This window comes from Idiotropiscis lumnitzeri, chromosome 4, assembly GCF_059441095.1.
Source record: "Idiotropiscis lumnitzeri isolate Australia: NSW breed Sydney's pygmy pipehorse chromosome 4, RoL_Ilum_1.0, whole genome shotgun sequence".
In the NCBI taxonomy this organism is placed as follows: Eukaryota; Metazoa; Chordata; class Actinopteri; order Syngnathiformes; family Syngnathidae; genus Idiotropiscis; species Idiotropiscis lumnitzeri.
The window spans coordinates 13989770-14133948 of NC_142394.1; the positions used below are offsets into that span (position 1 = coordinate 13989770).

The window sequence follows — 144179 nt, forward strand, 5'->3', positions numbered from 1 at the left end:
TGAGCATTAAATGATTAAAAGTAAGAAATCAGACTATATTTTCAAAAACTTGCTGTGTAAAGATTTTAATACCGGGTGTTTGGGCCCTATGAGGTGTCCCTCAAATGAGTCCAACAGGTAGTCTAAAACAAAAATTAATCCTACTGTCTTAACATGGGAACAGGATGTTCATAGTCTCCTTTTAAACAACAGTAGTAATACATACTCAAGTTGGGTGTAAGGCTCCCACTTCTCAAGGTCTCATCAGCCATGAGTGTGGTGCATGCGGCATCAGCAAATGATGTACGGGCTGCAGGTTCTCTGAGGCGGGTGGCACTAGACAGAGTTGGAGGAGCACAAGACGGACTGGATGCAGACTCTCTGAGTCGGAAGGCAAGAGAAGAGCTGCCTCTTGAGGCAAATGATGTTGGAGGGGCACAAGATGTGCTGGCTGCAGGTTCTGGGAGGTGGGTGGCACTAGTAGAGCAAGCTGTAGAGCCAGACGATGTTGGAGGAGCACAAGGCGGACTGGATGCAGGTTCTGTGAGATGGGTGGCAGAAGTAGAGCAAACTGTTGAGCCAGAAGTTGTTGGAGGAGCACAGGTCATATTGGCTGCAAGTTCTCTGAGGTGGGTGGCAGGAGTGGAGCTGGCTGTTGACGCAGTAGGTATTAAAAGATGTTGATCAAGCATACTTTGAGGTACAGACAGCAGAATCTCCACCCCGTCCAGGAGTAATCTAAGCCCCGCTTTCAGTGTTTGTAACCCATCTGTCAAAGCTACCTGTGGTGGGGGCAATGCGCCTGGCTGAGGTAGTGCTGCTGCAAGTGCAGGTTGGCATAATGGCATTGCTGGTGGAGTTGGGGTCGGTGGAATTGCAGGGGCTGGAGCTTGCGCTGGTGGTGGGGTTTTGCTTAGAGAGGGGGACTTGAGACTCTCCTTTATAGCCTGTTTCTTGGCCTTGCTCATCATCTTAGAAAGATGACTTTCCTGTAGGATGAGCATTAAATGATTAAAAGTAAGAAATCAGACTATATTTTCAAAAACTTGCTGTGTAAAGAGTTTAATACCGGGTGTTTGGGCCCTATGAGGTGTCCCTCAAATGAGTCCAACAGGTAGTCTAAAACAAAAATTAATCCTACTGTCTTAACATGGGAACAGGATGTTCATAGTCTCCTTTTAAACAACAGTAGTAATACATACTCAAGTTGGGTGTAAGGCTCCCACTTCTCAAGGTCTCATCAGCCATGAGTGTGGTGCATGCGGCATCAGCAAATGATGTACGGGCTGCAGGTTCTCTGAGGCGGGTGGCACTAGACGGAGTTGGAGGAGCACAAGACGGACTGGATGCAGACTCTCTGAGTCGGAAGGCAAGAGAAGAGCTGTCTCTTGAGGCAAATGATGTTGGAGGTGCACAAGATGTGCTGGCTGCAGGTTCTGGGAGGTGGGTGGCAGAAGTAGAGCGAACTGTTGGGCCAGAAGTTGTTGGAGGAGCACAGGTCATATTGGCTGCAGGTTCTCTGAGGTGGGTGGCAGGAGTGGAGCTGGCTGTTGACGCAGTAGGTGTTAAAAGATGTTGATCAAGGATACTTTGAGGTACAGACAGAAGAATCTCCACCCCGTCCAGGAGTAACCTAAGCCCCGCTTTCAGTGTTTGTAACCCATCTGTCAAAGCTACCTGTGGTGGGGGCAATGCGCCTGGCTGAGGCAGTGCTGCTGCAAGTGCAGGTTGGCATAATGGCATTGCTGGTGGAGTTGGGGTCGGTGGAACTGCAGGGGCTGGAGCTTGCGCTGGTGGTGACATTTGGGTTTTGCTTAGAGAGAGGGACTTGAGACTCTCCTTTATTGCCTGTTTCTTGGCCTTGCTCACAATCTTGGAAAGATGACTTCCCTGTAGGATGAGCACTAAATGATTAAAAGTAAGAAAGCAGACTATATTTTCACAAACTTGCTGTAAAGAGTTTAATACCGGGTGTTTCCCATGTGCAGATAAATAATACTTAGGTGCAAGCATATGTAGTTTGAATGTTATTTGAAACTAGGGTTAGAGTTAGGGTTTGCAGCTTGGGATAGGATTGGTAGCTAGGTATAGGGTTTGCATCAAGGGTTAGGGGTTGCGCCCAGGGTCAGGGTTCGCAGCTCGGGTTAGGGTCGCCTGCACACCAAGTAGTGTCATTATCTGTTCGACCATCCCAGCTGGCTAGCACACTAGGGTTTAGTGTTAGGGTTAGGGTAGGTTTTGGGGTTAGGTTAGTGTTAGGCGTTTGTGGTTAGGGTTTAGGTTAGGAGGGCTATATAAACACCAAGAGATTAAAATTCGAACCGGGGTCACCTGCACACCACGTAGTGTCATTAACCGTTCAACTATCACAGCTGGCTAACACACTAGGGTTACTACAGTTATGGTTCAGGGTATGTTTTAGGGTTAGGTTTGACATTAGGGTTAGAGTTAGGCTTTGGGTTATGGGTTAGGTTAGGAGGGCCATAAAAACACCAACAGAGTAAGATTCAAACTGGGGTCAGGTCGGCTGCACACCAAGCAGTGTCATTAACAGTTCGGCCATCACAGCTGGCTATCAGCCTCCGGTTTAGATTTTAGGTTTAGGTTTAAGGTTAGTGTAGGTTTTAGGGTTGAATTTAGGGTTAAGGTTACGGTTAGGTTTTAGGGTTAGGAGTTCGGGTTGGGGTTAGGGGTTACGGTTGGGGTTAGGGTTTAGGAGTTAGGTTTTAATGGTTAAAGTTTGGGTTAAGGGTTAGGTTAGGAGGGCTGTAACCGTTTGACTATCACAGCGCAGTTTAGAGTAAGGGTTTAGTTTTAAGGTTTGTGTTAATGTAGGTTTTAGGGTTCGGGTTAAAATTAGGGTTAGGTTTAGAATTCAGTGGTTAGGGTTTGGGTTAGGGCTGTCATGACCCGTGTCGGTCATGTCAGGGTTTTTTTTTTTGTTCTTCAGCTGAGTAGGGGCGTTTCCCCTCAGCACTCTGTCCCCACCAGCCACGCACCTGTTCCCCGTTAGACTCGCACACCTGACTCCCATCTGCGCCCTAATCACTGGACTATTTGAACACCTCATCCCGACAGCTCAGCGTCGGAAAATTGCTCCATTTGGACTGTCACGACCGCTCCCTGATCTCGTTCACGCTCATGTTCTCGCTCTCGCTTCGCTCCCGCTCTTGCTCCCGCTCTTGTCCCTAGTTTTTGTCACTGTCTTCGTTCCTCGGTTTTTGTTCTGTTTAGTCACGTTTAGTTCGACTTTGTTATTTTGCACCCTGCCACGTTTGTTTGTCCTAGTACCTTGTTTGCCTTTTGGTTTTGTTTTGTAAATAAATTCCCTTTAAGTTACCCTTATCCCTGCTTCCTCGCATTTTGGGTCCACCCCCCTCCTCGCCGACCGGCGACCCTGACAAGGGCAGTGATTCTCAAATAGTGCGGCGATGCTCAGGGGGGCACGTAGGACCCTGGGGAACATGTTTTTTTGCATAGCTTTGGGACTGAAAAAGGCGATCTCAGACAACGCGAGTTTGAGCTCGTTTTGAGCTCGTTTTGAGCTGTTTGTGCCCCAAGTTCAGGCGGGAATGGTTTAGAAAAAAAGTGTCGCCCTGTCACGCAGTACTAATAAAAAAAAAAAAAGCGTCGCCCTGTCGCCGCGACTTTAATGCACCGCCCCAAGCTATCTTGCGCCGCAGCAGAACAGACTTTATTTGAACTACCGTATTTTTACGGCCAAAAGAAGCGCCGTATCAAAGGGCGCAGTACCAGTTGAGGGTGCTATTTCTTCTTTAATACATATATAGAACGCACCGTATCATTGGGCGCAAATAGAACCGAGCAAACAAGCAGTCGCGCTAGCTGCTCAGTCGCGCTAGCTGCTCAGTCGCGCTACGTGTTTTTAAAATGGCAGCGGGAATTCGGTGGCACTTTATTTTAGCTTTTAACAACGTGCTGAAGTTGTCCTCATCCCAAAATGCACAGAGTCCTTGTCTTCTGTATCCAAGATAAACAGCTGGATACTTTCTCCACCAAACACGAGAGTCATTATCAGTCTGTCTCGCCGTTGCGCTGCCCCTCAGATGGGATGCCGACACAATGCCGGTGTGAGCAAGTCACTAATCAACAAACATGTGCGGTCACGGTGAATCATCAAAACTAAAACTATCACCCCAAATCAACTGAATTGCATAATAGTGTAGGCACAGCAAAATTCCGCCTTCCATACAATACCTTAGTTAACATGCATGCACACTAAAACATAAGATAGCATGGCTAGCGTGGCTTGCTGTTTATAAAAAGGCAACAGGAGCAAAACTCAGTTTGGTTGTATTTTATTGAACTATTTAACAATGTACTCACATTATTATTGATCAGTCATCATCCACAAATTCATCAAAATCATCGTCTTTTGTATCAGAAATAAACAGCTGGGCAAATTCTGCCACAAACATGCCAGGTTCCTTCTCGTCATTGTCAGATTCTGTGTCGCTGCTGCTGCGCACGGCTCCTCGGATATGATGCCGGCTTTGGAGAAAGCTCTAACAACAGAGCTAGCAGACACGTTTGCCCATATAGGGGCACTGGGGCCTGCTTTGCACTGGGGGCTTGCCTTTGCGTTGATGTTCACGCCCATCGTTCCCCTCCCATGTTCGCCTGCTGTCGTTAGCCACGCCCACCTTCTCTCTATATAAGCAGTGTACAGGCAGGTAATGTTCCAGTCAGCCCAGCGGTGCACTTGGTCCACATAATGCTCCGCATCAAAAGGCGCCCCGGCTTTTTTGGACGAGTTTTGGGACTTTAAAGTGCGCCTTATGGCTGCGAAAATACGGTATATATAAGCCCGCGCACAGCACGCTAATCGCTAAAATGAATTGCTTCAATGTATGCTCGACTTTTAACAGAAGTCTGACTCGAACCGGGCGGAGAGCCAGCAGCTATGAACAGAAATGTTGTATTGCAACCATTACGTATCAAAACATAAAATAAGACTATGGCTACGTGAGCAATTTAGCAGACGCTCTCAGGCAGGAACTCGGAAATGGTTGACGTCATCACAACAAAGAGGTTCGATGTCAAGCGTATTGTAAACATAAAAAAATGTATGGTAAACATATTAAAACTGTTGCTTTATGTTATTTATATAGAATTTTTGTTTAAAATCCCCCTGGCTCTTTTTGTCTTTTCTATATTATGTACGTTTTAATAACTGTTTGGTTTGTTCATGTTAATAAAGTTAAAAAAACAAAAAAACGTATAGTAAATATTTATCATCTCATCAATATTTGCACAACAGTACAGACGCTCCCCTACTTAACGAACATTCGAGTTACAAACAACGGTACATACGAACATATCTGCGCGTATGTCAAAAAATGTTCGGAAAGAGATGCTGTAAATTAGATTTTGTATTGCGCGCCTTTTTCAGAGTAGTGCTTCTTTCCGCCGCTAATACCGACGCTTGGCGCTGTGAGAGCTCACTCAGCATCGACCTACCTGATGTAAAAAAAAGAAGGAAGCTGTGCAATCGTCGTTAGATCGCTTCTTTCGGCCAGTTTCTAGTAAACCCTCCAAGGAAGATACTCATCAACCCTCATCTTCTTCTCCTCGACCCTCAACTTCTTCCTACATTGAAGTTACGGAGGAGGAAGTAACTTTTGAAGCCCATTCTTGCAACGACGAAGACCCTTTCATGATATAAAATCCTGCTCTTCCTCCATTATCTCCTTAAGCATCAAGTACATCTTCCAAAAGTAAGTTAAACTTCATTTTATTTATCTTATTACGTCCATGTACATACTCTGTGTGTGTGTGTATCTCTCTCTAACATACGTAGTACAGTACTGTACGTATTCTCTCCATTTTATTAAATGTTTTCTTCAGTACAAACCAATACAGGTTACTTATACAAGCCTTAAACATACTTATATAAACCTTCAATATACTTATATAGGCGTTAAACATAAATTATAATACAAAATAAAGTGCTGAAGCAACTTACGAACGAATTCACCTTACGAACGATCGTTCAGAACGTAACTCGTTCGTAAGTTGGTCTGTACTGAGTTTCGAGATCCTCACAATAGTCGTTCTCAAAATTATATATTTTTTTTCAATTTATCTTTGTTAAGGTTTATTTTATTGACAATCTAACATTAATATACAAAGAACATGTACATTTGTACGAAATGTAAAAGAATGGTGGTGGCGGCACGAATTGTTTTCTTCTTGGTAAGGGGTGTGTGACAGGAAATAATTGAGAACCACTGGGTTAGGGTTAGGAGTTAAGGGTTCGGGTTAGGGGTTAGGTTCAGGGTTAAGGGTTAGGGTTTGGGTTAGGATTCGGGTAGGGTTAGGGTTTGGGTTTTGACCGACATTAGAATTTTTGGCTTCACAAATCGCAGGAAAGACTCTATGTGTATGATCACATGTTTCTGGGTCGTGGGCTTCAGAGTGCTATTGAGGTGAGTGAGGAACCTGATGACCAAAAAAAAAAAGGAAAGAATATGCACTGTAAATATGGTAATGAATGCAATGACATGGATTTGGAGAGAATAAAGCAGCAGTACCTACCCTATTAAGATTGACCATGTCATTTAAAACAGGAGGTTCTTATTGATGTCAGTGGGTTCCCCTGACATAAGGAGGAGGAACTTTTTTACGCAAGCTGTACTCTGCTTAAGGCTCCGTGAATTTTTTGCGGAATATTTGGGCCATAGTCTCCTTTTAAACAACAGTAGTAATACATAGCTAAGTTGGGTGTAAGGCTCTCCCACTTCTCAAGGTCTCATGAGCCATGGGTGTGGTGCATGCGGCAGCAGCAAATGATGTACGGGCTGCAGGTTCTCTGAGGCGGGTGGCACTAGTAGAGCAAGCTGTAGAGCCAGACGATGTTGGAGGAGCACAAGGCGGACTAGATGCAGGTTCTGTGAGATGGGTGGCAGAAGTAGAGCAAACTGTTGAGCCAGAAGTTGTTGGAGGAGCACAGGTCATATTGGCTGCAAGTTCTCTGAGGTGGGTGGCAGGAGTGGAGCTGGCTGTTGACGCAGTAGGTATTAAAAGATGTTGATCAAGCATACTTTGAGGTACAGACAGCAGAATCTCCACCCCGTCCAGGAGTAATCTAAGCCCCGCTTTCAGTGTTTGTAACCCATCTGTCAAAGCTACCTGTGGTGGGGCAATGCGCCTGGCTGAGGCAGTGCTGCTGCAAGTGCAGGTTGGCATAATGGCATTGCTGGTGGAGTTGGGGTCGGTGGAATTGCAGGGGCTGGAGCTTGCGCTGGTGGTGGGGTTTTGCTTAGAGAGGGGGACTTGAGACTCTCCTTTATAGCCTGTTTCTTGGCCTTGCTCATCATCTTAGAAAGATGACTTTCCTGTAGGGTGAGCATTAAATGATTAAAAGTAAGAAATCAGACTATATTTTCACAAACTTGCTGTGTAAAGAGTTTAATACCGGGTGTTTGGGCCCTATGAGGTGTCCCTCAAATGAGTCCAACAGGTAGTCTAAAACAAAAATTAATCCTACTGTCTTAACATGGGAACAGGATGTTCATAGTCTCCTTTTAAACAACAGTAGTAATACATACTCAAGTTGGGTGTAAGGCTCCCACTTCTCAAGGTCTCATGAGCCATGAGTGTGGTGCATGCGGCATCAGCAAATGATGTACGGGCTGCAGGTTCTCTGAGGCGGGTGGCACTAGACGGAGTTGGAGGAGCACAAGGCGGACTGGATGCAGACTCTCTGAGTCGGAAGGCAAGAGAAGAGCTGCCTCTTGAGGCAAATGATGTTGGAGGTGCACAAGATGTGCTGGCTGCAGGTTCTGGGAGGTGGGTGGCAGAAGTAGAGCGAACTGTTGGGCCAGAAATTGTTGGAGGAGCACAGGTCATATTGGCTGCAGGTTCTCTGAGGTGGGTGGCAGGAGTGGAGCTGGCTGTTGACGCAGTAGGTGTTAAAAGATGTTGATCAAGCATACTTTGAGGTACAGACAGCAGAATCTCCACCCCGTCCAGGAGTAATCTAAGCCCCGCTTTCAGTGTTTGTAACCCATCTGTCAAAGCTACCTGTGGTGGGGGCAATGCGCCTGGCTGAGGCAGTGCTGCTGCAAGTGCAGGTTGGCATAATGGCATTGCTGGTGGAGTTGGGGTCGGTGGAACTGCAGGGGCTGGAGCTTGCGCTGGTGGTGGGGTTTTGCTTAGAGAGGGGGACTTGAGACTCTCCTTTATAGCCTGTTTCTTGGCCTTGCTCATCATCTTAGAAAGATGACTTTCCTGTAGGATGAGCATTAAATGATTAAAAGTAAGAAATCAGACTATATTTTCACAAACTTGCTGTGTAAAGAGTTTAATACCGGGTGTTTGGGCCCTATGAGGTGTCCCTCAAATGAGTCCAACAGGTAGTCTAAAACAAAAATTAATCCTACTGTCTTAACATGGGAACAGGATGTTCATAGTCTCCTTTTAAACAACAGTAGTAATACATACTCAAGTTGGGTGTAAGGCTCCCACTTCTCAAGGTCTCATGAGCCATGAGTGTGGTGCATGCGGCATCAGCAAATGATGTACGGGCTGCAGGTTCTCTGAGGCGGGTGGCACTAGACGGAGTTGGAGGAGCACAAGGCGGACTGGATGCAGACTCTCTGAGTCGGAAGGCAAGAGAAGAGCTGCCTCTTGAGGCAAATGATGTTGGAGGTGCACAAGATGTGCTGGCTGCAGGTTCTGGGAGGTGGGTGGCAGAAGTAGAGCGAACTGTTGGGCCAGAAGTTGTTGGAGGAGCACAGGTCATATTGGCTGCAGGTTCTCTGAGGTGGGTGGCAGGAGTGGAGCTGGCTGTTGACGCAGTAGGTGTTAAAAGATGTTGATCAAGCATACTTTGAGGTACAGACAGCAGAATCTCCACCCCGTCCAGGAGTAATCTAAGCCCCGCTTTCAGTGTTTGTAACCCATCTGTCAAAGCTACCTGTGGTGGGGGCAATGCGCCTGGCTGAGGCAGTGCTGCTGCAAGTGCAGGTTGGCATAATGGCATTGCTGGTGGAGTTGGGGTCGGTGGAACTGCAGGGGCTGGAGCTTGCGCTGGTGGTGGGGTTTTGCTAAGAGAGGGGGACTTGAGACTCTCCTTTATAGCCTGTTTCTTGGCCTTGCTCATCATCTTAGAAAGATGACTTTCCTGTAGGATGAGCATTAAATGATTAAAAGTAAGAAATCAGACTATATTTTCACAAACTTGCTGTGTAAAGAGTTTAATACCGGGTGTTTGGGCCCTATGAGGTGTCCCTCAAATGAGTCCAACAGGTAGTCTAAAACAAAAATTAATCCTACTGTCTTAACATGGGAACAGGATGTTCATAGTCTCCTTTTAAACAACAGTAGTAATACATACTCAAGTTGGGTGTAAGGCTCCCACTTCTCAAGGTCTCATGAGCCATGAGTGTGGTGCATGCGGCATCAGCAAATGATGTACGGGCTGCAGGTTCTCTGAGGCGGGTGGCACTAGACGGAGTTGGAGGAGCACAAGGCGGACTGGATGCAGACTCTCTGAGTCGGAAGGCAAGAGAAGAGCTGCCTCTTGAGGCAAATGATGTTGGAGGTGCACAAGATGTGCTGGCTGCAGGTTCTGGGAGGTGGGTGGCAGAAGTAGAGCGAACTGTTGGGCCAGAAGTTGTTGGAGGAGCACAGGTCATATTGGCTGCAGGTTCTCTGAGGTGGGTGGCAGGAGTGGAGCTGGCTGTTGACGCAGTAGGTGTTAAAAGATGTTGATCAAGCATACTTTGAGGTACAGACAGCAGAATCTCCACCCCGTCCAGGAGTAATCTAAGCCCCGCTTTCAGTGTTTGTAACCCATCTGTCAAAGCTACCTGTGGTGGGGGCAATGCGCCTGGCTGAGGCAGTGCTGCTGCAAGTGCAGGTTGGCATAATGGCATTGCTGGTGGAGTTGGGGTCGGTGGAACTGCAGGGGCTGGAGCTTGCGCTGGTGGTGGGGTTTTGCTAAGAGAGGGGGACTTGAGACTCTCCTTTATAGCCTGTTTCTTGGCCTTGCTCATCATCTTAGAAAGATGACTTTCCTGTAGGATGAGCATTAAATGATTAAAAGTAAGAAATCAGACTATATTTTCACAAACTTGCTGTGTAAAGAGTTTAATACCGGGTGTTTGGGCCCTATGAGGTGTCCCTCAAATGAGTCCAACAGGTAGTCTAAAACAAAAATTAATCCTACTGTCTTAACATGGGAACAGGATGTTCATAGTCTCCTTTTAAACAACAGTAGTAATACATACTCAAGTTGGGTGTAAGGCTCCCACTTCTCAAGGTCTCATGAGCCATGAGTGTGGTGCATGCGGCATCAGCAAATGATGTACGGGCTGCAGGTTCTCTGAGGCGGGTGGCACTAGACGGAGTTGGAGGAGCACAAGGCGGACTGGATGCAGACTCTCTGAGTCGGAAGGCAAGAGAAGAGCTGCCTCTTGAGGCAAATGATGTTGGAGGTGCACAAGATGTGCTGGCTGCAGGTTCTGGGAGGTGGGTGGCAGAAGTAGAGCGAACTGTTGGGCCAGAAGTTGTTGGAGGAGCACAGGTCATATTGGCTGCAGGTTCTCTGAGGTGGGTGGCAGGAGTGGAGCTGGCTGTTGACGCAGTAGGTGTTAAAAGATGTTGATCAAGCATACTTTGAGGTACAGACAGCAGAATCTCCACCCCGTCCAGGAGTAATCTAAGCCCCGCTTTCAGTGTTTGTAACCCATCTGTCAAAGCTACCTGTGGTGGGGGCAATGCGCCTGGCTGAGGCAGTGCTGCTGCAAGTGCAGGTTGGCATAATGGCATTGCTGGTGGAGTTGGGGTCGGTGGAACTGCAGGGGCTGGAGCTTGCGCTGGTGGTGGGGTTTTGCTAAGAGAGGGGGACTTGAGACTCTCCTTTATAGCCTGTTTCTTGGCCTTGCTCATCATCTTAGAAAGATGACTTTCCTGTAGGATGAGCATTAAATGATTAAAAGTAAGAAATCAGACTATATTTTCACAAACTTGCTGTGTAAAGAGTTTAATACCGGGTGTTTGGGCCCTATGAGGTGTCCCTCAAATGAGTCCAACAGGTAGTCTAAAACAAAAATTAATCCTACTGTCTTAACATGGGAACAGGATGTTCATAGTCTCCTTTTAAACAACAGTAGTAATACATACTCAAGTTGGGTGTAAGGCTCCCACTTCTCAAGGTCTCATGAGCCATGAGTGTGGTGCATGCGGCATCAGCAAATGATGTACGGGCTGCAGGTTCTCTGAGGCGGGTGGCACTAGACGGAGTTGGAGGAGCACAAGGCGGACTGGATGCAGACTCTCTGAGTCGGAAGGCAAGAGAAGAGCTGCCTCTTGAGGCAAATGATGTTGGAGGTGCACAAGATGTGCTGGCTGCAGGTTCTGGGAGGTGGGTGGCAGAAGTAGAGCGAACTGTTGGGCCAGAAGTTGTTGGAGGAGCACAGGTCATATTGGCTGCAGGTTCTCTGAGGTGGGTGGCAGGAGTGGAGCTGGCTGTTGACGCAGTAGGTGTTAAAAGATGTTGATCAAGCATACTTTGAGGTACAGACAGCAGAATCTCAACCCCGTCCAGGAGTAATCTAAGCCCCGCTTTCAGTGGTAACCCATCTGTCAAAGCTGCCTGTGGTGGGGGCAATGCGCCAGTCTGAGGCAGTGCTGCTGCAAGTGCAGGTTGGCATAATGGCATTGCTGGTGGAGGTGGGGTTGGTGGAACTGCTGGGGCTGGAGCTTGCGCTGGTGATGACATTTGGGTTTTGATTAGAGAGAGGGACTTGAGACTCTCCTTTATTGCCTGTTTCTTGGCCTTGCTCACAATCTTGGAAAGATGACTTCCCTGTAGGATGAGCACTAAATGATTAAAAGTAAGAAAGCAGACTATATTTTCACAAACTTGCTGTGTAAAGAGTTTAATACTGGGTGTTTCCCATGTGCAGATAAATAATACTTAGGTGCAAGCATATGTAGTTTGAATGTTATTTGAAACTAGGGTTAGAGTTAGGGTTTTGGGTTAGAGTTTTGGGTCAGGTTTTATGGTTAGGTTTAGGGTTTTCAGGTAGTGTTGGGGTTTGCAGCTTGGGTTAGGTTTTGCAGCTCAGATTAGGGTTCGGGTTAGCAGCTAGTATTAAGGTTTGGGTTAGGAACTAGAGTTAAGAGCAAGGGTTAAGGTTTGCACTATACAGCCTTCATATGTTACATTGTTATATTACTTGGAATGCAAAAATAGTGTCGAGCCATCAAAGGTTTTTAATACTCTCGATTTGGCCAAATGCATATGATCTAATTACGCGCCAATTTGACAGACTTTCTTTGTCGTATTCATGAGCTTGTATACAGGAGTCATTTCAGTTGTTTTAAATGCTGCGATAAGTCGTGCTCGTTTAAGATCTGGCGGGTATATGCACATTTTCATGTCACTGTCAAGTGCTTTAAAACTCCCACAATGACACAACAGGGGTTCTTTAAATTTTCAATTTTTGCACCTTCAGTTCTGTTAAAACTGCGACAATGGCAACATTCATGTCATTTCCATTTTCTGTCAACTTTTTTTTTTCAACTGCGTACAAGATCGCAGCGTACCCCTTGAGAGCTTAATACTGTGAGATGAAAGGACCAAAGCTCGGTTTTGCTTTTCCCCTTTTCCCCTAAACACATTTGAAAAAAATAGACTGTCACACTTATTCCCTAAAAAGGGGGCAGCCATTAATTAGTTGTCAGTTGTTCAGTGAATTTTATGTAACTATTGACAGTGGTTAACTTTACTCAGGTTTTATGCTTTTACAGTTGCATAATTGCATAAGTCGTAAAAAATACATTTTTTTTAGATTAATTAGTTAAAATTATGTAATCGCTCTCTCTCTCTCTCTATATATATATTTTATATATGCATGCATGCAGACTTGTTGAATGGTGCTACTTTAAAATCTCTCTGCAGTTAACAAAGCTGTTACGATGGGCACAGTTTGACCCTGGACCCTGAATTATTGCCATTACCTATGGTGAAAATAGTCTAAAATGACAATCAAATCGGATTGAGTTCGATTCAGTGCTTCTTAAAACTCCAATTTTGTGGTTAATATTGAACGTGGTGTCCCAACAGGCATGATGATTTCTCGGTGAGCTGCATTCAATATGCGTATGTACCAGTTTTCAGCATTCAAAGGGACTCTCAGGGTTTCCGTGACAATTGACACTCTCAACAACACAAAAGAGTCCTGAGAGACTTTTTGTGAGACACACAAACAAACAGCAACGGCTTCTTGTTGAAGAAGGAAAAAAAAAACACCTTTTCCTTCACATTGTAAGTGTAGCCACATACAGACAAGCAATATAAAGCATGTGACGAGGTGGAAAAGAGAGAAATGAACGACTTGTGTGAAATTTCCTGAAGTGCATCCATTTTTTTGCCCAGAGCAATACTCGTGTCAGTATAATGACATATGATTGCAATTATTGCATTTGTTAAATTGCGGCACTATTCTTTTTACTCGACACGTTGCTCTGGGCCATCGACGTTATTGATTTAAAAATAACAATATGTGGACACCTTTGCCTGTGCTCAATCCATACATATATATATATAAACAGCATTTTAAACAGAGGAAATGTAGCCAAATATTTATAGCAGAATACAATTTATTTTTTTTATGCTGTGATCTATGGAAATAGCTGTTTATTACGGTACTTTACAAACCCAATGAATGATATGATAAAAACATTTTTTTTGTACTGGAATGTTTGACAGAAGCATACAATGTGCAGGATTGAAAGGACACTAAATGTGTAAAGAAAAATTCAAAAGTTTATTCATAGTAATTTGTTCAAAAACTGATATTAAAAAGTCTTCTAAAAACTGTAACATAAATTACTGTTGTACTGTATGTTACCTTTTTATACATTACAGCAATTAAACACTTTTTTCTGAAATATTCAATATGGTCCAAACATGCTAACATGCATTATACAGGACGGGCAAAACTAATGCAAAGGAAATGATAAAAGATGGTTGCCGTTTAAGAAAGCCTTCAAAATGCTCCAGGGACCATTTAGTGTGACAAGCAAGCCTCCGACCAAAATTCAGCTCAGGAAAAAATTAACGGCGGTCGGTCCACTTTCTTCTCACAAGTGGTGTGAAAGATGCATCAAATCCACGATTCAAGGCGGTCAATAACGCCCCTCTCAGACTCTCCCCAGCATGCGGGCGATCCACCAGTTGCACGGCATCACCACCTGGCAGACGACGTGGCCTCCCCGGTAATAGTAAGGCCATGGGTTGAAGCCGCCAAGGGGCACGTGGTAACGGCGGCAGAAGCGGTAGCCGTGGTGACAGTACTGGCAGCAGTAACCACGCTCGTCCAGACGGTTGTCCAGCTCTAGGCCCACAGCTCTCTGTTGGCGAGATGCACATGATTTTGAGTCATTACCACCAACACAACAGTAACCAGTGCTCAATTTTAAAAAGTTTTAATGCTGACTCCTCACAGGTTTTTGTCATCTCACCTCTCCTGGTCCGTGTCAGTCATCATATTGTTCACATTTAGATGATTATTTACATTCAGACAGAGGCAGCTTGATTTGACACTCAAAAGATTTCTCGAACCATGGTTGTTCCACGCAGTTCGGGAAGTAATACATGGGGCCTCTTCGGAAAGTCCGATCTACTAACCTTTATGTCACCGTTCCGTCACCTTTCTTGGATTACATAATCAGGTCAAGGCGAGGTGAATTTGTTCCTCCTTTCCAACATAGGAAACGATATCACTGTTTTAAAAGGATTCGACTAAACTTTTCCTAACTGACGTCATCATGCAATGGTGAATTTTGCTGATGTTAAAGTCTCGAGCTTGCTGCCTTCACCAGCAAAATTCAGGATTGACGATGAAATAAATCCTCCAAGTACTTCCAGGTCATTTTACTCGGATAGGATCGGGAAGGCTATTTCCAAGGCAAGAACAAGAATCCAAAGAGGCACATGACATATACAACAAATTTACGGTGCAAAATTAAATCTAACCGATAATGGAAAACAAAAAAAATAATGCGGTGGGTGAAATTGTGGGAGCTTGTGAGTCGACATTTACATTTTGCCAACACACAAAAATAAAAAAAAAAAACTGTGATTCTGTTATTCTCAGCTATTCATTAAGATAATTGATTGGCGGTCTCAAAAAGCTCCACAGAGGACCATGACGCCCTTAGTCGCAGGCAGTCGTTGGGTCGAGACAAGATCGGCGCTACTTAGGCCACAGCAGCTAGCTAGCAAACAAGCTTTTGCTGGCGACTACTGCGGCTAAACACTTTGGGGTTTTGCTCCTAAATCAGTAATCACAGCCTGCATGACGGCAAATAAGATGACTTCTTCCGCGTATCGTTCTCACGAAGGGATTATGAGGAGTAATTAAAAGACGGAAAGATGGAGACACCATGCTAATTGCTAAGATAACCTAATGCTATTTTGAAAGACAGAATTAAACTCTTTGGTGATAGAGTACAATTTTCTGGAAACAAGGGGAAAGTATCCAACTTTTGAGAAGCAAAATAGCAGGCAATTTAATGTGTCTAGAGAGAAAACTGTTTAATACCAAATACTGCTACAGACATAAATAAACAGGACTGTAAATGTTAGGATTATGTTACAGCGTACTGTACGTCAGACGGGCAGTGGCCTATAAATATGGTATATAGATTGACTATCATGAGGGAGACAGGGTGGCTGACTGGCTAGCATGTCCGCAGACGGGTTAGCACGTCTTTCCTTGCAGTACAGAGGTCCAGGGTTTATATCTCTATATCTCAAATTTTGACTTTGACGTACAAATTTTACTTTTAGCTTGTAACTCAATCTACTACACAAGATCTAATCAATAATTGAATCAGAAATTGAAATATCATGAATCTGCTCCAGCAAAACCAAAAAACACAATTTTTGTTTGTTTTAATAAAGACAAATAACACGATAAGGTGTATAAGTATGATAAAATATACTAAATGAGAATGTAAATACATAACTTGGTTTTACAAAGTATAACTACTGTAAATTAATTAATTAGTAAAGCTGGCAAACAACAAAGACATCTTATATGTGCTTTATAAGAGGAATAATCCTCTGTCTTTATTTAATGGTTGACTTTTTACTAAACAGTGCACTTTTTCTTTTTGAAAATCCACGTCAAACATTTTGGGGGTGGTGGGACTGGAACACATTAATGGCATTTCCACTGATTTCGCAATGCAAACATGGTCATGGAATTAAACCCGTACGTAAGGGTACCATGTATGGCCACAGTTCATTGTCTGTCTGTTCTTTCACACATTATATAACAATGTTCATTTGACCGATACCTCGGGGACCTCACAGCGAGCTCAGGATATGATAGCGGAGTGTGTGAATGCTCAAAGGAGAGGCGTATTTGGTGAACTTGGGCCTGTCGTATGTCAGCAGAATACATGTAAAGATCAATGAAAACAATCAATACCCATGACGTCGCGAGACAGCGACATGTACAAAGAGATAGCGTTAGATTAAATCTCGTGGAAACAAAACATGATCCGATACCCTTGACCTTTTCAGCACGGTCAGAGACGGCGGTGCTGCGCACACACAAAAAAGTGTCATCTCTGACTTGTCGATCTTCAATCAAAATGCTCTAACGTGCCTTTAAGCAGCAGAATTACACTATTTCATTCATCTCTGACCTCATAACTCTGCCGCAACGTCAGCCTTGCCTCCCTGTACAGCATCTAAATGAGCACCCTCCCCCTGACCTTGACTTTAAGTAAGTGTCACATTCCTAAAGCAATTAGCAGGCTAATGATGGCCTAACAAGGATTCTTTCATTTGCTCTTGCTGGCTGCCTCTAAATTTATAGAGGGGCCAATAGGAGCCCAAACGAAAGGTAAATTAGGAAGATTTAATGACCCCTGGCGTTGGCCATTGTGCTAGCTGCTTCACGCCCTGGAAGACTCGCGGGGCCCGCGCCTTTGATCAAGAGCAACGCCTAATGGGCTTCGGAGAAGTGCCACTTAACTCGACCGCCCTCGGTCCACGTTGCGCCACATTTCAATCTCTTTTAGTAAATGGCTCTTCGGAGACAATCAGGCCGTGTCGCTCCGGGCCCGCGCCGACTTCACTTTCGGAAAAAGCTGCCAGAGATTTTTGGGGACAAGTCGGCTTCAGTCAAGTGGCAGCACCACAACGCATTCATTGCTGGGGGAAGAGACTCAGAGGAGCACACAAGTGAGTCTCATGCTGGTAAACCTTGCTTGAGTTATTGGATTGTCACGCCAAGAAAAGCATTCCCCCAAAAATAACTAAATAAATAAATAAACAAATCACTGTGATGAACTGTGAGGCTTAACTAGTCATCCACCATGCTGTCATATAAAAACATAAAAAAGAGAGTATGTAAAGATATTAACTGGTTTTATGATGTTCAACTACTGGAGCATTTGTGTATTTAATCTTTACCTTTAAGGGGCGTGGCCGGCTGAGGGACATAAGGATGTCGTCTGTGCGAGACCACAATTCCGTTTATAAAAGGGGGCAGTTAGGGAAGGATATGAACCTGCTCAGCTGTAAATGTCAAGCTTGGAACAACTTTACTGTCACATAAAAACCAGTAGATGGCAGTGATGCACCGTTTTAGATATGAGATCATCCCAGTTTGAGGGTCCACTCGAGAAAAGAACAGAAAAAGGCAGAATCAAACTTTTTTTCATGATGCAAGGAAAGAGTCTGTTCGTTCATTCATTTGGTCGTTTCGGTGTACCCGGTGTATATAAATATCATCGAACACAATATTTGTAGGTCTAGAACAAGTGAAAATGCTCTAAAAAAATCTTGCAAACAGAAACAGAATGCATAGAAAATACAAAATAAAAATGTAATGAAAATACAAACATTTCTTTCAAAGCACAAACCCGCCGCCCGCTGTAATCACGTCAAGCATTCAAAAAGTAGTTTTAAATAATAAGATAATTCCTATTAATATATTATACAGCATATATAGCGGTTAGCATGTCTCAAGAGTCAAGAGGTCGAATTTGCCATACAGGCTACTTGACAGCCTGAAGATGACATAAGCATGTTTAATATGACTTGCTAAGACTAAGACTGATCGTGGTTGTTTTTGACAAGGGCTGATGTTGGTCTGTCACACTAAATCAAGTAAACCTACAAACTTACGAGGCACATAGAAATGCTGCGACGAATGATATCTTGTTTAAGCGCGTTTGATTTATCACCACGACACACAGAGGTAGGCTTCTAATGATTTATTGTTTCAGTCAAGTTTCAGGGTCATCAGCTGGATGTCAACAATCTGTTATGGAAACAACAGCAAACCTCTCAATGGACCAATGATTATCTTATCTGCTTCGCACACAACGAAATGGGACACTGCTTGGGAAAAATAGAGAAAATGTTTTATTCAAATGACGGCGCAGCAGAAAACAAATCAAACAAACAGCCAAAAGGCAGCATTGTACCTTAAAGACAATTAATCAGAGCTAGCCTCTTAAAACGGGGGGCACATATTAATCACTGCGGCTTTGAGTCGCCTCCTCTAGTGAGAATGCTGCGGTGATAAGAATGGCTCACCTTGGGAAATCTCAGGCAGTCGCTCCCAAACAAGCAGTGTTAATGAAGAGTAAGAACCATTAGCTTCCTTTGCTACTTGTGATTTGAGTGCACAAGCAAATCATATACTTCCAAAAACTGTCAGTCATTCAATGAGGGAAAAGTTCTGTCCTGTGCCTTTTTTTGAAAAGTTCTATGGAGATACCCATTGTAAACTGAATGGAACACTGTCAAGTCAATTTTATTTATATAAAGCTAATTCACACCATAAGTTATCTCTCGGCACTTTAGGTCAAGAACCTCACTTTTCATGATTAAAAAAAAAATACTGAACCCTACATGGGCAAGAAAAGAAACAGAACCCAGACTCTGTCTTTACTGGTTGTGGCAAGACGGAGACGCAAGGTCGAGCGATACAGGGTTGACAGAAATCAAGGGGATGGATGAAAAAACAATAGGCACACCAACAGCTGTATCAACAACCGCAAGTCAGAAACCAGTCATTTTCCCACAATATGTCCCTTTAAACCCATTTTTGACTGGCTAAGGAACAAGGATCATACATTTGAAAACTAGAAGGTACAGTGCCGTATGCTGACATTATCTGGCAGACACACGTAATGGAAACAGAATAAAATGACCGTTATATCTGTGTTCCACGTCGATGTAGTAGGCTGGGAAAGTGTGAAAATCAAGTTTCTTTGAACATATTTGACAGAAGAAGAGGAGCTAACAAATGACTATAATGGAGAAGAGCGAGGGTCTGCATTACAGGTGTGAAGCTCAAAACTCTGCCCACCACATCTTTTTATGGGGCTTGCGAAAGCTTGTTATGATCTCCTTGACATGTAATCTAAATTAGCCATAAAATGGGGCATAATGTGATGGGGTGATTATTAGGGTTTGAATAAACAACACATCAAGTAAGGGACAAGAAATGAAACTGCCTTGCATTCATTCTCACATCAAGAGCAAGCGCGATAACGTTCATGCTCATTGTCCTGCTTTGTGAAGCATCACGCCACAGAGCCTGATCTGAGATCAGCGTCTCGCCAAGGTGGATGTAATTGACTAAGGCGAAAGCTTTTTATTCGGCTAAACTCCCCAGCGATAAGAAGCTTTGGCGCTAACTGTAAAGAAACCTACAAGGGCGGGCATCCTGCATCCTGATGGGGTTGAATTGCTACGACTTAATTTCAGTGTTAGGCTTGAACGCAGTTTATTTTTTTTTGTTTTTGGTGAATAAAAGTCCAATTTTATTGTAAATATTGTCTATTGTGGTGTAATTATATTCTTGACCACAAGATGATGGAACATACCTTAATTTGAAACTGTGTAAATTTGAAAGAAGAAGAAAAACAAATATAACCTGTTAATCATCCGCACGCTGGGGTAGTTTTACAATTTAATGTCACTTTATTTCATAATGTACATCTTTTCGGAAAGATGACTGATGTTTGTTGTAGCTGATACATTTTGTCAATTTGGAAAAAAAATATTTACAGAACTGTAATCAGAGTGGTACTATACAATATATTTGTGTTATCCATTGCTCTTGCTCTCTCTCAATAAAAACAATCCAAACGAAGCTAAATGTGTTGTTTGTATCATTTGTGTATAAAGACTTGAAAAAAATAACTGCCATTAAAAATGCTGCAAAAACATGCCAACTCTGAAGTATTTCACAATGTTATTTAGATATTGCAGGTTTCAGTAAATGCGGGCGTGGTCTGGAACGTGAACCGGATTACTAAAATGCCTTTGCATGCTGGCAAGGCGTTTGCTGACATTTATTGAACGGGACAAATAATCAAATGCACAAAAACAAAATGAAAACACTTGCAAGGCCACAACTGTGGAAGACCAACCCGGCCAATTCGATTGAGGTCACTCCCTAGGGCACACCCCTTAAAGGCACACATCCAACACATGAATACTACAATACATACGTGTTTTTAAACAACACCATGATTTTCTTTTATTTCTGGGGGTGCCACATTTTGAGTGCTTGTTGCCCATTTTATGAGCCCATCCTTGCTAAACAGGTCAAGGACAGTGGCGCCATCCCCTCAGCCTTGCGTTGTGGCAGTTATTCTGTTTGGGCCACAGGGTGTTTGATGCACGTGCTTCTGTGTTAAAGGTCATCCCCATATATCTGACAGCCTGTCGCAGGGACCCAAACGGGTATCATGCCTTACAAATGTGCTCTGGGAGGAGAAGCTGCACTCAAATGTTGACTTATTTTGCCCATTGGAGTCATGCACTGAGAAATCATACCGGCAGCAAATTGCATGTGGGGTGAGGGGTTTCCCTGCTTGATAATATGGACATTATTAAAGTTATTGTTTTAAAAATACTTTCGTATGATGTAGCTGGCAAAGGAAGGTACATAGCATTTGTATTGTTTTTTAAAAAAAATTTCTAATGCTTACATCGCCGCCATAGGAAGGGAACTGAGGACCCCCGTCTACTAGTACTAACACAGTACTTAATAGTAATTACCACTATGACTACTCATACAATACGTAATTAACAGACATACTTTTATATGTGTGTGTGTGTGTGTGTTTGTGTTAATCTTTTGATCTTGAGTTTGTGTTCTTGTGTGTGAAAGCGCTGGAGTCCAACCCATGCTGTAAATGAATCGACTTACTGCCGTCAATGCACTCAGACATGTTTATGACAATGTGGCATCTGTCATGCTGAAGTTTAAAAGTTGTATTTCAAATGATTGCTGGATGAAATGTGGAACATTCCAGAGCAAAATCTATTAAATATTTAAAGAAAAACAGCCTGGAAAGAACTCGAGAGAGTGATTTGATATCCTCTGACAAGAAGTGATGCAGAAGAAAGTTTGTGTCGAGATTTAGTTACATTTTAATAACATTTTTAGATTGAACTTCACCCATTGGTGAGTGTTGCAGGCCATTATACCCTCCCAAAAAACTGTATATATTTGGTCCTTAAACTTGTTATATACTGTAAATTATTTGTAAATAATTATCATTATCTATTTGTGAAAACATTAATATTATTACAAAATGAAATGTTCAACTACATTCCTCCCCCATAGACACCTAGTACTTGCTACAGGTGAGTTAATAAAGAGCCCTTGGCACTATTTGACAAAATACGGTAGTCCTTAACTGTACCTATTAAATTCTTGAAGGCACATATTGTTCTCACAAATAAGAGTTAAGAAGAATTGAGAAGTGTTTCTGGGACAGTCCTGAAAAATGTGACCATTATAAGAAGTCTCATTTCTGCCCATGTGTCGCACTGCTCTGAGAAGACACAGCCTCTGCTTTAGTGGCCATTCGCGTACGAGTGATAAATGTGGTGTGTCGCGCGTGTGTAGTTATGGTTTGTAGTGTGCTTTCCTTTATGCCGGTGCCTAAAATATTTTTGTCACACAGTCATGGATAATTAATCCTGCACTGCTGAGTGGTTTAGATGCGACGCAGCAAAATATTCCGTCTGTCTCTCCCCCTTCATGTCATACACTTTTATAATTAAAGTGTTGTTAATAAATGCAAGTTATCTGTGCGGTAGCGAGTGACCTTGAGCGTGCTCCTTGTGTGGCGCGTTGCTCTGAAAAGTGAGAGAAGGTACTCAGAGGCGCTTTAGGCACAATCTTCTGCCTTGGACAGGCTGGATGTTTCTCTCAATTAATGGAGGGACATTAAGGGAGTCTTCAATGAACTGGCCTTACTTAAACAGATATATAGACCAATTTATGTGCCCTCTGGTGCACAAAGTCAGTTTTAACATCAATTAGTGAGCAATTTATATGTGGACAAAATGGAGGCAGTTCCGCAGCGAATTGAAGTGGCTCTACTGTAACTGGTGGTGGGTTCCTCGGATGTCGCTGCACACTTACGTAGTCATTGACGGGAGGGTGGTACTCCACCTCACGGGTGGAACGATGACTTTTCACCCCCGTATCTGGGGCGTCCACGTGCTCTACCTCCTCTTCCGCCAGCTCCGAATCTGAAGAGGAAAACACAAGTAAGATGCCCACGCAGTCACACAACTGTTTTGAATACTCCAATGTTTAAAAAAAAAACAAAAAAAAAAACGTAATGACAAGCAATCAGCATAAATCGACATGAGATTTATGTCTCAAACAATAAAAGTGCTGTTATGATGCTGACGTAAAAAAAAAATTAAAAATAAATAATACAATACCCACATGAGTGTCTGTAGTGATGGAACGGAACCAAAAAATTAACTTAATTCCCTTTTCATTCTACAGTAATGCTGTTCAAAAAACAAAAAGTTAGGTTTGGTAGAGCTCATTTTATAATATTGTACGTAAAATTCATCATAACATTTAAACTGAGAATTTTACACTGAATATTTTTTTCAAATTTTACTGTTTACTGTGACCAATTTTACCATGTCGGGAAAAAAATACAGGAAATATCAATGAAAACAACTACTAGATTAGGAATTTAGCAGTTGCGATTATGTAATTGGGACACGGTATCCCAGAGGGATGGCTTACTAGTTGAGGAAATATCTCATGCTTGTTGTCACCTCTTCACTATCACAATGTTGAATATTGTAATATAGAACATTATAATCAGGGGTAAACAGAAGCGATGCGCCGTTGCACATGAGGACTGGAAATCAAATATTGGACTCCAGTTCAAGTCTGTCACCTGTGCTTTTGCTCACTAAGGATAGGTCAGACCAGCCTCAATTTCAAGTCAATGGTTTCTTCCGAGTACTAAACTTCAAAATAAAGTACAGTAATACTTGTTTGGATTCTATTTTGAAGTTGACCCTTGCAGCGCCTTGCACCGTAGCCTATGAACAACCGTTGTGGCGGCTGGCTTGACTAAGCTGGTTGCCCACGAACAGCTACATTCGTATGGATTTGCGTTTGTCGGAGGGCCACTGGCAAGACCGTAATTTCCATTTTGTTGTAACTTTGACTGTGAGACAAAGTATGTCCCATGACTGTAGTCCTGGAGAACGGTGCTAAGCTAGCTAATTGATTATAGGGTCCCATACTGCAAGTCAGAGGTGGGCAATTTATTTTTCCAATGGACCATGTCACGCAATTGTGTTAAATATTGATTTCATGTCTTTTTATGAAACAGTAAATTGTATGGTTTTAATAAGATGTCATGGCGTAGCAGATATAGTATATATTGTAAAAAAAAAAAAAAAAACCTGAAAGAATTGTATTCAGTTACATTCAAATTACATATCTACACATTCAACGACAAAACTTGCCAGATGTAAGTCTTTAAAAAAATGAGGACCGGACAACAGCCTCTGGTGCTCCTTTGAGAACCACACCAAAATCTTTATGTGCATCCCTAATTATAATAATATATAAGATGCATATTCTTCTTGTGTAAACTGTGGATTTCAAAAATTCCTCTTGAATTCAACACATACTGCAATGTTCGAAAAGTTTGATGTTTTTGCTGATTGATGAAAAATAAAAAACGTTAATACACATTGACCCGCTTTGCTTTGACACTTAGGTTACCAGTGCGTGTGGGAACGTAATTTGAGCCAGAGGAATTATCTTCTCTCAACACATCACAAGAGCAATTTGTTGTTATTGTTGAACTGATTTAAAATGTGAAATGACGCAACGTAGAGGGGCTTTTGTCATGTTAAAATGAGATTGTCAATCAAAATAGTTGAATGAGTTCAATTCTGCACTGAATGCGGCCTCTCCAAACTATCCACATGGCTTGTGTTACTACACACCCTCCAGTCCACGTGTTAATAGTGTGCAGTTAAGCTTTGAAGGGCTCCCCCCCTCCCCACCACCACCACAATCCCCCCCGATGCCCCACCGCTCAGTTGGAAGGGATGGATCCAGTGAATGGGCAGCTCCTGGCAGATTTCCCAGATCTTGGACTGGAAAAGGAACGCCGGGTCAACGATGGGCTCCTCGGCGGGAACCCACACTTGGGACTCCTCCATTTTGGTATCCATGGCATTCACCTGCTCGCACACAGACACCCACAACCATAGTGAACCAAACAGCAGCATCAGCCTCCTTGTTTTAATCTATCATCTCTATGACACCAGGGTACAGACTCCCTGACTCCTCTTGCCTAACCTCCTCCTCCTCCTCTTTCTCCTCCTCCCTCCATCAAGCCTGCAGCATGCTCTTACACATCATTGAAATTCACAGACAGTGATGATTTGACTTTCAAATGACTTTGCAAGTGATCTTCATTACTGCGCGTGTGGCGGCAGTATCGTTTAATGTGACAGACACAATAAAGCCTTGCATTCTCCTCCTCCTCATCTTCTCCTCCCCGCTCCAAAGCGATGCATCGCTTGGCATCCAAGCGCTATCACTAAGCTTAATTTGTTGATACTGTAGTTCATGAGCTGTAAAGTAAACTATTATTGCTTAATGATCGCGACTACATGTCAGCGTTGTCTAATAGAGACATATGACAGGCACTGGGTAATAATACTCTCTGCTAATACAGCACACATATTTATTTTCATGTTTATGTAAATAAACACACAGACTACCAAGTCCCTCTTTAATTAGCCCGCCAGAAGAACAGTTCAACTTGACAAATGTTTTTACAAGGTGATTTTCCCTCAGTTTAAAACTTAATTGCACATTAGTTAGACTTGGATCCTGGGGCTATCGTTGGAGCAGGACTCATTAATATTGGGCTGCGCGCCTTGTATCCACTTTTGCCCCTGTCACTCCTTGTTAAAAATAGACCAGTTTGAGACTTTCTGGTACCAAAAAGCTCAGAACTTCACATATTAGGGAATTACCACATTTTGTTTTCACAACCTAAATTAGTAGGTGGCAGTGCGGATGGTATTGGTGCGCAGAGAATAATTTTGAAGAGAGAGGGGAAAAAAAGTCAACATTTGTCATAACGTCTCTTACTCTCTTCGCATTGTGCCCCCTCCTCTACCCGTGAGTGATGTTCTCATTTACAGTGATGTGCAATGTGGCCCACAAACGTGACGTTGCTGATACACTAGATGCAGACTACCATAGACGCAAACATAAAAGCAGTCTTTTCCACCTTTTTACTGCCTCTTTGTCTTGTAAGGTACCAATATCTGTAAATATGTCACCTTCTGAGGTAGTGTCACAGCCATTATACAGATGGAATGCTGCAAATGTGTATGACGGTGGGAATTTTAACACCCTTTCTCATTTTCTAAATCTATATAAAGAGTTTGCAATAGGATTCATGTTCACATTGCATGATGAGTTACTTTGTGATTCAGTCCTATGGTCAGTAATAACTAACATCCATCAATTTTCTATACTGTAAACTTGAGTGTATCCCAGCTCACTTTGAGTGGGAGGCGGGGCATAAACTGGACTGGTTGCCAGTCAATTGCAATCGCACACTTACATTTGTGCCTACGGCCAATTGAGGGGCTCTATTTAATTTTTTAGGGTGCCATAAATTCAGTAGAGCATGTTGAATTTCTTTGCGTGGAGGTTTAGACCCAAAGTTGTGCAGACGGGTGTAGGCTGGTGCACCTGCGAGAGGAAGGGCTGTGCCACTGTGAGAGTGGTCACCACTATCTTGGCCATTCAAAGCAGCCCAAAGTCTTAAATGAACCGAAAGTGTAAGTTTGGGGCATGTGGGGAAAAATTGGCGTAGCAGGAGACACAAGTTTGAGGTGAATATGCAAAGGAAAGGAAGGAAGTCCTGCAACGCAGACGTGCTAGCCACTAGATCACTAGGCTGACCCTGTAATACCTAGATTTTGCACTCGGGATACGAACTACACATATCGTGCTGGGTAAGTTGTGCGGGGCAGAACTCATTTGACTCACACGCATGCTTGCAACCCACCATACGCAACTGGCTCTGGCGTTAGGTCGGTCAACTCTCTGAAATTATAGTCAAAGCTGAGGAGCATTTGCAGCCCACTCTAATTGGACCTATTAACCGCTCAAGCTGAGTATGAAGTTAAGGGAGGTCATGACACGTGCCTCGCAACATGACTTGGTTTTCACAGCTGAGAAACGACTGCAATAACATGTAAGGGAGAGGTGAGGGTCGGGCTACACCCGGGAGGGAGGCGTACGAAAAGGTCAGCCTTTTAGCATGAGGCAGAGATTTCTAAATGCCAGTTGACATGAACAAAGACAACATGATTACAGGCTTTGGTTTATACACACTTTCTCAAGGCCCTTCCATTTGAATATTGATTAATCAGGTGTTGTTGGGACACAAGCTACTGTTTTTTTAATCAATTGTTGGACCTTGAAAATAATGATGATTTGTTTTGTTACGTATACACCCTGTGTATGTACGACATTCCGCCTACAGTGCTGTTGACTTAATTACGCGCCGCATGTACTGTAGTTAATGAATTTACCCTCGCCTTCTACCAAGAGCCAACTGGGGAAACATTGGCCATGACACATTGTTTAAAGTGTTGCTACGTTTGCCAGAGATCAACAAATGTTTTATCATGGCACCCAAGAGCTTTACTGCACATATCTGTTTTTATCCGCCGCGCCAAGCCATGAATTTGAGTTGACATGTTTATATTGTCAACTTTTGCCATTTTAGCTCTATGACGATAATAGTGGCATTTCAACTATGCAATATCATAGCCATAAAGGTACCACCGTACATTCATGAATCATGCTTCGGACATGCTTTTCTGATCCCACCACGTTAGCGACCATATTACCAACAAGTCAATGGAAAGTTAATCATGTCCTGTAACATCCACTATGGCTATAGTATATGTCAAGAGCACTTGAATGAACTTTAATATCTTTCAAGGATCTGGCCAGCCAAAATGGTCCATTTTTCGTTAACAAGCTCACTTTATATATTTTTGGATCAGGAAACTGAAACGATGATCAATTGGCACCAAAATTCATGTGGACATTCCTACCTATGACCACTTCAACACATCAAAAGGGTCGACCTCTCGGTGGCTGATTTATATGAGAATGAAGAACTGTGGAAGTGAGCAGAGCTACATATATGTTTGCTGGAAGGACACTCGCATACTATTTCTTTGCTGATCACGATAAGGATGCATGGCATTAAGGGACCAGTCGGGATATTAGCAGAGACTGAAGTGTGAATGAGTAGAGGTTCACATTTATTTGGATGAAGAAGGGCCCCAGTTTTTTGACCTACAACATGTCGTCCAATTTGGAACGTAACAGCCGAAATGAAACGTTCCAATGCGGCCACACGCGGCTGTGGTGTTGGCCTCCATGGTGGAACTTTTCGTTCACTGAACATTGATGCTCCCACAGCGGCCCCGACTACAAGCACCTGCCGCTCCGCAATACGCATCGTTCAAGACAGCCCGAGTGTTTGATGAGGACTTTATCTTAAATTGAAATGTTTGTATTGATGTCATTTTTACATGCAAACCTACTATATAAGTGCCAATGTTAATGTCAATCAAGTGTCCCTTTAAATGTGTAAATGATATAAAACACCCCTCCCTTTTTTATCTCTCTGGAGTTAAACTGAGCTAACTTTGGGTAAAAGGCAGTTTACATACAGTAATAGAATCAAATTCCTTAACTATTGCAGTTTAAAATATATCGCGATTACTTAAAATATACATCTGCATGTTTATTTAAAAAAAAAAATACCCCAAAAAATAATGAAAGTTTAAACCTCTAATTGAAGAGTGCTTTTGGGTGTTTTTAGTTTACCAACTCTCCTAAATGTGTACTGCTACCATCTTTCATCGTAAAATTATGCATCCTAAAAAACATACTCCAGGCTCTAAATTGAGTTATTAATAAAAAGAAAGCACCTATTTTTCATTATACAATATTAATGTGAGAAGGTTTTAGCTATTTTCTGATCACCAGAACAACAAGGAAGATAAATGAGCTGCTTAAAGTGCTGCTAGGCTAGCTCATGTAGCAGCTGCCATACCACAAACCATAACAGAACAATCTGCCCAAAGAAGTGGACCCAGCGGAACCAGAGTTGTTGCACCATGTTATTTCCTTTCAAGAGATTGTGGCCACTCTTCAGAGCCTTTTCTTTGAGCTTGGACATCCTGGGGACTTTGGCTCCCAGATACACTCAATAACTGGATCTGAGATCACTGCTGCCAGGAAAGTTTAATATAACAACTTTTTTGTTGGGGGATAACGAGTAATCTAATGTAAGTATTTCCAGACCCATAATCAAATTAAAGTTCTTTCACCAAGTCTCCACGTGCGCTACTATTTATCTCATGATGTGTTTTTTTGTCGTTGTTTAGCTTACGTTTAGTTTTTCATGCTATGTCTTGTTTCTTTGAGTGTCTTTTGCATGTCTTTGCTTGTTAAGTTTTATTTGCACTTGTTCCTGTCAGCCTGGTACCTTGTGTAAACCAATCAGCTCCCTGCAACCAATCGTGTTTTGTTCAAGTGTTTCTCTTTGTCTCGTCTGCCATCTGTTTGTTGTTATTTAGTTCTTTGATTTCATTCGGTCCTTGCCGGTTCATTGTTTGTTGTTCCTTTCAGTTGTCATGTCGCCATTTCATGGTGGCTTTCGTCTGATTGTTTGTTTTTAAACTTCTCTCAATTTAGTTTTTTTTTTATTATTCCAAAGTGGCTTTTTTCCCTTTCTAAAAACACATATCGTAGTTTGTTTTTTATTCTGACTTGTGTAGGCGGGTAAAGTTGGAATGGTGTATCAGTTAATTGCAATGAGTTGTGACTAGATTCTAGGAAGAGTAATGAGAGACAGGAGAGTGAAAGAAAGCTAAAAGTAGGCGGACAATTAGTAATTATTTTTTTGAATGATTAATGAAATACCATGTTTTTAAGATTCAGATCTCTCAAGTTTCATGAACATTTGTCATAGAGAGTGTTTATGTGCCTTGGTACGTGTTGCTGTTGGTTAGCAACAGAGTTTGAATGGGCTCAGCAGTTCACTGAGTTGATGAACTGAGCTACAGTTACAGTAATTTGTTGCATATTCTTGCTTCCATATTCACAAACTTACATCATATTTTTGGGGGGACCAATCCTCAACTGTTGATGAAATACCTATTCACATATTTGTTCTCTTTCTGTTATGCCCTAGGATGCTAAGAATATGGCATTAAAGCACCTGCTAATAGGAACGTATGTTAAAGTGACACAACCAAATTGTATGAAGTCTTTGAGAGGCGCTAAGTTTAGCCTGGGTTGCTAGTGAAAGTTAGAGAGTCTTTGCTACAGTGTATGTTTTTGCAGATGCATTTTTTTCCCAATCATATAATCTGTAAACCATTGACTTTAAAGGGTAATTCTGCAAGATGAGTTTGAAATATTAAAGTTACCAACCATAGCTTGGGGAATAAATTCATTTTAAATGATAAATATAGGCATTTGTAAATTTGTTCTTTTTTTTTTTATGACAACTCACATTTTTTTTAATCAAAAATACAGCACTGCCTGTTTGTTTGTTTTTTATGCTGGGGGAGGGTGGTGTGTTGGTGGGCAGGGTGACAGACACAATGAGCGTATGAGAGTGATAATGAAGCGCAGTTCTACCTTACTGCTAAATTCAAGCACAATAGTAAAAACGAAATAATGTTAAACTAGATTTTTTTTAAACTCTTGTAATGGACTGTACTTGTGTTGTGGTGTGTACAGTATATCTCACCACTGTGAATGGAGTGTGATCCTTCCCATTTAAATTCAGACTATTTCAACCATGTAGCTCTTGCAATGGATTACTTCTACTTCGTCCAATACTTTGTCATCACCCACTTGTCTCTGATGTTGTGCTCCACTCTGATTTCTCGACACATTCCAAGTAAGGGGCAGCCGCTATTCTTTCACGACTTTGGTGTATTGGCTTGCTCTTCACTCATGTTCGCAACTGTCTGAGTGAGAGGCTCTCAAATGTCGGTTGAGCGTTGGTCATCCATATCAAGTGACTGTTAAATGGAGCAAGCAGCATTCGTTGACAATAAAAGCAGCGAGGGAGGCAGAAGGCGACTTGTGTGTCAGTCTGGGGGAAGTGAAATGAAGCTCAGGGATTACTCTCTCAGAAGCGGCATGGCAGAGGCAAATTGAAAAGGGAGGGGTGGGGAAAGTCTGGCAAACAATTCATGTTTGTCACCTGGTGGTGCCCTCGTATAGGCGGGATTTTGTTATCAGTCGCCTGCAGTTTTCTCCACCATTTTTCCATTGTTTTTCGGCGTGCCTCTGAAGCCCACCGTGGTTGCTCTGAGCGCTAAAAGCCTGCGGCTGGGTTGAGCGAGGAGCCACTAGTGCTCAGCTTTAACCCCTGTGAGCTTCATGTGTTCCACCACTTGAGAAGGAACTTGTGCTAAGCTTGGGCAGGTCAAACGTGGGAGGATTCGCACAGAGGACGGTTCAGGGGCTTCTGTCTATTGTTGGTGAGGTCAGGCCAAGGTCACTGTATATTTTCTAAACACAGCCCCCTTGGTAATATTTACTGCATCTCTCCTGTGCCGTTAAGGGTTAAGATGGGAAAAAATCCTTAGCATCAGCACACAGTGGCATGGAAGTTGAGTGATCACGAAAAACTTTCTCTAAAAGGGTTTCAACTTGCCATATACGCGGAAAAATTAATCTTTTGAATTTACTTAATTCAAACATGTACAGTACTATTTGCTCATGATTAAAATGTGGTATATTATTTCATTATTTGTTGTAGGGGGTATGACACTCCCTATCTGCCACAGTTAATCGCCTCTAACCTTATATATTCATAAAACCCGTATCCCCCTGAGCGGCAAAGGTTTGCAAGAGTGTGTGCACATCGCGCATTTTTTTGTTTTTTGGTCAGTGTTCGTTCAATGTTGCAAAGATGTACAATACGCTAGACATTCCCAAACTGTTTTAATGGTTGTATACAGATTTTCTTGTCGCCATATAATTTTAAACAATTTTTGGGGACAAGAGAAACTCTATGAGATCATTAAAATTGAAAGGCTTTATGACTTTTTGCGACCTTGAATGAATCCTGATGAAGAAACAACATTCGCTAGGTGCACACACACTTGCAAACCTTCGTCCCTCAGTGAGTACAGCCTTTAATCGTTTTCTTAGCCCCAATATATATTGATAAAGTCCTCCTTCAGCCCCGAGAGAGTTGGTGAAGTAATAAGGTTAAATCTGTACATTCATAACATTGGTGTCAAACTCATTTTATCTATGGGCCACATTCTAGTTACACAGTACACAAAAAATGCGTAACGCTAATGTGGCCGTCATGCGCTGAAACCTACTTGTTAACATCGGAGTGGCGGATGGCTGCTGGAGAACGCGCTAGCCAGAAACCCCCCGGAAATACTTTGACCGTTCGGGAAAATTCACATATTTTACCGGAAATCCCGAAGGCCACCCCGCCCCTGATTGTCCTCCACTTTAAAGATGCACGACTCAGCAAATTGTTTTGGTGAGACTTTCTGGCATGCCAGGCTTAAGTGGCAATGGTAAAGCACCCCAGATGCCAAGTGACCAATGTTTGCCTAGTGTTTTTGACAATGTAGTTGTCTCGCAAACAAATGTTTTTCCGTGGGTTTTCAGTTTCAAATGCTCTTTTGTACACTCAACAATCCTTGGAGATATGAATATTAAACACAATCAATCAAGACAGCACAGTCGCTAAAACTACAGTTGCTTCCCACATGCATTGCATATAATAGCTAATACGACATGCTGTAAAGAGGTCTTAAAAACAACATCTGAAATGTGGATTCCACTGAACATCGAGCAGAATCATCCTCATGGCAGTCACTCTAACAACTACCAATATCTTACCCCAATCATTTTGTTGGCTTTCGATGATTAACTTTGGGGCTCCCGTTTCTGTCAATTACACTTAAATGTGCTTAAAAGAGACATAAATGGTGTGGACATATGGTGATGGCCCAGCAATTAATATCTGTAAACTTGGATCTTGTGCGAAGATGAGAGGAAAACAAAAGTGTGTTTGGTTATTTGGTTGCAGCTTGTGTTCTTTTAGTTTAAAAACCTGAGATTTAAGTTTTGCTTGTACTGACATTTGGCTGTGTTTTTGAAAGGAGAGACTTTTTTGTGAATTTGCCAGCTTCTTCTTCTCAGCTACAAGGTAAAATGGAAATGAGCGCATATGAGTGTGGATTTTCTCTTTGAACGCACTGCCCACTCAATGAATTGCACTGTGACACAGGAAAAAAAATGGGGATTTTGATTGATTGAATTCCGTCCATTTCTTTTGCAGAGTTCAACATACAGCTTTCTAACACCCAGAAAAGTCAAATGAATCCCTATAAAGTTTGTGAGGAGTCTTTCAAAAAGAAAACGTCTTTTACAAAGAAAAAAAAAACTAGAATATTACAGTCATCCCTCTCAGTCAGACTACCCACCCTTAAGCTATCTGAGTGGAGCCTTTGGAGGACGGGATTAAAAATTAATATTGGCTCAGGATTGACAGCAAACACTATTTGATGTGAGCCACAAAGAGGCTGTGGGGTTGTGGGCAGCTGACAGTTCCACAGGCACCACAAAGCCCAGTTAGAGGGACAGGATGGGATGGACAGGTTGAGGATCTGTGAGGCGCTCACAGTGTTCCACTCTGTTTATCTCCCTTCAGTATGCACGGCAACTTTCTGCAGGGCTACGCGGGGCGCATACCTCTAAGTCGCCATCCTCAGCCTCCACCTCTGCCGCTGTGGGCAGTGTCCTGGTTTGGCTCCTGATGTAGCACCTCTGATGTTCGGCAAAGCGTATCCCAGTGAGTCCCTTTGAAAATAGGGGGAAAAAAGCTTGATCAGAAATTCGGATACATCTTTCATTCATTAACTCCCTGTGATGCGCATCTCCCATCAGCACCCAGGCAGTTGTCCTGTATTGTAAGGTGTCAATTTGAAAGGATAATCAAAGCCGCAGGAGTTAATACACAAATATATATGTATATATTTTTTAAGCGCGTTACACAACTGATAAAGTATTTACCAGTCTAACAGTGTGCTGTAAATTGCAATAGATGGAAAAAGACATGAGTGTGACCGTTGACACAACATGGATATATCATGTAAAAATGACACTAGTCAACACATTTTTACAATTTACTTAAGTCAGAAATGCAAGTAAACCTAGATTTTTCTTTTTAGCTTTTATTCTGAATATGCCATGTTTGAATATGTTTTTTCTGTAGCACATTTTTTTTCACAATAATAATAATATTCTAACAATATTAGAAATAGTCTTTACAATATTGTTAAAATATTATTATTATTATTGTGAAAAGAAATGTGCTACAGAAAAAAAATATATATATACATACATATATATATATATATTCATATTTATCAATTGTTAAATTGTGTTATACAGACTCCTTTGCACAATGTTGCATGCACAATGATGGTTGATTTGAAATCAATCAATCAAATACTGATGCACGTTGTCATTATTTACACACCTTTCCTGCAAACGAGCCAGAAAACACCAATGCTGTTTCACAAGCTGTCTTCAGGAGTCTTCAGGAACAAAACACACCTCAAGTCTAAATCTCTTATCCCACTGAGGGGCAAACATTACAGACTGTTGGAGAAGGTAGAAAATGTGTGTTCGTGTCAGGGTTCATTCAAGGTCGCAAATGTTCACCAAGCGTTTGGCAGCCATACGCACATACTTTTGTTCTTGCAAGAGAACACGGTCAAAATTCCCGCGCGACAAGAACAATGTCTTTGGCAAATGTCTGCGAACATTTGCGACATTGAACAAACCCTGACGAACTCCGATGTGAATGCAACATGGGCTGCCTTCGAAAACACTCACCATTGTTCACCGCTCAGTGAGATAGGGGCTAACAGAGCAAATGACTTGGAGTCATTCAAAGTGACAAGCTGGGCCTATACCTATGCTCTTGTTTTGGGAGTGCCCATGCAAAATCTTTGGAGAGCTGAAGCAACCTAGCTTGATGCTAACTGCTAACCGGCAGCCTACCGATGTTTTAATTTAATGAAGGCTTCTGAACATTGTACTTAATGTTTTTTAATACCATTTAAGGCCTTCATTTTCACAAAATACATTTTATAATGTTTTTTAATGACCTTGTATACTACAGTAGGCCCTTGCCACGTTTTTTTCCAAGTATGTTATGTAATCGCAGACCAGTGACCAATCCAGCATGGCTCCTGCTTTTAAGCGAAACACAAGACAAATGGAACGGGTGCTCTGCTGTGGCTGTACTACACTTCATAGCATATACGCCAGAGAGTTGAGTGACATGCTTGGAGAATGAAGTGTTTTCTGCAGAGTGCCCCTATTGAATTAGCCAGTCACAGGTTGCTCTCGCCTTCTTAATCTGTGCAGTCAAGTGTGGAAGTCACTGTCTTCAACCGCAGCGGTGATTCTCCACCGGGCACTCTGTTCAGTCTGACACGCCGAGCCTCAACGGGCACGAGCGTGAGAGAGAGCTTTTAACTCGCTCCACACTATTGTATGTTAATCTAACATATTCAGCCGAGACAGCGTCTGAAACATGCGCAACAAGATCAGATTTTATCCAATTTATTTCCTGCAGAGAGCTTGCGCATTCATCACACTGTATTAGAACAGACAGCAGGATCTACGTCTGCCACAGAATGGCATCGGCTGAAAATTGCATGAGTGGTGCCATGAAAATGAATTGATTCTCTCTAAATTTAATTGTGGCAACCCGCCGATTGCTGTGACATCTCCTTTTCAATCAGTTAACTTGACCGTGTGGCCGCTGGGTCCGCATTGTGGATTTATTTTGCGAGGTGCCGTCACTTAGAAAACAGACAGCAGTCGCACATGACATGATACAATGTGAAGCCTGTTGTAATCTACTGGCTGTAATTTCATCTGCGTCGAGACAATAATAGTCTCAAGCACAGAAGCATGATGTTTATGCCTGGCTTTATTGTGATGAGTCTCTGTTTAATTTGGCTACGCCGTATCAGGGAGTAGCGGGCGGGAATGCAAAGGGCAATGTTGTGATGAGATACAATGATTACTGGGCTTGGTCAACCAGAAAATGAAGAAAGACACATTAACACACGAATGAGGAATGGAATAGCGATGTCATTTTGAGAGATGACTCTAGGAAAGGGGGGAAAGCAGTCCACTGGCTGTATTCATTTGAGAGATGCTCATCTGCGTCTATTCAACAGGACAAAACAACATGCATGATTCAGCTTCTATGAAGAAAGATCGAAAGCAATGTCAGCAAGTCTTACATAGCCTCATTCTAAAAAGTTACACTGCTGATCATTTGCATAATTATTTTCAACCTATATTCAGTTCACTATTTGGGATGAAAAAAAAAACAAGGCCGTGCATCACACTACTTCATCTCATTATTGAATTGCTTTTGTATCCTTGAGCAGTTCATGTACAGTCACCACTAAAAAAATTATATTTAAAACAAGAACAAAATATTGTTCAATTAATATCTCCACATTGTCAATAAAAATGTAGCATTATTATGCAGTGAAAACTCTGTAGAGTTTTGCGAAGGCTTGTTCATTGATGAATGCTGCGGTTGAATTCTGGTCACATTGTGAAATCTATCCATCCATCCATTTTCTAAGTCGCGTCTCCTCACTGGGGTCGTGACGTTGTGAAATGCGAGATATAAATAAAGTTGTATTGTATTGTATTGTAATGTACTATTATTACAGGAATTAATTATAGTGGTAGTATCTTTTAAAAATGTGCATTTAAACACATTCTTCCCGGTCACTTTTTTCATAATCATTTCATCTGTAAAACTTTAAAATTTAGTAAAAAAGAAAAAAAAAGTTTGAAATTATATTAAACAGTATTTGGATTATATTTGGTGGTATATTTATGGTGCTTGCAACAAGAGTCCAAGGCAACATATAAACATTTTTATAGGTGGCGTCAATAGCCGTTTTTTAGTATTCACGGCAGGGCTCACTCCCGATCCCGTGGTACATTAAAACTCCATCATGCTCAATTATCTACGTGTGTGCCGAGAGTCAACTGGCTAAATGCCACATCTTATTTGCCTGGTGCTGCACTGGTAACACCGGTAACGCTCCATTAGGACAGGCTGGAGTCACTCAGTCTGTCGTTTCATGGGCGGTAAGCATGTTCCCGCCAGTATTAATGGTGCCGTCACAGATGCGTGAGTCAGCGCATCGATGCCGCGGGCGCCGATGCAAAACCTCGTAGCGACGCAGATGCTGACTTGTCAACCAAGTGGAGGGAGCAATCTGGATGTGGCTTTTCCTACTTGGCCCAGAGGACATGCCATCCATGATGCGGGGAAACAATCTGAGACCATCGGAGCGCAGAACACATCAGAACTCAACTGCACTTCTAATGTTACTTCTTGTGTGCTTCTCCGCACAGTATATGTGAAGGTCACATGGCTTAAAGTTCACCCATGCTCAATGTTGTTTTTTTACTGGGGAGGTATTTTTCCCTCTTATTCTACATTTGATGTTGTAGTTGGACAGTTTTTCCCAAAATGGTGAATCTCTTAATAATGCCCTATAATAATTGTATCCTGGATTTGGGTTACATGTGAGATGTTGACAGTCATTGGAGGTCCTTTATTTAGCGTCAGAATTGATTATTTTATGGGGGAAAAAAGTCTTATAAGAAGAAGTACTCATGTCAAAACAGCACTACTGTCATGATGTGAGTGGGGTCACACAATTATAGTGCTTTTTAGCACTATTGGATAAAACATATTGTCAACAAAGATGGAGCTTCACCTGATGCTACTGTCCTGTGAATATTTTAAGGCAAGCGGTGATTGAAATAGCCAGTGCTAGCGAGGCTAGCCATTATTCTCATCCACAATCATCTTATGTTCACACGCTCAGCTAACGACCAAGCGACAAAATGGCCGCCGCGAGATGGCTAAAAATGGGTGGATTTTGCTGCTTAACTAATCCCACCCACAAATGCAATGCAGAATGCCATGTTAAGACTAGTGAAGGCACATGGAATATTTTATTCCAAATAATTTTTGGGGGTAGACTTCCTACTTAAGCTTTAAAAGTACAAGCAGGTTGGAAAAGTTGACTAATCGGTTCAAGAGTAGTAAAATTTGAAGTAGTAATTAAAAAAAAAAAAAAAAGTCTGAAATTTGACCTTAATGTATTCGCAAACCGTATCAGGTCTAATTTAACCTTTTGGGTTCTATTTTGGTAGACAGCGAATGCAGAAATGCGGGCAATTGGAAATGTTCTGGCCTAGTGAGGTGTTTCCGTTGGCATGCGCCTTGCACATCAGATAATTGGTAAATGGGCCTTAACTTGTATAGCGGTACACTAAGTGCTTTATGCTGTTTCCTCATACACCTACTGATGACGCAGCATCAGGAGCAACTGGGGGTTCATTATCTTGCTCAAGGACACTCCAACATGCTCACAATGGCCCGAGAAACGAACCCGCTTGTGTTGTCTTTTGTCACACCGACCAAGTGCAGTGGCAACCACGCATGAATCGCTGCATTCCTTTCTGCAAAGCGATGTCTCCTTTCAAGGTGCGAGTACCTGCACATTTAAAGAGAATGAGAGGAGACGCTTTGCTCGTCGGCGGCGTTCATGCCCGTAGTAGCACAAACCGCCAATTTTTAAAACGAGCTGGCTTGCGCTTGTCTGCAAAATTGCCAACATCCACTCCGACCAAATCCACACAGATTTAGACCTTCCCCGTTTTTAAACTCGCAGCGGTCACGAAAATTGAGCCCTACGTGTTCGCATAACTCGACTGAGCCCCCAATGCCACTTTAGTCTACTCTGCAAGGAAATTGACAGTTATACTCTTCTCTTGTGTTATGTGATGTGCGCCTTTCAGTCACATTTTTCTTTCCTCACAGTGATAGTCTTATATGTGCGTACGGGCTACAAATTAAAATTGCAGCAGTCTTTTATTTCCCGTCATTGTAACGAATTAAAGTTTCAGCTTTCATGTTTGCAATGAATTTCAATAATTATGATGCTGCTTCTTTGCTCTCAGGATGTATTTTTCCTCTCTTCTATTTATGAGTCATGAATTGCTGTGGAAGATAAGCAGCTGAAAATCATCTGGAGCTCGGAGTTCTGGTGGCATAAAGCCCAAAATGCCCTCGGGCTTGATGGGGACCATGTCTGGACTGGCCAAGCGCGGTCATTTTCAATAACAAGCAACAGTCCCCTTTTTCTTTTTGTTAGAAATCAATTTTACCGTCTGCACACAGCTGCCTTTCAGTGTGTTTTATTCCACCTCGGTCCCATTCTTCTTTCTTCCACTCAGAATACGGTTTGAATTACTGTGCTTACTAGCTTGTTACTTAGTCTTTCATGGAAGAGCAGTGAGTCTCCTCAGGGGATTTGCTTCACCAGCGCGAAGTGGAACAAGCAACAGGCTTGTGTGTGTGCGTGTGTCTGTGTGTGTGCGTATCAGCGTGGTGAGAAAACATAGAAAGAGGAAAGATAACGAAAATGAATGTGGTTGGGTTGGGGTGGAGGGTGTGGTGTGTAGATGTTAACATTCTGCTGGCCCTTGTAACCAAAACAATAACAAGTGAATACGTTTGTTCAGATTTAAATTGCAGGTTTATCTATTGACATTTCATAGTAAATAAATAATGTAAGAATAATGGCTCTCACCCGCAAGATGAGCATGAGACTTCCTTGTCTGAGGTGCTGCTTGTGCAACCTCCCGCACAATCAGGCAGGATTTAGAAATGAAAGGTAAACTAATGAGTTTTGCTGGAGACAAAATTACGACTGCAAAAGCTGCTGTGTGGAACAAATGGAGACGGGCTTCTTAATGGTGTTTGTACCACAAACAACTTGCTACTATAGAATTAGTCTTTTAGGAAAGAACAAACCCTCTCCTGGGGCTGTTGTGAGTGCCTTTAAACAGTAAATCCGCTCTTCTAATGACTGTGTGTTTAAGCGGTTATTACGGGAATTTGTGGTCATTCTCTCATTCATTATCTGTGCCAATTATCCTGTTTGTGGAGAGTTGAAGCATTTCCTGGCGGAGAGAAGGGGCACGCCCTGGCTGGGCCAGACAGCAAATTACATATTAACATTCTCACTTGCACTCACACCTGACCTGCATCATGCTGGTGGTGGTGTTGCAAAGTGCATAATGTGGCCTAAGACTGCAGTTTACAGCTTACTTTTATTTCTAGTGCACTACATTTGCTGTAATAGTATTTTAACTCATTCACGACCAGCCTAGTAAAAAAAAAAAAAATGGATTTTGACGTATTTATCCGTCAATGGTATTGAATGAGTTAAGAAGTAGTTGGCCCGCTAAGTCCCCGTCTGTACGGTTTCCCCCTTTATCGTTACCGTCAAGCTTTTCTTCTTTATTTATTTTATATGGTCAATAAATCAATCAAGATAGCTAGGTTAGCTCGACAGTTTAGCTCACCAATCACTGTTTAATCAGTTCATGTAGGTAGGTTCTGCATTTAAATAAGAAGGCAATAAAGTGATCGATTAGACGGACATCTTGGAAATACGTACACCATTTAAAACAGTGATTGTTAATTAAGCTGAGACTGGAGGGTGACAAGGGAGCGGATTTTCGCTCCCACGGGAAAAAAAATCCCATTTCGTTCGAGTCCCGTAGCATAGTGTTTAAAAAAAAAGTATAGGGAAAAACAGGGAAAAAACAACTAATCAATTTTAACAGCAATTAAAATGATATACAAAGTCCCCTCCTTCTAAAAACAAACAAAATCACAGTAAAAATCCATATAGTTATTTTGAAGAGTTTGTTGCTCCCTTTCTCCTCATGGGCGTTCCCTACTTCGTGCAACACTCTCATCTGCTCCCGTAAACCTTTTATCCTGTAGTGTCCCGTGATTAAAAGTAAAGTTGACCCCCATCCCATGAGTTATTTTCTGTCGTATAGACTATATATGGAGTACTTTTTCGCCATATTTGATGTGGCAGCACCCACGTAAATGAATGCACGTCAACTTCACACAACTTCAAAAACTGGCAACCACAAAGTGGTTAAAGTGAATTCCTTTCATTCAACCATTTACACACACTAATTTGATTTGGCCCCAGAAACAACATGTGATGTTTTTAAACCTGATTATTACTCATGTTTGCTCGCAGATTTAGCACAATTACCACATTTATTACCACATTACACATTTATTACCACATTAAAATAGCATGAATTCTTTGACATAATTTAAGTGTAGACTTACATTTGTAAGTTGTTTTTCATTTAATTTTTATAGATGTAAATGTAAATGTAATTTTGTAAGAAAATGTACTTTTTGTAGTATGATCAGCAAAAAAATATTTTACTATCACTCCAACTGAGCAAGATTTTGTGACTTGACTCAATGACTTTACTTCACCTGCTTGAAATTTGGTGGCAATTTTACTTAACTTGCTTTTCCTATAGTGACTTGTGACTTGCTTGAGTCCTGTAGGATGTGACTTGACATTTATTTTTGGCTTGCACATATCTGACTTATTCCCACTTCTGTTGCATTGTAATTACTGATCGAGATGATGCTCGATACAAACAACAACAAACTATTATCATTTTTCGTAATTATTTCATTTCCCATTTGCCATAAACTCTTTCACAAGGCCAACATGTAAACGTAGCAATTTCCAACATTTCTGCGCAATGGTTGGGCGTATCCCTTCACTCACATGTTTAAAGTCGTGCACCTCAAGAACCTCCTGACTCCCATTTCCAATTCGGAAGATTTCAATCTGACGAATCGGGTCAATTTCCATCAGGCTTTGTGTCTCGACGCCATCCAGCACCGCTTTGTACTCGTGGTCGTAGACCTAAAAGGATGGAAGCATAATCATCACAACATTGCCCACCGATACCAAGAGGGTGCAATACATTTAAGGACAAACTAAATGCTCAAGGAATAGGGCAATGTAAAATACATCTTAAGAAAGATGAATGAGATTATTGATCAGAGTTTTCCTCAAGTATCTAAAATAAATAGAAAAAAATCTATTTTCACTGTGGCCCTAAAGTGGTGCAGACACGCTTGGATGGCAGTTAAAATTCCCGGTTTGAAAAACGACTCATGCCCACCAGCCGAAAATATGCTATTAATATTTATGTGAGGGTTGTGTTTGCGAGGGGAAATATATCGGTGAGTCCATCTTCATCTTTGTCCGCCAATGAGACACATTATTAATGAATACATTCAAATGGGACTCCGTCAGGATTTATGTACATCAGACACATCTGTCCTCCAATGCTCAAAGACAAAATTAGCTTTCATTTGACGTTCTCCCACACGTTCATTGTTTTGTGTCTGCCTGCTTACATGCTGTAATCAGAAGCCTTTTTTGTCTAGTTAGAGAACAGTAGGGTGATAATAGGATATAATTCTTAATAGCAGATCACTGTAAGAGTCGCATTGGCCTATAAATCTCCATTAACATGGGTCACAGCAGCATCAACAAAGGGAAGTAGAACGTAAAACTGCCAGCAGAAGCCAAATGAAGATGGCTTTGAAATGTAAGTGTCAATTGGACCGCTGTGGATAAAGTCGGGGGATATTAAATAGCCCGCAAGTCTGAGTGGGGAATTAAACTTCTATTTTAGCATTCTTTTATATTAGCGTAAATGTGCGATTGGGGGCATGGATTCGGGAGGCTTATTGATTAAGCCCTTAAAACATTGCATCATATTTTCAGCAGGCTCTCGCTTCTGATGAAAATCCAACAGTGAAAGTATGCCCACCTCTCTTGGCTGAAAATAGACGAGAACAAATTAATCAATTAATTAATTTATTACCGTGTGGCTTCAAGTGGTTGACAAACCAAAGCTGCTGCTGTGCAACATAAATTTGAAAGAAAAAAACAGAGAGAGCGAGAGGATGAGCTTAGCTGCAACAAGTGGAAGTTCCAAAACGATGCAGTACCTTGTCTCGTTAAAGACGGTATCAGATAATATTAGCTGAAGTGCTAGTTCTCATTATTTCCATTGTGGGACTGAAACTTTACACTAAAGTTCCAAATATCAAATGTCACAGGGCTGCAAGACATTTAAAAAGCACTGTGAAAATTAATTAGTTTCACAGAGCAGGCAGATGAAAGCACATGGAAAAACTCGCAATTTATGTTACAGTATACTTTCAGTACAAGGACCTTAAATGACCACCATGTCGCTTCTTTCTTAAACAAAGACTATATAATCCATTTAAAATCCTCAGTGATCCTACAATGACATTAAAACTCGTCATGCCGGTACTCCAAAATGTTTTCCAGTAACGATTAGTCTACCGCTCTACTTTTCAGAGTCAAGCAATCAAACGAGAGTTACTCATCAAACTCACATAGCGGCATTATGTCATATTTATTTCCTTTTATAACATGGTGATGACAGAATTTCAGATAGGAAACACCTTTCAAGTTACTTTTTAAAGCAAGTAATCTATAAAGTAACTAAATTACTTTTAAAACTCAACTGTAGCAACATCGATTACAACTGCATTTTAGCCCACCACAGTATGCAGAATCCACTTGTAGCTGCATATTTTAAAGAATAAAAATGTATAGCATAAACTGGCAAAAAGTAAACTTTTAATAATGAAACATAATGCTGACAAATATGGCCACAAACCACACAATGATTAGTAGAAAATTGAGTATTTTGTTCAAGCCTGTCCTGGTGAATTGTTTATTTGAAATAATAAATTCCTCACCCTAAAGTGAAAACTGGTTGATGCGACGAGGAAAATATGGAGAATGTATGCGATACATTATTCCCCCAAAATATTACATTTAAAGGCTAAAAACACTATTTATAGAAGTTTGTTATGATTGTTGGGTGCAAAAAGAGGCTAAAACCAGCAAGAGGAGTAGGCCATAATTAACAGTGGGTTAATTTCTTTACATGTGACCCTTTTCCCATTACTTGAGCCCTTTTGACCCTTTGTTAATGAAAAAAATTCATCAGTGTATTAATTAGGTTCTGTACAGTAATGTGTGAATGATGTGGTTCCAGACATCCCATGCACATTTCGCAGTATCTACTTATAATAGAATAAACTGTTTCCAAGGAAACCATTTTGAAAAACACCACTGAGGGTTCAATGGACGGCGCAGCTCTCTGAAAATCTCATTTCATCATTTTGGGGGACTCTGACAGTCTCCCAAGTTAATTCGCTGCCACTTTTTCATAAGAGAGTCTAATCTGAGGTTCGGTGCAGAATCCCTTTTGTCAAGTGTCAAGTGAAGAAAAGCAACTGGCAGGAATGAGTTCCTTTTTATAGAGACAAAACAAATCTCAAAATCATGTTGATGCCCAAAGTAAATGTCCATGTTTTTTTGTTTTTTTTTTAAGGACAAAAAATGTTCATTTTGTTGGTTATTCTCTTTTACAACCCGATCCCTACTCTCATCACATGTTGACATCAAGGAAAATATATCAGGCGATCCATGTCAACCCCCACACACACTATCCTGTTTATTCACTCAAGGTTTCCGTCTGACGTGCTTCTTAACAACGGCGGCAAGATGCTTTCCGCCGTGGTCTCACATTGAAAGCAGTGAATGAAAAGCGGCAGGTGCTGCCAAACCTGCGGGTTGTTTGTGCGAATGGGTTGTGGTGGTGCTGAGCCCGGGGACATTAGGAAAAGGTCGTGTAGATGTTGTTACAGGTGACTGGATAGCTGGGTGCATAAATGCGTGTGTGGCGAGAGACAGCCTGCATATGTTCAGCGATGGGGAAGGCGGCGGCCGTGGGAGTGAGAGAGATGAGTTGATGACAATATGTCCTCTTCGTTGTCCTTGAGGGGAAGGAGATAGAGGCTGCAGTCAGGCGGAACTAGATGCCTGTCACTCACCGCAGGCGTGTGGCGGCGGAGGTAGCGGTGGTGGGTGTAAGGCGGGCAGCCGTGGGAGGGAAAGGTGGCGCGGGGGCAGCGCGGTCTATCGGGCCTCCGGGGAGCCATAGGCAGCCTTGTGATGGATTGAGGTGGGCAGCAGCTTAGACAGCTACACCGGTGAACACTGTGTCCTTTTGGGTTCAGTCCTTATAAGGTCCTCTCCACTTTTTCACACAACTCACTTGCTGTTCTCATGCTGCCCGACAATTTGTGGAAAAACGAGCCATTGTCGTTTTTCTATACGATGAACCTCCGTTTCCTTGGGTAGGATGAAGTGCAGATTGACCCGATACAGGTGGAAAGCTTCTATAGTAATGTTTTTCTTTTTTTTTTTGTCTTACCCCTCTCACATCTGAAAATAAGCATTTTAATCACATAGCAAACTTATTTGAACATGCACAAAAAAATTGAAAATACTGTAGCTATGGTAGTGGTTGTGCATTAGATGTGCGGGGCTTGGTGGGTTGATGTGTGAGTGAGTCTGGGTGTGAGCTGTGGTCCACAGCAGCTTCTGCGCGAGTGTGCTCATTTTGTTTGTGTTCGACTGCTCTCCCGGAACAAAACAACTTTAAAACTCTGATCGGTATGCAATGTTAGTTTTAAAATATGTTAAACAAAATTTTAGTCAGAGAAAATATTTTCTTAATTTCTAATCTTGAAATGAAAGAAATCAACACCACGTTGAGGATTTTTTTTCTTCTTAAAAAGAAATAAAAAACATTTTAAGTGTGTTTTGAAGTCAAAATAGCTGAGCATGAAAAATCAGAGCGAGGCCACTTTCTGGCTCCTTCACTTCTACTTGTGTTGTCAAGTCGCCTGCAGCACACTTATTTAGATCTCACGTCTCTTCACATGTGCACCCACAGGAGAACTACACTCGTCTTGCCCGAGTACCTCCCTCTAAGATGTTTCTTCAAGTATCACAGTCTGAAAAATGGAACATTGCTGCTACATCCTTTCTAAATTACGACTGCCGCTTGCACCTTTACAAATACAAGCAAGCCGACTGTTGTTTTTGCCAGAATAATGAAGGCAGGCCCTTGTATAATGATGATTAAAGAGACTTGCACACACTGAGGTTTTATCAGCAAAGCAACACAGGATAATTACAGTATAGGTAATGAAAACAAACCTGGGAGGAGAGATCTAGAAAGCAACACACATTAAACTCAAACAAGAATAGCAACAGATTCATCCAAAGATAAGAATGGAAAATGAGGATCTGCAAGGGAAATAATTCGCAGCCCATATAGATTTTGCACCCAGGAACGTAGCTGCACATAGCCTTCACACGTTTACGCACTTGCCTTTTGTTGCTGTCAGCCAGTGTGCGATGAACATTTGCAGATCTGCTTTCTTTCATGAGGTGATTTGGATCTGATAGTGTGGGGTCTCGAGACCATGGGGATTATGCTTGTGGACACTAATTACCAAGCCTGTCAACTCCCAAGGCCTGCAGGATTCAGATAAATGAAGAAGGAATACTCTGCGACTAACTAACACGTGCTGCCTGCCGTTTGGTGATGCCGGATGAATACAAGCAGCTAGTTCTGGATGGATGCCAGTTTAGAATTCAATTTGGAGAGTGCTGGTCAATCACTGTGTTATCAACTCAGATGCTACATGGTAAAATGAGGCTTTTTGGATCGTGCAACACTAATCTCTGTAAAGACGATGACAGTGAGTGCAGCGCCCCACGGTACGAGGTTCAGTTTGCGGCCGTTCAATGTGATGTCCACACTTGTGTTTCACTGGACTTCTGGAACGTTTCCATTGAACGCTTGTTTAGTATAGCTTGTCATGTTGTGGTTAACCGCTTCATGATTGATGAAGGCTTTTGGCAAGAGCTATGTTTCTGTTTCTACCAGAGAATAACCGTTTCGTGCCACATGACATACAGTATGGTACAAAGCACTTGGGAAACCTAATAATGTGGAATCGTACCTTAAGATTAAAGCAAGAGATTCCATGCTTTAGGAACGTTGTTTTGTTCCCAAGAAGAGGACACCTTATGTGATATGGTATGGTCCAGTCATTCTCGAACCTTTACAGCTTTTATACACGGTAAAGTTCGAAAGGAAAGTCAGGAAAACCCTCGTTAAGATTAATGTCCCGATTTATGTCTTAACTGTGCGCATGGGTGAAGTTTTGCACTGTGGATGACCCCAAAATTGACTCTGCGCCTGCTTTCATGCCAAGCACAATCTACTTTCTGTCACCAAATTACCAGGTGCGTCGGGGGCAATGCTGCTTCGTGCGCTGGCACACCGAGATCAGTGCAACACCCCTCCAAACGCACTAGACTAGGCACCAAAATTAAGTTATGCCCGTTTTTATGCCGAGGGCACAGGCAGCGTCCTCTCGAAACAGGGTCCGAAGGCTGGATATCGACAGTGAGTGTATGGGCAGGTTGGTACGAGCTGCCTTAGTGTCACATTATACTGTAGGAGCATGACAATGTGTAAACTAACAATTAACCGGTTTGAATTCACCATCCATCAGAATTTGCAGTATTTTCAGCATTGAATTAACTGATTGAAAGTTGGGCAATTCTCAAAAACTATCTCTGAAGAAGCGTGTTAAATATTTTGTGACCCAGTGGAAGTTCATTCTGCATCTAACTGAAACTTACGGCTCGGTGGAAATACTTTGGTAACTTTCAAAAGCATAATTTAAAAAATATATTTAAATTTAAATCAACTAGACAGTTTTTACATGTTTATAAGAAAAAACACTGGCACTGTATTGCGACAGCAAAGTCATTGAAGTAGTTCCAGGTCAAAAGTCCATAGAATATGCTACAAATTTACAACAGGCATGGTGTATCTGTAAGATGATGACTTTGTATGCTGCCAAGCACCACATTAACATTTGCCAAAAAGAATAAGAGACGCTGCACTGGCTGCCAATTTGTATTTTGTTGTTTGTTGCAGTGCATCAGAGCCAGTAAACTCACTCGCACTCACAACCAAACTTCTTTCAACGGGATGGAAGGACTACTGGTGCATAGCAGCTGTACAGTTTTTGTGGAATTTATTTTTTTTTTTTTTTTGAAGTGCGGAATAGTGCTTAGACTTAGTCCACAGCCGCAGTATATCCTACAGAGCTTAAACAGTTGCTGTCGATACGCCATGTCTAGAGATTTGAAGGATCCTGTGGTGTTCCGCTCGCTCACAGAGCTTAGTCCAGTAGCAGCTTTGCATTGAGAGTCAGACACAACTTTTCAACTCTGGTGGATAACAGTCTTATAGTTCTCATACTATCCTATATTTTGTTATGTTGCAAGATCAATGAACAACATTTCTGACATCCGTTTGAAATAACATGGGAACATTTAGAACTTCTAATCCCTGACATCCATTCACCTATAATATACAAATTTCATATATAAAAAGAAAAGCAATTTAATTTTGGGGGGGGGGGGGGGGGTAGAATTTTCCTTAATTCATGTCATTAAGATTACATTTATTGTTTCAGTAAAAGTTAAATTTTTATTTGAATTTGCACATTGGCATTTTATGTATATGTCTAGTTAACTAACGTTCATGCTTTGATGAAAAAAAAAAGAGAAGTTAAGTCACCAGTTACTCAGTACTTGATTAGTTTTTATACTGAAAAATGACTTACTCTACTAATTATTTAGAAGACTGCTTTTTACTATTAATTGAGTCCTACCATTCTCAAGTTACAGTTGAGTAGAATTCGCGGTTACTCTACCCAACTGCATATGATCCAAATGAGGATAAGTCATGTAGAAATTGTTCAGGAGTCAATATCCTATTTAAAAAATAAAAAAACACGAAAAACATGCCAAATGCATGTGTTGCGTGGTATTTAAAGGATATGAAGAAAGCAACTCTAAATATAAACACGAAGTGTTCCTGAGAGTGCTACATTATAATTAGTGCCACACTCTTCCGCATTTAGGTTTTCATAAAGGGTAAACAGATAATCAAACTATTGAGTTTTTGAAAGGAAATACAGGAAAAGTTGAAATATTTACAGAAGCGGTTGTAACAGCATAAGCCTCTGCAATTACTTAGCTATTCGAGGCACCAACAGAAATCACATTCTGAGTATGCTGTAACATTAAAGGCAAAGGTGGCAGGGGGTTCGAGTGCATTTGGGAATCCACCCAAGCAATTACTTTAAGCATCTCTTAGATGCCAAAGACCAGTTGAAGAAAAGGCTACAATTAGCCTCTCAACGAATGAACTACAACATGCCAAGATGTCAGGCCTAATGGAAACATCTTACAAAACAAACTGTTATTGGCAGCTTACCTCAAATGCAGCTTCATTCTGACTATAATTTTATTGTGTGATGCTTTTGAAAGCTAGATTGGATGGAATAATAAATCCGCTCCATCAGTGATGCGGACAGGATAGCAACCTTCAGATATTTCTGGGGAAGTTTAATCACAGACACATGTAGAACCCTTGAAGGTATTTCTCACATAAAGGTCAGATTTCCAAAGTCAGTCTCGCAGGAGCAAGAGGGCAAAATCTTTTTCCGTGTCTCACCTTTTTTCTGCGATGTTCAATAATCACATGAAACAAGACAAGCAAGAAAAAAGGTGAAATTCCCCTGACACAAATCTCACAACACAGAAAACAAACAGTGACATAAAGGGAATATGGTCTTAGGAAAAAGTGGATTCTTGATATTTCATCACAAATGTGAACTTGCTACAATAATGAGTGTTGACTGAGTGGAAAAACTTTGGTCTTTGTGCTGCGTAGCCTTCAGATTTTCTGCCCTTGATAAAATTGCAATCAGATTGTTGTCGGATCGCACAACTGGTCAATGTTGAAAGATCAGGTTGCGATATATGAACTGGGTGCCTCTTGATTTCTTGAAAGGAGGACAAGATCCAATTGGCCCATTTTTCACTGACAATCTCAGTTGAAACTGAAATTAGTTATTATTTTCTTTTCATGTTGGAGAAATTAGGAAACAAGTGACAACTTGGGAAAAACTGCTACTTTTAATGAGGAATATGGCTATGCCCTCCTCTGCTCTCCCCATCCTCCAGCAGAGTCACTGAAGGGACCGACTACAAACTCTCCATTGGAAATCATTGTACTTCCATTGCTTATAACGTCCAAAAACGATGATCAATTGGCACCAAAATTCATGTGGACATCCCTTCCTATCACCAATTCAACACATCAAAAGGAGTAACCTCTCCGTGGCTGATTTGTATGAGAATGAGTAACTGTGGAAGTGAGCATGTAAAGATCCATGAATGCCTGCTGGCTGCTGTCAGCACCCTTCTGCCTCCTGAGAGTTGACATGATTTTAGCGTAGCTAATTGTCCGAAATATAACCAGTCGGGGTTCATGTGCACATTCTTGTTCTTGTCTACTTCAACCTGTGTAAGTGGAGAATCAATCTGCACGGTATTTGATTTTGTGGAGGTGATCACATGAGCCCACGTTTGATGTCAATAAATCCAAACTATTGTGCAAAACGCTTTTGATACATCACAGGTTGAAGTGGACAAGTGTAGTAATGCACATTTGCATTTTGGTGACGATTGGTCGCCATTTTAGACAACAGAACTGACAATCCGAGCAATATTACCTTGCTTGCCTCCCTGCTGTGACGTAGACGTTGAAACCGGAAAAATTAAAAACAACGGCAATTTGTCGTGAAGCTCATCACAAAGCCCGTAAATAACCACAATCTTTTGGGGTCGGGGGGCATTTTAGTACTGATGTCATTTTTACATGTAAACCTATTATATAAGCGCCAATGTTAACGTCAATGAAACGTCGCTTCAAGATTTTTGATGATTTGTCAGTAAATTAGTTGAAATGTCTTCATCTCTATTTTTGTGCCCACCATTTCTTTTGGCATTTTCATAGACGGGTGCAGTTCGAAATGGGCGTTTGCGCCGTTGTGGGAAAAAACACAGCCATCTTGGTTCCTGGCCAATCAAAATGACTCTACTCATTCCCTTTAAATTCAGCGCAGGTGAGGCGTGCGGTCTACTTGGTGGAAGTACAACAGACTCCACATTGACAACAATAAAAAAATTTGTCATAATGCTTCATCAATCATGCGAAATGACAATTTAATTCGCTTCAACATATTGTTGTATGTGTGATTGGGGGCTGCAAATCTTTGTCCACCTCTGTCACCTTTGACATCTTCTTTTGTATACTTAGCGCAAACAAAAAAGCAGGATTTAGATATCATCAATGGCTGCTTTTACCTGACAATTATAACAGCAACATTGTTTAATCATGCTGTGTGTACATACTGTATGTTAATCTTCAGTGACAATCTAATTACACGTTCCACTTTCCCACATTATGATTTCCGCCAGTATTATCCACATAATGCGTTATAAAGGCAAAGTGGTTTTTTTTTTATATGCAAATGAATTGTTACCGAAGATAAAGATTTATTCCTTTGGTGGACAAATGTTTTAAGTGATCTTACGGTTATTTTACATTGTATATCGCATATTCCCCTTTAAAAAAAAAAAAAACAACTCTTACTCTTTCCCCTGTGAACCAAATATTTTAGTTCGTAAATGCAGTATACTTGTAATAAAACAATTTTTTACAAGACCAACTTGTGCACCAGACACCGATTCACTACATCTCTGAGTGATGACCATTCCAACCTGTGAGATTGAGCACAAACGTTTGCTGCACATGGTGTTCTCGCTCATAGATGCTGCCAAGTTTTCTTTAAAAGTGTCATTGCTCATCAGAGAAACCACAGTTGTGTCAGCAGGCGCCCGTTTGATATATTCCATTCAAGCAGTCCTAAGCATTAAAGCACTATTGTGTCAGTTGGAAGAAGTGGCACTCAAGTACTACTCTTAAGCCAAATGAAATTGGATTTCTCTTTCGTGGTTTTTGCATTAAAAGTTGTATCACCCGCCCCCAAGTTGTTTTCAAAGCTCCAGTTTACTTTTATTTCACATCATTTTGTGTACTTGTGAATAAATGCACCAACAGCTGTCGCTTGTCAGTTCAATGTACAAAAAAACAGAAGGTCGCTTTAAATGTTTTCTGCAGTGCACAGAAAATCTAATTGGAAGTAGCTGCTTAAATGAAGTCAATTATTCCTAATCTCTGTTCTATATTTGTGTCTTCCAAGTTCGCACGACTTTTTTGCTGATTGATCTTGCAGACATTAACCACATATAGTGTTGCTATAATTAGCTTAGTAGGCTCAGGTTGACCATTTAACGATCCTGTATGCTAACTTTTGTAACTTATTCACAAATTAACTTATTTGCCATTTTTTGGGCGGGGGGAGAACCAAACCTCAGCTATTTTCTGAAAAGCTCACCTTTTTGTGTTTTGGTGTTCTATATATTAGAATGTCATCTTGCTGCTGGTTTATCTAATTTATTTATTTTATTTAATTATTATTTTTTTTTTTTAACCAATGACTTTAACCATTAGAATAAATGGGCAGGTCTGGGAGTCGTAAAGTGCCGTCATACAGGCAGAAGACCAACACCCACACATGTGTTTTTGATATTATTTCATTCGGCAAGAGTGAGAGCAAATAGTGATTTTTGAGATTATTGTTATGAGTGACCCTCAAAACAAATAAATTACCGGTACAACCATGTCAGGGAAGTTTCTATTAAACAAGCCTGGACAAATGAGTCAACCAGCCAAGATTGTCTTTGTGTCTCGCGCGGAGCAACCCCCTGAAGTCAGAGGTGAAGCTTCTGCTTCCTGTTCCTGCAAGGCTTTTATTGTATCGCAGCAAAGCAATTTGAATATGCAACTCATACAGAAAAGAAACACCCCTTGCATAACGGTCAGTGTGACTTCAGTTTGCGTCCTTGGATCTCAGACACTTTTACTTCGTATCAGTCTGGAATGAGCGCCTGGCTTGTCTCTTTCTATCAGTACAGGCACTTCTGTCAACACTGGATAACAAGGGTACACTGTTCACTTGAAAATCAAATGACCTGAAAGCATAGTTTGAAACTTGATATGACAACCTAATTTCTTTGACAAACCACTTTACAAATAATCCTAATTGAACTGCACTTTCATAGTGCTCATCCGAGAAATTGGCTCCTGTATGGAAGGGACCGATTCGGTTGTGTATGCCGGTCGTAAATGTCCAAAATACCTTATCTACTCTGACCATTATTTTTAATCTTTCTTAAAATGACTTGAAGAAATGAAGAAATTTGCCAGAAAAACTGGACTCTCCAGCTTTGTCTACTCAATCTGAACATTGAGCCTTTAGGAATCACAACACACCTTTAATGAAATGGATGAAATAATAGTCACTTCCTTGATAGCGGGACTAACTCCTGCAAGGTATCACACGAGGGGGTTATGCAGTGCTTAGGATAATCGAACAAAATATGTGGTGGCTCAACTAACTCCTATGCCTTATCTATTGACTTTTATTCAGTCTTTCTAATTTATATCAAAGAGAATAAAGGTGACTAAATTCAAATCCCAAGGCCTACAGCCACACGTGCCCATTTTTTGTAGCATTTGCTTGAAAAAGTGATGAAAATTTCACAAAAAGAAACTGAATTCCGCAACAGCAAGCAATGAGCAGCAAGATGGCGCCTGAAAAACAATCATGTGACCAGTTCCAGCCAATCATCATCCAGGGCAGTGAGAAGCAACAAAATCTTAAATTGGCCAGAAAAAAAAGAGAAGGCCTGATTTCATTCATTGTTTATATTACATGAAGGTGAAGAAAGGATCTCATTAGTAATAATTAAGTAGGTTAAAGAGGTTAAGCTGATTTGGCAACCTAAAAGGAAAAACATCCAACTTTTGAAAACAAAAACAACTTGTGAATCAAAAGGCTCTTCAACAAGCGCATTTTTGTCTGGAGTAATGAACCATGGATTTATCTGGGTGGGTGTACGGCCCGGTGGAATATATGGAGCATATGTGCAGCTACTCAAGTCGGATTTTGGCAGAGACTACAGGCTATCATTCTTCTGCTGTTTTATTTCCACTGTGGAAAAATCAATTAATCCCGCAACCTCTGAATCTCGAACCAGCCTCGCTCTCTTTCCTGTCAACCCACTCCCACCTGAAAGGAGTGTAATGACCCACTTTCTCCTTGTCCCCCGGCAACTCTGTTGCTCAACACATTTGACCACCTCGCCGTGGTCGACTACAGTGTGCAGCTGTTGTTAATTTACAAGAGCTCCGTTGCCTTTCTCCTCCCGCTCTGAAGCATATATGACTAATCACGGCAGTCACTTCAAACAACTCGAGCTCTTGGTGGCAATAAATCACCTTGATACGTGCTACTGTACCGATAATAGAGTCACGCTCATGGGGGAGACTAGAACAGGTAACTTTTGAGAGCTGTTGGGTAGCACGGCATTGTGACAGTAACTCTAGGATTGGGACACATTGTTGCTCAGTGTGTAGTTCGTTGTTGCGATCCAACCAAAATCAAAGTGAAAACAACAAAGACTTGTATTGTCTTTGAGCAACAGCCAAGGGGATTATGATGCTTCTTCCTTGCTTTTTAAAAACACACATTTTACTTTCTTCTTTTTAAACCATTTTGCAGTGGTAACTTTTTACAAAATCCACATGTTCTCCATAAAGGCATCTTGTAAATATGCTGTGGGGGATACACATTTTTTGAAAGTAACAAATTATGTATTTCTGCTTAATTTGAAATATTTCCCAGGTGTCTTAATAGCATACTTTTCACAAAATACCGCAAGAATAAAAAAAATGATAGCTTCTCCCATCATTTTATAGTATAACTTAGATGAGCCTGTTTTGAGACAGTGGTCCTGTTTTATACCACAGTACACCCTACTCGCTGTACCGTGGGGCCAAGGCCGAGTGCGGATTTTGTTACCATGACGACCAGACAGAATTAGGGAGTTGCGTTGAGGCGGTCAGCTGATGCTTGCAGGAGCCTACAATCTGAAGAGAAATGCGAGCGTTCGTCAAGGCATTAAATGCATCAATTGTATTTCCCCCCGTGGAGGCAGCATTTCAACACCAAGATGCTGCGTTATACATCACAAAAATTTGGTATATATTTTAAAAAAGCAGCTCATAAAAGAGTAAGTTTCATACTCGATGGATGGGCAGAAATTCCTGAAATCAAAACGTGACATGTACTATTGCATACGGAATACACAATTTAGAAGTCAATTTCCCTAAATAGAGTCATGGATAGGATTTGTCCTTAGACTTCTGTTATGTTTACACGCGTGTAAAGCATTCATTAGTCGAGTGGTATAGGTATGTTATATTTAACGGCTTGATAGATTTTAGCACAACGGCGCTCCTGAGAGAGGGCCAAGACTCTTTAGGCTTCCTTTGCCTTGCCACTGGGCCTTTATCAAGGCCCATGAAGTGTACTCCTTCCTGCAACTCATCCCAACAATGAGATTTCCCATCCACGGTGGACATGAACCCATTAAAAGTCATCTGATCATCTGGTCTGGTCTGAAAGCAAATTCTTAAATGTCAAGCTGCGGAATGTTTTTCCGATACATTTTCAAGTCAAGTAATATAATTTCTAAACTCCCACTCCAAGTCAACACTGGATAAATCCTGTTCGCAAATGTCAACTAACAGGGAAAATTACAGTGTAAACTAAGATTGATAAGGGACCTTTGATTTGTTGCTGTATTCCAGAAAATGCACAGTGTGTAAAATGTAATCAAGTCAAGCAACAACCCGTCCTCAGCAATGACTGGGATCTGCCAAATTCTCCTCCCCCTTGCTTGCAATTTCTCCATTGTTTTATGTTGTGCTTAATGCCTTTCGCAGCCAAGTGAGAATGGTGCCCCTCTGAAGACCAATCTGCTCTTTGTCAGCTGTGTTGAATGGACTTACTTATTTTTGCCATGAAGATGCCGATTTGAATGCCACTCGAAACTGTAATGAAAGTCGGACGCATTGAAAGGCAAAGCAGAGGACCTGCGGCCGACCTCGCCAAAGATGACTGTAAATTTCGATAACAGTCAGGCTTTTGATGCTTTGAAGTGACCGCCATTATACATATTCCGTTTTTCCTCAGGTTCATCTCCAAATAAATCAAACAAGAGCACTCTTTGCGATTCAGGAGACAAGTGGCATTTAAGAAAAAACTTGTGAGAGCGGGAAGGCTGCAATTTGGAACGTTTAGACGCTAGGCCATAATTTGTCCACATGAAAAGCATTAATTGCAATCAGCATTTCGTTAGCCTGACAGTAATTGAACTTCCTGAGGTTCAGAAGGGCAAAAAAAAAATAGCTTCACCGAAATCCACAGAATTTACAGAAATCCTTCCAAATGTGCTCACGTCCTTGTCTTTGTCTTGTATTTGACAGCATCAGTATTGATGGACTTATGTTGGCGGGTCCATACTTTTAAAAAGAGGTTCCAAACTCAAGATCCTTCCCGCTACATTATTTTGAGTGGCCAACTAAAGCAAAGTGAGTCTACTTCATTATGTTTGCAAAATGGAATAGGTCTTTTTGTTTTATTTTATTTGGGTAGGAAATTTAGAGTGTCCAATCAACCTGCCATGCATGTTTTTGGAATGTGGGAGGAAACCAGAGTACCCGAAGGAAACCCACGCAGACACGGAGAGAGCATGCAAACTCCACACAGAAAGGCCGGAGACTGAATCGTTCCCACGACATCTGCACTGTGAGGCCATCATGCTAACCAGTTGACCACCGTGCCGCCCCAATATGAATACTATTTTCCATCAAATCGACGTGATCTGAAAAATATAAACAATATAAAGAACAACAATAAATGTAGGGAAACCATAACTACAATGTGGCCTGCCATAAAGATGAATTTGACACTACCACATTACAGTGCGATGTGATAGTAATATAAATGTAGCATTTTTGAAGAAATATCTCACTAAGACTTCAGCTCCCATGTCAGCAAAATTAGAGTACAACTCTTATCATTGTATCATACATAAAGGATTCCTACATCAGAACATCCAAGTTCAATATAGAATGACAATGTTAATCAGTAAATAATGGTTTAGTGATGGATACAATTTTTCCCTAGAATTATTTCATTCAATGTCCATAATATCATGTGAGGAAAGATATTGGCCAACCTTCTGGATTGTGTTTAAATAGAGATACTCCAATCTATTAAACGTCAGAGTATATTTAAGATGACAGATGTTCGACATATAACAAAAACATAACAGTGGTCAAGATGATCAAAGTTGGAGCTGCCACTACGGCAGAGCGGCCGTTTTCATTTATGATGATGGCACAGATTTTCCAGAACACCAAGTCCAATCCCCAGTGCTTCATCAGCTCTTACCACTTATACCCAAGACAAGGTAGATAACTCGTAACAGCATTGCGAGGACATCCATTGGCCCATAATAGTTCAAACATGCTGTATGTGCCTTGAAGACACAATAAAAAGGGGGAGGGGGTGATGGTTGGATGCAGAGACATTGGAACACTGGGTACTGATGAAAAGCTTGTTGTTTTTCCATTGCTCCTGAGTGGGCTGCAAGTCACCACAGCAGCCCTTTTCTCCCTGATAATGCCTGGAATTTGCTTTGGGGGAACATCTTACATTGTGCCTCTAATGATCTTGGTCTGGGATTTTACAGATTAGGAATGTCTCGGGCTATTACATCAAAAGCACAGCAAATTATCGTTAAATAGTTGCGCACCACATCACTGGACACCCAGTCAATCAATAGCACAGCTGAAAAAAAACATTCAAATTCCAAATGCATCTGAAAAGCCTGTATATTTGTCACTTTGGATTGCTTCACATTTAGTGCGCCTCATCGACTGCAATCCCCGAGAATTTCTCCGGATCAACTATTTAAGTTAAAGTGTGGGAACCTAAGAACACTTGATGGCAATTTGCTAAATGCCTGATGTACACGAGAGAAAATTTAGATCGCAGCTTTGATAGACATGGGTTACTCAAAGACATAACGACAAATTTAGTCTTTCAATCCAGAGAATGCACACATGAGACGATTTGCACTAGACTGAGGACACTCGGCAATACTGAACAAGTGATTTCATGGACCAAAGAAGGTGCACAAACGTGTTATTAAATGTTGTGCAGTGTAGTCACTTGTAGAAGCTAAAACATGCCGCAATGCTGCTTTCATCACACTCTCAATGGCTTCTTCACATGTTCTGTATGATGGTGTTTCTTTCACACTACTGAGATTTTGATTTGAAATCCGATTCAGTCTGTGGCATTAAGTTACATTCAGTAAAGGCTTCACAGTACAGCAGCTCGGACTCTCGTCGAATTGGCCCTCCCGCCCATTCACGCTTGTCAGAAGAGGGTGTACGATTTTAAATGTTTTTTATAAGTTGTCACATAAAACTGGCTAAATGTAAATTATTGTAATATAATTTATTCTGAGCAACATGATACCAAATGTTTAAATGATTTATAGAATTTCAAGAACAAGGATCTCTTGTACTTAACATAACGACAACAAATCGCTCCGGAGTATAAATCGAACCAGCCCAAAATGCATAATGAGGTACAAAAACAAAAAAACATACATATGTCACACTGGAGTATAAAATGCATTTTTGTGGGTAATTTATTTTACAAAATACTAGCTAAAAAATAAAAAGACATTTCATCTTGGAAGTCAAGTTCCAACCTTATTAAAAGAATAGCAAACAGGCTGAATAGGTGTAAGATATGCTAACACAATGATTTAGCCAGACGAAAAATAAACATGAACAGAAAAGGCGTCCAGAGTTAATGTTAAGGTTTTTGGGACGCTGCTGTCAGTTGATCTGATAGAGAGACAGTTACATTTCATGAAGCGGAAGCACCAAGAGGGTCCTCCTGCAAAATCTTTTATATTCATACCTAAGCACGCACTGTTAACAAAAATCACCCGCAGCACGGTGTTTATGCAGCCACCAGCGAACTCGTTCCTCTAGCTGTGGTTTGAGCTTGCAGTTTTTTTTTCTCCATGTTTTCTTCATCGCAGTAAAAGTAGCTTTTTCGCCAGTCACTTACTAGTTACTCATTTATTCCAAACTTTCTCTCTGCTGCTCGGTTATACTTTTGAGCTATAAATTTCACTACTTGCAGCTTCGTGGTCTGCAGAATACGATTCTCTTGAGGGGCATTGGTGTCCAGTCGTTCTCAGTTGTATTTGTATGGAGTCAGAGCCATTGGTGCGTTAATCCAGAGCACCCTCTGGCCTCGTGGCTGTCTGTGAAATTACTTTTTTTTTTTTTTAATGTAAAAGTCGCTTCAGAGTATAAGTCACAGGACCAGCCAACCTATGAAAAAATGTGGCGACTGGACAATAGGGTACTTTTTGGAAAAACACAAGCGTAATTAAGGAAATCATTTTTGGACCAATGAAAGTGGGAGAATTTCCAACGCACGATAATTATCTGTGGCACAGCGGTTGGGAGTCTTTGAGCTGACATTAGCGTGCATGCTTATTTACTAGCTGTGCTTCTTCAAACGATTTGCTAGACCGATGAGTGACGATCAATCGTTTACATAACCCATATGGCATCGACTCGGCCTCGTGGTCCAGGCTTTTGCCAATGGGAAAGCATAAAAGCAGAGCACGGCACCTTGGAGTGCAAAAGAGAGACGCCTCTCTTTTGCGGAAAAGTGGAAAGACATATAGAAGCCACCACAAGGTGCAGCAGATAAATTACAGCCGTTAGATTCAATTTACTGAAGTACAATTCACTCCAGGAGGTTACAGAAGATAAGAGGATCACTAAGGGGAAAGGTTGTTGAATACACCCTGGGGAAAGGTCAGGCATGACTATAGTGCTGTAAAGACATGGTCAGGATACTTTTCTCAATTACCTCCAAGTACAGAACAAGAGTTACAGTTACCCAACAAATATCAGAGACTATATTCTCCTTTAACCTTTGTGAATAAAGGTTCAGTAGCAACCGGTGATTAAGCTGATGATAATTTGGAGGTACAAACGCTCGAAGTCATTGAGTCTCCAGAAGTTTCAACTCTTAATCCTGCTTGACAGTGGGTGCTCGATATTAATGTCGACTTTATTACAGTGTTGTTGTTAATTAAACCCTGCAACATTTCACCTATGCTATTGTTTGTTCCTGTCAGGCAGCTAATGAGACCCAAATTATCTCAGCGAGAGACAAAAGCCCAGAGGATGCTCTATGCTCAGAGGAGTCACAGACCCCTGGTGCAACTGAGGAGGAGTACTGCGCACTTCGTCTTTCACAACAACAAAAAAAAAAACAGCCAACTTAATTGTTCAACATTCAACAGAATTAACAACATATGAGTTATTTTTGTTTTAATTGAAGCTGCAGTAGCTCATCTTTGGCCAGTTGAGGGCAGTGGCAACATTAGCATTGAAAATATCAGCATTGGAGAACATGTGTAACAATAAAAGAAGCTCATTTACACACAAACACTAGCATTTCTATCTGTCGCCTTTTGGTGAGGTAAAGTCCAGTATTCATTCGTTTTTAAGGACATATTGGGAATCATCAAGTTTATGATGTGCTCAATGTGTCTAATCTAAATCTACATAAATCTGTAGGGACTGTGTTTGAATTTCTCATTTTCATCTCATTTTCACAGTTGTTGTAAAAGTGTAAGTGATGGGATTTTCCCCCCCTCTCTTTAAGCATTGTAAACATGCAATCCTCTGGAGTGGCACCAAAGCATGCTTAGAATAGATATTTGTTCCAATATCATGTTCTGTATGTCCGCTTTACTTATTCCTGTAGGTTCTTTGGTTTCAAGATATTTTTTTTTTTAAAGAAGTTTGATTTTCTTTATGTTTCAGCCTGGTAGGTTAAGAAGTAATATTTATACATGTCATTAAAATTCTAGTCTTTGGAGCTGGAACAATTTTTCTCACATTAACAGGCTAATGAGCTGTGGTTATTTTTCATGAGGTGTCAGATTGAGTACCAGACAGAGACCTGCGGTGATGATTTAGATGCCGCTTCTCTCCTTGCATATTGAGTGAGGTGACTAATTGGCCCATTTTCAGGATAGAGATTTAATCATCCATTAAGACTCAGAGCAACATGAAAAACGCCTGCATTGCCGTGCTACGTTCCCGGAGAAGGAGGTGCTCAATGGTGCATTTCCAGTCTGCCGATTTCTTGTGCGCAGCCTGTTCGGGAATGTGTTGGTGTTGTGCCCACAGAGGCAAGCGCCGCTGACTTACCGGGCGAGTGAAAGTGAATGTGAAAGCTCAATCACATTGTAAATTGTACAACAGAGCAGTGGAGTCTTGCCTGGCCGTGAAAGTGGTAAGATGAGGAGGAGAGAGAAAAGCCATCTTTTGTGTGTTTTTTTTCTACCACACAGCACAGCCAACATGCTGTACATACCACATGTAACAATCTGAGCTGCCGGCAAAATGACGGGTTACTAATTAAGATGCATAATCTTTAAAACGTAAATGACGCTTTATGGGAAGGCAGACGGAAAAAAATCATCCCAGCTGTGTGGCACAACAAATATCTGACGGTGGGCTTTGCAGTTCTGTCACGCTCTGCCGTTGCAGCCACCAACAATCAAGCATTCCCACCTCAGGCACTCCACTGGCAAAAATTTAAAACAAACTGGCTTTGTTTTTCCCTGCTTGCACTCCCCTTCTCGCCAACTCATCCTGACATCCCGGTGTAAAAGACCAAATGCATCATCAAGGAAGGATGTCTGGTGTTTAGTGTGAAATATTGAAGACATTCGCCTGCCAATGAACAACTTAGCTTTATGTGTTAAAGCTGACGAGTTAGTAGACAGAGGAGTAATTCTCTTTAAAATGCTTTATCCCACCATTTGTTCCTCTCAAGGTGTCTTCATTTTAGTTTGAATGCTGCAAAATCTGTAGTATCGTAACGAATATGACTTGTTCCGTGTCAATTCATAAACGCACAGCCGTGAACATACTGTATTATGTCTCTTGCTAATATTCACTCAAGTGAAGTTCATATTAGCGTCTCTTTTTTTTTTAAATTAATACCTTGATTTTGATTCAAGAATTACAATGTATATTCGTGCTTGAAATCGCCTCACAAAAAATATTTCTTGACAAGAAATTAGTTTGCTGCTATGCACAATGACCATTTAAGAACTAGGAATTGTTTGATCATATAAAAACAAGGATACTAATTGCCCATTCGTTATAAAGTAGAATGTTTTATTTCCTCTTTTGTGTTCATCATTGCAAAAATATATTTTATCCGAATATTTGATCATTTGATAGATAGTAACGGTCAGGATAAGCGAGACAACCGATGATTAATCAAGCTCACAATAGGCCAGATGAATATTAGGTGTGTACTGATGAGTGAGTTGTCGCACTTTCAAGAAGGCAGCCATTCATTGTTACTGTGTACAAACAATCTTGGACAATAAACTGAATGTTTCCCATTGATAAACTGCTATAAAGGTGTACATTATCTGCTTTCGATCAAACTCATGTGGGTACATATGTCTTTAGAGGTTTAATTAAAATGAAATGAATGTAAAAAGTCAATACATTGATAAAACAATGTCATTTAGAATAAGAATACAAACATGATTTACCTGTGAGTTCCCCTTTGAACATGAAAATCAGCTTGGGCGTTTTAAAACAAACATATTCAACATACAATTCTCAGGCAAGAGGAGGGATTATAAAATTAAGATTGGGATAAGAAAATTGAAGTCAAATCACTTTTTGTTCGGTCATCAATTGTTGATGATAACACTTTGGTCAATACTTTGTGAATATAATACCAGCCACACATCTGGACTGATTACTATTATACATTTGTGAAAACTTATGAAATTGACCAAATTTTGACATTCTAATGCGGCCTTCCAATGAGGGTTTCTTTCGGGTACTTCGGTTTCCTCCCCATTCCAAAAACATGCATGGTAGGTTGAATGAACACTCTAAAATATCCCTAGGTGTGCTTGTGAGCACAGATGGTTGTTCGTCTTTGTGTGCCCTGCGATTGGCTGGCAACCAGTTCAGGGTGTACCCCGCCTCCTGCCCGAAGACAGCTGGGATAGGCTTCGGCACACCCGCGACCCTTGTGAGGAGAAGCGGATCAGATAATGGATGGAAGGATGATTTTATTTGCAAGATATCAGATTGATATGGTATTAAAAGTTAATCAGCAATTGCAAACATTAACCAAACATAGATATCGGGTTTGTGTGCAAAAACAGCAATACCCAGAGAGAACACGCCATTTCCACAGTATCCCCTCATGAATTTGAATGAATTCTGTCACACCGGGTAAACAAACCCGGCAAAATAGGCACGGACAGAATCACTCCAAATAATGTCCCTCAACACCAGTTTCATGTTGACATTCGGACATTAAGCGGTCTGAAAAGGGACACAACTTACAATAAATAAATAAAGCCTAGAAAGACTATATACCTGAATGTGTGACGTGTGGAGAAGCAATAATCATTGCAGCAGGCGATCCCGATAGTGAGGCCTTTAAGAGGCCATCAAGGACAACCTAGCAGATACCTTGGGACAGGATGAGTCATGCAATTTTCATTTGAATAATAGTGCGGTTGCTCCACATCCGAGTATTCCTGAGGTTTTTTTGGGGGGGGGTTTGGTTGAGGGGGAGGGGGGTCAAACAACCCAGCAGCACCTGTGAACCATTCAAGGTTCATCTTCAGGTCCGCAATTACTCCGAGCCCGGCTGTCCGTTGGCAGATAATCCCTTTCAAAGTGGTTCATGAATTAAAAATAGCCCAGGATCATATCTGATATGATGAAAATGTTGATTTGCAATGCTTGGACTCACACACTACGTGCTTTAAAATGTATTTTTAATATATTTTTTTCCCCTTACTTACACCACCTGAAATGAAAATGAGAAGAGACGATCCAGCACCACAAAGTGCTTAAATGTGAACTATTTTAATATAAGTGAGTTTATCGCATTTTACCATTTTGAGCGGTAATAAGGATTTGAAAACTGAATCCACCTTTTTGCAACCAATTTAGAGGCGGCTCACTGAGCTTATAGCAGTCGGAAATAAATAAAGCATAGCATTCAGCCCATCCATTCCTTTCATATTGTCCTCATTACCGTTACAGGTGTGCTGGCGAGTATTCACCGCAGACATTGGGCGAGAGGCAGGGTATAGCCTGTCGCACGGCATACGTAGAAAAACAGCCATTCATGCCAACATTCACAGCTATGGACAATTTAGGTTCTTCATTGAACTCAACATGATGTTTTGGAATATGTGTTCATTAAAAAAAAAAAAAAAATATCCGAGTACGTTTTTAAATTATTGGATAACAACTATTGAATACAATTTCAATCAAATACCTTATAGAATTCATCAAGAGCAGTTGCGACATTATCCTTTCACTGCCTCGTGGTCTATTGCATTTTTTAAATGTACACACACTCATCATCATTTTGATTTTCCTTTTGCCCGGATGGATTTTTGAAGACATTTCTCACTTAATTCTCATCTTTCTCAGTCTCTTTTTTTCAAATGGTGCTGATGTAAACCACTAATAACAGAGGATGAATTTACAAGGAGGCGAAATCCCCCAGCGAGACTTAAGGCCCAGAACAATAATGAGCACATAGCAAACACAAAAGTAGCCGGAAGCCAAAAGCTAATGCACACTGATGCAACGCAGAGTGCACATGCGTACACGCGACACGCAAACACACAAATGCACACTGGCACAGGGAAGATGGCGGAATCTTCCCAAAGCTTGTGTAACAACATATGTTTGCAGGTAATTAAAAACAGATCCCAGGCGGTTCTCCTGTCATATTGAGATATAACGCACCAAGCAAATTACCAGCCTGGGTTTTACACATACAATGCTGAGGGTACATAGCAACGCGTTGTCTCGGTAAGTTGCTGCTAATGTTGTGATCTGGATCTCCATTGTGGCAAATTACATTTACTCTATGTAATATTTACCCTTATTCATCCATCTATTGACTTCTTGTGTCAACATTGTGGTAAGACTTTTGTTGATCATGTGGATTTGTTGTCTCCATGTGACCTATGATTGACTGGCAATCAGTACAGGGTGCACCTCGACTCTCACACAAAGTCGGCCAACTCATTTGTGATCCTAATGAGGACAAGCACTATAGAAAATAATGATTATTTTTATAATGTGTGTTTTGTATCAGATCACTGTGTCCAACTCAGTCATTTCATTGTGTTTTTTGTAATTAGCCATACTCAAAATGAATACAAAACTGTTTATATAGTTGTGTTACTTAAAAAATGTTCAATTTTCATTTGAAAGAGTTGAACACATAGCAAGAAACAGCAAGAACAAGAAAACAATAAGTCCTCATGTCATATGGCGGTAATTGATTTTCCTGGATTATGCACACAATAATTCTGACCCTCTCATGAACTTTTGTGACCTTGTCTTAATAGCAAGTTCTGTCCTTTTATGTCGTGCTGTTATCTACTGTACTTTGCCTCGACTTTTGACTGACAGGCTCTTTGTAATAGACTTCTGTGTCTAGTTTAGACTGGCTTGCGTATATGTGCGATTACCTACAGGTTTATCCGCTTGCAGTCATTGAATCATTCAGAGTACAATGATGTATCCACATGAATTTTGCCCATTCAGGTTTGCGTGTGTGTGTGTCCGTGCGCATTTCTGAGACTGCTTTCAGCCGTTGGTGTGTTTCATCTCGCCATCGTTCGCTTGGTTAGTGGAAGGATATTGTGGTTAGGATTTTGTTTTAACAAAAAGACATTTGCCCCATGGTTGGACACTCTAAAGTGGCCGTGCAGCTCATTGTAAGGAAATGTTTGCTCAGAGTGTCCTGACATCAGTTGTCTGAACTGATTTATGCTCTCCTTTGTCTCATGCAAAGACAGACATATTTCTTTCTGAGTCAAAAGAAATGCTCGAAAGTAACATCCATCCATTATCCAATCCGCTTCTCCTCACAAGTGTCCCAAGCGTGCTGGAGCCTATCCGAGCTGTCTGTGGGCAGTAGGCGGGGCACACCCTGGACTGGTTGCCAGCCAATTGCAGGGCGCACAAGGACAAACAACCATCTGCGCTCGCAAATACACTTAGGGACAATTTAGAGTGATTAATCAATCAATGATCATCATTTTTGGAACATGGGAGAAAACCGGAGTACCCGATCGCACGGGAAAAACAAGTAAACTCCACTCAGGAAGGCAGAAGCCGGAATCGAACCCTGCACCTCTGAAATGTGAGGCCATCGTGCTAACCACCCAAAAGTAACAGAGATATTATATGAACATGGCATATTTATAGTATATGGTTTATTGTTTTGAGCACTACATAAAATGCACTAGCTGCATAGTCAAGAATCCTTCAACAATTTGGGCTGGGAAAGCTAGATGGAAAGTTGTTTTTTTCTGGAATGTTTTTATTTATACAGATGTGAGTCTCTAAAAGAGCAGATTCAAGGCAAGAAATGTTACACAGAAAAAAGGAGCACACTCTATTCAATTTGAAGAAGAAAAAAAAGCTAATAGACTTCTATTACTTCAGGTAAACCGTGGCTATTCAGAAAATGGTTTCTGAATAGCCACGGATTACAGATTTGCCAGTACCTTTTTTAACAAGTATGAGTTTGTAGGCGATGAGTTGGGTTATGTAGAGTTGAAGTTGTATCGCAATGAGGAAGTGTGTGTGTGTAAAGGTTTGTTTCAAGTTTTAAAAACCATATTCACTGTATGTGAGATGATCAAAAAATACCGACTACCAATAAATTGTTAACATCCACACAAGTCACACAAAGACAGCTCCAAATGTTAGCCATTCATTTTTTGGTTCTGTTTATGGTGTGTTCAGTTACCTTTAGTTTATACTGTGTTCATCTATCAGATGAACAGACCTGAAACAAACCAGGGTTTACCCCTTAAAGGAGTCTCGGTTCACTTGCTTGTCTCTACAAAATTCAAGTGTGAACATACTTATTAGTTACTTTTGAGTTACTTTGGCTCTCATGACCCCCTAGAAAAGAACTTAGAAAAGCATAATGTATTTTTGTCTGAGGACATGACCATGAACTCTTGAGTTTACATCCCCCAAAGTCACTGTGACAACACATAATATTAGCCATTAGCTGTCAAATAAATGCTTGTCTGGCTTTTGGTGCCTCCCCCTTGCCCAACAAACAAGGTGCTGACTACGACAGTCTTGCACTCAAACTTGTCCACCAGCCAGAATCTTTCTGTCCATCCATCTGTCTGTCTAGTTGGTTGTATTTTTGTAAAACCATCGCTTCAACTTTGGAATGGCCTCCGTTGTGGTTTGCAGGTGGGATTGCGCTGTCACCGAACGTGAGAAGCACCTGTCCATCAGATGGAACAGACTGCTGCGTCTCCTTAAATTGGCTCCATGTTGCTCGATTGATGAGGAGGCCAGAGAATGATCCCTCCCCCCAAAGACCCCATTAAAGCGAAACCTGGGGTTCTCTGCCATCAACACATTTGGTGTCTTGTGAGAATGATCACAGCTTATTAAAGTGGAAATAATGACCGCTCTACCTGCAGCATGAAAAATTTAACAAGGACAAAGGAAATTGCTCAAAGGTGCTTCATATGTTGGGAGCAGGCAACGTAGACAAAGCTGTCGACACTGGAAGTGAAAAAAAAATTGAACCTGATTTAATTTGAGCTTTGAGGTGACTTTTACATCTTTATTTGAATGTCAAAAGTGTCTTTGAAGTAATGATACTGTACACAGTGATGGGCATTCATTTTTATGTGGACGTCCTCAATAATGACTCTTAAAATACGTTAAACATGTATGAGCTACCGTTTAACCATTGTTAAGTTTCAATTATTTTCCCTCCAAGTGTGCTTACAATGTATCACGCATTTTTGGATGTCAGATTATTGATTTGTTTTCCTTTTAGTTTGGGAAAATAAGCTTTTTCTGGCACCTTGGGAATATTGTGGGGAAAGCAGCCGAGTGAAAATGTTCTCCATCAAGTGTGATCGGATTGGATTTTAGAAGATAAATTGCCAGGACAAGAGTTTATCCCGATTACATTGCCAAGGGGTCCGCGTCTTGCTGCAGGCATTCTGGTCAGCTTGTTCCATTAAGAAGACGTTGACAGTGTGATCAAAAAGTAGATAAATGCAACAGGCTGACATTTTCACAGGCGAAACTTCCACAAGATTGCATGAATGCAGTGCACGCAGTACTTATGTAATTTTGCTTTTTTAATGGAAACGGGATTTTTTTTCATCTTACTTTCATCTCGACACTATTCACCAAATGTAGTGAAAATGACATCCTTGTCACGCATGCACTGCAAACATGAACTTAGCTCGTTGTTCGCTACATACGCAGGCATACTGTGCATAGGACTCAGCTAAAGAGGACATTAAATAAACTGAGACCTAAAATTAAACAATGACCTCCTGACAAACCTTCATTACGTCTATGGTGTTTGATTCTGTTTTGCATTCAACGACAGAATTGGATGAAATAAAGTAAAATCCGCCTTACCTTTCCGAGAGTGGGGCTCCACAGATATGCCAAGCTGAAAACGCAGAGGCCCAACAGGAGGAAGACAAATGCCAGAATCAGCGCCATGCGTTGGTATATGCGGTACTTGGCCCCTTTCTGTTTCGCCCCCTCAACCTGCAATTGGTGAGATTTACATGAGTAGTTTTTTTTTTACTAATTTTTTTGGAGTGCAGAAGAGATAATGAAGTGAAAAAATTGTACTAAGGCAAAATTGATTGATTTTAGGTCACTGTCACACGATATGTGAGAAGGCAAAACTCTAAAAGTCAGGTCGTAAAAGGTCATGTGAGAGACACACAAAAAGTAGCTTCAGTTAAGCCGATTTTGGTTAGTATTCAAATAATAAATGAGGTTAAAAATGCCTGACATTTAGCCATAAATTGGATAAATATACAATTTAAAATCCGTACGCTGTCAAAGCTTACGAAGTGGTCCTTTTGACCTGTAGGATTTTAAGTTACTGGTTGACACCTGCAGACCAATAGCAATGCAGCAATGGCAGTTGCTGAGTTGTTGCTGAACACTGGCATGGGAGAAGTTTGATGAGTCTTTAGAGAACGACTTCTGAGCAGCTTCGAGGAAATTCTGGTCCACTATTCAGCATGAGAAGACCATCTCAATCCCCTTGAAGAAGAAGAGTGTGGGGACTCAGAGGTGGTCTTTTACATCTCTGGGTTTGAGGTTGCTGAGGTGGTTAACAAGCTCTTTTAGGACCCGGGGACCAGAGGGTGCGTTCCACAAGGGGATCACACTTATGAGCCTCCCTGGTGAGGTCTATTTAGTGGATTTCGAGAAGAGGGTCCGTCAGAATGTCTCAGATTTATGAGGAGCAGTGTGGTTTTCTTTTGAGCACTTTCCCAACCAGGCTGCACGTACAAGTACTTTGTGGACTTGGAGAAGGCATTTAAATGAGTCCCTGAGGATGACTTACTGGCCCCCCTGATAAAAGCTGCTTGGTCCCTGTTGGACCGGTGTCCTTGTTTGGTCCGAATTGTTGCCATTAAGTATGATACAATTTCTTGGCACAGCTCAGGAGTTGAGGGGCTCTGTTTATGGCGACTGCATTTTCCAGATGTTTTTTTTTTTCATTTTTTTATTTCATGATGTTGCGATTGTCAACTCTTCCTGAATTTTGAATGTTGTGTTGAGTTGTTGCCACAAGTGGAGGAGGTGGATCAGTGCAGTATCCGCATCGGTCTGTTGTCGTCAAGAAGTAGCTGAGCCACCAGGTAAAATTCTACTTTTACTAGTTGATCTATGCTCCCACCAAGACCTATGGTCACAAACTGTGAGTTGACAAAAAAGAAAATACATTATCGATATAAGTGGCCGAAAAGAGTTTCCTCCTCGGGGTGTCAGTGTCTCTTCCTTAAACCTGCCTCACATTGCAGCTATATCCTGAGGAAAGTGTCATTCATGACAGTTTGCCCGGCAGATAGTTCTCCGTTTGTGTGTGTTGACAGAGGGCGATCAAAATGCATCCTTCATTTACATTTGATTTCAAGATGGTGGGCCCCAGCAAAGTCGTTAGCAGCTCAATATTAGATGATGTATTAGTTGATATATGGCCAAATCATAGCCGCTTAATGCTGACATGACAAAATAGCTTCTGATTAAAAAAAAACATTGATCATCTTTCCAAGAAAAGGCAACCATTTTGGCCCTTAGCCCCTTAAATCACATAAAGGGACAATGTGTTTTGATTGACCACTTGAGTTTTTCACCTTGCAAGCAAAAAATATCAAACATGTTAAATGTTCTCACTGAAAATATGCTGTGGAAAATTGGAGAACGTTAGCACTTGTGCATGACAACCTGTAAGGATTACATGAGAAGCTTGGTTACTGTAAATTGAATTCTAAAAGCAAACATTACAGTTTGCGGTTGAAAAGCGTGATCTGATGACTTGTATGACGAAAACCATAAATTGAAGATAACCAGCAACAGTTTGGCGCTTTAACTTCACTGCTCAGCATTAAAGTCACTGTGTATCGTCTCTTCTTCTGGCTTCTTTCATTTCTCACGTTGAGATTAAAACAAGAAATGACCTTTTTGACTGTGGCATTCTACAGGACTTATCCACCATTAAAAACTCCTGACGACTAAACTACCGCCACCTTGCCTGAGCAGAGCATAGGGACGAGGAGACTGCAACAAGTTCCACGGAAAGGTTACAATTATTAATTTCTTTCATTTTTTTTCCCCCTCTCAAATTTAATTTTATTCTGCCCGCTGTCAGCAATTCCCTGAGCTTGACAGCACAAATTAATAAAGGCAGGCTTTTGTTCCAGCAGACTTTCTGTAGGGAGTAAATGAAAGTTTCTCATTTGTACTTTGTATGGTGACTGTTCAGCCGTAGAAGACTGGACAACCTGCTGACTTCTTTTGATTGCAAAAAGATACATGCTTTAGTATTGAATAGTTGAATATTTCTGAAGGTCTACAGTTCTTAATATGCTCAATATTTTCTGAAAAAAAAAAAAAATACATTGCACGAATGTCACAAAAGACTCCCAGAATACAGTTTGGAGCATAGTCTCCCATTCTTGCTCAAGTCAATACCTTACACACATTTCTTGTGCCACTCTCCCATCAAAAAAACAAAAACAAAAAAAAAACATCTGACACACCCACCATGCGCAACCTGAAAATATGTACACAATCACCAAAGAGTGGTGAAAATAATATTGCTCTCACTACATAACACTTCACTACATAAATGTCACCTGAATCAGTTCAAAACCTTGCCAAAGCTACAACCGGAACCAACACAAGATGCCAACACTTATTTTTTTAATTCTCAATACGAGTACTACACAAGTTCGTCAAAGAAAGCTGTTCCCCCCCCCCCCACATCATTAAAATCTGTTGTTGAATTGACTGTAAAAAAAATTACTTCCATTTGCACTTAAGGACATTTAAAGGTCTGTGCTTTTGCTTTGCATCAGTGATCAGTACTTCAACATCACTTTTTTTCTTACAAGAATATTTGTATTTCAGTGAGTACTTTTGCCCATTCTGTCCAGATCCAAATTAAATGGATTGTGTTGAACGTAAGTTGCTTCACTGTGCTGTACTCATGTTAAAATGTATTGCTTAATTTGCTGTGCTATCATTTTTACTGATTCAGTGAGCAGAAGCAAGGTGAGCAGCATTGAATATGACTAAAATATTCTATTTCTACACGTCCGCCGCGTGACTTTGGTAGGAGCATTAATGTATTTACCATTAATGCATTCCACGGATATGATACGTCAGTGACAGTGACCATAAAACGTGAAGCACTTGAAAGTGTCCTGCGGGCCCGCTGGCGAACGTACGACTCCCCTGGGGCACCTTGCATAAGCTCTGGCAACTTGAGCTGAGTGGAAACTTAACTGTCTGCTGTTTTAGAATCAAGAAGAATAGTGGGGCATGAGAGATGCAGAAAAGGCAGCGATGGCGACCGACTGAGCCGTGTGAGAGTGCGCAGCCCCCCCGCCAGCTACTGTTTTAAAGGTTTTGGAGTTCAGAATAAGCCGGCAGCTTTGAGAATAGCGCCTGCGGCCCCCCACTGTTGGTGTGCAAAGAGCAAGCGCTTGCTCTGGGAAACAGCAGAAGCAGCAAGCAGAGATTGCAATTTATCACACCAAGACACACTCAAACCCTAATATATACATTTGGGATGATAATCAGCCACCCCCCATTACTTATTCATCATATTTATGATTTGAATCTGATGTGAGTCACGTCTTTGATATATGCATAAATATTAATAAGACTTCAAGGTTACTCTATTGTGCGGAAAGTCTGCAACAGGTGAAAAGAGCAGGTATTTGACAGCCAAAAATCCCATCTTCCCTCATTCTCAATAATAAAGCGAAGGGAAAGGCACAAGGATATCGGAGATATAAAGCAAAGAGAAAAGTTTCAAGTAAAAGCAAGCCATAAAAAAAGTGAATTAAGATGGCCAAATTTCAATTCTGACAAAACTCAGCAAGAGACAGAGGCACACTTCTTTTTCAGACATGCAGCCTTCACTTTATTCAAAGAGCACACATTCTTTCTCCTTTTCTCTTTTTAATGAACTTCTACTGGCATCAACATTTTAATTTGTTTTGCTGGAATATTTCACAGGTGCTCACCTTTTCTTCAATTTGAATATTAAACAACATTTTCTAAAAACACAAGCACAGTGTATACCCAACGCAATAAATTTCCCCTACACTATCCAAATATAAATAACTGAAAAATACTTACATCATTATAGAGAACCTGCTGGCTGCTGGACTGGCTGCTTGCCTCCATGATGCAAGCCCACAGAAGGAATGTGTTCCGATCCTCTTGACTTGGGGGGGAAAAAAAACCCGACTTACTTCTCTGCAAAGCAAAACAGTCACAGCCTCATTCCATTGCTGCAATTTGGGAGGGGAGGGAAGTTTCTTCGATGGAGTGGAATTACTGCAACATTTGTGATAGCCATTAAAATCCAAGGAAGACGTCTCCCACATGCCTGCACTCCTTTGAAAGGTGAAACACTACCAATGGCTTTCTGGTTTAAAAAAAAAAAAAAATCACAATAATAGCATGATAGTAAAGCTCTATCTTATGGCAAGCCCTTTGAGCATTTATTCAATATTCTTGATGTGCATTTTAAGGCCCATGTACTATTCCGATTCAAGGGGGCACGACTGGAATGTCTCTCAAACAGTGTGCCATGGCACATTACTGTGAGAGATCATCAGGTGTCCTGCAGGAAATAATCCAAACTCACTAAACGGAGCTGAACATTAATACTTCTTACAAATAATATATCTTTGTCTATATAGCGATGCCGGTGACAGTCATGATTCCAAAGAAGACTCCAGTGTGCAAGTACTTTTGTCCAGCATATCTTGTGAGACTTGACATCAAGCTTTAAAATGTCTTGTTTCTTGGCTTTTTTTTAATTTATTTATTTTTTGTAAGGCTCCCAAGAAAAGCACAACCACCATCACCAAGGTTCCACGGTATCTTTTTTTCTTTTAACAAAGTAGTGACTTCAGCGCAGTAATGATTTTTTTTGTTCTCAATGCAATAAGTATTGAACCGGTTTTAAAGGCCTTCAGGGGATGACTGAATAAGCGATTCAAGCTCTTCAAATAATGCCACCCTAAAACTTTATTCATCTCTTGGCGAGCTTTATAATGTCAGCCGCTGATAGACAGTTATTTGTCTCATCTGTACTATGCGCGGTTGAAAATGCCAACAAGACTCAACAAAAGGGGTGGTCGCACCATTATTCCTTTCTTTGGCCAAATTTTTTACACGATTACTTGAGCCACACAAACTTTGAGGCCTTGTGACATTGATGACATATGAAGATCATGCATGGACAAGACCCAACGCCTTCATTTAGTCTTATGACAAAATAGTTAACGTCGGCATCTGCTTGTATCCCATTCTGAACAACTAAATGTTTTTGATGCATCAACCTTAAAATCTACCATTGTTGAATTTGTCTCTGTGTCAGTTTCATCTCCACAGGGTTTTGTAAGGAGGAGGACCCAAACGCAGGGAAGCGAGGTAGGGCAAATTTAAATGGTATTTTCGTTGTAAAAACAAAAATGCAGGAAAGGGAATCAAACATACTTAAGTTCAAACTAACAGGGTCAAAGTAACAAACAAACACTAGGACAACTTAACTTGGCTCAAGCAGACTTATTAAAAAAACAAAACAAGCAAGCAAAAAAAAAAAAAAAGGTACAAGACATGGCAAGAGTAGACGGACAACTGACATAGACAACGGACAATGAAAAAATCAGACAGGGACAATGAACCGACCAGAATAGAGAGCAAACAGGAAACTAAATACAAACAAATTAATGAGACAACGAGGAACACCTGGACAAGACACAAAGGGTTGGAGGGAGCTGATTGGTTAACACTGAGGCTTGGGTAAACGAACACAGGTGGACACAATGAGCATTACGAGACTGAAGACACAGGTACAAGGCCAAACAAAACTAAAGTAAAAAACCTAAACCTCCAAAGCAGCTTGTGACACCACTTGAACGTCATTTTCAAACATCATCATTGCAGTGTCTCCGCAATAGGATACCTGCTAAAATTTGAGATGTTTTACTCTATTATGTACTTATTTGAGAATAATTGAATTAACTGACATATTTTGTAACTAGACTGGTGTTTGTATCACAAAGAAAATGGACTAGGTAAAATAATCCCTAAAATACAACACCCACCACCTGTAATGATGTGTTTTCAAGGTGAGTGATTCCTGTCTGTTGTGCATGACATTCTATTATAAAAAGTCATGAAGGAATGCTTGGTCAATTCTCCCTGAGGATGACCATCCTTAAGAGAAGTGGTCAAGCTGCAAAACGTTTAGCAGGACTTATTTGAGCCCATATCGAAGTTGTCAAGATCTGATAGTGACGGGACCTCGTCAGCGCTTTCCCACTGATATAAATCTTCCCAATTACTGTGACATTTTGCTTTGGTAAATCTAGTCACTTCTCTTTCAAGATTTTTGTCGTGTCAGCAGCAATGTTGAGCATTCTGGGACGTCGTCTAAACTGGTACTGTCGTAAAACATTTATTAACACCACAGGACATATTTTAACTATTATTTTAATGATCAATTGTAATGTATTTGTACTAATAGAACCCTAACCCCCAAAACAACTACAAAATAAAACAAGCAACTAAAAAAATCACATAAAATATTCTCCTTGTTGAGTTTAATATGGCCTAAAAGTTTAGTAACAAGCATTAGTTTGGATGTTTGAACTGCCACAATCAGTCCAGATCACAAGCTAGATCCAAATGATCAATCAGGCACAGTGCTGTAGAACATGAATTATTTTGCATCATATGGAATAAAATATATTTTTCTTTAGGACTCTGTGCAACAATTGCTTAAACAATCCTACTATTAATCTGTCAGATCACATTGTTTTAAGTCTTTCCTGCCCAAACAAAACACTACAAGTGGACTAGTGTTCCCCAACCAGACCGGCGCAAACAAGTCCATAACTTTTGCGGGGCCGGTGGCGTAGGAGGTCATTGGTGTCAGCAGACTAATAAAATCCGACAACAACAAACGCAAATCCACTGTATATTTTTATGTACCTTAATAAGGTCACTCTTGTAGCACGACAGACACCACAGAACAACTATAATGTGCATGAACGAGAAACACAAAAACTGGGGTATTTTGTAGATATTACAGTAAAGGTGAAGCCACATTTTTATGGAACTATATTAATATAGTTACGTGAACTAAACCATAATGCTTTTTCAAGAACAGCTCGCCGCATCCTATGCAGAGCGGGCTTCGTACGTGATCCTTTTTTTTTTTTTTAAATCATTTTAATGGCTTGTGTATTTAATATTAGCAGAGCTGGGCACTTGACCCGTTTTTGCCGGTCAGTCCCCCGCCCTCCGGCCGCGATCTGGCTCACCTTCCGGCCTCGACCCTCCGACCTTATTCATAAAATTTGTCATAAAATACCACAATCCCTAGATTCATTAGGTGGCTCATTTACAATTCAAATTACCTTATTATGGTGAGAAGTGTTTTGTCAAACCGAAGTGGGTTAACATTTTAACCCCTAATATTATGTCCCCTCTATTCTCTCTTTCTGTGCTATTCATTTTTCCAAATCAAATATTTTTCAGCCTCAAATAATAAGTAAACTGGAAGTACTGCAGGGTTTTTTTTTTCTTTCATCTGTGCTGCACGCCGTGGCCAGTCCAAAGTGGCCCACGGACCATAACAGTGCAAATAGACAGATGGAAAATATTCAGAAACTGTTTCAGAGTTTGACTGCAGCACAAGCATATCTTCTGACTCAGTCGTCTTGCATGAAGCTTATTACAATAATGGTTTGGATGTAAAATTAGATTAAAAAAAAAAAAACACAAAGCAAAATAAACATTTGCCGCTTTGATGTTTGATTGCCAATTGGTAATGTAAAGAACAAATGATTCAGTTGAGTGTCTTATTAAGCCAACAGCAATTAAACAAAACAGGAAGCAGAAATATACATAAAAGAGGAACATTCTGGTCAAACTCCAAATGTTCCACTTTCTTGGCTGTATACTCCTCATGATTGCTTTGATTGTAATTTTTGCCGGCAGCATTTGCTAAAAACTGATTGCATCACCTTTAGAGAAGTAGGGAGTTGCTTTTTCTCTCCAAAAAGACTCCAGAAATTCTGCTCAAAGTAGTATCAGTAGTTGCTCAAGCAGATGCTGATTCCTCAAACAAAGGTATGTATTTTTCAGTCTTAATGTAACCATCTGGGAAAAAAAAGAAGTTCCTTTTCAGGCAGCTACACTTTCTGTCACTCAGAAAGAAAGAGGCCCACATATCCACATTCATTAAGAGGCCTTTACAACACGAAGGAAAACTGATGCTACTCAGAAAAAAAAAATGACAAGATGATTTGCGTCAACAAAAGGTACGTATAAATTTAGAAAACAGACACAACTCGAGCGGTCTGAGAATGTTTGATGTGTTTCCCACCTGCGCCCTATCTCCTCTGGGTCCATTCAGGTCAAATATGACAAGTAATCCTGTGTGATTTAATCATCCGCTTCCTGCCTCGACACCGCTACACCTCCTCAGGATTTCATTAAAGAGCAAGCAGAGGTGGAGTGGAATGGGCGCGACCTGAAAAGCCAGTCACCTTTCCCATCTCGGTCTAGACAAAGAAGATTTGAGACTATCCAACTGTCATTGCTCAGGTTTCTTTTCCCTTCCGAAGCGCTTTGTGCTGCAAGTTTACACTGTGTTCTTTTTCCCAATTGACATTTGACTCTTCAAGTGAAATTTTGACACCTTGTGATGAAATACCACTTAGAAAGTGCAAAATACTCACCGAGGTTCCGCAGGTAATACCTGAACTTGTCAAAACCGTTGATAAGATTCAGTGTATAAACTGAATGCTCGCCACATTGTTATTGCCTTCGCCATGTTGTTATATTGGAATTTATAGTTTGTGGATGCTTTTGACCTCAATTTGTTAAATCAGTGGCAGGGTCAACTATCATCATCAAAGCACCTGACGATGGGCGAGGTTTACGTAATTGCAGGTAACTCACACTTAATTTCAATCATTTCATAAGAAAGGAAATCCCAACACTCTTCCTTAACTTTTACAGCAAATATACTTCTTAGTATCTTAACATATTACCCATATTGCGACCGTTTCTTCTTCTTTGGAATAAGTGTCGCTATAAAATAAAATAAAACAAAAGTAAAACCCAAAATGAAAAAAGGAAAATTAAGAGTTCTCGTTTTAAGCTATGGTTTTAATTCTCCTCTTACTTTGAAAATTATATATTTTATATTTTACTAACATTTTTTTAAGACCCTATTGTCCAATCTAAATAGTTGAAAATGGCTTTCTCTCTTTCATGATACAATGCTAATGGTTGAACACACTTTGAATTTTTGGTGTCTCCTAAAAAGTGACTATTTTGGAGGTACAAGGTTTTGGCCCGATTCCGCAACATCTAGAATATTCGTAACTCTCACTGGCGATCACCAAAAATTGTCATCGATTGACATGAAATTGAAAAGCCTTGTGTTTTTTTAACAATAGATAATAAAATCCAGAATAAAAAAAAAAACTGTTACCATTAACATAACGCGACATTTTTAAGTTAAGGACCACGAGGCTGGGCTGCAGTTGGTCGAGCAGTAGGCTGATGTGCTCCTAGTTAGCAATTTGTTGGCTTGAGTGGGGCTGATTTGCAGCATATTGGCCTTGAAATGGATGCTGCTTGAAGCCAAGTCTTAAAAGAAAACAGGCTTATTATAAAAACGTGTGATAAAGAGAAAATAAACCTGGAAATCATCCTGGCTATCCCTGACAGCACTTTGTTGCTGAAGCGGCCTTCCACTCTGGGCTGACTTTGCTGATATTGTTTAGTTAAGAGTGTAACAATACGTAGCTCTCCAGGACAAATTAAATGATAATGGCGGTGACAGAATGAAAGAATCATGTGTTGATTGAAAGATTGCTCATACATTTTTAATAAACTCCCGCATCGATTCCCATTGATGTTCAAGGCAAAGACCAAACAAGTGATAGAGAAAAATCACAAAGGCCAATCTCAGAGGAGCTCATCTCTGACACGCCGAAGAAGTGGATGACTAGAAACGTGGATGATGCCGCTGCGCATCGCCCCACACCTCACACTTAAACAGCCATTTCCTCACATCTCACCCTGCCACTTGGCGGGGGGGGTTTTCTCAATTTTGTGCTTGGCGAGTCAGATGTATTTACGTATATCATTGTATCCCCCACCTAATGTGTAATGCGATTAAAAATGAATACAATTTGGGAGTCGAAGAGGGGCATTCCGGTGAAAATGATCTCGACTGAAAGGGCAGAAAATTGTTCTTCTTGCTTTGCAGCTTTTTTTCATTATACAAAACTGGAGCCGAAGCAATGAGAGAGAACGCATTCTCCTTCTTTAGAATACCCTCTAATCATATTACCACAAATATGTTCCTACAGGTAGGAGATGGAAATATTTCTGTGATATTATTTTCTCTGTTACGCAATCTTCACTTTGGGGTGGTTTAGTCAAAGTGGAGCTCGACTGAATGAGCACCGAGCTTCACGTCCCTGACATCCCATCACCGAGTGCCACGGAATCTACAATCGAGCCAAACGTTAGTCATAGCCAGATTGTAATTACCTCTGCACCCTGCAGAAGCAGACCAATTGACTCCTCAAGATGAACGACGACAGGTAAAGGCCAGTCATTAGCCACAGGCATCACCAGCCGTAATGGTGCAAAGGGAGGGAGAATATTTCATTTCGGCCTGAATTTATGACTCACTTGTAACATTTCTTTTTGTTTGGGATTATCATAGAAAGTCGTAAATTGACACCTCGCTTGTCTTGAAAAGACTCTCACCAACAGTCTAGCGCATCATCAATCCGTCAGCGTTGTTGCATCATGACTAACTTCAAATGAATGTGCACAGTATTAGCTCATCTACTTGAAAGTAGTCCCATTTTCTGACTTTATTTTTTCTGCAAACACTAACATGTGTCGTGCTTTCGGAATAATTTTGAAAAAGTACTGCTTGCTCATTCAAGAAGGAAATTAATCCTAAAAAATCTTAGGTTGGAACTAAACATTAGGTGAAAAAATACACAGAATGATCAAATTGTGCAGAAAGGTTCTACATGTGAGTAATTCAATATGACCTACCTGTCGTACTGTAAATCAATCGAAATTGTGGCTTGTTTTCCCTCCCTTATTGCATCGCAAAACAATTTTATTTATCAGTCATTAAATATTAATAAATTAAAGTCTGCGAATAGATGCAATTACTCATCCATTGAAAGGATCAATAATTATAGATTATGCTGATTTAACTGTAGCTGTTTGGCCCAACTGGAATGCAAAGCATAATAATTTGCTCCTTTTTCAAAGACACATTGTTTCCAATGTCATGCTTGTTTCGCAGTTTAATTACAGTAACAGCAGCGTCATGGAGTAGTTTTACTCGAGTATTGTAAGATTGCAATGAAAAAACATACAACAGCATTTGGGAGGGATTATAAGTGATCTAATCGAAACTGGAACAAACAAGATTAAAATGTTGCAGGATGGTCTAATTGTGTTTGTACGATTAGTGCAAAAAAGGGAAGCATATTATTATCGACCGTGATATCTAATGGCAAATTAATGAATTATAATCCTCTCAAATATGTATTAAACATTGAAAAATGACTGCAAATTGATGTATTTATCTTTTGCTCAACTGCTTCATATGAAATCGATTAACATGCCCATCCTTTGTGACCATGTATACGTACATTTCGTTTAGGGTTTTTTTTTTGCTGTTTTACCGCGATTTCCTCATTTGACTGCTTTTTGAATTTGAGAAAATGTTATGAGCAAATTTGAGATGAGTGATATTTGGACAAATTGATCCGTTTGAAGCTTCCACCAGTGTATGTAAACAGATGGCTGCACGTGTGAAAGTGACTGACGGGAACACTGGATGAATGATGAAACGATCTGCGAAATTATCCCATGCTGAACCATCACCCCGTACACCTGTTGGCTTGGAACAACAGGCAGCAAACTGTCACCATCCATTTCAGGCAGCGCGCAAATAACTGGATGATGAAATTTTTATCCAGAGTATCAAGCTGATTACACAGACAATGGACCTGCTAACTACTGCCAGTCTGTTATCATTCAGTTTAAACAAAACACTCCATGAGAGCGTGGATTCCAACATGCTTTAATTGGATTAGGCTGTGTAGTTTACCTTAATCCCTGGCAGAGGGCGGCTCTCCGGTGATGGTGAAGGTGTACAATTGGCAGCTAAACGGCGTTGATAATCTCCTGGATGCACAAGTTTAATAATTTCGAGAGGGCAAAGTATATCTTGCATAAACTCCTCAGGGATTTGGCAAGGTGGAATAAATAGGTGAGTAGAAAAAGAGGCTCTTTGGGAAGCGGTTTCTAAGCAACTAGGATTTGTGAATTGACTCCAGGGACTTGCAAAAATGAAGGGCCTCCATCACCAAACGCGGTTGCCTTCACGCACAGTAATAATGAATAAAGAAACACTTGATTGAATTTTTTGAATGCTCAAATTAAGCAGGTTTGGCGACTGAAGGCTGGTATATGTTTTTTTTTTGTTTTTTTTAAAGCAGGCGATCAAATTGACTGAAGTAGAACAGGACCGTGGTGTTTTCTTTTAATGTGACAGGCGGTTTTGCCTTGAACGGGTAACGCTGGAGCAGGAGTATTGAATCAGGCAATATGATGTAATGGAGGAAAAGCAGGGCAGTAAACAAAAAGTCAGAGAGATGGATTAAGAATGTTGGCTCTGTTGATGAAGCTGCGCAGTGCTGAAGGTTAAAACCGGCGCAGGAACAAACAACTGTGCAAAAAAATAAAATAAAAATACTTAGACTGGGTAGCTCTTCAGGTGGTTTGGAAAATGACTCAAAAGTGGCTTTTCTTACTTGTTGAGGAGTGGGAAAGCACACAGCGGCCCTGCCATCAAGTTGTGCCACACCAATCATAAATATGGGGAAACTAAATTGGTGCAATTTTTAATTCAACCAATAGTTCTATTCAAAACGGAAACAAAAATTGATATTCAAATTAGCATCATGCATCTTCCATATATACATAGAACGATAGTGAGGACCTCGTGTATACAGTTAAATTTAGACAGAGCATACATTATTTACAGTGATTACAATGAATTATGATACCTTGTTCACCACATATTTGTGATTTCTTAGGCACAGTCACATTTGCGTGTGCATTTTTAAAAAAAAAAAAATATATATATATTAGGCAACAAGGCATTTGTATTTGCATTTCAGTTTTCACAAGAAATTAAATCTACAATTTCACATTGTAATGTTTTATTTTTGTTTTGTTTTTTGCAACAATCACTTTCAGCCACAGATTGTTCTCTGCAAAGTCAGCCAAAGCATCAGCTTTAATATCCGACAGAAGCCATAATCATTAGCTACTTAAGTCTTTCACACAGCCACACAAAAGTGAATTTAATAGCCTGGCTTTAACACATTCTCACACCAATTTAAGTGTTACCTTTATTCAGTGTTACCTCATGAATATTTGATCACGATTTGCAACTGTTGTAAGAAAGAGAGACAGTGTAGTGCATCGGCAACAGTGCAGCAATAGTAGGCCCCGGTGACGCAATACACAAATTCAACCTTTAATTACTTATGCTCCCTTTTGATTGAAACCGCTGAGAGGTAGTCATTTAGCAATATGTTGATGTTGCAGTTTGGGTGGTGTTGGACTGCACTGCATTATAATGAGAGAAGATATTAGCAACATAAGGGGGGCAACTCAAAATGCCTGTTGTGAAGATATGAGTAAAATGGATTACAATACAGTACAGCAAAAAGTTGCAAATAGGTTCCACAGAAAAATTGTTCGTGTTTGTGAATAGATCTTATGTTCACTTGACGTATTATTTGCAAAGTTGCAACATGTGCTCTTCTATTAAAGTAATGCAGATTAAATAAATACTGGTATGCAAGTTCATGATATAATAACTTTTACAACCTGCCAATTTCATTCAAGGTTTATATACCACCTCAAAGTGTAGGAGTACAATTAAAGAGATCATAAAGTCTTATTAGTTTTAATTCAGTGATTCATGAGTCATTAATGACAACAACCAGAAAATGTTGAACATAAAAACAGCATCCTTATTTACCCTCAGCCAGGAAGTTCATTGTTAGTTTCTCCCTCTTGCTCTTCAGTCACACTGATGAAGGCCTTATGTCTCGAGGCGGCGGCACCTCACAACCAGGAAGCAGAAGGCCGAAACAGCATCGCTAATGTTTGCTACCTTCGGTGCGCCGGTGTTAAATTGTTTCTTGGCATTCTCCATCAATGGTAGACGCTGTCCCTGATAGCTGCCTGCAGCTGGCTGCATAGAGACAAGAACATCGTGGGACTCACTAAACAGCCAATTTTAAGCACAGATGTTTATTCTTGCAGGCACTAGATGATGATGAAGGAGCAGGAGCCGGTAATAAGTATTACTCGTCTTATGAAGTAACGTCATGCTAATTTATTCGCGAATGAAATCACATGGAACTAAAGTGAACCGGCTACATTTCATGTAATGTAAACAAAGCCATTTACTTTATGACTTCATTTCCTCACTGAATGACCTCATAGATTATTTTGCAAAATAATCTTGTATTTTGGAGTGTATCTACTCTTAAAAATACTGAGTTAAGTATTTAATTATATCTCCTATTACATTCGGGTGGCTGCCAACCCGATAGGAGATATAATTGCCGTGTCATTTGTGATGTAATTATATCATGATTAGACCAACATTGGATTCACTTTTACGGCTCTTATTACCATGCTGTTATTTTCAACAAACTTGCTTAGATACTGATTCTGTATTACTAACAACGCTTAACATTCATTTATCACTTTGAGCTATAACAGGTGCCTTATGCTTTCAAAAGTGTAATCAATAATGCCAACTCTTTAACATCTATGACAGTTAATGTATTAGAAATACTATACTACAATTGCTGATCACCATAGCATTGTTTTTATTATTAAACACACTGCTACCTTATTGATGCTGCAGCCCGTTGTCTGCTCTAAAAAAAAGCTCACCAGTCATGAGTTTTTGTTATTTTTAGAAATGTTCATCATGATCAGTGTCTTCTCCAAAACGAATATAATTAATTGTTAATAACAACTGACAATAATATTATGAAAGATAATTTGAGCAAATTTGTTATTTCATAAGTTTGTATCATACTGGTAGCCCTTCGCCTTAACCGATACCCAAGCAGTAGCTCTCAGTTTGAAAAAGGTCGGTGACCCCTTGCCCTAACATATTTCTCTGCTCTCTCTGCTTGTCTACCATCACTCTCCTCTATCACGCCATCTCAACCTAAATGGTTGAGGCAGACACCCACACCAATTTGAGTTTTCATCCATCAGTGTAATCGTCACTCACCGGGGAAAGTACAGACTGACGGTCGCCTTTTTTTCTAACGACTGACAGAAACACGCCTGTCTGTTTTGTGTGTGTGTTTGTCCGCAGGGTTTCTTAGAGGACCGCATTGACTATATACATGTGGGAGTGAGTGCTCCTGTTTTGGTTAGCCACAGGGCCTACGAGTCGCTAAATGTTGCTCTGATTTTGTTCTGTTCAGTCGACTCAGTGCACTGCTCGCCTTGTTGATCACGACCGCGTTTACCCTTCCTGTACAGAATGTAATGTTCTGTAATGTTAGTCGAGCAGCATCCTTGTATTGCTCTGCACTGCAGTTCCCAAAGAGCATTATTGGAGCCACTCAGGTATACAAAAGATGAAAACGATGTTTGGTAACAAACAAAAAAGTCACAGATATACAAAGGGACCATGTTACACATAATACAAAATGCTCAATCAGGTGGAACATTTTCAATGGTGTATTTCAACACATGACAAGTTTGTCCTTTTTTTTTTTTTTAATATAGAAGACACCTTAATTACACCATTGAATTGTAGTATATTACAGCAGCCTCAGCCTCATTATCGTCTTCATCATGATTTGTCGTGAGTACACAGTGTTGCGTTGTTTGTTCAATAATTTGGTGTTATTCATACATCTTTCTCTCTGTTGAAATTATATATTGATGTTTAAATTTGTTTGTACTGTTTACAAATGTGTTGAAAGACCATAAAAAATTAAGAGCTGTAAATGGAATAATAACATTCCTACGGTGCATTTGGTTTCACTTCACTGTCACAGTAAGCAGCAGCAAAATTGGCTCATTCCCCTGATGATTTGCCCCAAATTTCATATATTTCTGTCCATGGGAGGACATTCCCATGAAATATTTTGGTTCCCATAGTTCATCTCGCCTGAGCTATCCATGTTGTATGACTAGAACTGAAACGAGTGTAGCAATAATAATAAAGTCGTAGCCCGTAGAAGTGAGGGAATGATCGGTTATACTAGTTGCTCAATGCTGACTTTTTTTGCATACAGCTGGAACCAATTACCCTGATTAACTGGACGCACACGAACAAGATCAAATGCTGAACTCTTTGTTACGCTCTCCTTCTACAGTCTTTCTGGACTTGGAACCTCATACATTCAGCGAGTCGTTCCAGACGTATGACCATTGTCTGGAGGTCATCGCGGCGGTCACCCGTCATGCAGAGGTACACTCGTCATCATGCCGAGCGCCGCACGCTTCAGGGAGTAATCTGGTGCCTCCAGCTCCCTCCCCCCACATTCTTCGCTGCCCTGAGGCCAACAAACCAGATTTTTCATGTCAGTTGGCATGCACCTTCAACTTCTAAGTAGCGGTTTGACTTTCACAAGTCTCCCATCATCGCAGCATACACACTCCCAGGCAAGGTTGCCACATCCTTGCTCTGTAATTATATGCCAGTTATAAGTGTCCACTTGCGCATGCAGATGGAACCTGTCTCCTTAAAAAAGAAATCCAGGTAGCAGGTCAAACTTATCTACACTGGCTATTTATTATTCCCCGAGGGGGGATTTAAACTATTTCTCATTACTTTTTGCTCAACCTCTTCAAAGGAAGAAAAAGAAAGAGATCATTTATGACTGAGATAATCTTTAATGATAAGAGCCTTTAAACCTGAGAGTCCCGTGCACTATTTGGCATTATGGTCAAATGTCAAATATAGAATGGATGTACAAGAGGTTATCAACAAATCAGACACCATCTATAAAAAGTAAAATATTGGGCCCGATTTTGATAGACTGCTGCCGGTGCGCTCGGCATATAAACAGGCGTGACTTCATTTCGGTGCCAGCGCATGTCGACCGGACAATGTGCAAAATCTACTGGACATGTTGCACACGGAGTTGTCTCAAAATTTGAGCGCTCCGGCTAAGCCCCTCTGCAAATTTGGTAACAAAAAGTAGACTAGATTTTATACTCTGTAAAAACAGGTCTCAAAGGTAGCGCGGGTGGTGTAACACGATTTTGGTGTATTTGATCGAGGTGCAGGCAGACAAAAATTGTATGGCGGAGGACACTGGATTTAATTTATATAAATGACACCAGGGTGGGACAGTCACTTGGAATAGTGTAGAAGTAAGTACTTGTAGAAGTAAATGTATTGACCGAATTATAATCATCCTTCCATTATCTTATCTTATCAGGCAGGCGATCTGGAACCTCGCCCAGCTGTCTTTTGGCAGTTTGCGGGGTACACACTGAACTGCTTGCCAGCCAATTGGAGGGCTCACACAGACAAACAACCATACATACTCACAAGTTGGACAATCTTCTATTAACCCATCATGCATGCTTTTGGAATGTGAGAGAAAACCGGAGAACCCGGTGAAAATCCACGCAGGAACGGTGAGACCATGCAAATTCCACACCGGAAGGCCCTGAGCATCCGACAGTTCCTGGTTCAGAAGAACAATCCCGTACTGGAGCAATAGTCCCTGTTCATCTGACCTGGCTCCGTGTGATCTTTTTCCCTCTTTCCCAAGAGAGTCATCAAGGACACTTGCTTTAAAAATGTGGGCAATATCAAGATGGCACTGATATTCTTCCAGGATTAAATGAAACCATGGCAGAAAAAGTCAGACAAGTGCAAAAGACTCATGGGGTTGGATTCTTTAAGGGTTTAAATTTGAACTCTATAGTGTATGCAGTCCTGGAACTTTTCTGACACACCTCACGTGTTGACTCCTTTTCACAGTTCCACTTGCAGTGTGAAGAGATAAAAACATCTGGAATACAGATAGCAGGTTGAGAGTGAGAGTTGTTTTCACTGACTTTTTCACCAATCCTCTAAACTCCAATATGCGAACATAAAAAAAAGATGGATAATGCTTTCTACCGCATGTGCAATCTGAATTTGAAAGGATATTTGATAGAAAGGCAAATATGATAAAATTTACAGTGCAATGTTGGAGGAATACTAGCGGAGTGTCGAAATTCACTTGATTTGTTGTTTCTTCTTTGGGTTGGATTGGAAAAGGGTTGGATTTTGGATGTCTGAAAAGTTCCAAACTATATTTAGGAGTTTTTTAAGTTGGCTACACTGGTTCCCATTCCCTCTCCAGCCTGTCTGTGCCCAATACTAAATGGTAACACATTCAGAAGTCTTGAAATGGTAACCAAATGTACTTAATCTGAGTCTTTTTTTATGTTTACTTTACTGGGATAACACAAACAATTCATCTGCAATTAGTTCAGCAATGGTGTTCATTATCCAGGAGTTAATGTTAAAAATAGGTACAACTGTCTTTATTGTCAAAATGGTTTGACATCTGAAAGTTTAAAGATGGAGTGTTCGCCGAACACCAGGGGAAAGTCGGCCTCATTAAAACTGTCATTGAGAATGAACTGAATGATGGTAAAACTAGCAGCATGGTGTGCATTTCCGTATCAAGCAAGCAGGCTTTGGGTCAAAGAGGCAATTTCTGTGCAGGGGATCCAATCAGTAACTTTGTCCCGTGAGGCGAGCCCAGCATACATCCTTTACATTCCAAAGCCTGGCAAAATAGTCATTATAAAGTTAAGCGCTGTCAGCAGATTTGAGGAGCGCTTCCATGTAGCAGCGAGGGCAGCCAAAAACAGCCTTTCCACAAGATAAAACGTATATCAAGCTGGATTTTAATTAAAGTAAATTTATTACACTACCGCAGTCATTTATATTAATTTTTTCTCCTTTTTCTCCGTGTTTTTATTTTCATTAATGTGAGTCTCATCACACTGTAATGAGATGGAAGCTGATTAGTAGAGCACATGCACTCACTAAATACACTGTTGAGTATTTGGACACTTGTCCATGACACCTAAAAGAAGTGAATATTGAACTCCCAATTGATTAAATTAATTGATTAAAAGGAAGCGAATGTAGATATATTTGAAGACAGCATTTCATTCTAGGACATCTTGATTTTCATGCAGGTGCAGGCCTCCTTTAACGTTTTGGAGAATTTTACAGACTGCGCTATGCCATGCTGGGCATTCCGGCGGACCAAGGATGTTTACTTTTACACAATCCCAGTGCGCCGGACAATTTGGTGGATGAATGAAAGTTAAACATTAGACCACCTGAATGCAGGTCTAAGTAGTGGCACAGTGGTGAAGCACTCAAACATGGAGTGTATGATGGAGAAGCCTCGGTGAAGTGCTTCAACTTCTTCACCCTTTATGAAAGAACGTGCCATAAAAGCAGCACACTCAAATTACTACACAGGATTTTGACCAAGTACACCGAAGTTGGAAAAAGGTATCAGCTATATACTAGACTAATAGGTGGGTGCACCTTAGACTGGTTGCCAGTCAACCACAAGGTACATAGTAGTCACACAGTCATTCACACCAATGGACTCTTTGGAGTCTTCATCCATCCATCCATCCATCATCTGTATCGCTTCTCCTCAATAGGGTCGCGGGGGTGCTGGAGCCTATCCCAGCTATCTTCGGGCAGTAGGCGGGGGACACCCTGAACTGGTTGCCAGCCAATTGCAGGGCACACAGAGACAAACAACCATCCGCACTCACACTCATACCTAGGGGCAATTTTACAGTGTTCAATCAGCCTGCCATGCATGTTTTTGGAATGTGGGAGGAAACCGGAGTACCCGGAGGAAACCCACGCAGGCACGGGGAGAACATGCAAACTCCACACAGGATGGCCGGAGCTGGGATTGAAGCCACGCCCGATGCTGTCTCTCACTGTGAGGCCATCGTGCCGCCCTGGAGTCTTCAATAAACCTAACAAATGTGTTTTTTAAATTTAGGAGGAAGTCAGACCACCCAGGGAAAATCCATGAATGGAACTGTGAGAAAGACATGCTAATAACTTGAATATCAGGCTGACGTTAGATCATCATACTTCCCCAAAATAATGTGAAAAAAATTAAATAATCCAAATCTTAAACCAATTATCAGGTTCGCTTCAAAATGTCCGATAGCAGCCGCCACCACTTGTTACTTTTATGTTTCAAGTAAACTTGGTTCAAATGATGGTGTTAGCATTGAAAGAACAAAAGGTATACATCAGAGTTTGACTATACATACTTGAAAGCAAAAAAAAAAGAAAAAAAGGCTATGACCTACAATTGCTAGGCGATGCAAAAGTTTGCTTGGGACTATTTTGCATTTTAATAGTATTTTAATGAACAAGCGGGATATATCAAGAGTTGGCTCTGCTTGTATGGGCCATATTACCATACTTACCATGTAGCAACTTGAATATCTTTACATCTGAAGAAGTCAATTTGTTACTGTTAATGTGACAAATGGTAATCAGTATGTATTATCCTGGAGATCCACTCGGAACATGTAAAAGTCTCTAAGAACAACAAACTCTTCCTAGTGTTAGCAATTATGTGAGTGTCGTCATAAGCCTGTTGAATGGGGAACAGGTGCACATGAAAATCAATCATGACCATCCATCTGCTTCCGTTTCTGGGTCATGCTAGGTGTGTCTCGCAAAAGGTAATATTTTCCTCTGAGTGCAGCCAATTTTTATGGGGAACAGAAGCTTTTATAAAGAGAATGGGAGCAGTCACACACTTGTCCTTTTATAAGGTTGTCGCATCAACATCGCTGCGATCCTTCATGTAATATTAACTACCTGAAGAGCAGTTTGGAGGTGGTTACTTGTTATCCCGAGATGTTTCTTTGGCGTTGCGTCATTCCAGCTCTCTCCGTTGGAGCACACCCTTGGGGCTATATACTATATATTTTTGCTACTTGCAGCCCACCCTTATGATTAGGGCAGACCAAAGCCGGATGTCATTTTGACTGAGATGTTCAGAATTTGTACTCTAAACGTAATTAAGAGGTGATGCCTAGAAAGAAATCATAAAAGGTCTGTTGGTGAAGTGGATGTAACCGCCGAAACCATGTGGTCATTCTCTCTCAAGGGGAAAACGGCTTTAATAATTGGCAAACGAAGAAAGGGGGCTTCAATAGTACACGCACAAATTGCTCTCTGGGCTCTGAAGGCACAGTAATAATAATAATAAATGTGCTGAAAAAACACACCCTAGAATTTAAAAAGTAATACATTTGAAGTAATACATTAGAAAGCGCTAAACACAAACGCACAAATTCTTTGACAGATGGACGGACGGGCTGCCAGACACATAGATAGATAGCAATAAAATGTTTAAAAGCAACAGATTCCAGATATCCTCAACACAAACCGTTTATTTTATGTGTATATTTAATGTCTTGGTATGTTGAAGTGGACAAAATGACAACTTCTGTGTCAACGTAAAAAATGGCTTTCAATGACAAACAAGCTTTTCTAAGTCATTTATGTTCCTCTACCTTTCCTCAGCTTGTAATGTATAAAAGGTAAAACAAGACTTGATTCATCAAAACAAAGAGAGGGCAATCGCATTGTGCATCACATTCAGTCCAAATGAAATGGAGGTCTAAAGCAGAAATACATTATCCAAATTCCCCTAAAAATGTATTATAATAGTTGTTGTGGTTCTCACAAATTCCTATTAGTTACTCTCAGTGTCAAAATAAAACCTGATCAAAACTAAGCCAGTAGTAGTTGGTAATGACTTTTGCACAGTAATATGTACTGTAGATACCCACAATTAAAAGCCTAAATTCAAATATTTTTATCAGTTGAAACTATAATTTACTGATTTGCAGTATCCGGTGGACACTATCTGCCTGCACAAAGGAAAATGTCCTCACTAGACTTCTTTTCCAGTGTAAGGAACCAAGTACATTGTTTTTATCAGCTTTGTTGAAAATTAAAAGAAGAAATCAAAACATTACTCTGGGCTCTTTTAAAGTTTCTGAACTCAATGCATAAGCAATTGGTGTGCTTGAAATTGCACCACCGAGGTGGCACCATGCGCAGAAGTTATATCGGACTAAGGGCTTGTATATGAAAACGGTTTTGGTTCACGGACAAACAATGTTACCAAGACCCCCTAATATGCAGCGCAGAAGGCCGTTGGTGGCCGTGATGGCCAGGACCGGCCGGGAAATACAAATATAATTAAAAAAAAAAAGTAAAATAATCAACAAATAAAATCCCCGGGGTTTTGGGAATTTTAGTTAATTTTTATATCATTTTGACTTTTTTTTTTTTTATTTAGTTAGTTTTAATAAGTTTTCAGGGGGCTTTGTTAGTTTTTATTAGTCTAACTTTTTGTTTTTAATATTAGTTTTCATTTTCTTCAAGTGTTTTACTTCTGTACAACATTTGAAAAAAGGCCATGGTACGTATTTTGAAGTAAAAAAACATTTTAAAGCATTTTGATAATACAGGGTACAGTTTGCAGTTTTAACAGTCCACAGACATTGAATTGCAATAAGCGTGGTGCATGATACTGCTTTTAAAGTTAGATGTAGGCATGCATGCATGCATACGCCCTAATTATAATAAAGCTAGGATGCCTTGTTAGCCAAGTGAACAATTTCTAAATTGGGTTTGTGGCTTGAATTAATGCTGAGAATTATTAAACCAGGTTGTGCAGTGGACTATATATCTATCTATCTGGCATTTTGGCTATTAGTTAATTTTAGTTTTTTTTCTAGGTTTTGTAAATGTAAAATGTAGTTTCAGTGAGTTTTGTGTTTTATTTTTTTTTAATTTAATTTACGTAACTGTTTTTGTTATTTTTTTCATTTTAGTTTGAGTTATTTTTTTAATTATCATCTACTAAAAAAAAATGATACTAGCTTAACCCTTAGTTGCAAATCTTAGTGTCACAATAAAAGAGCACACTTTCTGAATATTGGATATGCTCTATTATTCCTATTGTAAAATTTTGTGTCTGGACTAAAAGGTTTTTTGTTGAGAACCATTTCTGAAATGAGAAGTAGATGTTGATCATGACTCCAATGGTGAAGGACAGAGTGGAAGTGATTATGCCAAATACGGAAGGGGGGGGGAGCAGTTTTACATGCAGCTCGAATCAATGTAATGAAGGGATGACGAGTGCTACATTTGCGCTGTCCTTGATGTATATAATTTGCGGAGGAGCTACTTTTCATCTGTACACACGTGCTTTCTTTGCCAAGTTGCTAAGTAATGCTTTACCCTTCACAAATACTTTGCTTGGAAGACGATGTAGTGCCTTAAGGAGTGTTCACCTCTGATGAAAATCTGGAAAAAATAGCTCCCACAATGTTTTTAGCCTTGGCCCAGGCCATAGTCCCGCTGCATTTTGACAAAGGGAAAAAAAGAAAAAAATGTTGTACACAACACAGAAATACAGGTTCACATCTTCTAGCTAAAGATATTTGTGCCAATTATGTGATCCCAAAATCTTGCAAGGAAACTGTATTGATCACCACATGGATACATTATTTCATAAATTTGACTTTTCCCTGTTAAAGGGCATGGATTAGAAAAGTGGGAAAGCTTGTGAACAGAGGTAAACCTTATGGAAATTTTGCCATATGTGTTTTATCTGAACTGGAAATCCACAATGTTTATCATCGGACCAACTGCTGCTTCTGTTCAAGTTTGTTCTTTTTTAGACTGGGTAAAACACAGGTTATTAATTAATCGGTAATAATAGCATACTTTAATTTTTTTCGAAAGCTAGTGTTTGCCCTCTCATTGGGTTCAAATAAATAATAATAATCATAATTATTATTATTATTATTAATAATAATAATAATAATAATAAAAAAGTCCACAGATGGTAAGACAACGCATTGTGTTTTTCTTTCCTGGTGTGAAGGTAGAACTTCATCACCAAAGCACTGAATTAATCTATTAACTAGCATGCAGACTTGCGCATGTGGTGCATGCAACAAAAATCTAATATGACAAGCTTAAAAAAATGCATTATATGCAATGTGCTAGGTATCGCTGAGGATGTCAGATTGTGTGTTGATCCTTTTAGGATTCTTCATCCTTGGCAGAGGTCTGCGCTCAGTCATTCTGATTTGGAATGTATACCACAAGCTTAATTGGTCTTCAAATCCCTCAGACAAAATCCAGTTGTGTTAGCAGTTGCTTGAATTATTTCTTTGGGGAAAAAATCCCGAAAACAGTTACAAGGTGTCACACAAACTGATCATATATTGTAAAAGAGATTCCCAGAAAGCGCTTAAATGTATTTAAACAGCCATGGTCACAAAGTTTTTTTCTTTTTTGAACAACAGTCTCATGCAGGATGCCAACTTTGGCATTTAACTATATGGACATAAAGGCTCAGCTCTCAAGCCAGACCCATCTCTCCCTGACTGGTGCTTGTGATCTTATTAATCTACTGTAGAGCAGGGTCCTCAAACCACAGTGTGAGACAACCACAGAACAGACTTTGAGTTGATCAAAGAGGCACTGTGAGTCGGCGATAACAGCGTTTCAGTTGTGATATTAGCGGAGAATATTGGCGCAAGTGTATCTTTTTTCACTGTTTGTTTACCTTGCTCACCTACAACTGTGAAGAGCTTCAAACATATTCCTGGCCAGCATTAAAAGAAAAGCCCATTTTTATTTAGCTGGACCGGCTCGTTGACGAGAACAGGTGGAAAGCATCCACTAATTACAACAAGTAGATTTGTTGAAATGCTGTATTTTTATTATTTCCTTCTATGCCAGCCTGTCAAAATATGTTAAAGTGAAACAGATCCAGATGGCACGGTAAACGACAGGGAGCCCCCGTGGCCCCTGTGAGGAGAAGCGGCTCAGTTCATGGTTGGACCGAAACAGATAAATGCCACAAAATGTTTAGAGCCTGACAATTAAGCAAGAGCACAGAAATAAACTCACCCCTTGTTTATTGGTGGACATTTATCAAACTTTAAGTTCATACCTTGTTTACACATGGTGTGTGCAGCGTGTCGATGAAAAGTGATTATGCCCAAAATTTGGATTTTGTGCAATTTATTTTAGACGGAGGGTCCGTCATATGATGATATTAATTTGATTCCATCCTCCCTAGATCCTCTTCCACTTAAAAAATAAAATGACCCAATGAGGCATCCTCAAATAAATGTATTACATTTTTAAATTAATTATTAATCTCAAGGTCCAGCTGCCGATGGACTATCACATTTCCGCACTCAGTATTTAAGACGTGCCAAAACACCGCAAAGACTACTGTCACTTATGATTTTACTCGACATCCATGAAGTCAGATGTACACAGCATTACTATATTTCTGCATGGGAGCATTTTATACTCAACAGCAGATGGGGAAAGTGTCAATTGGGTTGAGGTCTTTATTTGTAGACGTTTTGGCCTTCCATCTGTGCAATATTTTATAAATAATTTATTAATGAAAAAGTGATTGAAAAACAATTAATTGGTTTATGAAAAATAGAATGTGCAAATATTTTGACTTGCTGTATATTATACTTATTAATAATGAAATGCACATTTATGCAGGCTGATCTGTTAATGTTAAAAAATGAACGAATGTGGTGTTCAAGACCACACCCAGGTGTGAAGAGCAGAATGCATAATTCAGGCAGCCCCTTTGTTTCAATTTATTCACAAATGTACTGACCCTGTGAGAAATCTGTGAATATTTATTTGAACACACAGCTGCAATATATTCTGTTGTATGGTGTTGATATGACAGGTTAATGGTGGATAGACAGATTAATTGCACCTTCGACTATGTAGTGGAAGAACTTTGAATTGTTTTGTCTGTCTATATGTCATTGGCATAGATAAACAAAGATGACCAAAGGATATGCTATTTGATTTTCTTTTTCTTAAAGCTTTTGGACCAATTCTGTGAAAATGGATCATTCTCATGGCACGGCAAGTGGTTAGGACCCATTGCCTTAAATGACGATGTTCTGTGTGAGCAGTTTCCTTGCTCCTTTCATGCTAAAATGTGATGAGTGTGTTGGGAGAGTGGAGAGTCCTGATAAAAGTGGCTTAGCACTATATTGAAAGTAGTAGGCTGTGGCGCCACTGATCGACTCTGTCCACTGTTGGTGTTTACAGCAGGCTTAAAGCCTTAACATATGTTTCGGAACTGAACATCTGCTGAGTCTAGCGATAATACTATGAACAGCCCATTAAACACCCCAGGTTCACAGATAAGATGAGTACTCTGTGCTTATATTCCCCCCCACGTGGCTATCATCTTGAAACTGATTTTCAATAACACGCATTAGTCTGACCTCTTAAGCTGTCCAAGGCTAATGCTATTTATCGCAGCTAAAACATTAAGCAGGGTCCTTATGGAGGTTAACGCAACCGACAGAAGCCTCAATCACGTCACTGAAGAGCCGCCAGAAATGATTTTGGAAAGAGTTATCTTCCAAACCACGTGATGCTGAATATATTCACTGATATTTGATGTTGCAATCATTTAATCTGTGCAGCCTGGCACCGATGACCTCACATCATTTACAGTGTTCAATGTGTTATTGTGATGGAATCTGCTCCAAAATATGCCTGAACTCTTATGTAAAATGCTCTCCATACTGTCGGTTGCTTTTCACATTACGGACCCACGAACCATTATGTTAATCCACATACTTTAAAGGGCAATATTTATTTTCCTTTTGTGACTACTGTAAGGGGGCGGGCTTCATTGCTCTGACATTTCAATTCAAACATGAGAAATGGTTGAAAGCAAAAGGGGTCACTCTTGATGGAGAAGATTGAATGTTGTTGGTCATCGAACACATATCACTGTTGCGGTAATACTATTTTTATGCAAAATATTGCCATTTAAAATAATAGAACTAGCCTTTGCAAATAAATATATAGTAACCAGTTCTCAGCACAATGCTTCTTGTTTATATGTCAAATGCTTGTACAAGTATTTATTGATTGTCTCTTGTTTGCAGCAAAATATACCCCCCAAAATTACCCCCAATCCATTAGACTATTATATTTCTCCTATGAAATTGAGTACTGTATTTTCACAACCATAAGGTGCACCGCATTATAAGGCGTTGTCTCTGTTACGGGTGCTATTTCTTTATTTAACACAAACACAGGGTTCACCGTAGCGGCTAACGTGGCTAATGGTTAGCCCAGGGGTGCTTCCCAGTCTTAGTAAGGCAGTGTTCGAAAACAAATACTCCAAAATTGAGTTTTGAGCATATTTTAAACAATTTTCAATGAAGGTCAACAATGAAATACAGGAAAATCTTTTAGTATTTTTTTTCTCCTGAAGAGCCAGTGCCCTGCCATTCGTGAACCTCACCGCACCTCAGTGAACTGTAAAGGGCATCTTCTTAACAGACTTTATTGTACTATTTAATTAAGAGATAATGTAAAAATACTAATCCATCAAGCTGGATGCTGTAGCTTTTTCAGCTTTCTGATTGGCTCAAAATACTTGACAGTTGGCATACATATCTTCATTTGGACTTGATCAATCCAAAGCCTGTGTGCGTGTGCGTGTCTTTGTATTTTTGTGTTTGTGAACTTAGAACTTTCAGACTCAGGGAAGTCAAGCCATTAGGAATTTGGTTTTAATCAGTCTCTTTGCATTATTATTATTATTATTTTTGCAGCCTTTGCCTCTGATCTCCATATTTTGTTTATTTTTTTTTTAGAAAACTAAAAAGTGATTTTCTTCACACCACATTAATAATCCACAACAGCGTATTTATATGCAATAGAAGTTACGAGGTCAGTAAGCTGCTCTTGTTAAGTACTATATTTTGTCCAAGTCTTGATTCATATTGTCCACATTTTTCTTTGTGATTTTGAATGTTTAAATATTATATGAATTATATTCACACCCAGCTCCCTTATCTACTTTTTATAATTTGGAACCGAGTTGAGTAAGAGTCAAGTTGAATTTTTCAGTATTCATGACACACACACACACAAAAAAGTAAGTGAGCCTGTGGGTGCAGGTGGGAACGAAAAACATAACAAATCCAGACACACTGTGAGAGAGAAACATAACTTCCAATCAGTATCCAGAGATGAGTATCAGTCTGGTCAAAGAGCTTTCCTGTGTGCCACTGTCGTCCTTGGAACTATTTAATCACAACACGGACCACTGTGGCCAATTGCGGCCTCCTGATTGGTTGATGCTTGACAGCCATGACCATCTGGTGGGAAGTGATATACCTAGCTGCTATCTTCCTGTGACTGATGTCTCCAGTAAAAATGATTACTTCATTTAAACGCGCATTATTCGGCGGGCTCGAGGTTGGCGCAAAATAATAAAAAATAAAAAAAACAACAACAAAAAATTGTATATTGCGTTAAGCCGCTGCAGCAGCTGGAGTGTTCATGAATGTGTCTGTTTCGTTCAAATAAACCCAACGGACATTCTTGAACTAACTAAATATGGATGCATCCAATTATAGCCTTTCAGCTTTACTTATTCTCTTTTTTTGGACGATAAGAGTAAAACAAAAATGTTCCTCTTGAAAAAAGACCCACAATGAACAGTACAGCATGGAGTGAAAATGTTCAGTGTACTGTAGATACTGATGCCATGTTGTTCCCCCACCAATATAAATATAAATAAATTATTTCTTGATGTAGTATCGTGATATTATTATCATCATTGGTAAACACTGTATTTTGATTGTCTCTGTGATTCCCGCCTCTAACATTTCCAATTTCATGCAAAATGTGGCATTTCGTTAAATGTCAAAGAAACGGGTGAGTCCCATTCTACATCCATTCTCCGATTATCATGACATATGCTGCAGTTAAATATAATAGATGTATTGTGACATTACACATCCACCAATAAATACCGATAAATTATATTTGGTGATGGTAATCTTGAGGTAAGTGATGGCAATCTGGCTACAAATGAGCAATTACCATTATCGGTTCCACGTGCCGATTAGAAGATACTACATGTGATTGCCTAGTTCGGTCATTAAATCAACCGATTTAATAATGTGCACATTATGTATGCACTCGTGGGAGCAGTGTGCTTTTAAAGTTGGAAAAAAAATATTTTATGACACCCTGTTGTGCAAGAGCACAGAGACATTATTGCATTACAAAATTGAGTTATCGTTTCAATTAAGCTATTCCCAAGGACTCTTATTACATTACCTATTGGCATGCAGACGTATACGGCAGTAAACTGCATATTAAGCAGAGCATATGATTCAATATAGGCTACTATCAATCTGATATGGTAATGAGAGAGAAATTTGCAGGGCTCTAGTCATATCATGTGTGAACATTTGCACGGCTCTTATGGCACAATAAACTCGGGCCGAGTATATTAAAATTTAAAATTCAATACTGAGGCTTTTCTCTGTGAGTCACAAAGATTTTTCATAATTAATCAATATTACCCTGCTCTTGAAACGCTTTGACATTGCCCAAATTACAGATTGCTAGAAAGTGCAAAATGTCGTTGATGCAACCTTCCATCCTCTGCCGAGAGCTTCATTCCACTAATAACTACTAATTCACTGTCAAGGTGCTCTGATAATCGCTGAGAACAATTGTGACATGTCTGACAATAAAGTGGAAAAACACAGCGTGCTCTGCGCTACTCTCTGATGAGCCACTCTTGAACTATAAATTAGTCATAAAGGACTTGTGGAGTGCTGACAGACAATGTTGTTCTTGGCCATCTTCATTACTGTGTGTTGTTTACACCTGACATTTACTCTTGCCGTTTTATTTTCGATGCATCTCTCTCACAGTCCTCACAGGAACAGTATCATAAGTGAAGAGATGGAGTTTTGTTGACATCCACAATTGGCCGAGGCTTCAAGACACTGCTTTTATTCGTTTTGTTTTTATTGACTGTCATGATGTTTCCACTTGACTATGACAGAGTATACTATAGCCAGTCTTAACAAATGGAATCTCAAGGAGAGATGTCTGCGATAACAGTCAGTAGCCAAAGCATGCAGTAAAGTGTAAGGAATTCTTAGACGAGGCTCTGAGGCTTTGCAGCATCGTCAGGGAAAGAAAAGTATCCAGGATGGTATTTAATCTCCCACGGTCTTGGAATGCTTATAACTGATGCTATATCCACATGAAATTATAATATACGAAAATTGTCTTTGAGTTTTTGATAAAACAAATAGGCAGATCGAAACGATAGTTGGGTAGAAACAACAGCGCTGTACCGCCGTCTGCCGTGGGATCAGGAAGTCAGGCAACTGCCCCTCATGAGATAAGTTATTAATCAGAGCCAGCCCTTCCTTCCCCTATTCTAAAACCTGCATGTCCCTTTGTGATTGCAGTATTATTTTGTGTCATTAGCATTATCTAAACAGCTAATGAGTTTGTGTGCCCTAATGTGAAGCGAAAGCTGCAGCCAAAGAATATACCTTATAACTCACAGTAATAGATTTGGGAAACAGATTGGCACCAAAAACAGCCTATGTAGATTATAAAGATGACAATTACACATGTTCACGCCCACCTATACCTACAACATATTTAAATTTTCATCAGTGTTGGATGCATTAGTAGCAGTAAACACGTATGCAAAGTTTACGCTCAAAGCCTGTGGCAAAAAAAACTTGAAGATGCAAACAAAAACTTAAGGCCAATTGAATGATTTATTCTAAAGGATAAATAAATGTAAGCAATAAAACGGTGTATGGGCATGTGAGCGTGTAAATAACTAAAGTGCAAGGATGAATTAAGTGTACGTGCATTGATGTGTGAATGCAACAAGCAAACAAAACGAGGAACAAACAATTCAAGGAGTGTTATCTGAGGGCAGAGAGCCAGAGTGATTAATGAGCACACATGTATATTGGGTGAGCCAGGTGGCTCCAATCAAGATGACCCTCCCCTTCCTGCTTGAAAAAGTGACCCAGGACAAAGGAAGTGTTGTGCGATAATAACTAGAATTTTTTTTTTTTTAATTATTTCACACTCTAAAGTTGTAGTTCATTTGAATTTTTTGAGGCAAGTGACAAAGACTTGAACTTGAACCAAGTAATGACTCAACTTGTTAGAAATTTGGTGGTGACATTTGTCATAAAATCCATGTAAGGGAATTCTGACAAATGGCGTATTTTTTGTTAAAGTCACCCCTGAAAGACTACACGTCAGGGACATCTTGATTGTTTTATTTTAAAAATGTTATATCCACAATGAGACCAGCCTCACACCAACCACAAACCATATCCAGGCAAACTATCATAACAGATCATCTTTTGCCAGCTATACGACGAATTGTCCACTAGTGCAGCGTCTCTCGGGGCCGTCTGCTGCTGGAGGGAAGGCACTTCAACAAACAGACATGCCATGAATTGTGAGGAGAAAAGGTCTGACGGGTGAACAGATGGGTTTGCTCTATTACTCTCTCGCTCTCTTCCTGCCAGCAGAGAACAGAGGAAAGACGTGTAGAGTGCAATGCATTAGGCAAAACTGATCTTTCCCCTGAACACACAAATGAGGCTCAATGGTGTGAGGAATTTCAGAGCAATTAAGATGTGTTTTGGGGTTATATTTGCTACTGCCTCTGCTGGTACAGACAAGCAGAGACTGACTGGGCTTTATTTAGATTTGAATGGGTGCGAGTCAATCGTTTCAGCAAAGGCTGGGTAGGAGTGGAGACAAAACCCTAATTAACATTGTAACAAATATTGATTTACAGATGCATTTAGTCATCCCCAATGGTGACAGTTGTCTGTTCAACCCAACTGCTTCATTACTGTGCAATGTTTAAAATTCCTGCCTGGTCGTTGGCGGGTTCTGGCTAGAGCACAGAGTACATGTTTTTTAATTGCCTTGCTCAGGGGCACTCTGACAAGCGGTGGTGGAAGAGATGCATGTAGCTTGTTCTCTTCCGCCTTGGAGGGAGGTACTGCAGTGTCAGTGGTTAAAACCAATAACCTTCCAATCATGTGCCGAACTCTATATGCTGGAGGCTACCGTTGGCACACCAATCTCAGTGCAATTATTGGCACATAAAGATGTGTCAAGCACAATTTGGAACCCGGCGAGGAATATATGCTTAATTTCACTTTTTGACAGATTATTTCCAGGGAAACATCACGCAGACAATTTAATCAGTTTGTCAGATGTGGCCGTTTTTGCGACTTTGTTTAAACAACTGGCTGAAAGAGTTTTTGAGTGCTTTCCCCCTCCTTGCACAAAGAGCCTATTGTGTGTTACAAAAGGAGTTGTGTACCTACAAAATAGACCCAACGTGCTTTCTTTGCGTTTTCTACACAGTCGAATGCACACGCAGTTAAGAAAGTGCAAGGCTTTATTGAAGGCATTGTTTCTACCTTGAGCATTCCTCGTCCACAGATGTCAGCAATGCCTTCTTGTTCTTAATTTGTTTTGACAGTCAGAGACCATTTTAAAGCACACTACCGACACCCAAAATATTTTGGTGGAATAACAACTACAGTTTTTGAGGATTGTAATTAAAAAACAAAACAAAACATTGCGTCAGATATTTGTATTATAAATGTGTTATTACTTAACACTGATTGCGATCATAAAGTAAGTAAATATTTTCCCCAAAATTATAAAAGTTACCACCTTTGACTTCAGAGTTTCGCCCGATGCGTTTTTCAAGATGTGAACGTGGCCCTGATGACGAAACTGTGGAGGAGTTTTTCTTGGACCTACGTCTATTGCTTCTGACACACCTCCTCTATGTTGGGCTACCTGACTTAGTTGGGTGAACCTCCCAGGAGAAGAATCACTGAGCATTAGCTCAGGCAATATTAAGATCAGCAGGAGACGGAATGAGCGTTCCCCCCTTGAAGCAGCTGCTTCCTCTGATCTACAAGCTAGGTTCACTCGGTTTGGATGATAACGCCATCTTTATATGCACACTCACATATTTTATCCAGCAGGAAGCCAGAATATGTGCCATCTGACACCACCTCTAAAAGAACTGCAGATTAACAACAGAAGGCCAATCAAATTCCCTCAGCGAGCAGGTTCAAGAATCACCAATTCTCTTATGGTGGCACATATGGTCAGTTTTTACATGCTGCATAAATTATTGTCTCACATGCTTCTATTTGTCGTGGAGGTCTTCTGTCACTGATGTAATGGTGTGTTACATTTCCTTTTAAAAACATCTAAAATGTTGGTGCTTACAGGAGGATGGAACGAATTAATGGATTCAATTTCATTTCAATGGAAAATATTGATTTGATATACGAGTCAATTGAGTTACGGGTTTAGAGGAGGTAGAAATTTTTTGGGGTGATTAGACAATGGCTCCTCAATGTCATTTGATGGAGACGTCTGCTAAAGATGACGCATGTCACAACTTGTCTGATTTTTTTTCCTATCACCACAAATGTCCACTTAATGCTTTATGTTTCAAATGGGATTAAATTAAAGACAAATATCAACACTTATACGCTTCAAAACTGCCGCTAGTATTACTTTATGAAATCTGCCATCTTTATTTGTGTCTAATATATTATGTACGTGTATTTATTTATCTACAAACCTTTCATCTTGGTGAAATGATTTATTTTGAGAATATTTTGGAAACATTTCCTTCTGGTTCGGGTCACGCATGGCGGCTGGAGAGTAAGACCGAGGATTCACTGCTTGTGCTGTGAATACGTGTGCAATAGTAAGCAGTACAAAGAAGAAGAAGAATATATGTCCGTCCTAAAATAGTGGAGTTGAAATGTAATTTTGTAGTGATGGACGTGTGGTTAAAATAACGATGACGGAATGAGCGTGACAAATTTGATGATGACGATGATGATGTACAGGTGGTCCGGCCGCTGACAAATGATAGAGTAGCCAAATTTACTGATGTTCCCACCTCTGGTAATTGCAATGTGATGGTGTCGTATTAAGAAGTGGATAGAACAGACAATTTTGTTTTCTTTTGCATAGAGAATATATATTGAAAAATATTAACAAATCAACAAGTAATTTCACCGTGCAGGTAAAATTCACCCCTGACATTGTCCAACACTCTCTCAACGTTTCCTTCATAATATCTATCAGTGGCCTCATTCCAAATCAGTCCAATTCTATCAGAACTTCGCCGCAGAGTGCCACTCCACAGGAAGTCACACTGTCTGAGAAGCTATAAATAAACAAACACATTTTAGGCAGCACGCAGAGTCTCTGTCGCCTCACAGCAACCGAAGTAGACACTGCAGTCTGAATTCATTCACACTGTGTTATCTTAATCTGAATTCAAGCATGTCGCCGTTCACGAATGGACTCAACCCTCTGTTGTGGAAATATGTTTTTCCCCAGGCTGTTACAGAACTATGATGCCAGCTTTTAAAGGTGTGTCACCATTTTAAGTTAGTAATTCCGCTTTTAGGAAGTTGATCTAAAAATGGACAGTCACTTTCATTTCTCTGACAGTCTCCTGAGATTTTTGTCCAGTGTCGTGATCTTTGCCTTTTTCTCTCCATCACCTATGTCCTCTATCTGTCTCATATCCTTTTGTCTGTTTGCATTCAGCCTTATATCCTGTCTGCTCCTTTCTTTATTCACGCTTTCCTCTGAGTTTGCCCTCTTAAGGAAACTGCATATATTCTACTGTAGCATGGACCATGAAACGTTAAATGAAGTGGAAAGTTAGGTCACTATCAGAAACCACACCATAATTAAAAGGGTTTTTCTTTGGCAGAGATGGGCATTCCGTCCCAGGAACGGTCCCGGACCTAGGCCCATTTTGGGGATGGAGGTCGAAGAAACCTTTCACAATTGTGGCACTCCCAAGGCAGTGAGGGACAATTTTACTTTACTTTTAGTAAGCAGAAAAACAGAGTCACTTACTTTCACACAATGACCGGTATAGGCAAGTCATCAGTCAACAACGTCATGTACGATCACCGTGTCAAAAATTAAATGATCTCATGACAGCGAATAATGAAACAACTAAAACAAGGACAGAGATAAGTTTTACACAAAACCTGCCTTTTAAATGCTAATTCCAGCCTTGGTGCCGCAATGCATGCTGGGAGCGCGTCATCCACCCCAGACAGATGTCTATATTTTGATTTCAGCTCATGAGAAAGTAATCATCTTCTGAGGCTTGTTTTAACTCCATGTGGGAAACAGGCATTGAGGTGACTAAAGCTGTAAGACAAAAGCTCAAAGAAAAAAAATATCATTTGATGAAGGATGGTGTACTAAAAAAACAGCAAATTTTTTTTTTTTTTAAATAATGCATTATATTATCACATGAGCGCATCAAGTACTAGTGAAGCTAGTCAGGCAATTAAAAAGAAAACGGTGCTCTTTAAGTTTGTGTCTCAATCATGTTGATGACGCATCCACTCAGTAAGAAAACAGCTTTTTTTTTTTTTAAAGTGAACAAAATAACTTCCACTGTGCCTGTGGAGTTGACATTATTGGATGTGTGGCTGCAGGAGGAGCGGCAATTTCTTTCCTGACAGGGGTCACTTGTAGCCTATATTTAATTATTCATCTAGCATATGTTCAGACATCAATTGTTGCACTTTGATCAAAACGTAAAAAAGAACAACAAAAACTGTCAGCCTTCTTCTGGGCAATTTCCAATGAACGCATTCGGACTACATCAAGGTGCTGCAGAAGCAGAGCCAGTGCTCAACTGAGATTTTCACATATTTACAATGAGAACAAATGAATAGTACCCATGGCAAAAATGTAGAATAACAAAAAAAAAAAAAGAAATATCTCAAATCAAAACAAAATGTGCTTATTTTTCATCAGCCAAGATGTTCCTTCTTTCCAGACATTTGTTGTGTACGAGCCGGTACACAATGTTTTTTAAACCCAGTTTTTGCAATTTAGTGGGTTGTAACGATATTGGAGGAGGCTTTACAAAGTTGAGCGTTGAAAGAGAGTACAGCTGAGAATGGTTGGCTTGGAAAACTTCCTGCAAGTGTTGCCTTCTGCTGCCCTCTTGGGATGTCCATACCGCTGGCAGTCCTGTCTTGGAGTCTTTTCACTGTCGAAGTCTTGATGCAGAAGTATTCTTGAAGCTGTTGCGAGGTCAACTTAGGTCCATCACTCTCCCTCCTCCATGCTTCTGTTTTTGACGGCATCATTCGAGTGTTTGTGTTTCAACTGTGATGCATCCTTAGAGACCAGAGTTACGTACACGTAGCTGCCTGTGGATGGGGATGATCGATCCGACACGTCAACTGACCCACTTGAACAATGCATTATTGTGCATTTTTAATATTGTTTAAAATTGGTGATGATAAACAGTTGTGTTGGTGCAAAAACTAAACCCAATATGGAAATTCAGTCTCTGGATCACCCATGCACCCAAGACAAACCAATGTTTAAGGAACCGGAATTTTGACCTCAACTTGCATGTTAAACTAGTCAGTGTTGGAGTTCTTGGGCCAATGGATTTGGCCTGCAGCAGAATTTCTTTCCCGTGTTTAGAGCAGTCCAACTGACTGGCACCAAGGGGGGAAACCAACTACAGTTAAAAGTGATTGACTAAAGGGACATTGTGTGAAAGCACCTTTGGTTTAATTTGCCTTCAGGGGATTTATTTGCCCTGCAGCGTTGGCTTTTACAACTTCCACGTGCCAACACCTCAGGCGAAGCGACCATTGTTTCACGACTTAGCTAAGGGCGCGTTCTGTGGCGCAGTCAGAGGTCATCATTTATCATTTTGATCGGTCGTCAAATCGTAATAGGGCTAAGTGAGCTTGCTGTGAGACTATGTAAAGCACAAAGATAAGAATGTGGTAGGCAAAGCTGTACAGTTTAACCTGAGTAATGTGGTTAATTGTCTGCCTCATAGTTTGAGGTTCTGAGTTTTCTGCTCTTGGCTATGTCTTTTCAACGTGGTGTGTTCATGTGCCCCCTGTGATGGCCTAGGTATTCTCTGGGAAAAACATGAACTTATTGTTACAGCATTTATAGGTAATTGTGCTATGATATTGCTACGGCTTGCTTGGCATCCTCCGTACTTTCCGGACTCAAAGCTGCTATGTTTATGCCCACTCTTTGAACCTTGTGGCTTTAAACCTGACCTGGTTTATTTATGACTTTTTACATAGCTTCAAGCTGTCATCGGGCATTTGGAGCGAGAGTCCACAGGCATGATGGCAAGACGGGCGGCTATTTAAGGAGAAGGTAAGAGAGAAAAGAAGCATCTTGAGTTGAGATTAATGAGCATAGGGAACGAGTGCCATAAATACAGCCATCTCAGCAGTGCGAGATGTTTGTTGGTCGACCGACCCCAACACGTAACAAACAGGTTTCCTAAGATGCATTTCTGTATGGTGAAGCTCATTGGCGGGTTTACCTTGTGTGAGAACAACAGCTACTGAGAAAGATTCTGGGAAGCCACAGTGTTAATTAGCTGCGTTCAACGTTCGGGGAAATATAGCAGCTAGCAGCAAGACTACATTTAGCGGCTGCTGTACAGTTTAACCTGAGTAATCACACCCTTGCTTTAAAATCTGTAAATGTGAGAGTGAATGCTTTCTTTGTCTTTATGTACACTGTGATTGACTCACAACCAGTCCAGGGTGTACCCAATCTCTTGCCCAAAGTGGGATGGACTCTTGCTAAAGTGTGGCTCTAAACAAGCCATTTCAGACACTTGTGCTTCCAACGTTTTAGGAACTTTAAGGCAACCATTTTTTGATGGCCACCTGCATATTTCCCTCCCATTTAGACTTCATTTGGTTGCAATGGCCAAGTGTCCCAATACTTCTGAAAGTATGAAGATTCCAAAATGAGTGCCCTTTGGCCATTAGAGGAGATTAAAACTATTTGTCTGTATTGGGGGCAAAACAAGGACTAAACATTCCAAGATTAGAACATCTGGTAAATGGTGATACCGTTTCAATTTAAATGTTGATGAGTCTGCTTCTAATTTATGCTTAACATAACCATTTTTACATTTTGGGATGTAATGGCATAAAAATGGTACAAACAATTCTGCCAAGACAAGAAAATGTATTTGATCAAATACTCGACATGAACTGACAAACCGTTTTTACTTTGTCAACTAGAAGTCCAACCGCCTACTGTTTATTCTATTTTTTTCATTGTTGTACAAAGTGTCCTTTTCACCTCTGTATGGCGCATGGTTGAGTATTGCACATTCACGGCTGAGAACATAGAAGAGTTGCAATATAACCTCGAGCTGAGACAACGAGACGATGAGTTTTTCTTCTCCTTTTTGTCAACTCTCTTTAAATGTCAGAAGCATTCACTCGCTCACTGTGTAATAAGCCTCAATGTCCTCAAGAAGGTATTGAATTTTTTGACCACAGTGGAGAAGGGCAACTTTTTCCACAGACAATGCAATTTCAAAATATGTTTCGCTATTGACCTAAACTTGCTGGTTTAAGGCTTGTGGAGCCTTTTTAAAAGAAGCTTTCATGTTATATTTTTTCTTTATTTTCATTCACAATATGCATTCTACTATCTCATGTTTATTGAACTGAAATATTGGATTTTGGACATTTGGAGAAGAATAATACCTTCAATGCCAATAGTGTGGAAAAAAAGACACTTTTGAGTCAGCGCGAAAGAGTCTCTTATTTTCAGCGTCAATCATGGTTTTCATAGTAAACAAAAACGAACGAAATAATGAAAACCAAAAACATTTTAGAAATAAAATAAAAACGACAATCTTTATGGAAAAATGATAACGAGCGTGAACGACATTGTCTGCTCACAAAATTAACTAAAACGGACGATAAACGGTAAGACAATTTTCAACAGTTATCTTTTTTGGAGTTTTTAATGAGCAATACTAGTTACCTTTAAAATAAAATCACACCTGACAAATACACTGCGCCACTAAAAACGAAAACTGCCGTAGAAACTCTTTTTCGGAAAACAAAAAAAAACTAAACGATATACAAGCCGCACCAGGCTATAAGCCGCAGTTTTCTATGTTGAAAAAAATTAGTGGTTTACTGCATGTACAGAATGATTTTGTACTGTGAATGCATCGGGGTTGGAATGCAGTCTCCATGTGTCCATCCACAGTGGCCAACTTTACATTATCCGCAAGTGGTGATATTCTTGCAGCTCATTTTAAATGTACGTCACACGCGCTGCATGCGTCTCTCTCTGAATTTAAATGGAATGAGTAGAGCCGCTTTCATTGACCAAGAACTAACAGCATTTCCTTCCACAATGGCAAAAAGAAATACCAAAAGAAAGATAACAGCAACCATGCACACAGTTTTGCTTTGTACTAGACTTGTACTCTGTATGAAAATAGGGCCTAGGTTGTGAAAATATAAAGAAATCAGCAATTGAATACAAGACGATACAACTTTATTTATATAGCGCATTTCACAATACCATCGCTTCTGGTCTTTGCTCTCTTACCTTTTATTTGCGTTTGAGATGCCCAAAAATTACAAAACACAATAACGAAACACGAATAGTCACTCAAACGTATGTAACCCGAATAGTTTCCTTTCCCAAGTTTTAATTTAAAATGTTTGGGTGATGGTCTCAAGACCACAGCAGTTTCACCATTCACCATTTTCTTGTTTGTTTTTCTATTTGTTTCGCTCCGGCTGCGTGACTCGGGCGCTGGTTCAGTCAGTTGACGTAGTGTGACTCTGCTGAATGTTTAAACCGGCTGACTCACCCCAACAAATTGGCTCCACGCTGCCATCTGCTGGAAGAAAATGGAAGCTTTAGCTTTGCTTTTGGAAAAATCATGAAAATCAATTCTGGACTTTGACATTGATTTATTGAATCGTAGCATGTAAACCTCGATTGTTGAGTGAATTGATTTTTTTGCGCCAGAATTAGATTCGCTATTTTACTTACTACTTTTGATCCACTTGTAGTGTAGTATATCACCGATTTTATACATTCAGCTCTTTTGGTTGAATGATGTTATCATAGGCTTGTGTCACAAGAGTTGGATTTTCTGTTGCCGCTCTCAGAATGGGTGTCACCAATCTACTTTTATCTGTTTATCAATATAGCAGTGGTTAAAAATATTAATTTTATTTTCATTATTTTCCAAGAATGGTAAATTAAATTTACTTTAATTTTAGTACACAACAAAACTGTTAAACTGGTGAACAGCGTCAGCCCGCCCAAATCCAATCTTTAACCAATCTGCTTTGTCAAAAATAATTAATGCTTCAGGTGTCAAACTTTGCAGGGCGGCTTTCCTGCATGTTTCCATCTCTCTGTGCCGCAACACACCCGATTCAAACAATCAGGATCGTTATCAGGATGATCATTTGAATCGGGTGGGTTACACCAGGGAGAGATGGAAAACTAGCAGGAAAGCGGCCCTCCAGCACTCAAGTTTGACACCTATGTCTTCTGCAATAGATAATATGAAAAGAATGCTAATATATGCATCCACCAAGGGACTTGATGATAAGCCAGTGAGCGCTTAGCTAAAAACAGGGAATTAAAGTAACAGGGATTGGATTAGTTAAATATTTACCCTTTGAGTTTGTAATGCATCTAGCTCATCCTCACTTCTGTTTGTGTATTGTTTGTGTTCAGCCAATAAAGTTAAGAGCAAACTTTCTCCATTTTGCAATTTAACCAGATTAGCGTTTTTCACAGGGCTGCAGATGACACAAGCACTGTTCCGGGCGATACTCTTCACACTTGACAATCCACCCCCACCACAACCCGTTTCATAAATTTATTAGGGGATTTGTATATGCGCTGACACCTGCGCCCTGCCACCAGAGCAATGTAAATAATCCCATCACACAGCAGCAACTCATCAGCGACAGGATAATCCCTTGTTTAAGGCAGTTACAGAGACCCCACCCATTAACAGTGCCCTCATAAAGCAAGAGCTTAGCATACATTAAAGAGTTTTAATGTGGCGTTCCCTCACAGCCAACTTGGGCAGATCTGCAGCGAGAACATGTCACTTCTGCCGGCTTCATCAAGTGTGCTGCCATCCCGTATCACGGTTCGCCTCCTCAAACCAAGCGAATGGTTCTCTATAGGAAAAAACAAGCCTCCCTGTGTAATAAATTGGACCGAGCCAAAGCAAAGTAGTCTTTGGTGAGAGATGTTCAGAGAAGTGGGGGAGTCAGCTGCGAGAACTAAGCTTGTGTGACGACCTCTCTCCTCGCCCCGGGTTTTTATTTATTAATTTTTGTATGCTGAAGTTTGAAACTCATGCTGCTTCATGCTACGTGACTCAGTACAGCTGCACAGAAGCAAAGGCAGCCAGCTCATTCTCTGTGCTTAAATCATACATATTTCACATGCCGATTCATAAATTAGGAGATTTGCAAAAGCTTCCCCACACAATTATACTCAGAAAAAAAAGTCATATTGTTTAGCATATCTTCTTTTCAATTTATGGAACAAAAAAAAATGCAAAACAGTAATGTATGTCCCACTAAAAGAATCAAAACATTTGTAGCGACTTTATTTAAAATTGAATTTATTGTGTTTTATATTAAATATTCTAGCACTTAGAGAAAATGTGAACCACACTCGTTGTTGGATAGTAACAATATTTTTTGTGTCAGGAAAATAATTATAGTAATAATAACAAAAGCAAAATAAATTCAATGACTTGTTAGAAAAGCAATTTGCTTTCTATATTTTGATCAACTTACCCTTCTGATGGTAACGATTGATGGTTGGATAAATAGCGAGTGTATGTTATTGAAAATTGTATGTTTTGACCACGGAACACGAGTCGCCCCTCAGCCTTGAGTTTGACACCTGTGCTGCTACACTTAAAAATAAAGCATTCTATCAGGAAATACCCAGCATAGTGGAGAACATGAAGATAATGATTAATATTGACGTATTCTGGCAATTTTTGGCACTTAAAAAAAAATGAAACATTCTCTTCCCTGTAGTACGAGTGTGCTTTACTTCTTTTGTGTATTCAAATTTTGACCAATCACTTTTATTCGACTATTCTGTGGTCTAGTTCATGTTTCTTCGGGTCACTGAATGAAAGTTTGTCCTTGATGCGGCCGCCAACCGCTTATGTCTTCGTTTGGTAAAACTACTGCATAAACGTTTCCGCGCTATTGCGAGACTGAATCTTAATCAAATCTTACATTCACTGACTCTGTCTGGTTTCTTTTTTTTTCTGTATTTTTCTAAACATGTGCTTGTGACAGTTTTGCAGGGAAGAGGAGAAAAGAGCTCTTCATGTGCCCAGAGGCATGAGGCTCTAAACATAAACTTTCTCTTTCAAATTTCAAGTTTTACCTCTCTTAAAACACGTTTGCTTACTGTTGCCTGATAAGTTTTTTTTTTTTTTTTATACACAGCCAGCATCCTCTAATTCTTCATACCGGCGCCAGTAGCAGTGTTAAATAAGCCTCTGGTTTACTTGGGTTGTTGTTTTTGTGTTTGTTTGTTTTTTTGGGTTCTAATAGCTTTTTGCCTTTATCTTGTGTGTGAAGAGCATCGGCGCGTCTATATGCTGAAATGAACTAAGTTGCATTGGGGAAAAGCGCCGTATGAAAGCTGCACAGATCTACAAGTATCCTTGAATAGCATAAAGACAAAGGGGTTCGTCTTTGTCATTCCACTTATTATTTCTCAGCATTTGTACAATAACTTCAGGGTTTTCCTGGAACCTTGAACTGTAAAACATTTCCGTTTGAGTACACAGCATTATTACTTCACTATGTGTGCTGCACACGGCTGAATGCACATTTAGTTAATTTAACTTGATACTCTTATATTCACCTTACCCCCAGTGTTGTGGGTACCACATTCAGGAATATATTACATTTTGTCAGTAACCAAGTAATTTAACGAGTTACTCTGAATTTTTTTTGTAATTTTATACGGTTACTTAGTCTGGTAACGCATTACAAATTTCGTTACCTTAACACAAATGTAATCAAATATTTTGAAAGGGAAGCTATGAAGTGAAACAATTGTCACAATCAGAGTCATTGTTTTAGAAAATATAATGTAGAACATACCCTCAAAATACAAGGAGGAATAAACCAAAGCAAAAAGTACTGAATAAATTGTGAAGACTTGAGTGAATGTGCTTTTTAGATGTGAGTTTAGCGAATTTTGTTCCATCAATTGCATGATGTAAAACAGTGGTCATTCTGATTGGCTGTTCGCAATCAAAATGTAAATCGTCTGCCTCGAAGCCGAAGACGTTCGGTGGCTGAAGTCCCGCTACAGCACCTCCAATTGAACTACTATTTATTTTAATTTTTTTATGACAATGAAAAGAAAACTGTTGTCAGATCAGTTTTGACTTCATCAATACATACAGTTTTTTGCTTTTATGAGAGACGCCCTTTGTATTGTTAAAATTATTCGTTAAAGGCCAGTGTGTAAATTAATGTGTGTATGTTGGTTATTTCAATTATGGGTTACAGTCTATGATTATTTACTGCACAAAATATCAGTTACAGTATTTATAATAAAAAATATTGATTATTGATACAAATATTGATCAAAGGTAGCGATCTGCCACTATAGAGTTGAACCATTTAATATTATAGCCCACACGATCTAAAAAAAAATATCTTCATAATAAGTTAACTTTACCAGCTTCAGTATGGTGGAAAATTTAGCATTTCCTCTTATTAAATAAATTAATTCCAGATTTAACAAAAAAAAAAAAAATGAAAAAACTCAATTAAAAGTAACTCATTACTCTACAAAGACAACAATATTGTAAAGGAACTTATTACTTTCACATGCAAGTAACATGTAGTATATTACATTTTGAAAGTAACTTGTCCAACACTGCTCACCAGAATCTATTAATGCTTTCATACACAATGCAAAGAAATCGGTCAAATAATTGCAAGGGCTTTCATCACTGAGAGTAATAGCTTTCTTATGTAAAGCTTATTGCATATTTTATTGATTGATTGAATATTTTAAGTAAATAATTCATCTATTTAGAGTTCACATTAGAGGCAGTCTCTGTCAAGAAAGTCCACACAGCGATGAGGTCAATGCCCCACAGCGACCGCAGTTTAATCCCACGTTTTGTAGGCGGCTTGTTTCCCTTTACAAACGCTGAGACTCTGGTCACTTCCGCTTCTGCCGTATAATCAACCACCATGACCGTATTCAGCGGGTATACTCCAGCAACATTCAATCTCAAGTCATTATCTTTTATTTTTGTACTTAATTCCCCAGAACATCCTTGCTCATGTCACAGCTAATACAAGTAAACATACATTTGAATGGTTGTCAAGGACCACGAGGATAGACTGGATGTACAGAGAATATAAAAAAAGTCTACACATCTCTGTTCAGTTTGTTTGTGATTTAAAAAATAGGAGCCCAAGATCAATCATTTCCAAACTTTTTTTCACCATTTGTCTGACCTTTTATTTCACCCAAATATGCATACATCACATCCTGTGTTGTGGTATCCAAAATTATTTATTCAAATTATTTTATCTTTTGGTCAAACGAAATGTAACAGTCAAGGTGGCAGTCACCCCCCCCCCCCCCAAATTGTGGAATGGATTTCAGTGGACATTCTTAAAAGCTGTTAAAATGGAAGCAGTCCAGTTAAGTGTTTTTCCTGTATTAACTGTAAATATGAGACCTGTTTCGGCATTTCAAGTCTAATCTATTACAACATTATATGAAGCACCTTGTTGGTACTTTGATGTCAAAAGTGTGATTCTGTTCCAAAAATGTATATTCAATTACCTAGTTAGGACCCATTCTTAAACCAATTACCATAGTTAGCTAATAAATTACAATATATTTATTACAATCGTTATAATATATTTATTACAATACAATACAACACAGAGGTTTTACTGTAAGTAAAATTTTATTCCACTTTCGGATTGCAGATAGAGAGAAAGTGTAGCTCTGCATGAGGCAGAAGCACGGCCCCCACAGCAAGCCAGCTGCCTTCCTTTCAGCTCAAGAAACCTTCCATCTCAGCCTCTGCTCCCCAAATGGCAAGACTTGCTCGTGGGAGTGTGACAATCACGTTGCAGTTTCTTGCCCTCGATGCTGGGTGGCAATCAGGCTCTACCTCAAAATTTGGTGGCTGCCGTCATGGATCGTGGGGGTCGAGTGCAAGAGCGAGTTGTGGAGTCTCACATATGTCTCGCCCGCGTTCTAAAGGGGACGCTGTAAGAGAGGCTTCTGTAGCATTTGAATCGACGCCAAGTTGGGAGCGCTCTTAGCGCTTTTCTTTGTTCCCTTATGAACCCAAGGAGATTCAGTCAGAGCGGCTGTATGCCAGAGGCTTTTCTTCAAGCCCAGCAAAGAATGTGGGTAAGCGGGCCAAGTATCCATGTGCAGGAACTCCCCCAACCCTCACCATCTAAAAGACTGTTGCCCATGCCATGCCAACCAGGCCAGTGAGCTGGCAGCATATGACCCTGCTCGCCAACATTGTGAGCTGAGTATCAAGGGAAGGCCTGGCTTTGTCAGTTGAAGAAGAGTATTTGCTCCTGTAAATGTTACTTTGCAGCTGAAGGGTGGACAGTCTGCTGAGGCTCTTAGTGTCGTCCATCCATTTTCTATTTTCCTGTTTGATATCAGAGAAATCAAGCTTTTCTCTGCTGATTATGGTGCAGCATTAGCAGAGCATTAACTATAAATGCGGTGATGCTGTGCATTAGAGATTGTTTTTACATTTGTCTTAGTTGGAGCATTTGTCCCTATTCAAACACAATGAGATGAAATGGTGAAAAGTGGACCCTGGTTACCTGATTTCTTTAAGTTATTTTGATTTTTGTATGTCTTTACATCTTCAATAAATCAATCAAATCAACATTCCCCATTGAAGTGAATTAAAATACCATTAAATACTGTAAAAAATGAAGGCGTCATCTGTTTGTCTCAAATCGCTCCTTCGTCAAAATTGTAGCCAAAGTGTTTTCTAATGAAATCAGCTTGATCAGGTTTCCAAAATCATCACAGTACAGCATCATCTCTTAAAAATGCTTAATGATATAAGATTGAACACTGACTTGGAGGAGTTAAAAGTTCTTGGATGTCACTGACGCATTTGAGACAGTCGATCGTAATACACAGTTGAACAGGTTGCAAACTTGGGTAGCATCTTAATGGAAAGTCCAAAAATGGTTCAGACCCTTTTTGGGGAAAGGAGTTATTTTGTGACCATTGGAAGTTTAGAATCTGATGAAATGGCCAAAACATGTGAGATCTCTTAACCGTCAGTTCTTGGAATTTGTTCAGCCTGTATGATTCAGTTCAGTTAATATGCTGTGTCACTGTCAAAGACAAACAAATAACTGGATAAACCAAAATTTCTTTCAACTAAACCAAAACGGAATTAAATGTTTTCAGCAATAAAGGAAAGACAATTGCTGTTCTAAAACACCTGCATCTACTGTCTTTGGAAACAAAAGACCAATTCCGAAATCTTAGGGTGCTAATTGAAGAAGGTTTAATTAATTGTGTGCTGGTAGGAGTATCCAAATCACAGTCGCAAGTCCATTTCGAACTACAATAACAAGTCAATGAAGTCACAGTTCTTGAAACTTCAAATCAAAGTGTGGTTCTACAAAACAAATAATAGGGTTGTGTGGTCAATTAGTGGAGCCCAGAGTTCAAAGCAAACATGATGATGATTAGTAAACACTTTTCTGTATTAGTTTTTTCAATATCTATCGTTCTTTTGTTCATAAAAGCTTCATTGTATTTTTACTCTGTGTATGAAATGCATAATATACGTGAAGTTGCCTTGCCTTCCCTCGCCTATCTGGGGATTGCTTTCTGATCTTGGTATTTATCTACCAGCAATAGAGTCCAACATGTATTTATTTCTTTGACATTTCAGAGCGACAACACCATTCACATTTTCAAGGTAATTGCTAGTTGCTTTAGTCTTAACATGAACACATTTATGATGTGCTCGAAACACACAATCCACATTTCATACAAGGTCAGCAAATTGAATCAAGGACAATGGTAGAAGATCAACTGATGGAGACTGCTACAGCTCGTGAGTTCATATGGAAAAAGAAAATGCGTTTTTGTTTTGTAATTTTACATGATGTAAAATTATAATGGCAGGAGTACAAAGAAGCTGATGTTGGCATGACTGGCATATCCATTCAGCCATTGTCTCCTTGACTTTTTGTTATTCATTCATAATGATGCAAGTTGGTTGATTGCCATCAAAGTAGTCATAAAGGCATCACTTTTGAAGCGCACGAGAACATACACCACCAACAGGTGTGATATTTGATGCCCTTGAACAGTAAACGGAGGAATGTGTAAACAATAAACACAATGTAAGCATAAAGGGGACCCGGCATTTGGTTGTCTATCTGGCGACAAACAAATGTATTTATTGTTGTCATGTTAAACCCATCGACATTTAAATATAAATGAATACTAATGGAGTTGTAGTGAGTGATGATTTATTGTACTTTTTATATCTTTTGCTTTTCCAATCTATAAAGAACTGTTTCAGTCTATAATATACTGTGTACCTTACATGTCCAACTGCATGGATTTTTGTCTTAATTTGATATAAGGAGCAATAAAGGGTGATAAACAACGATGAAGTGATGCTTACAAGAGTGCAAGAACAATAATTGTAAATAAACTTTGTCTGAAAAGTCTGATTGATTTAAAGTGGAGGGGATATTTTGCATTTTTATTGCAGTTTTTGGGAAGTTGACAATTTAAAAGCCCCAACGATTCTGATACAACTTGATACATATTCATTAAAAGAAACGCTTCCACTTGAATGCTGCTTCCATGTGAATTACGGTGCACGGAAGTTGGTAATTAATTAGAAAATAAATCCCCGAGATGAATATTGTGCGCTGTAAAGTCCCGAGTAATTAGACACTTCTGTGATAAAGTTCTTCGGTTGTGTTGTGAATCAGAGGATATCATAGCACTGATTGGGCTCTGAGTGGAAGGGTGGCGGAACGTCATTCCCCCCCCCAAAAAAAAAAAAAAATCACAGTAAATAGAAAGATAAAAAGAGCTGTTGATTGTGCGAGTGGCTGTTGCATGCATAATGAAATCATGGGTGGCTGTACGGCTCAATTGCCGACAAACTCTCTCTTTAGATAGCGAGGATTTGAGTGAGCACCCCCCCAAAAAAAATCCTGTCCATTTTCTGTTGTAATTGGTGTTTTTGGCACTGTGGAGAGTCCGTCTTAAGAGGCTACTAAACACAGACATTTGTACTTCTGAATAACCAAGGCCTCTGCTTTATTGTTTTTGGTAGCTATTGGAAAATATTTAGACGTTGTTTGGCAAAATCTCAGTAAGTGTGGCGCCTTAAATTTTCAAGCAGACAAGCTGAGGTGATACCAGGGAGATTGGCTAAAGTTTTCTTCACGTAAATTCCTCAAGGCACATTTTTAGTCGGGCTCATTTGTATGAGAATGCCTTTCACTGACACGATGTTGAACTCCTACCCGACGTTGAATACTCTCAATCGTAGCTCCTCTTAGTTTGTTGTTTAATGTTGTGTGAAAAACCTGTTTGACTCTGTACGAATATTTGTCTTCAAGGGCAAAAGCAAGCCACACTGCATTGCAATAGACGATGTAGTCCATTCATTTATAGAACATGCAGAGAAAACCTAAAGTACGCTGAATTGTGAATATGATAGGCTGAATATTTTGCTTTAAAACGTGGCAACCTCAGGTTGTTGTCATGGTGACAGGGAGCTGAAATTGAGCTTTGCAGAATGGTGTTTACAGAGGTGAGTCACAAGTTTAGATCCGCTCATAGTACAACTTAACTTGTATAAAATTGAAATTGCTGACAATTTTTGCGCATGTATTTTGTACAGTTGCACATTTTGTCCTTGCCATATTATGAATATTCTACTATCTTTTCCTGTAAAATTATGATTTTGATAAAAAAAAGCCTCAATATATGACAACTTTATTCTCAACATATTGCAATATCATAGCGATTTTCTTTCAGTATGACTATTTAAAGCTTGTACCACTATGTTTTCATGAAATAAAATTTGTTTTCACATTCTCATACAAATGTCTTATGTTTCATGGAAAATAATTTTTTTGGTAAATTTTTTTTATTCTTGAAAAATCATGCCTACATCGCGTCATTATAGCTTTATTTATAGTTTTCTTTGATGATTATTTTCATAGAACAAAAATGTTAAAATTAACATAAATTAACTAGCATTAACAACATTAACATAACTTTGGGCGCTCATAAAATTACACCTTACTCCTAAAATTTACTTTGTCCTTATTTTTGGGGAAATTTACAACATTGTTCTCGTACTGCACATCACAATTTAATTCTCGTAAAATGATTTGAGTATGTTATTAACTTGGCGGATTTTCTTTGGGTACATCATCTTGCAGTCAAAAAACATCCATCCATTATCAGAGCTATCTATAATAATATGTCATCATCTGAAACTGTAAAGCTGTATCCCTCTTCATGTGTCCTTGAAACTGCAGCCTACAAACCTTCCTCCTCCCAATATCCCAACCTTCTTTCTGAACGTTCTTTCCGATTGCCGTAAAGTACTTATACTAGTTTGTTTCGTCCTTCAAAAAAAATTTGCCGAAAGAGAGTGTCATTACTTTGCAATAGCTCCCAAAATATTCAAACAGAGGCTGTGGTTATTGTGCTTAGAACCTTCACCTTGCACATTACTGTTCACCAAAACATGCTTTTTATCCAAGGCTAAACTCATAATTTTCTTTTCGTATGTTTTGGTACCAAAAGGTTGCATGAGGGTAAAAATAAAATCTATCAAAAAACAACTAGTAATGTCTTATAATAATAACCATATATATATATATATATATATATATATATATATATATATATATATATATATATATATGTATATATATATATATATATATATATATATATATGTATATATATATATATATATATATATATATCATTGAATACAGATTTATGAAAGGAATAAAATTATCCCCCGTTTTTTTCTTGTGAATAGGACCTAATTGTTTTGTACAGAAACCAATGTAAAAAAAAAAACAAAAAAAAACAAAGTTTGTAAAATGACGGACCAAGTATAGACGGAAATTGATTTTTGTCCGTCAGAGGAATCATCACTAAGCGGGTAGCAACAGACCTCTCAGTCCATAACTGACATACATCCATTAAATTGACAACTGACTGCTTAGTATTCATTCTTCATTTTACATTTTTAAAGTTACATTTGTTGTGTAACAAGAACTGTCGGGGGAGACGGGTAATTGGGGTTGCAGCGGCGTAATATAGGAAAATTGTAAAATAATAATAAAGTCAACCTTTTTCACTTTTTGGGGGGTGTTCCGGTGCCCATTAACCGCAAAAAACGAGGGATTAATGCATTGCCAATATTCAAGTTTTAAAAGTGTTATTGACTGCAGGTAAATGTGGTCACTGTGTGCCAACAAGCACAGCAAATGGATGACACACCGCTCGTTCAGGATTTTTGTCTCCAGTCTTTGATAGGCTACTTCGTCTCACACCAAATTGGTTTTAAAACAATTATTAAACATAAAATTAGAGGTATATGGTGGACCCAGAGAGGGATGAATTTTCAAACGAGAATTTTAACAATAATCCACTGTCAGGTCATACTGACAGTTTTAATATATATATGATAAAAACTGTTTTTTTTTTTTAACTTTTAAACTATCCAACCTTAACTTTAAAGTGTTGCGTTACTACCCATCTCCGGCGTGCACGTCATGAGCTCATAGATAGAAACGTGCACTACATCCTAATGTGCGTCAGTCAGCAGATCAGAATCAGAAGCATCGGGCAATCAGATATATGCAATCTCACACAGCTAAGTGTTTTGAAGCAGTGTTGTTTCATGCAACATTAAATGAAACATTCATCACAAGGACATCCAAGGGGTGGAGGGATGGGAAAAACACTACACCACAACATAACATTCGGATGCATTAAGATGATCACATATTCACAGTCATGCATTTGTTGGCACATGCATGCATAAACAAATCGTCTGCTTGCTTTTCAAGTTGTGCTAAGACAACCAACAAAATTCTCGTTTTGAATTTACTTATTCCACCCCTTCATGTGTGATGTCACCAAAGCTGAAAGAACACAAGTGGCGGACATGTAGAACATGAAAGTTTCTCCACCTCCACACTAAATGCGCTAGATCTTTGTACAAAGTCACATTCACACACACAACGGCAGAGGCCAAACCGCGACGCTCTCGCCTGCTAATGTGGTCTTTCTGCAGTGGGCGAGGCCAGAGGGTTGACCTATAATTCATCACCTTGCACCTGGGACATCTGGCACAGAGTACAAGAAGAGTGAGGGAGGACGTCTCAGGGTTAGCATCACACCAGCCACGGTGTCTGTCTCTCCAGGCACGCCAAGCAATTGACTCATTAGCTCTCTGTCAGCTGGGACTGAATACATTATTCATTTAGTCACAGTTGGGGGCGAGAGGCAGGTCTCCTGAGAGGTCGACCGACATGCGAGCCACTGAGACATCGGGCAGATGTTTATGTATAAAAGCATATGCATGGAGATTTCATTTCTGAATGGATAAACACAAGTGCAATGACCCCAAGCTTTTATATTTTGGAATTCATCAACCAAAGTCTTTAAAAATGACATAAATACTTTATTAACGGATTTGTATTTTTTTTGTTGGCTCTAATTTATTTTCTTTTTTCAGGGGTGGGTATGTTATTAGTTTGACAGGTTTTTTTTGTATTCAAAAAGATGGACTAGCCTGAACAAAGAAAGTTCAAGGAGACATATTCTTCTTTTGGGCACAGTTTGAAATAGTTCCCAGGAGTCCTAATAAAAGTTGTATGATATTTGTGGGTCAAAATATCCATCCGTCCATTATCTGATTCGCTTATCATCAATATAACTAAAATGTAGAATAACGCTTGAAATTGATTTTGAAGACTGGTTGAAACAATTATGTTTTTTAGTGTTAGTTTTTTACACAGGGCCAGAGAGATTTGTGTTGTGCCCCCCCCCCCCCTTCGTAAATGAAATCATTTCGATACTGCATTTTATATATTCTTGGGTTGTCTCAGAGTGATACTAAAATTGGTTTGAAGAAACCATTAGGAATCATAAATATGCAAAAAAAAAAAATAAAAAATAAGCAAGGGGCAAATACTTTTCACTGCACTGTGTGTGTGTGTGTGTGTAAATATATATATTGATAGGTAGAAAAATAGATAGATATTTTAATATTAATCTACAATGTGCATATTTACAGTATGCAGCATTTATGTATATTTTTAATATTTTGGAAAAACCCATAAAAAAAGTGCACATTAAATTACAATGATAGAACATTTTATATTGTGCTTATATTTGTCTTCATCAGTCTTATCCATGTCACCCCTTTTCAAAAAATAAATAGCATTATTGTGTGGCTATAATGAAAACAAATGTTAAAATCCATGGAACCACAATTACTTTGAGGTCAGATGAGTTGGTCAATTGTTGTGTGAATAAGTCACTGAACATTTGTTAGGGCACTTGGTGGACAGAGCAGAAGAAAAGGTGATTATTTTATTGAACCAACACTGCAGCAAGTGTAAGCAGTCCAATGAGAGCAGTTCCAGGTCAAGGAAAGGAGTACAATTGGTTGCACGGTACAGGAATGGCAAGCGAGGACCAGAGTACAAACATTCTGAGAAAAGCAGGGAACTAGGCAGAGTCATGATTCTAAACAAGACTTGGCAGGCATACAAGGAAAACTGGCTGGGTGTACGAACTCGTAATGGAGAGTGTTGATCTGGTGACGAGGTGGAGCCCGGTACCAGCTTAAGTACTGCTGATGAAAATTGATTGCACCTGGTCCCAGCAGCACTGTCTCTTCAGCCCTGAAAGAAGACCCACACCCACGTACACACACAAAGGGAGGGGCAAAAAGTGTAGGACCAGGAGACCCGACAACCTTACTGCGACATGGCATGACTGTGTAAATGCTAAAAGCATTCACACAATAACAATTTTCTATGATGCGCTATGATTCGCATGGTCAGTTCAGGTCATTAAATATTTTATGCCTACGCCTGCTGCCTTTTCTTAATTGCTAATCAATGTATTGACTGGTTGAATTTATTTAATGTCATTACATGATGTTGACGACTTCAGTCGTATCCACTCAGCGTCTTGTGGCCAATTGTATTATTACTGCGGGAATAAAAGCTGCTGTGATATACTGAGAACTACGTCACAACAGTGTCAGCTCAGGAGTCAATACACACACACATTGCGTTAGAGATTCACTCTCCTTATGAGGCCAATTAAGGCAACCTCGTCCATGTGTTGTAGTTTACTGTGCATCTGTACGATAATGGTACCCTTGAGGGAGTGGAGCTGGGGTGGAGCCAAATTTAATGACGTGACAATGCAATCTTTATTGGAGACGGCAGCTGCATTACAATGCCGCTAACGGTGCAACGTAAACAAATCAATATGACGGCGGTGGACAGCGGCAAACGTGATTATCGGTGAAATGAAAGCGATAACATTCCATCGTGTAATTACAACCACTGAAACTGTAAATCTGATCACTCGTTGACCCGACACCTTCTCTTATCAAACCTGCAATGCACACACACACACACACGCCCATACTCACACACACAGCTTTTGCATACTACTTTGTCCCAACACCATCGGGACCATTATTATTGAGTGGATAAGAAGACTACATAAGACTGTCTTTATTCACATTGCGTGCGATAATTATATGATCAAGCACTGATAGTCAAAGGTGGCAGTAAGTCATATCAAATATGGCTGATACGCTCAGGACCTCAACAGTACTCTGCATAGAATCTATTTAACAACTTAGTGCTCTATTTTAGACTATCAATTTATCGATGTCTATGCTTAAGTAAAGACTGCTGTTTTAAATGGTCTCGTTTCAAGATTATCGTTCTATTGACTACTCAATGAAATGCAGAAACGTCAGGTATTGATCAACGATAGGTGAGCTAAAATGTCAAACCTATTTTAGATGCGGCAGACAGATTTAACAAAATTCATAGATGTTGTTTTTCGGGTCTCAAACTAGGGTTGATTTAGAAGTAGGGTTTCAAATTAGGGTCAGGGTAAAGAAGTGGGATTTCAAACCAGGGTAAGTGGTTCAATCAAGGTTTCAGGTTTAAATGTAGGGTTTCTAATTAGGGTTAGGGGTTCAATCTAGGGTTCTGGATTAGAAGTAGGGTTTCATTCTACGGTTTGGATTTAGAAGTAGGGTTTCAAACTAGGGTCAGGGTTTAGCTGTAAAGTGTCAAATTAGTGTTACGGTTTAAAAGTAAGGTTTCAAATTAGGGTTAAGGGTTCAAACTAGGATTCTGATTTAGACGCAGGGTGTCATAGTAGGATTAGGGTTTAGTGTTTCAAACCAGGCTTACGATTTCGAAGTAGGTTGTCAAACTAGGGTTTGGGTTTAAATGTAGGGTTTCAAACTAGGTTTAGGGTTAAGAAGTAGGGTATCAAAGTAGGGTTAGGGTTACAGCACCAAAAGTATTCTGCCAAAAAGTGGAATCAAAAAGAAAGTAGGTGAAAAGAAAGCTGCGGAAGTAGTAGTCATGGCAACTAATGTGTGATGCATGGCTCGTTTAGCAAACTACAAGGATTTACTATTGAGAGCACCGACCAGGATTCTACCTTTGGCCACAACCCGAGTCAGGATTATTGTTAAGGTAAGCCATTTCAAACTAAAAGTTAAACTTTTTCGTAGTGGGAAGCGTATTTTTTTAATCCAATAAAAACTTGCATTCTGCCTCTCCAAAGACATTGGGCATTGGAGTGAATTTCCGATCACACCCTAGTTAACAGGGATTTTCGATGCCAGCCCAGTATACATCGCACCTGAGTGTAAGCCGCAGGACCAACCAAAGTATGAAAAAACTGACTTTTTGTCCAAAAAAATACTATAGCAAAGGTTTTTTCTCCTTGCGAGGACAACATCAGTCCAATACGCATGAGGTTTAACGGGTAACATTTGTTGTTGGTGCAAGTGTCTTGTCTGTGTTAAAGAAATGACCAACTTTTGAGCAATTTTTGGCTCATTGCTAATCCGTTCAAGCTAGGAAGGGTCGCCATATGTTTGTCTGCGACAGTCTTCTTGTTAGTCCTTGACATTTGCAGCATCGATTAGGTTCTCAGGGAGCTACATTGTCAAACTTGATAGGCACGGAGAAGCCAAATAAGAGTGTACAAAAGCAGAGATATTCCACGAGCAGACTTCTCATCACTGCCGGCCAGCTCAACCCAAGCTCAAGGCTTTTATTAGCGTTTAATAGGTATGTCATTTGAAAGTGACAAATCTGACAGCCATTTCAGGCCAAATGTGTGTGCTGTCACTGCTTTAATTATGTTATTTGTCAGGTTTCTTCAGAAAAGACAGCTAGAAGCCACGGAGGATTTTTTTTTGGCATTGATGTTTTCATTCTTGCTGTGTTTGTATGCCAAATTGTGTTCCACCACAAAGTGGATTGAGAAGGATTGTGCAACAGTTAAAACACTGGGGTTCATACTCTTCTTGCAAATCCCAAAGATATCTCGTCCCCCCGATATGCTTCATGCTGGCCTTTGGTATACTGGTGTGTCTGTATACACACACACGGGTTCGAGGTACCCAGCAAACTGCCTTTTGTGCATCTGTCTTACACCCGAGTAGAGCAATTCAATGCTCTTCCGTTAGTTGGCATAAGGTACAATCAATCGGTATTTTTACCTCTTGCCATTCATACAACAGAATATTGTAAATCAGGAATCTTCAATCCTGTTTTCCGTCTCTCCTTTGAAACACATCTGATTCCAATGATCGTTATCTTCTAGCTTCTGCAGACCTTGCTGATTATCTAATCATTTGAATCAGGCGTGGTGCAGCTCAGAGAGATGGAAAACAGGTCGGTCTCTGGCCCTCGAGGAACAGGATTGCGGACCCGTGCTGTCAATCATTGCTTCCTGCAAGTATAGCAGCGTTGAGTTCAATTAAACGGGACCAAATTTGCCACTGAGTATGTCAAATTGTGAATAGATTCAGACAAGATCATCATTATTTCAGTATTCATACTTTGTGGCATTTTTGTTTGGTGGTTTGCGGTTGGATTTTTTTTTTTTATGTAATATGGGTGACTTGGCTAAGTAAATGTCGGGAAACACTGATTGACATTACAAGGTGTGTCACCAGTTAATCTAATCTTTATCAATAGTTGAACAAAGATGATTTATTCCACTTGCTCTTTGTATTCTTATCATGCATGCAGAAGAGGATGAGGTATATTTGCACAGTCTTCCTTTATGCATTTATTCTCACCCCGTGAGAAATAATAAAGCACTGTGAAGTTGAACATCCACTTCAACCTGTCAATGTATCTGCCATATAATAAGCCAAAGTCGAATTCTTCATTATTTAGTACAGTCGGGCATTTTTCATGTGGTTGCCTTTGTGTGCGCCGTTGAGACAGAGTTGAAGAACTCGAAAGCTATAATTCAAAGAGTTCAGAAATATTCTATTTATCGTTTTAGACCAAAAATTACTGTAAAGTAGGTTGACGAACTCTCTAAATTATTCATCAAACAAATCATGTTTGAATGCTAAATCTGTCTGGCTCAAGTCTGGAACCAAGAGACATCAACACATTGTCACAGTGTGATTAAAAAACATTTTTAAGGCTAAGTAGTAACTGACATATGTATAGTGTACATTTTCTGTCCTTATTTTACTCTGATGACTTGACTTAATCTGGAGTCAGGACAGAATCTGCTGTTAACTAGCCATGCGCACACCTTGCGGTATTTGGACTTAAATGTTTTTATCAATGGCCCAAAAATGTTGCTCCACAGCCTTCAGCAAGTGCTCCGGGCGGACCGACTGAATGTGACGCATCGATACCCGGACGTTCCAGTTGCTACCCCAACCACCATCACAACCTGCAGCAGCCACAACAGCAAGCATCGGAGGATCTCCTTTGAAGGCTACTGGTCGATCGAGAACGACTTAAGTGGCACCCCTGCTCTAAATGTTTCTGGTTATTAAAATTTTTGTTAAATTTTGAATAAAACAAACTATTATCTTGTTGTAATGTATTTTTGAGGACAGACCTCCGCCGCTGAAGAGTGACCTTGCTCACGGAAAATACATCAAAGCAAATAAACAAATTTGATTGCATGATTTGTTTTGAACTGGGCCGAGGGCAGGCTGTCCAGACCCATTTCTTTTGTGCAGGAAGAAAGCAGGTTTGGCTTACCGGGCTAGAAGGGAAGCGGTTGGTCTGCCTTTTATTTCACATGTCATGGCCTGACATCTTTCCTTATGCTCTTAATGCATCGGTCAGTGTAGATTACACCATGGTTTCAGCCATTTCCCTGAATGGCAGAGCGTATTATTTGCCACCTTTCTCACCTGCAGCCAGATGCGACCCTGACATGCACAAAATGAGTTTTGGCGATGATTGAAGAACAGCCTGGGAATCAAAAGTGACCAGCATATTGTAGTATCTCCTTCAAGAGTGTCAGCTTTCACTAAGAATGACATTGAAAAAGAAGCATGATACAATCTGAGGCGGTCAGGGTAATGTAAACAGCAACACAAGTAAATGATACAAAAATAGAAAGCTGAGCATCTTTTATTGCAAAAGTGACAGGCTTATGTCTCCCTTAGTGTGTTTCTGTCTCCTTTTTGTTTAATATAAGTGTGTGCCGGCTTTATTCCCAAATGAGCGCTCCATCTCTTAGCCGCCGCTCCTTTTCGAGCTGAATCTACATTAGAATTCAACCCCCATCATCCTGCCGAGTTCTGACCCAGGGGTAGTCTGCCCCTGTGGCCTCTGCAAATCAACAAGCAAAGCCGAGACGAACGACAGGTCCGGGAAAAACAGAGGTGCCACACTCTTCACCCGTTCTTCAGTTTAAATAAGGTAATGACAAGACAACTATCACTTATCATTGTACATCCAGCGGCAGTGTGGAGGAGTCGAGTGATGTGTCGAGTAATGTTCTGTTCGAAGTGTTGAAAATCCAAATTAAATCAGACTCAAGCTAGTCGACATCTCCTGATCATCGATATAAATAACAATACAGGTGGGAGGGATTTTTTTTGTTTTTTTTATCATTCGTTTTTAAAGCACTTTATGTTGCTAACAAAGTATGAAATATAAATAAAGTTTTGATCGATCATTGATCATTAATTGCTGAAAGATTATTATTATACTGAATGACATGACATTGAGGAAATAATAATCTGAATGATCTCAATTTTCACCCCGTTAAGCTATATACAGAACATTATCGGGGATAGCAGTTACAGCAACAACTGTTACTTTTGCATGCCCTTGACAGTTTTTGAATATGCTTTATTAATGTGAACAGATGATTTTTTTTCAAAATCAAACCAGAAAATTGCTGTGCATTAAATGTCTCTGTATTTTAGCCTGCAATAATTAACATTATTTCCTTGCTTAAAATTTGGCATACCTTTCTGTAACACCTTCTAAACAATATTGTTTTTAATCAATATTAGAATGACATGTCATCCACTCACATCACTTAACCCGTTCTGTTTTCTATTTTAATTAAGCTGACGTAATCACAAAGTTCACGTATATATATTGAATGTTTCGGGCACTTGCCTTTTATCGACTACCTTGTAGCTTTCATTGCAAGGATGGTCTGGCCAAATAGTACAAAGATTGAATGATTAGCCGCCTGTGTCGAGTTTTTACAACGAACAAACATCAAGTCACGCATGGATGAGGCGACACAAAGATGCACAGACTCATTATACATTATGCAAATATTGGACTCCCATAAAAATCCCAAGGAGAGTGAATGTGAGAAATCCATGCTGTCGTTGGTCGATGTGACCCTGTCTGGTTTAGTTGTCTGCGGCGGCAATGGCTGGATTATGATTACCTTGGCCGGGATGCCACAGCACGGGCAGTGTTTGAAAGGCAAGGGGAAAGTTGTTGTAAGGTAGAAACTGGTCTGATTGCACACTGCCTGGGGATTTCGCCAGGATCAATATAGGTGGAGTGACAGACGTACACTTGATTAAAAGTGACTGCTACATTTGGCAGGCTCGGCCATTACTTTCCCACTCAGAGTCTCCAGGGTGAAAGAGCATAAAGTGACAGGCCTCCGTCAGCCCTCCATTACCACCTTTCTGAGGTCCCGCAGATAGAAGGCGGCCAGGGCAAAAATAGGCTGATGGACGATCCATGGGGAGATGAAACTGAGTGAAAATAAAGGTGCTGCAGGTTTCTTGGCCTATATGCGAATATGTATGGAAGAATGTGTCAGTGTGTGTAAGTGTATATTTTGGAATCCACAAGTGAAGGTAGGCAGATGAGTTTTTGAGTATCAGCCAAAGGTCAGGGCTGGGGAAGAGCGCAAAAGCTAAAAGTAAACATTTCAAAAGGCTGTGTGGGAAGTTGTTCACACAAATTGAGACTAAAACTACGAAACTACCAAAACTTCTTGGAGACAAATAAATAGTTTGCCAGCATAGTCAAAGGGATTTGTTTCAAATGTCAGGTGCTTCAACGTAAATATATTTTGCTAGAGATTTGAACTCAACCATATTAGCTGAGTGTTTGTTGACAGTCAAATAACGACACATCAATAATCCACATGACTTTATGATGTTCATCTCCTTGATGGAATAAAAAAAATGTGTTTCTGTTTTGGAACATTGTAAGAACTTGACACACACGACGCAGTTAACAGAGCAGTAATGAAAGGGGAACATGTCACCGCTAAATAGCTAAAAAGAGTCATTGTGCTGTGCTGGTGTAAGTGCCTGCTGGGCTGCTGGTGGAAATGGGAGAATTTGGCTGGAGATGGATGTTTGGATGAGGGGATAGCTTGGTGGATGCCATGTGATGAAAAGAATGGGGCATGCCCTAGATTGACTGTCCAAGCGATGAATGGATAGATGGCGGCCATAAAAGAAAATGATTGATGGATTGAAAGGAATGGGTGAATACCATGAATGGATGGATTTATATCAGCACAGTTGGAAGGATTGTTGATTCAGCAAATGTTGGGTGGATGATGCAAATGATGAAAGGGATGAGTGCATGTCATCAATGGATGGATCAGAAATTAACTGGTGGGATAGAGCCTTCAGTGGATGGACGGATTGACGGACATAAGAACGATTATTCGGATGCCTTGATTTGATGGACTGATTTATGTGATTAGTGAATAAAATGAGTGCTGCGGATTGGGTGAAAGTGATAATCGGTGTGAGTGTAATGGGTTGACTGATGATTTGAATGATGAATGGATGATCAATAGATGTTTGCTTGTGGTAACTGAATAGATAGGCATGATAGAAGGAATGGATAGGGTGGTTTGGTGAAGTGATATCAATGAATGAATGGAAGAAAAGGAATGAGTAATTTCTTGAGTCAATCAGTCCATTCATTGTGTAAGTGCCGCCACAGTGCAACAGTGCAGAGACATGCCGCAGCACATGAAATGGGTGCCTGTCGTTATGGCTGATATGGCCAATTTGGAAACTGTCGAATTTATGCTGGGTTGCATTGAAAAATGGAAGAAAAATTATTAATGTGGTGTCCCAAGATCTGGGACACAAGACAAATGACATACATGTGACATGATAATAATGGCAGAGCAACCTGCTCAGCCTGAAGCACACCAAGAAGTGGTCTATATGAAGCTGTACCTCACAGCCGAGCATAAATCTCCCCAGATCTTGTCATGACATGAGAATTAGATGGACTCATTGTCTCTCTGTTTCTCTTTTTTTTTTGCTGCTGCTCATCTCCATCTCATACTAATTACAGTACAAGTAGCAGCAAGGCTTTCCACCTAACCATGATAAATCCATATGGACGAGATGCGGCTCACTTTACAATGAAACCAGCAGGAAGAGGAACCAGGTTTTCTCCTATTAAGTTGCTTCGCAACCCGTGCAAAAAAATGGACAAGCTTGTTCCGAGCTGCTGTCGAACCTGCGGCGTCCTGTGACCTAACCTGCTACACTATTCTGGAATTGTCATTACGGATGTCACGGCCAAAGCAAAAAGTCAGATGAGAAAGGTGAGGGTGCAAACTAGGAAGCGAAAAGGGCAGAGAGACAAGAGCCCTATCTGCCACTAATCAGTTGTTAGTGGGGCTACTGCATATTAATGTAACCAATGTGAGTTTCAATGGACAGAGTGCAAACTCTGATTGCTCTGCCTCTGATTGTAGCTGCTGATGAGGGCTTTGGCCTTTTCCTACTGCACTCTGATGGTCATGATCATTTGATCAACCAGTGATGTCGCAGTAGGGAAATACTGTACCTCACCTGTTTTGTTTTGTTTTTCCTCCAACACCTTTAAACTAACACAGACCAACTGCTCCAAACCAAACCCAACCCCAAGTGTAAGGCATGAACCACAATCTCAAACCTGAACCCCTAAACATCACCATAACCCTCTCCAAAATAACTGTACCTTACTGCTAACTTTACCTTTCCCACCTTGTTGTGTTACTTGCTTGCCTCCCCCAGACGGTAGCACAAATTGAACTCCTCCCAAGTGCCTCGACCCTGTGTGTGTGTGTGCGTGTTTATGTGTGGGAGCGTGCAAGCATGCGTGCACACTAAGCCGCGACTTGTGCTCAATCTCGGGCCCATAATACGCTTTAAAGCAGGCAGCACAACCTGCAGACTCAGCTGCGGTGGGTCATCAAAAATGATTCAAAGGGAGAAATCCCATTTAACCCGAAACCTCAAAGCCTGTGTTCCAGAGAGCCTGGTCCAAATAGGCGCCCTGCTTGCCAATTGCCACTATAAAAGCCTCACGTCACAGGACATGTTTGTCCATCTCCAATCACTGGGGGGCAATGAGGTGTGTATTGTGCTTGCAAACGTCCTTATAATTACCCTCAAAATCACTTTGTCCTTCAGGCCTGATTTTAATTTCAATAGCAGATGGAAATAATTAATTGATGCATCATCTTTGAGTGGAACCGGTGTTGTACCTGAACATTACCATTCCCCTGTGTCCCTCCTAACACTCAGTGGGCCTTCATTAATGGCAGCCTGATGAATGTACTTCTCCAGATGATAGACAGTGATGAATAAAGCCAACAAGCTTACCGGCGACACAGTGACCGCTTCTTTTTTACGATGATGTCACGGCACGTATGAAGAGAGTGAGGACGACGACGCTGCCGTGTTGTTGTGTCTGCGCTCATCATTGTAATGACACAATAATAATGATAACATATGCGCAGGCCACAAAGGCGGCCTCATTAAAGTTAACCGTCTGTACCTTTGCATTAGGATAGATGATCCTTCCATTGGGAGGTGATTTGTGTATTAGAAATGTTTATTGTGTAAGCTCTGGAGGTAGTCCACCGATATTATACACCACAAAAGTTGAAGTGATCCATGGTTTCCATAGCAACGCCAAGATAATCCTCATTATTAGGGAACATTGGCCTTCACACATCAAATGTTAAAAAAAAAAATGATAGATGAAGAAAAGAAATATTTGAATGCAACTTTGAGTACCTGAAGGTGTCATTGTGGAAAACAGACTTTTATCACATCTATTTGAATTCCTCCCAAAATATTCTTGTTACACTTATCTTTCATTTTTTAATTCTATGATAAAAAGGCTATGCTCGCCTCTTGAATGAAAATACAACTCTTATGCACTTCAACGAGCACTGTGGATGTTAATGCAAACCTTCTGATGGCAAAGGAGGTCACTACTACTCATGTATTATTTGACTTCCCTTAAACACGGTCCGCTTGGCTGAGAAGATTTTGCAGGAAGCAATGGAATATTGAAAGCTTCATATTCAGAAATCTTTACGGGGAAGGAAGCAGATTCTGGTCATCTGGCTGACGTTAAAGTGTCCAAAGGGGATTTTTACTATGATGTTCTTCTTCCATTAATTTAGAATGTGAATCAATATTTCTCAAAGCTGAAGATTCTGTGAAATTAGTCCCTCGTGGCCTGTGAGCCACAGTCTTACAACATTTTTGAGTTTAGGTGCAGGAGTAAAAAAGACAAGAGGCAGAGAACCCACATTTACGCAAGTGCGGGGATTCCATAAATTCTTGTCATTTATTCAAGCTACATCTTATTAAATCATGTTGAATAAAATAGGAGACCACACGTTTTCTCATTTTTACGGGATGAGTTGACTGACAAATGGCTACAATATATCAAAATAATCTATTAGCAGGTGCGATCATCAACTGGTAGCAGCCTGTGCAATGACGTTCCCTGATTACGTTGCATCTCAGCGACACACAATCAAAAAATATAACCCAAACGACAGACTAACAGATCCTGCTGGGCATGAAAACACAGAGCACACTCGCACTCTCCCCAGCAAGTGGAAACAGTTGGCTGCTGCCAAGCGCTTGTCACGGGGGCCAAGTCTAGATGTGTGTGCGTCTTGTTGACGCCATTAACATTTTTTAATAAACACCTTGCGGAGCTGGTGACAGCAGAAGGCATCCTACTTGACATGTTCCCTCCCCCGGGCTCGTGCAAACAGCTGTTGGGAGCAACCATACATGCTGGCTGAGAATACGCACTTTGCCACGCGCTACGTCTCATGTGGGTAGCCGTATCGTTTAATGTGTGATGACTTAAAGGAGACGTATTACCAATCCCCCTCGCCCCTCCCACAGGTTAAGAGTTCCCAGGTGTCTTGATAACACGTCTGACATGGTTTTGTCAAAATACTCAAAGGATCAAGAGATAGAACCCAATTAACACACAGTTTTATCATGGCTCACGGCAATGCCAATATGCTCTGATGTTCCACTCGTTGTGGTTCTTTTATTGGCATTTTGCAAGTCATTTTTTAGGGAATCATTTTAGAGTTTGTATCATATTGACAAGTTGCTGTCATCAAATGTCTAACACAAATTAGCTGTTATATGTACATAAGCATGTACTGTAAATGACAATTTTTGCGGGTGAGGGAGAGTTCGAGTGATCAACTTCTTCAAACGAACAAATCTTTTTGAATGGAGTTACTACATGAACTGATCTTTTCCTTTCTCTGTTCAGTTGAACCCCGCATGCACACATGCTGCTGACACGCCGGCAACAGTGACAAGAAGTGAGGACAAGGGAACATGGACCTTAAGTTGAGTAGCAAGGATATCAAATATATGCTCAAACCGGTTTGCATAAATTTTGTTTCCAAATTATAGAAAAATATTAAATAAAAAAAATGCAAATATTCTCTCGTGAATGTATAATGAGTTGTATCATTTGTATTAAAGCTGAAAAAAAAATTCTACAAAAAAAATTCTAATTTACCAAGATGTGTTGTCTAATGGAAAGAGCGGTCGAATCACCAGAGACTAATGGCCATCTTATGAAGAGCGGTGCTCCAAACATAGCACTATGAATCAAACTGAGCTCAGGTAAACATCCAAAAATGTCCTTTGGGAAACGATCATCTCCTAGAAAACCACTATAACAAAAGATCTGTCATCTGCTAAATGCACAAATGCATGTTTCTGTAAAGAAGAAAAAAAGAAGCATACATTCATTAAAAGCATTTGCTGTATGGATTGCCCCATAGTGGGACTGCTAAGTATGATATAAAGCCATCACCATATGTCTGTGTTTAAAGTCCCCGTACAACATGAGCTTGGATTATGTTGACAGTGGGGAATGTTATCGCAGCTCTGGACGGCACCAGTGTGCTTTTAATCATGTAATGAAGAACACAGTGTATTACATCAGACTTGAAATAAAGCAAAGCGGGTATTAACAGATTTCCTTGATGGGCTTTGAGCTGGAGTTTATCATCCCGTTATTATTATTATTATTACTATGAACACGGTTCAAGTCTGCAGCTGAAAAGCTTTTTTTTTTTTTTTTTTTATCTGCAGCGAACAATAATTGGTTGCATGATTCTTTTTTCTTTTAGTCTTTGTGTAACGATCATCACAGTGAACATTAGGAGTGCTTAGCCCTTCCCCCATTTGGAGCGCTCTTTTATGGCCTTGGCAACGCATTCCGCCTAATAAACAGAACACAATTGTTAAGATATTAGCCTCGGCTATTCTGTTCAGCTCAAATAAAAGTGCACATGAAAAGCGGCAATCGACTTTGAGCCAGCATCCACCCACATACCACAACTTACAGTAAACACCTGAACAGCACAAAGATTTCTAAGAACTTTTTTTCCCCCCATTGTGACTGTACAAGGCATTGCATATGGATCTGGGAAATACAAATGTAAAAAAAAAAAATCAATCAGAGCATTCACGTGAAGGAAAAATTCATTAGGTGCAGAAAGAAAAATAGTCACACCTATCTATCCATCCAACCATCCATCCATCAATACATGCATATCCATCGCTCAATCATCCACCCAACACCAAATTATGCGGGAAAGAAGTCAAACAATCAAGCAGTATAATCAAGAGTTTTTGGAGAGTTAAATGTTTGTTTAAATTAAATGTGAAATGGAGTTTTACTCTAATAATAGAAATAAAACATCACATTTCACATTATATGTCTTGGAAAAGGTCTACTTACCTCTGTTCAAATGCCATTTTTTTGTTATATAACAAAACAAGACCAAGATAAATCCATTCAAAACATTTTCTACCATTGCAGTTATTTTGGGACGTTTCTCAAAACAGAATTTAATTTCTCAAAACTACTTTTATCAATTTCCATATCATTGTGACTTGAGCATATAGACAAAAGCAGTTTTGAATTTCTTTGATCAAGTTGTAAAAACGTAGCACATCCATGAAAATGATTATGTCCTCACCTGTTTCTGACAGCCACAACTGCTTGTCAAGTTGATCAAAATGTACGACAATGGATCTCTGTTGAATTGTTTCACACCCCACGTCACACTAAATCTTTCCATGTAAAATTGTTGAAAAAGTTGTCATGATATGTGAAGCATAGCTCTCTATACACTTCCATTAAACTTTTTCCAACGAAGGGAAATGTGTGAAGCATCCTAAAACAATCCTCCAGTTTTCTGACATAGCTCACAGCAAGTGGAGATAATTGTTGTGATGTAGATTTTCGAATTTGTGGCCCAAAGTAAGCCGAATTCTGCACTGCAACCCCTTCAGTGTTGCATGTCCAATTCTCTCTGGGAAATTCTCTGGGGAATTGTCACATGCTTCATTTTTTATTTTTTTTTTCCAACTTGTTTTTTGTCTTTTCTGTATCACAAAGGGTTAGTCAAGGAATGACAATGCAAACAGTAAAATTGAATCTTGCCCAGTCTCTTGCAATCAATCTTCCTCCTACACAAAGGTAAAACTTCCAATTTAGAATACTGAATTTGTCATCAAAACTTAAGCAGCTGTTTTAATCCGAACTTCCCACCACAGAACACTGTTAGAGTGACAACATGACTAAGTCACCTAATTACTTAAAGTTTTGCAAAAAATAAAATGGATAGCCGAACGATACTGAGAACTATAAGGGAAAAAAAAGAAGCAGGAATTTCTCTGCTGACGAGGAAAACTTAATTTTATTCAGTTCCGTTTTTTGTTTGAAACCAGGGTGTCCGCTCCCCTTTCACCAATGACAAGTTGAAATGGAGAGAGGCAACAAGCCGTCCGTCAAAATTGCCCTGGGGGAACCCTGCTCAAAAGCTTTGGTGTTGAAGTACAAATGTCCGAAGTATAAATGCAAAATTGTTTGTCAATAAAGTTTCGAAAATCACCGCTTGTCGATCAAATTACGCATGGTTCTTTCCATTTGCCAATGACGGCAGGGTCGCAACGGTTAGCAAGATCGCTGCAACCCAAGAACAAAACAACACGTGAATAAGGCTCCTGTTTCTGCACCAAAAGCAGCACCATTGACCCTGAATTGTGCAAAACATTTAAATTCCCCCCGCTCCCTTGTCAAAAAAAACAAAAATAAAAAACAAAGCAAGATAAGTGATTGGCCCGACAAAACAACTGACACAATGAGGAAAACAGTGTTCTTTTCTGTAAATGCATGAAATAGAAGGATAATCTAACAATTTCACTGGAGGGAAGGCGGCCAGGATCTCAGAGGGACAATGTTCCAAAAAACTAAAATACTGAAGACCACCTTCAGGTGCGTGTTTTCTACCCGACTGAATTTTATTTTATGTGATCCGCACACTTTACCCTAAAAAATCTAACCCACAATGCACAGTGATTGGCAGAATATATAAATCAGCATTAGCCACAAACGCCATCTAGAGTTTAAATATATTGATGGAAAACCACAAAGTTAGTGGTGGTTCTTGTGTTAACTGTCATGTCAACTTAACAGCCGGTTAAATTTAACCGACTTTTGAACAACAAGATAACGGTGCCGTTAAAGTTAAGGGTCGGTTAAACCCACTTATCCAGTGGTTAAAAAATAACCAAGTTTTGAACAACCAAACTTTTTGATTGGCGGGCCACAATGGGTTCTAAAATTTGACAGAGGGGCCGGACCAGGAGCAGATGGATGGAGTGTTTTGGTCACATCATTGAAAAAAAATAAATTTAATTTTAAATAAAAATGAACAAAAGCATTACAACAAACTATCTGTGTTTGACACATCACAGTATTTAAAAAAATAAAACATTAACGAGGTTTATTCATTTAATATTTTTCTAGTTTGACTGGCCGGATTAAAACGTTTAACGGGCCGCATGTGGCCCCCGGGCTGTAGTTTGCCCATGCCTGAGTTAGACGGTACGCATGTTTGGACATTACCATGTCTTTTTCCCATTTTATTATTCACATTGAAAAATGTTCTTCTGTTTAAAATTAAGTTGTTGAGGTTTCAGTGCATGAACATATTGCAACGATACAACATAAGACGGGTGCTTTTTTTTTTTTTTTACTGTCTTTGTCTTTTGTAGCATTAATTCAATTCTCCAAGGTGAGGTCAAGTGAATGTGGTAAGTTTGAACTTGTTTCCCCACATCATTTTAAAAGGAAAAATACACATTTGAAAATAACACACCCTATTCATTGTTTCTCGCCCACTGCTAGTTATTTGCTATCATCGCGTCCCTCTGCAAGCAGATAGACAGCTTCTCACAACATTTTTGCCTCCCCCCACAGATTTATTAGACATGCTTTGGCTAACAGGAGGCTGGGAGAGCTCCTCCTCGCTGAATTACAGAAATCATCTCCCATTAAGCATTTTAATGGGGAGACGAAATTCAAGGACACCCTCAATGTTATGATTATCACTTCAAAGACAAGCTGTTGACACTCTGCAAAGTGGTAACCATGTCATGAATGAATCATGAGCATTTCTTTTTGGTCAGAGGGCTCTTCCTCCTCCCGGCAGTAAGGTGGGCCGTGTTTGTCGTCCTCTGCAGTGACAGGTGGGCCCACGGATGGAAGGACATTGTTTTCCATGCAGGGATGAAGAGAGAGGGACTTTTGTCGGTCGTCCGTGTGCCTTGATCGTGTGTTGTCGTGCCGGGATAAACGTCATGTTAATCGGCTTTCATGCCGCATGCCGACAGGCGAGTGTCATTGAATCGCCTTGGTGTAGTTCTGAAGCCTTTGTGAGTTGCGATGATGTCACTTTCACCATCAGAGGGTGCACATATAGGACGTTCATGAGTTCATATGCACACTCAAATGAATAATAAGTTAGACGGATCTTGATTGGCCATTACCCTCACAAGTACCCAATGGTTGTAACATGGATACATTTGGGAGCCATAGCAACAGAAGCCATGATAATGAACCCAACCATCCATGTTGGAAAGGAACATTAAGACCGCAATCTAAAGAGAAAAAAAATATTAAGAGCGACTCTCAAGAAAATTTATGTAATTTGAAGAATCTGAACAAAAAATGACTGATAAATGGTCAGTCAGTCAGTTTTGTAATTCTTTCAGAAAAAGTCATAAAAAAGATATACGTTGCAGATGAAGTGTGTATTTATAATAATATAAGGATTTAGATTTTGTGAAAAAGAAAAACATTGCATAATGTCGCTAGTTTGAGCAAAATATGTAGAAACGGTTCAAACAGTTTAAGGGAAAATCATATTACAAATCATCCATCCATACTAGGTGCGGTGCACCCTGAACTGGTCGCCAGCCAATCACAGACAAACGCACATTCACACTCATAAACACAACAAGGACAATTTAGAGTGTTCTGTTAACCGCCATTGCATGTTTTTGGAAAGTGGGAGGAAACTGTCGAACCCGGAATAAACCCACGCACGGGAAGCTCGGATTCAAACCCTGGACCACTGCACTGTGAGGCGGACTTGCTAAACTACCCTCATACATATATATATATATATATATATATATATATACACACACACGCATATTCTTATGGTGACATACTTCCAGGATGGATAGAAACAGGTGGTACTTAACGTCAAATTTTGACATGAAAATCCCTTGGTGGAGCATCGGTATTAAAGCAGGATTAAGCTTTTGTTGTCAACTTGTGTTTTTTTTTCTTTCTTTGGGGTTTAAAGTGAGAATGTTAGTCTTTGTCACACACCTACTTCACCTCAGCTCCTCTCCGATGAGTTCCATTGCAAATAAGTGCAACAAAGTGAGTACCATGTGACCAAGGAGATAACATGGATGCAATTTACAGAATACATGATGTGACTGTACTCAGTTGCACTGGAAAGTGTAGGTCCAAACTTTTGATAGTACACATACATATCTAGTGTGCCCAGAATGCCACAGTGTTGGCTGTGCTATGCTCTTTCACATACTAGAAAAGATACATTTCAAAGCATAATTACAAAATGTGAGTTTTCCCATTCAGTGTAATTACGCTGGAACACATTAAAAAAAAAATTCAATTACAGAGGAATAAAGTCAGAATAGATATCTAATTGTTTAATTACAAGAGTAACAATTCAAGTAATTTTATTGTCAAACTAACAAACATTTCTTTTTCATATGCCACAAAATATGATCAGTAAGTCTCAAGTCGTGAATAATGAAAAGTAACAAGTAACGTGTCAATATGAAGTTTTCTTGACTCAAAAAAAAAGTCCCAAATGTTATGAAAATAAAGACTTAATACAAGTAAAAAGTTGCAATGTTTCCATCATAAATTGGAAACTTTATGGGGAAAAAAAGAAATGTAATGGGAATAAAATTGTAATACTATAAGTCATAATATTACAAATAAAATATTTTTTTTAATTCAAGTTAAATAAATAAAGTCATAAAATTATGAGAATAAAAAAATGTTGGTCATCTGACAAATGCGATATGGGTCAATCTGTCCTCCGTGGCGAGGAAATGTTTGGCGGGTGGTCAAGTGGCGCAAGGTCAATCTTGAACTCCTACCGCCCCTCCTTTTTTTCCCGTGAGCGCTCCCCACACAAGCTGGTGGGCCGTCGAGGTCTCGGACGACGGCTGTGATCTTTGGCCAAGCAGCATCTCCACCAACCCGGTCAGACTGGATCCTCTTGTTCCCCGGCCAACTGGCCTCCTTCCCCTTCCGAGCTGGGGCCAGCGCTCCTTTTCTTTTCGTATGCTCAACACTTCTCTAGGCCCACCGTGCAAGCCAGCCGTCCCTGGGCGCCCTCTGAAGCCTCACCAGAGAGGAGGATTAAACAGATTTATCTTTTTTTTTTTTTTTAGAAGAGCGTAATCACCTATAATCTCAAATTCTAGGCCTCTTGATAATGAACCGGGGGCTGTTTGGGCCATTTGGATCAGTTCCCTCAGGTCACCTATTTAAACCATGAAATGGACCTGTCAGAACAGTGGAGCAAAGTCTCAGTGAGGAAATGGAGTTAAGGTGGCCAGCGGGGGGCTTGTAAAGTCGACTTCGCGTCTTGCGCGGGCCCACGCTTTGGCCGGCGACCACTCGGCTATTGATCCCAGCTAAGATGGAAACCCTCAGGAAGTTAAGCTCTCATTCGACATGTAACGCGGAGGATGAAACAGCAGACGAGGACATGTGCTCGCTCTAATCTTTGAAAAACTAAGAAGTGGAGCAGCATTTTAATTTTCTGGGCTAAGTCAGAAATGAAGGAGGGGGGCCAAAGTGTCCATCCCAATTCAGGACACTTGAACCTGAAAAAAAGGGTGTATTTTCTCCAAGAAAGGTAATGAATTTACAAGAGCATTATATTTGTAATTTTGCAGAAAAGGAGGAGGAAAGGTTGTAGATTTTTCTATTTCAAATGAAGTTGTATTTTTTCAAGCAAAAGCTTTAAATTACAAAGGAAAAAAATCGAAATTAAAACAGGGGCTTGCAAGACAAAAAAAGCAAATTCCCCCTAAAAAGGTCATAATGAATAATGTGTAAGTTTTCCTTAGAAAAGAAAATATCTGTATGACAGGGATCAATTGGCCTTATCTTAATACTTTAATACTACATTAATACTAAGACTTTTTCCATAAACTGATGACCCATTGTTTGCAAAAAAGTTTCAAATTGTATTTATCAAGTACTCTGAGCAAACTCGGTACGGTAAGTGCATTCTATATTGTCTGTAGGTGTGAATGTGAGTGTGAATAGTTTTTTGTAATTGACAGGCAAGCTGCACATCCTAAGTCAGCTGGTGCTATAAATGGATACCTATATTTTGCAACTCTTACAAAAGAGCAATTGTGCTTTATTTGAGACACTTACTATAGAACAATATGCATGTAAATCATTTCTTATTCCACTCAGTCAGATTTGGCGTTCCCCAGGGCTCCGTTCTTAGCCTCATCTTGCCTCATCAAACAAATGAAACACAGCTGCTATTTACATTGTGAAGTATATGAAAAATGTGGTTTTGCTTAACACATTCACAAAAGACTAATTACATTTTAGGTAAATGTGATTTCAGTTATATCTATCAATTTTTAGTTTAAAAAGTTATTTTCTTAAAAAAAAAAATCACCAATTTTCTGTAGTATGTAAAGTATGTGTCTCTGTGTGGTTTCCATCTAAAAATGACGCACTAATTCCAAGCTCTCACCACATGTGAGGTGGCACATGATCATATTCCTCCCCATGTTCCTCTCTTAATCAAAGGCCCAGCGGCAGCTCGTTTTGCTATAATGGCCTCATTCGATTACAACGTGTAAAGTACTCCATTAGGTTCTGTGTTCATGAATCATTAAGTGCTGCCAATGATCGGCTAACTTGATGATGAAGTGCGGATGGAGGAAATGGAAAGCCGAGGAGCTAAGTGAGGTCACAATAGCTCAGAAACTCCTAAAGGCCAAAGGAACAATTGGGCATGTACACTTCACGGTTTTGCCTAATTAAGACTTTAATAGAACTCGCACATTGTTGAGTAGCTGCAGTAATGTACCATATTCCTCAAAAGTACTGTCTTCTGTTTTTAAAAAATGTGTATTTCATTATTTGTGTGAGGGAAGATTGTTTTTTTCTAAGATCCGACGGTGCATCATTCTCTTGTATTTCCAAATGTGATTAACACGAGTAAATAACAGTAAATAAAACACACACGATAAATAAAAAAGTAGGTGCCTATAACTTTACTCTTTATTTTACTTTATTTCTTTTGTGCACTAAATATCTTTATAATATTCCCAGCGTTTGAGCCATGATGTTTTTATGATGGAGAACAATGGCACTTTTTGCTTTGTGCGCCTGTGAATCGGCAGCCTCCTAAAATATCTGGAAACTTTCTCCTTTATCTGTGCTTTTTACATTATATATAAATATAATATATATATAAAAGCATTTTAGTCAGGAGATATGAAAAGGAATGAATAATGCGATAATGCGGTAAAATGCAGTGTGAATGAGGACTAAATGTGACTTCCATTGGTCGTTCGTTTTGGTTGCTGTAGTCAATGCGAATGACGTCATGCATACTGGGGTCGATTGATTGTGATTTACTATTATTGTTGTTTTTGTGGTTTTTTTTGTGTGTGTTTTATGTTCAAACTTGGGCAGCACGGTCGCCGACTGGTTAGCACAATGGATTCACAGTGCATAGTTGCAGGGTTCGATTCCGGCTCTGGCCTTCCTGTGTGGAGTTTGCATGTTCTCCCCGTGCCCGTGTGTTTTTTCTCCAGGTACTCCAGTTTCCTCCCACATTCCAAAAACATGCATGGCAGGCCGATTGAACACTCTAAATTGCCCCCAGGTATGAGTGTGAGTGCGGATGGTTGTTTGTCTCTGTGTGCCCTGCAATTGGCTGGCAACCAGTTCAGGGTGTCCCCCGCCTACTGCCCGAAGATAGCTGGGATAGGATTTATGGATGGAGGGATTTATATGAAAAACAATGCTGGGCTATGAATAAAAAACTCAGACTAAAGCAATAAATGTGTTGCTTTGCTGCTATCATGTGCCATCTCGATGCCACCGAACTATATTCAAGTAAGTTGCAGTGTTTCACTCAGACAAAAGAAGTGCCTTGTTGCCTTTTTGTAGCTTCTATCTGCAATTAGAAACTTTTTTTTTAGACTTTTCGCAACGGGTAACAAGGCTCTGTCCCTGCACCCTATAAATAGTATGCCAGTGGCTTTTTGCACTATGTGACCAAGTACTATTACACCACAGCAAAAACCTCAAAAATGCAATTTGTACATAAAAACAAACAGCTCTGTACATGTACACTTGTTTGCCTTTGTAAGACAGCATGAGAACAATTTGTTTGCTTTTGTATCTTTTGTTATGGTGCAAAACAAACAAGAAAATGGGCTGAAGAAAGTTGTTGCACAGATAAAGTTTCTCCTTGAAGGAGTCATAAAAGGATGCCTGAGGGAGAATATGGAGCCAGGGGGCAGGGGAGTCGGTGAAGATGATGTCGCAGAGGCTCAGACGGCGGCTGTTATCCGTAAAAGCCACGTGGCGCTCGGCGGCATGAAATTGATGAGTTCATCGTTGTCTCATTATTGCCATGATGGATCAGATTGGCGACTTCCCTCCTCCAAGGCGACTTAATGACTCACCGACGCAAAATGTGAGCGACTAGCTTCACCGGTGGCGTCCATTAGTGGCGGGTTCCTGCGCATGCTTCAAACTAAATTAATAATTACTCCCAGCATTAATGATTGCCATGTATGGCATTAATGAAGGGAGGTTCCATGCTCAATATTGATGATGCTGTCATGATGTCCATGGTTGTTCTTTCGGGGTTATTTTTAGCTTCCATTTGTTTTTCTTTGTTAGATGCTACACAAGGAACAATACGACAAAATGAATTATTGCAACCATATGTAATGCGATACAAGCTATAATAACAAAGTGGCGATCATACTATAATCACAGCTCCTCTTTCTCCATCCATCCATGCATTCATCCATCCATCCTTTTCCTCTCTCTGTTTCTTTCTCATGTGTGCTGTTTCTTGCCATAGTTAATGCTCAGCCTCTAATGGACATGGCGTCTACCCTGACAAGACTTAAAAAGGTTTGTCTGCCTCTTCAATCCCCGTACTTATTTAATAATGGGCCCACGCTAAGGCAGAATGTCTATTCATAATGGGCCACCGGAGGAGCCATGTCGGTTGCCATACAAATGGCGGCCGACCAAAGCAATGCGAAGGCAGAGCTTTCACTGAGAGACGAATGAACGGCTGCTGATTGACTCAACATGTCAATACGTAAGCTCATTAAACATGTTAACACACCTTGACGAAACAATAGCGTTCATGTAAAAGTGTTGTGTTGTTTCAGCATCATGGTTTTTTTATTTATTTGTATTTTTTTATCGATGATGCACAAGATTTAAACTCAAGACAGTGCTCCAAAATGCCAGCCATTGACAAACATACTAAATTAATAACACTTAAACATAAACAAACCTACAACCGCAAATGGAGGGGTTTTCATTCTCCATCCATCCATTATCTGAGTTGAAGCCAAAATGACTATCTGCAACTGATGCCAAGGTGCAACTCTGAAGCATTAACTGGGTGCAAAGGAAGTGTGTGGCTGTGTGTGTGTGAGTGAGTAAGTTTGTGTGAGTCAGTGTTTATTTGTGTATGCATGTGCACACACACATGAACACACACAAGCAGATGATCAATTACTTTTGTGTAATTGGACGGGGCTTTAATGAGGCCGGCAGATGCAGCCTTGCGCACCTTTGTCAGGCACCCAGTCACTGACGTCCGTGGCCGAATCAAAGTATGTGCTCATTAGCATATCTCGATACAGAACACCAAAAAGCACTTCAAGCCGAGGAGCTTTTTTTTTTTTTTTAATTACTGACACCTGACCCTTTCGCCTTTTTAAACTCACACTGAAACATATTCTTCTCTAAAACAAGAAGTAAATTGAGGGAAATAAGCACATTAAAGCAAAACTGTTTTTGTACTCATATATTACAAAACAAAGACTGCACTGCACTATGTAAGATATTTGTCGAGTATGTAGTCATTTTTCCATCTTTTAAGTTTATTCATTGCAACAAAACGGAATGTGATACTCAAGGTCTGACTGACACGGTGGCACTTGAATTCAACTTGAACTGCCTCATGATCACAAACCAGGACACACACATAATTGTTTTAATTTTGTTCTTTAAAGGATAATTTAAAAGCTTACAACATGTCTAATTAAAAATTTGGGACAATCTTTTGTCAAAATGCACAAATGGTAAAGAATTCCAGTAGAGCACACTTCATATTCACTGCTCACATTTTGTTCTGACCCTGCCTTTTCATGGGTCTTGTCTCATTCAAATGTTGAATACGGTTTTCATATTCCTAATGATATGCTCGGATGTGTTTCGTGTAGAAGCTCCTAATCATCATTTTTAAACTCCATATTTTTGTGTGGACTCATTTGCAAAGCCACACTTATTGTGAGCCTTTTAACTTTTGACATTGAGTTCATTTGTTGCTATCCATGGCACATAAGTAGACACTTGTGCTGTGAGTAAGTGCATACGCTCACTTCACTGTACCATTGACTGTGGCCTCAGCGCCCGCGGAGGCTCCGCACATCAATACAGGGGTAACTTGAAACGGCTGTGCATTTTTTTTTTTACTATCAAAGTGAACATCCTGTGTTGTGTCTGTGCAACTGACGCCTCATTATGGTTAGATCACTTGCAGCAAGACTGTTGTCTGCGCAAGAGGCGGCAGCTTCTGGTTTATGGGACTTGAAAACATAAAAATTGACATTTCAAACTTTGGGATTTCCGAAGGTAGCAGAC

The 144179-nt window shown here is 40.1% G+C and overlaps 1 protein-coding gene across 1 annotated transcript; it reads right to left on the minus strand.

Moving 5' to 3' along the window:
• Positions 1-13596: 13596 nt before the first annotated feature.
• On the minus strand, positions 13597-72224 carry tnmd (tenomodulin). The gene is made up of 7 exons (XM_088294250.1): positions 72072-72224; positions 67812-67946; positions 41150-41290; positions 33150-33257; positions 24379-24529; positions 22437-22546; positions 13597-14367 (listed from the first exon to the last, which is right to left on the minus strand). The coding sequence occupies exons 1-7, from the start codon at positions 72117-72119 to the stop codon at positions 14158-14160; spliced, it is 903 nt and encodes a 300-aa protein (XP_088150376.1). The 5' UTR covers positions 72120-72224; the 3' UTR covers positions 13597-14157.
• Positions 72225-144179: the final 71955 nt, after the last annotated feature.

What these genes read in the sequence shown, in the direction of transcription:
- tnmd (XM_088294250.1), bottom strand. Translation starts at nt 72,119, where the DNA reads ATGGAGGCAAGCAGCCAGTCCAGCAGCCAGCAGGTTCTCTATAATGAT. An exon ending in CCATCCCTTCCAACTGAGCG is followed by an intron (nt 22,547 to 24,378) that starts GTGGGGCATCGG and finishes TTTCCTCTTCAG; the next exon opens with ATTCGGAGCTGGCGGAAGAG. An exon ending in ACCCTCCCGTCAATGACTAC is followed by an intron (nt 14,368 to 22,436) that starts GTAAGTGTGCAG and finishes TCTCGCCAACAG; the next exon opens with AGAGCTGTGGGCCTAGAGCT.